Source organism: Phyllobates terribilis, unplaced genomic scaffold (genome assembly GCF_046119375.1).
Source record: "Phyllobates terribilis strain yellow unplaced genomic scaffold, ASM4611937v1 Scaffold_11__3_contigs__length_659146591, whole genome shotgun sequence".
NCBI lineage: Eukaryota > Metazoa > Chordata > Amphibia > Anura > Dendrobatidae > Phyllobates > Phyllobates terribilis.
In genome coordinates, this window is record NW_027362771.1 from 131,419,058 (window position 1) to 131,563,236 (window position 144,179).

The 144,179-nt window shown below is 45.1% G+C and overlaps 1 protein-coding gene and 1 long non-coding RNA gene across 2 annotated transcripts in view; both read right to left on the reverse strand.

Annotated features, from left to right (window-relative positions):
• Window positions 1-5,561: 5,561 nt before the first annotated feature.
• On the reverse strand, window positions 5,562-111,443 carry LOC141165026 (uncharacterized). Its single transcript, XM_073650677.1, has 12 exons — window positions 108,472-111,443; window positions 82,552-82,690; window positions 76,874-77,049; window positions 68,006-68,082; window positions 64,320-64,369; window positions 60,229-60,424; window positions 58,335-58,445; window positions 41,483-41,579; window positions 25,737-25,857; window positions 8,776-8,839; window positions 7,991-8,080; window positions 5,562-6,846 (listed from the first exon to the last, which is right to left on the reverse strand). Exons 1-12 carry the CDS (start codon window positions 108,479-108,481, stop codon window positions 6,751-6,753), a joined length of 1,227 nt encoding a protein of 408 aa, XP_073506778.1. The 5' UTR covers window positions 108,482-111,443; the 3' UTR covers window positions 5,562-6,750.
• An 8,765-nt stretch (window positions 111,444-120,208) lies between these two features.
• The window catches only part of LOC141165027 (uncharacterized), a 30,421-nt gene continuing 6,450 nt past the window's right edge, over window positions 120,209-144,179 (reverse strand). The window contains exons 2-3 of the long non-coding RNA XR_012251031.1: window positions 121,520-121,609; window positions 120,209-120,340 (exon numbers count right to left, since the gene is read on the reverse strand). This is a non-coding gene — a long non-coding RNA (uncharacterized lncRNA). The remainder of the gene's footprint in view (window positions 120,341-121,519; window positions 121,610-144,179) is intronic.

Genomic DNA, 144,179 nt, shown 5'->3' on the forward strand with positions numbered 1-144,179 from the left:
GCGTCACCATCAGCTCCAGTGGATCTGCACCGCAGCGGTGGCCCCATATAGCCGCATACCACAGGTGGCGTAATGAACATTATCTCTATAAAAACTTTATTCCCCTTTTACTTTCCCTTTAATTGAAGGCCCTGTGCCACAGACCGGGTCACTGCCACAGTGACATCCCCAGCACCGACCGGCCTGGCTACCGAGTACCCCATGGTCCCAGGGGGCGAGTCAAAAGCACTGTTTCTTTTTTAGTATTTTGATGTTTTATCATTTGCTGCAAATAAATACAAAATTTTTAGCTTTGAATTTCGGAGACATGCTGTCAGTAGTATATAGACTAAAACAACAATGTACATTTTACTCAAAAATATACCTATAAAGAGAAAAATCAGAGAAACTGAAAATTTTGCAGTGGTCTTTTAATTTTTGCCAGAGCTGTACATCACATTATACTCATATACAGTATATGTGCGGTGCAGAAGTACAGTTCTCAGTCCAAGTCTTTTAGAAAGATGTGCTGTCCCTTTAAAGGATTCATCTAGTTTCTACAACAGCACAATAATACTTTAACACAAGATTCCTGTTGTTTTCAGAACACATTGCAATACCTGGATTTCCACTGAAGAACGCAGGAATAAGAATACCTCACTAGACTCTTACTTGTATGACTTTGGCCAACACATCCATTCACTCTGCTCAATAGACTCATTCAGTAGGACTTCGTGTAGCCAGTATTTCTATCTGCTGTACAACCCTTCTTTGGGTTGGCGTACTTATTGCCCATGATTGATCACACAATGGCTCTCAGATTCCTCAGTCTCTGCTACCAGCCCTACATGTCTCAAGGCGACTGTAATCTAGCACTCTGCTCAGAACCACATGTAGCAGGTCTCTCCATAAGTACACAGGGATATCCCTCTATATGCTTCCTCTTTTGTAGGCTCAGCTGGTGAGGTGAATTCTTACCTACAGGTCAGAGTTGACCACACGGACCCAGGATGTGGGGGCAGATGACTGGGGGCACTTGGAGAAGCAAGGAGTTTAAGACAAATTGGAACCACAGGACTAGGTGGGCAGACAAAAAGAGAAATGGCAAGTCCAAAGCAGCACACAAAGGAACCAAAGGTGTATTTGCAAGTAGGAATGCACACTATGAACAGAGTCATACTGTCTGTTAACTTACTGCAACCAATGGCGTAATCCAGGAGATGGCAAGCTGAGGGTATACAAGATCACACAGGTTTTGCAAGATGAATACAAAATATGAGCCAATAGTGGAAGCACGCCAAACAGCTTCTGAACTTAAGAGTCTTAATACCAAGACACATGTTTTTAGCTGGGCCTCAAGAGGCCTTGGGAGCTTATGTTATAAAGACATGCCAGGCAACTAGCAAAACCTGATGTGGAGCACAGCAAAGTGCAGCAGCCATCGGTGAAGGGTGCAGAGCCCATTTCAGTTTGGACAGATGCATAACACTCTTAATAAATTACATTTATGGACAGCAATTCCATTCCCCAATGTGCTGTGCCAGGGGCGTATCAAGGGGGGGCAGGTGGGGCATGTGCCCCGGGCGCAGCCAGCAGGGGAGTGCTGTCGGGCCGCCTAATGCGGCGGTCCGATGTGTTCCCCCCTGGCGGCGGCATTCTGCCGCCCCTGGGCCGGGATTCGGTCATTCTCTGAGCGGGCGTCAAGCTGACAGCCCGCTCAGAGAAGCTGCAGGGTGCCCGCTCCCAGTGATTGTACTTGCATACTAATTAAATGTGCAGAAGTGGTGTTAATTGTGCCGGGGGGGGGGCATATTAATTAAATGTGCAGGGGGAGCATATTAATTAAATGTGCAGGGGGAGCATATTAATTAAATGTGCAGGGGGGCATATTAATTAAATGTGCAAGGGGGTATTAATTGTGCAAGGGGGGCATATTAATTAAATGTGCAGGGGGCATATTAATTAAATGTACAGGGGGGCATATTAATTAAATGTGCAGGGGTGGTTTTAATTGTGCAGGGGGGGCTTTTTATTTATTGTGCAGGGGCCATATTTATTCAGGGTGGAGGGGGGATTTATTCAGTGTGGAAGGGAGATTTATTCAGTGTGAAGGGGGGAGATTTAATCTGTGGGGAGCGAGTGGGGGGGTGGGTGCAGACACAGTATTGGTAGTGAGGGGGAAAATGTGTGTAGACCCAGTATGGGGAGTTGGGGGGATGTGTGAGGAGGAAATATGAGGAGGTAGGGGAAACGTGTAAGGAGACTATTGAGGGGAATAATGTGAGGAGACAGTATGGGGGAAGAAAAGTGTGAGTGGGCACAGAATAGAGACTGAGTAGTGTTGGGGGGGTAGCATGGGAGGACAGTGTAAGGGCACTGCCAGGAGGGGACAGTATGCTAAGGAGGGGGAGTGTGATGAGGGGTCACAGTATAGAGAATGGGCCCTATAGGGGCAACAGTGTGAGAGGACAGTGTGAAGAGGGGGCCCAGTATGGTAAGTAGGGGGCAGTGTGGAGAGCATGTACCATAAGAGGGATAGTGTGGGGGTCATATTTTGTGCAGGGAATATATTGAGGGGCAATTATTTATTCAGGGGATCAGTGTAGGGCAGATATTTTTATTCAGGAGCATTATAATGCCACTGCTATCTTTAAGGGCCTTGTGTGGGGATGTGCTGCAGAAGACCTGAAAAGATGGAAGTCTGTTGATATGGGCTGTGGATGAGAAAAGTCATCATGGCGTCCGGACAAAATGAAGAAGAAAAGAAAGAGAAAGACTCCAGAAACAACGTCATCTATCAGGTACCTGGATGTAAATGTTTTTTATGATGCTGACATTTTGTTTATTTTTATTTATGTTAGGAGCATTAAAGATGTTGTTGAAGTTTGTGATGAGTCTGCAGTCATTCTATGTGACTACAGACTTCTGAATTCTCACAGTCCACACTGCACACAGTCAGGATTCTCTCGTGCCGGCGATTTGTATACATGCAGTCACGTGATGACTAGACATGCGTGGCCTCACTCAATGAAAATAAATTGAGGGAGGCTGGACACGTCTAGTCGGAATGTGGCCAGAGGTATACAAATCACATACTTGTGGTGACATGACCGTCCACTCTTGCCACGGCAAGGGAGAATCCTGAAAGTGTGCAGTGCATGCGCTCTGAGAATTCAGAAGCCTGAAGACACATACAGTGACTGCAGACTTTCATCTCAAACCTGGACAAGCCCGTTAATTATAAAATGAAGCCCTGTAGCCAATCCTGACAGCGTATCATATACTCACTGACAGGATTTAGCTCTGCTTGCTGGTTCCATCAGTCATCACATGGCCACTTCACTCACATGCGATTTTCATACTTACGGTCATGTGACAACGAGCTTTTCTTCCTGCTTCTCTCAGAGAGAATTAGGAAGAGCAGCTCGTCGGCATGTGATTAAGGCCACGGCCCCACTATCAATATTCGGTCAGTATTATTTCTCAGGAGTGGGAGCCAAAACCAGGTGAGGAACAATCAGAGAAAAGTATAATAGAAACAAGTCACCAATTCTGCATTTATCACCCACTCCTGGTTTCGGCTCCCACTCCTGAGAAAAAACACTGACCGAATACTGATAGTGGGGCCGTGGCCTTAGTGTGCAAGTCGCATATGTGCTGGGGGGGGGGGGCGCCAAACTGAATTCTTGCCCTGGGTGCTAGAAGACCTAGATACACCTCTGTGCTGTGCTGCATCAGTGTTGAGCGCTGTACAGGCCTGTCTCATGCCAGCCTCCTCCTCCTGCAAGCTGTTTATCAGGAGATTATGTCTTCTGGCCGCTGCATTTCAAAGAATAATATATCTGGTTGCAATCATGCAGCCAGGCTACGATTCATGCTGCCCGCGGTTTGGGCAACATGACTCGCCGGACATATTTTACACACAAATCCTGTAGAAGGATGAATAAGGGGGCAAACTCCTTAGAGTACATTTATAACACAGATAAGTATTATAAATTCATGTTTTAAATTACCAATTGATGTGTACTGATCGTTAAAGACGTAAATTTAAATAGATGGCAAATAGTAAGAAAGTAATAGGAAAAGACCCAATGCTCATCAAGAAGCTTTCCTGGATATATTGAATATTGAAATAAAAATGTTCTTCTTTAGCTAGTAGTGCTGCACAATGTGTTACCAGGAATTCAGAATCTATGGTGTGATTATTCAGGGGAGACACAGTATAACTTGTTTAGTTTTCTTCTTAGTCTACTCACCAGTAGCTGTAGACAATCCATCCTTGGTGGCTGTCCTGGTTCTCCATAGCACACCATGTGCAAAGCTGTGTTTCCATCATCATCTTTCCAGTTCACATGAGCACCATAATTTAGTAATATCTATAAATAAATGGAAACTGTCTGAGAAAAAAAATTATTAAAAAAAATCTTAGTAAGTTTAGAGGCACAACCAATAATGTCACGATCCAGTCACCTGACCACTATAGCCAATTTAAAGCCCCAGTAGTCAGATGATAAAAGAAAGGGACTGGCGTGGCCTGTGCTGGATACATAGGGGTTTTAAAACCATTACTTTGCTTCCTATTTTTTCTTTTAATTTTGGACACCACCTAATAGCTCTCCTGACATGTCTGTTCTAACGAAAACTTTAATCAATACAATAACCGTTTTGGATCATCTTTTAATTAAAGGGAATCTGTCAGGAGGTTTTGCTATGTAATCTGAGAGCAGCATTCTGTATACACTTAATATTGACAAAAAGCTGCTAATCAGTGTGCGCGGCAAGGGTATACAGAGCAGGATTACTACAGTTGAAACCAGAAGTTTACATACACTCTAATACCAGAATAATGTATGCAATCTAAAAGCAGCTCCAGCACCTAATATGGATGAGCATACAGAGCTACATAAGGAGCCAGTCTTTTCCACAATTTGGCCTTTCTGAACTTAGCGTTACACTCAAAATATTTATCTTTATAAATTACATACCAAAAATGTCATGTCTTAAAAAAAACACAAATAAAAGGCCTATCAACTATAAGAAATGAGTCACTGACAAAAGAGGGTGTGCAAGTCAATTCTTTAATACAAAATCCAAAACATATATTAAACAGTGGTTGAAATGAATATGTAATTTTTCACAGAAATAAAAGTTCTGAAATTATTAAAGGAGTCTGTTCAAAAAATGATGCAAAGATAGTAAATGATTAAAAATAACAAAAAATTGTTTACTTTTTAATAAACATGCATCTCCAATAATGCCTCACCACTGCTCCATTGTTGACAGGGCTGCAGCAGTGACACGCAGTCTATAACCTATCACTTTGGTAGCAAATCACTGACCGCAGTTGTCATGTCAGGGTAGACAGTACAAGACCGTAAGACAAACAAAGGGTAGGCATACCTCACAATGGTCCAAAATCCAGCAGCCCAGTTTCACATAGGGGTAGATGTGATTATTCAATTCCTCTTTGGGGGAGGGTCTTCCTCAGGATTCCGACTTATGACCTCTAGCATGGTAGGCAGCAACCCTAGCTGTGAGCCACAGACTATTGCCAAGGATCTGAGACTTTTCTATCTTTGGCTAAATCTCTTCATGCTGTCCTTTATAGGTAACATTGTACTGGTACATAAAGATACATATCTATATACCAGTACATCTCACAGCTTAGGCTGCTGCATACCATGCTAGAGGTTGTGAGATTCCTTGGGAGCACCAGACTGCATTTTATCCCAGGAATATATATAATGAATAATATATGAATTGTGAATTAAAAAATAAAGTGCCTCCCACCTACAAAAAAATTATATTTTATTTCTTAAAATTACACTATATCATTAATTAAAGGGGTTGTCCTAGCTTGGGACACAAGTTTCCAAGCACTCTATGTCTCTACAGACTGCTGAATTGTGACAGTGTGTGGTGTGCATGTTATTATGATTCCCCAATATTGCCAGTGCTACTCGTATCATACTTGCGGTCATATGCTAACGAGACGTGTTTGGCAACTTTCTAGTAGGGGTGTGAGTGCTAGTATGCAAATTGCTTACATGCAGTCATGTGATTGTCTGCTAACATTGGTAATACTGAGGAGTTGTGATAGTTTGCGCACCGTACACCGTCTTCATGCAGCAATAGAGGTGAGTATCCAGCAACAGGTCCGGGAGAGCGTAAATAAAAACAAAACTAATAATAATCTTTATTTTTATATTGCGCCAACATATTCTGCAGTACTTTACATACATTATCATCGCTGTCCCCATTGGGGCTCACAATCTACATTCCCTATCAGTATGTCTTTGGAATGTGGGAGGAAACTGGAGAACCCGGAGGAAACCCATGCAAACGTGGGGAGAACATAAAAACTAGGTAGTTCTTATTCATAGTGTGGCCAGACTATGAATAAGAACTACCTAGTTCAAAATGCGTCAGATCTACTGAAGTAACTGGGAACGGTTGCTAAAACTTTTTTCTTTTTTTGCCTTTTAATGTATTCATAATAAAAAAAATAGTTTTTAATTACGCTCTCCCGGACCTGTTGCTGGATACTCACCTCTATTGCTTTGTCCTGCTGCCGACACAGCTGAATCCATGCACTGCCGGAGGGCTCTTTTCACATTGGTGAGCTGGAAAAACATTTTTCTTTGTCTTCATTCAGCAGTCTGCAGTCACATGGAGTGCCTGGACAAGCCTGTAAACCCATTGCCTCTGCAGCTAATTTTCATTTTTATGGTTTGCATTTTTCCAACCCCTTCTTCTCCTTTTATATTTTTTTCATTGACATAGCAGTACGAGGGTTCGTTTGTTTTTTGCGGACAAGTTGCAGTTTTGAATGATACCAACCATTTTTTCATAAAATGTATTGAGAAACTGAAAAGAAAAACAAATTAGGATAAAATGCAAACAAAATGCAATTCCACCATTGTTTTTTGGGTATTGTTTTCACAGTATCGATTTGTCACATTCTAACATTTTCTTTATGTGGCCAGGGGAGGATGAAATGGTTAATTATAATGGCCAGGGGTGTAGTTAAGGGCATGGCCTAAAATTTTAAGCCACTTAATCTATTTCTCTTTTACTTCTTGGAAAGTTGGGAGGTATGAGTAGGTAATGCATATTTTTTTTATTTTTAAGTATTTCCTAAATTTGACCCCTGTTTTTATAAAACAGACAACAACTGGCACTTTATCATTCGTCTGGAACAAATCATAGAGGCCCATTGAGCAGCCTTTTCTTTGTGGTTATAATAGGTATTATTAAGATGTACTGTTAAATCTTTGGATGATCCCCATGTATATGTATAGAAAGAATTATATGGGGTATCAGGTCTGATTAGAGTTTTTTGTTTGGATTTATATATATTTTATTATCTTTGGTGTCTTGTATATTTGTATAGTACTTACAATATACCTGTCCTGCAAGGTGTTGGTGTCCTGTACATATAGTGCTTGCATTATACGCTGTTAATATCAGGAATAAGAGGAATTCATTGTTTATCTACCCCCCTTTGTTTCATATGGTGATCTTGATGTATTGATTCTTCCTGTTATCCCCAGACTCAGATATAGGGATATATACGTATACGCAAGGACAGCCATGGAGGAGCGGGGCGCCCTTTGTCGTATCATTTAGGGTGCCAACCCACGCGGCAAGGTAGATCCAGAGGATAGGACTACCTAGGGCATTTTCAGGGTGGATAATCATGAATTATATTTGTTCATTTGTGTACTTGTCTTGGATTATTTCCATTTTTAAGTATATGTAATAAAAATGTATAATTTTTAAAGTTTTTGATGATCTAGATAATCTTTTTACTTTAACAAATAGCACAGCATGCTGCTGTATTTGCTCAGGAAAAATAACAGAATCTGCAAAGGAACCTCCAAACTGAGGCTCCAATGCACATGTGAGCCTAGCCTAACCAGGGCCAGATTAAAGAGAGGGGGAACAGAACAACTGTGCCTCAACAAAGAGGCTAAATAAATAAAATGTCAGTACCAAACATTGTCTTTACCTGCATAGTTTTTGCATCCCTAGATTGTTGCAGTGGTGTTGCTCCTTTATAGTCTAATACATTTGTATCAACTTCTAATTTCAAAAGAGTCTGAAGAAAAAAATAACAAGATTTCAATATCTTATCATTCCAAAAAACACATCATAAATCAAAAGTTATGTTTTCCCTGAAAGACTCTGCTGTGTGAAGCAAGACTTTCTATTTAGTGCTAGATGGATGTCACTTAATGGGGATTAATACGGCTCCAATTGAGCCTCTTTCATTTCATTGGCACAAGAAAAACTAAACTAATTACCTCATTGCGAAGTGTAAAGCATCCTGAAACCCTTGCAATTGAGATTTCTCACTACCTAAATTTCTAACTACCTAAATCTTTTTCTAGCATAATGGAGGAAAAAAGACCCTGATTTCAAGGATGTATCACTTAGTTTACTAGGTGCAGCAGTGGTGACACGATCAGAGTTCTTAGGTTTAGCATGAAGCAGAGCTGAGAAAGCTAACTCCGCCCACAGCTTTCTACGTACATTGTCTATTGACAGAAAGCTGTTTACCAGAGGAGGGGGCGGAGTTGGACCACTTGGCAAGAGGTAGCTAGTCTAGGCAATGATAACCTCCGGGTGATAAAACATTCATTTTATGTAAACAACAGCACACAGCCTAATAAGTGACACATCCCTTAAATTTGTGTCTCAACCCCAACCTCATGTCATCCTCAGATTACAAAGCAAAAACCTGCTGACAGACTCCCTTTAATTGACACAGTAAATTGTAAGGCTCTTTCTTACCTCAGTGCATTCTTCTTCCCCAAAGTAGGCTGCCACATGTAGTAATGTGCTTCCATCAATGTATCTGTAAACGAAACTGATGTTAACCAGGTATTTCCATATTTAGCATTTATGGCACATTCTCAGCTCTTTGACTCGCTTACACTCTAATTCAAATTTTGTTCTGAAAACAGCTGAGCAAGGAGGTAAAGGGGATGTTTTAAAATCAGATATTTCCCCAAACTGCCAAATAACCCACAAATATATTAATAAAACATACTATAAAAATGATGTGCCTGTCCCACACCAATGTCTGCCTCCAGTGCCTACTGTGGTTGTGTACCCTAGACCTTAGCAACATTCCATCTGTAACACACTTGCCGACACCCCTGCATGGTTCTCCTTCCCCCTCCATACAGGGACACCCACACATTCACTGTTGAGGCCATGTGGTCACCACCCTGTTGCCCGGCACGTCTCACTGCGTACTGACTCCTGGCGGCACCTGCTAAGGTGCCCCAGCCAATAGCTGAGAGGCATAATGTATAAAAGGCACCCTATCCAATAGGGAGGTGCCTAAGCAATGTGGATTCATTAGTTAGTTTGAGTGGAACTTGTACATTCTTAGGGCCCATGGTCCTTGTGTGGCTAGGTCCTGAATTCAAACCCCTGATCCTTGTGTGGCTAAGTCTTGAACCTGAACCTTTGGTCCTTCTGCGAACAGTGCTTGAACCTGCTCCCTCAGTCTTTATGTGGTCGGTGCCTGAACCTGCTCCCCTGGTCCTTGAGCGGCCAGTCCTGAACGTGCTTTCCCGGTCCTTGTGCGGCCGGTGCCTGAACCTGCTTCTTTGGTCCTTGTGCGGCCGACGCCTGAACCTCATTCCCTGGTCCATGTGTGGCCAGTGCCTGAACCTGCTTCCCTGGTCCGTGTATGGCCAGTGTCTGAATTTCATCCCATTGTCCATGTGTGGCCAGTGCCTTAACGTGTACTCCGTATATCTGGAGTGCTAAAACCAGTCTCCAAATTCAATCCTGTCTCTGACATCATTATCCGTCCTACCCGAGGAGTAGTCTGAACGGAGTCCGAATCTGTGTCCATGGCAGCGAACCTGACCCTTGGGGTGAGCAGCTGCAGTACTGGGGACTGCCTAGGAGTGGTACCTAGCGGCTACCTGCAGCTCAAGCCTTACTCCATCAGCCGGAGCTCCAGTGAACACCAATTAGCCGCTTAGCTACGCCCCTTCCTAGGTAAGACCGGCCCTGTGGCACAGTGAGTCCGCGAACCATGTGGGCCAACTGCGGGCACGACAGCATCTATAATATGTTGAGCCGCGCATAGACGACCATTCATCTGAATGGCCACCAACACTACCACTTAATTTCCTCCAAAATAAACTCAGCTTTCCAATCTTTTTGTCAGGGGTGCTTGGAACCTGATATGGGGCTTTTAGGTGATTAGTGATTACCCTGGTGGTTGCATTTTTCAAAGCATCTCAGTATGACCATCTCAAATGTTCGTAGTTCCAGTGTTTTGATAGAATGGACTGTGTTGTAGACTGCTATTGTTTCCCTGATAAGTACGAGAATTGTCCATAAATTCCCTAACGCTTTGGCTTTCAGAAGCTTTGGCTGTTTTTGTCCTCTTTCTGTCACTACACATGTTTTTATGGATATACTGCAGAGGGGAGAGAAGAGAGCTGCTGTCAAATAACAGGTGCTTTGTTTTCTGCGATATGGCCACCCCATTTATACCAGCGCTCCTGACAGTTGTAACCACTCAGTATAGAGAGGCATCCATTACGAATATATCTCTTCCCCTCAAGTCTTCTTCAACCTCCCAATATTTGAAAATCATTAAATCTATTAATATATTTAGTTCCAGCTCTATTAATTGAAGAACTAGTAAAGTTAAGGAAAACGAAACAATAAAACATTGAAAACTGTACATAATTCTATTTCCTTGTGCTATAATATTGATTTTGTATTATATGACTCCTAGTTCTGTATTTATTTTTGTCGTAAACCAATAATTGAAACAGTTGAGATTTTCACTGACATGTTATTACTGTTGCTTGCAGGGGAGCCGAATCTATGCATGTTATATTGTATGTATAGCCATGCTCAGCATCTTATAAATATAAATTTGTTTTAGGTGACAAGTCGGTTGCCATAGCGATGAAAGTCTTAATAAAATAAACCGCACAGCGATAGCCTGCTAAATTCCCATTGCTCACTACACCTCCATCTAAAGGATCCGCAACTAATGCTATATGAAGTGAAGCACAATAGAGTGAGCTGTGTGGCTGTCGTGACCTGCTATATTTTCCATATATCTTGAATGGTTTTAAAAAGTGTATGACCAGCAATGACTTTCATTTTATGTAGTTGGATAAACATATTTCACAGTTATGCAGTGTGCTTCGTAACGCATATTGCTCAACATTAGCCCTTGATCTGTTGTACAGTAAAGGTTGATTTTCTAACATAAAAACCATGAAAAAAATTATCGTAAAGTATAATTTAATAGAAAGCTGGAAAACAGAAATTTCTACCACGACACAGAACACTCAACTGCAGTTCTATGGCAAAACTATCATCATGTGGCAATGGATCTCTTCTGCACCTTCTATAAATCAACTATGGCCTATATGGAAAAATTATACACTGTCTCCTCTGAAAAAGGATAGGATCAGCACAAAACAAAAGATGATGGAAAGACATTGGTATTGTAATAGAACACACTAGATATAAAATAACATGGACCTCATAAACAAGGCTTCCCACACTCTAGAAGCCTCAGGTTTGGTGCCATTTTTGGAGTCTTAGCTACTGAGTGAGGTGCCCTTCTGAGTTTGAGTTGATCTGAGCAAGAGAAAGATCGAGACCTTCATCACAGTAAGTAGCTATTTAGCATTCTGCAGGTGAGGCGAAAAATGACTTGAAAGTTGCTGGAGTGGAGCAGTGGAACAGGGGCTAGAAGTTGTGCTGGAAAAACCTGTGAAAAGCTGTGGGAAGATGTTACCTTTTGTAGACAGTGCTGACCTCAGAATGGAAGATGGTTTGATAGTCTTGCTTGAACTGGTCATACACATTAAATGGCTGTCGCCTGAACGATGTTTTGGCTAATCATTCAGCCGACAGCCCTCTCAGCCAATTCTCCCATACACAGGAGCTTTCTCCCGACATCAGTTGGCCGGCGCCCCCATACAAATCAGAGCATCGGTCGAACAGTTGATATTGGCAGGTTCAGCCGACTTAAGTCTAATGTGTATGGGGCCCATAGTGAGGCCTGGAGAGTCATAAAGTGATCTATGAGTTACCAATTGACTAGCGGTAGTCTGGGGCTTATAAATTTGTGTAGTGCAGGAAGTAGGCCTGTGAGAGTTTTGTGTGAGCTACCACTTAACCTGTAATGACTGAGGTGCATTATTTACCCCTATAAGTCTGCATAGCGCAGTGGGAACAATCAGTCTGGTCGCCATGTAGGACAAGGACATGATCTGGAGACACTCTCCTACATTGCGATGACCTCTGAAGTGTGGACAGTGGAATTGATAGCTAGAGACTTTGTGAGAAACCGTGTCTAGGCAGAAGGCTGTCAGGCTGTTAGAGTAAGTGTATGTGTGGAAAAGACATAAAGTGGGGTCTGGACTCTGGACATCTTGGAAAAAGAGTGCTGTGAAAAGTTATGAATTATTTGAGATGGAGTGCCCTTGAAGACGTAGTCCCTGAGAGGCAGGGGAATGGTACCAGTGGACATCCACTTCACCATGTGAGCCATTAACAAGAACAATGTTAAGGGCTCACCTGGTGAGGTGGATTCTCTAAGCCATAAGCTTAGGGTGAGGGCTTAGTGTGAGCGGCATGGACTGGAGGTGATGGAACAGCAGAGCAAGTATTGCAGGATGGCACATGGATTAGCAAGACCAGCTCTGCTGCACCATCGCCGTTGTGTCTGTGCTGCTCATCCCGACCTACATCTTAGAGAATACTCATCATCAGGTAAGCCCTTAAAAGAATACTCAGGCCACCCAAAGAAATGGGAAAGGAATTCTGCAGTTCTTTTAACTCCTGGGTGACCAGAAAGAGAAGACAAATGAGCCTCAGTTAAAACCTTATGATAGAGTGCTTTGCGTTGCGAGAACGTTCTTTAAGTGGAGGCTTGTTAAGAGATGAATTAACTAAGCAAGAATATGTTCAAGTTCCATTATTTGTGAGCATGTTTTTTCAGAGGCATTAGAGAGAAGTTGGGGAACAAAGGCGTCAATAGGGTCTTATCCTGTATTAAAGGGTGCAGTGGAGGGCAGAAATTCGCTCACCTTGTGGAGTTGTGTAATACACAACAAAATTAGAGCTTTGAGAAGATCAGCTACTGCAGATCCACAGGTTTAAAAAATCATAGATAACCAAAAAAGATAAGAACAGGTGGTTCCTCTGCATTGCTAATAGAAGCCAGGAATATTCCAGGAGACCCAATAAAAAGTTGATGCGGTTTCATTATATACGCGTTTCGAATTCATCCAATTTCTTCATCAGGATACAAACAGATTTCTTCATCAGGTTACACACCGATTTGTTCATCAGGTTTGGAAATGTGTAGATAATAAAACCAAATCAAGTTTTTATTGAGTCTCCTGGAATATTCCTGATTTCCATCAGCAGCGCAGAGGAACCATCTGTTATCTTTTTTGGTCTTTAGAGGCATCACACAGGTCAAAGGATCAGTAAAGGGCATTAGCCCTGCGTTTTTTCTTGGTTGTACTGTAGGTGAGGAGCAGACAAGAGGCAAGACCCTTGAGGTTCAGAAAATTTTGACAAAACACTTGAGAAGCAGGGACAGTGACAGAGGGATTGACAAGGCTGAAGAGAATAAAGATTTGCAGTGGCTAAAGGGGAACATTTATCATTGCATTGGCTGCAATATTTGTGCAATTTGTGACATTTCCTTGCTGTAATTTATCGATGTTTAACCTATATATTATATAATATTTAGCAAATACAACAAAACCTAAAAATAACAAGAGAAGGGGGCATGGTTAAACTTTTGTGGCCATTTGAAGAAAATAAGGAATTCAATATAAGGGCACCTACATTTTAATCAGTACGAACACTAGAGGGTGAGTTGATTTGTTTATTAGGGTGAAAATTAAATACTTCACGTTTTGGGGATGAATCATTCACTTCGTCAGGTAAATTGCACCAGAATCAATAGTACGGCTGTGTGCCCACTATGCATTTTTTAAACGTTTCTGCAGTGGCAATTACGCCGCAGAAATGCTTAAAAAATGCTTGGTAGAAGGTCTGCCATGTTCCCCAATGATAGTCCGCATGTGCTGTGCACATGCTGCGGAAATTTCCGCTGCGGATTATCATTGCGGAAAAATCAGCAGCACTACCAATTATTTTGCGTAATCGCGGCGTTTTCACCACCATTGACTTGCATTGAATCGCTTAATATCCGCATGACTGCATGTGCACATGCGGATATTAAGCGATTCAATGTGCGGATGGTACCCGGGTTTGGAGAAGAGGAGACTCTCCTCCAGACCCGTGTACCATAGTACCTGTAAAAAAAAAAAGAATTAAAATAAAAAATATACATTATACTCACCTTCGGATGTCCCCAGTCTCCATAGTGATGCGTCCTGGCTCCCTGGCAGCTCGCCATGGTCTAAAAAGATGTTCCATGACGTCATTTAGTCATGTGACGGGTCACGCGAGCGCTGACGTCGGCGATCGCATGACCTGTCACATGACTAAATAACATCATGGAAGGTCCTTTTAGACCACCGCGAGCCCCCCAACACACCGGACACAAAAATATTTATTTTTTTACCATTCTTTTACTATAACTTGACCACACTATATAAATCCATGCCGGTTGCATGGATTTATATAGTGTGACCAAGTTGTCAAGCACTTTCCAAGTGATGCTAAAATCTCTTGGAAAGCGCTTTACAACCCGCATGCGGAAATGCATGTGAAGAACGCTTCACTTCCGCTTGTCCCTGGCAGGAAAAACGCATGTAAAATCCGCATGTGTTTTTTCTGCCAGGGAGATGCAGAAACGCTCAGGAAAAATCCGGAGCATTTCTGCATCGTGGGCACATAGCCTAATGCTCTATTAGTAATTTTTATCCTTTTTGAAAATCCAGCTCAAAGTTCAAAGGACATCGGATATGGTGTCAAATACATAGTAAAGCATGGTGTAAATGTCATGTGTACACTTTTGTCTTTTTAGTTATTATTTTACAGTTCCTTATTTTACCAGAATGATGAATAGTTACCTTCTTTTTATGTTAGATAAACTGCTCATAACTTCATAAGGTGTCCAAAGTCATTATCAACGCTACTCACGTAACAGACACAGCCTGGTAAAACATGTCAAATAACATAACTCTACACTGAGTTTCAAACCCTTAGGCACGCTGATGCTAGTTTTACCAAGTGCAACTGCAAACACGGCAAAAATCTTAACATATTGTTTTTCTTTTACCTTACTGTTAAACTAGGATTAAATAGTATTACAAAAATGCTTAGAAATCTATTGCTTGATCAGTATATATCGCAAAATTATAAGTACTAAGTGAATATCTCTATATCAAAACACAATATGTCCATGTTCCTTAAAGCCCCTCAACAGAAGATTGGAAGAAATTACACTATTTTCTGTTAAATTAGAAGTGTGACATGCAGAAGTAGTGCTGTTGCTTTAAAATCATTCAGCAACTTTTAGAAGTAACACAAGCACAGGAGACAGGAAGTGTTGTGCTCCGGAAGCATCCAGCAACTAGAGAGGTTAACACAGTCACCAGAGATAGGGAGTGTTTAGCAGAGCCCCAGGGGGACTGTGGGGAAGTTGTTTACTGCCTGGCTGGAGCCAAAGAGAAAGATGGTGTGTGTTCTGTATCTCACAGAAGCGGTCCTGCAAGGAGTGAAGCTAAGCACAGGTCAGGTAGAGTTCCTGAACTAACAGTGCAGAGTATTGTCAGGCAGAAAGATAAGGAATGTGGTTACAGGGATCATCTCCCTCAGCAAACCCTCCCCCCTTCCTCCATCTCAGTGTGTTGTAAAGAATGCTGTGTTCATTAATGTGCCTTTGCATTGAAACTGTGCTGTCCTGTACTACTGGGAAGACTGTGAACTGCTGTGCTGCTAAGGAAACTGTACTGTTTGTCACTGGAGCCTGTTGCTCATAAGACTTAAAGGGGTTGTCCAGTACTTTAGATTATCCCCCCCCAATGTATCCCCCCGGGCCCCTAAGGATTTTTGTAATTAGCTTACATTGCAGATACATTACAGATACTGCCTGTGAGCGGCACTATCACTGGCCGCTCACAGGCATCACGTGACCCCCAGCTGCAGCCGACTCTGACATCCGCTGATGTCACGACAAGTGCTCGCAGCAGCTGGGGGTTTCTGTCTTCCTGGTTCCATGGTGGATGCCAGGCTGTGGGCGGGGTTACCCCCCTGTGTCACACCCGGCATCCACCACGCGCACTGCCTCCCCCCATTCATTGGGAAAGCGCGCAGTGGATGCTGGGTGTGACGCGGGTGGTAACCCCGCCCACAACCCAGCAGCCACCGTGGGGACCCCAGCACTGAGTCACGCCTCAGTTGTCGTGACATCACCGTGGGGTCACGTGATGCCTGTGAGCTGCCAACAATAGCGCCGCTCACAGGCAGAAAAAGCAACGTAAGGTATTTGCAAAAATTCTTAGGGACCCCAGGGGGATACATTGGGGGGGGTAATATAAAGTAATGAACAACTTCTTTAACTTGCACTGGCTTTGCGGCTTCTTATTAAATGCTACTATTCTACTGTTTATGAGGACTCTTGTCAAGTGTGTCTGGTCAGCAAGTGAAACAACCTACGTGTCTGTACCTGAGGGTCAATACCCCTGTGTGCCTGAGAGAAGCTGCAGCACATGGTCTATGGTCGCCCTGAGTAATGGTTCCCTCAGGATTCCAAAGAATTCATGTAACCTGTCTCGCCCCTATCTGAACCTAGCAGCGTGCGAGTAACAATTATACTCTATGAGGGGGGCTGCATTATACTGTATTGAGGGGTGCATTATACTCTATGGGGTGACTGCATTATACTCTATGGGGTGGTTGCATTATACTCTTTGGGGCTGCATTATACTCTATTGGAAGTGAATTATACTCAAAGGGGTGGCTGCATTATACTTTATGGAGTGGCTACATTATACTCTATGAGGGGGGCTGCTTTATACTATATGGGGGAGCTGCATTATACTTTATGAAGTACATTACTCCACCTCTTCCTTGTTGGTGCCGTAGCTGTGTTTGCATGGGGTGTCCATCAACTAGCCATCCTCCACTCCATTCATCTGGACCATTGAGCGTTGCACGGCACTCATCGGTGAACAAAACAGTTTTGAAGTCAGTCTTCATGTATTGTTTGGCCCACTGGAGCCGTTTCTGCTTGTGTGCAGTGGATAGAGGAGGTCGACAGGATGGCTTTCGCACAGCTGCAAACCTCTGAAGGACCCTGCATCTTGTTGTTCGGGGGACGTTGGAGGCACCAGCAGCTTCAAAAACTTGTCTGCTGCTATGACAAGGCTTTTTTGCCACTGCTCTTTTAACCTGACGTAATTGCCTGTAGGAAAGAGTCCTCAATTTTCCCTTATCAGCACGCACACGTGTGTACTGTGAATCAGCTACATACTTCTTGATTGTGCGATGATCACGATGAAGTGTCTTGCAAATGTTGATTGTAGTCATGCCTTGACCTAAACACTCCACAATTTGTTGCTTCTCAGCAGCCAACACATCCTTTTTCTTTCCCATTTTGCCAGAAAATGTAGGCTGCTTAATAATGTGGGACAGCCTTCTTAAGTAGTCTTGCCTTTCATTGGACACACCTGCCAAACTAATTAGCACAGGTGTCTGCAATTGCTTACAGTGATATAAAGAGCCCTGACACACATCACCATCAATGAGTTTAACTGCCAAACAAAAAAAGTCTTACCTTATCACTCCTAAACACATTTTGCATAATAATTTGGAACACAGCGTATACGGGGGTGTTGCATTATGCTCTATAGGGGGGCAGCATTAAACTCTATGGAGGGTAGCATTATCCTCTATGTGGTGACTGCATTATATTCTATGCGGTGACTGCATTATACGCTATGAGGGGGGCTGCATTATACTCTATGGGGGCTGCATTATATTCTATGGGGGACTTCCTTATAATCTTATGGGGGTATATCATACTCTATGGGGGGCTGCATTATACTCTATGGGGTGGCTGCATTATACTCTATGGGACGGCTGCATTATACTCTATGGGGGGGCTGCATTATACTCTATGAGGGGGGCTGCATTATACTCTATATGGGGGGCTGCATTATACTCTATGGGGGGCTGAATTATACTCTATGAGGCGGGCTGCATTATACTCTATATGGGGGGCTGCATTATACTCTATATGGGGTGGCTACATTATACTCTATGGGGTGGCTACATTATACTCTATGGGGTGGCTACATTATACTCTTTGAGGGGGGCTGCATTATATTCTATGAACAGGGCTGCATTATACTCTATGGGGTGGTTGCATTATACTCTTTGAGGCTGCATTATACTCTTTGGGGCTGCATTATACTCTATGGGGTGGCTGCATTATACTCTTTTTTTGGGCTGCATTATACTCTATGGGGGGGCTGCATTATGCTCAATGGGGTTTGAATTTGACTCTATATGGGGGGCTGCATTATACTCTATTGAGGCCTATGGGGTGCATTATACTATATGTACTATATGGGAGCTGCATTATACTATGTGGGGGCTGCATTATACTCTATCAAGGACTATTGGGAGCTGCATTATACTGTATCGAGGACTATGGGGAATGCATTATACTATATGAAGGACTATGGAGTGCATTACACTATGGGGAGTGCATTGTACTATATGGAGGACTATGCGGGGTGCATTATACAATATGAAGGACTATGGGATGTATTATACTATACTGAGTACTATGGGGAGTGGATTATACTATAGAAATGATATGGGCTGTACATTATACTATAAGGAATATTATGGGGAGTGCATTATACTGTATGTAGGACTATGAGGTGCATTATACTGTATGGAGGACCATGGGGTGTACATTATACAGTATAGAGGACTATGGGGTGTACATTATACTATATGGAGAACTATGGGGAGTGTATTATACTATATGGAGGACTATGGAGCACATTTTACTATATGGAGGGCTATGGGGCACATTTTACGATATGGAGGACTATGGGGCACATTATTCTATATGTAGGACTATGGGGTGTGCATTTTATAATATGGAGGACTATTTGGTGCATTATACTATGTGGAGGACTATGGGGTGAATTATACTAAACAAGCAAAATGCTGCCTATTCATTGAGTAAAAGAAAACAGCATTACCAACACCAAGTCAGATTACAATTGCACTAGCAAGATGCAGTAGACCCCATGATAAAGGCAGGGTCAGCACAGGTACAAAATACTGATGGAAACAGCCACGCACAAATCTACCAATGTGCGTGGCTTACAGCCTATTAATGACGCCCATACTATTAAATCAGGCGGGCTGTCCAGCACTGTATAAGCGCACCCCACAAGGACAGACACCCCAAATCACCCAACCAACACTTGCACCTGTGCTGCCCCGCCTTTATCATGGGGGTCTGCTGCATCTTGCTAGTGCATTTTTGATCTGACTTGATGTTGGTAAGGCTGTTTTTCTTTTTGGTATGTGTTTTGAATTTATGTCCTCTAGTTAACCTATTCATCGAGTGATTGGATTGTTTATGGCAGAACAAAAATCATTGTTCTCAGCAGCACATCGCCCTGTGAAAACTGCAGATATGCTGCTGATAACATGATACTGTATGGGGACAGACTGATCTACAGTATTAGTGAGTTCTGTCCCCATCATTCTTCCTCAGCCTGTGTAAAGAAGCAGGGAAACAAGCGTCGAATGACTTCAATATTGTCGATCACGCTCATTTAGCGGCCTGAACTCATCGCATGTAAACACAACTGAAATGTTTCTGTGTGATGGTGCAATATGTGAGCATTTGGGACCCCACTTTAAAATTTTGCGCAGTGCCCCACTTTGTCTAAAACCAGCCCTACTGATCAGGCCACATCTTGGATATGTAAAGAAATGCAAGAACACAATAGGGTCTTATCCACGTTAAAAGGTTTATAATTAAAAGGTAGAACTACTACCTTATGAGGATGTGTGAAACACAACACATATAGAGCCTGATAACCAGATGCAGCAGCTTCCATGAAACAAAATATTTAAGTAGCAGGATTGGAAGTGTTTCTGCGCTCTCCGGAATACGACACAATTAGTGGTATCATAAAATTGTAGGCTTATGTCAACGCGTTTCAGAGTCCACCAATCCTGCTACTTAAATTCACATCTTGGATATGGAATCTAATTTGGACTCCACATTTTAAAAAAGATATTTGGAATTTAGAGTCAGTTCAAAGGCGGAAATTACACTACTCAAAAAAATAAAGGGAGCACTTAAACAACAGACTATAACTCCAAGTAAATCAAAATTCTGTGAAATCAAACTGTCCACTTAGGAAGCAACACTGATTGACAATCAATTTCACATGCTGTTGTGCAAATAGAATAGACAATAGATGGAAATATATTTGCAATTATCAAGACACCCTCAATAAAGGAGTGGTTCTGCAGGTGGGGGCCACAGACCACATCTCAGTACCAATGCTTTATGGCTGATGTTTTGGTCACTTTTGAATGTTGGTTGTGCTTTCACACTCGTGGTAGCATGAGACGGACTCTACAACCCACAGAAGATGCTCAGGTAGTGCAGCTCATCCAGGATGACACATCAATGCGAGCTGTGGCAAGAAGTTTGCTGTGTCTGTCAGCGTAGTGTCCAGAGGCTGGAAGCGCTACCAGGAGACAGGCCAGTACACCAGGAGACGTGGAGGGGGCAGTAGGAGGGCAACAACCCAGCAGCAGGACCGCCACCTCTGCCTTTGTGCAAGGAGGAACAGGAGGAGCACTGCCAGAGCCCTGCAAAATGACCTCCAGCAGGCCACAAATGTGCATGTGTCTGCACAAACGCTTAGAAACCGACTCCATGAGGGTAGTATGAGGGCCCGATGTCCACAGATGGGGGTTGTGCTCACAGCCCAACACCGTGCAGGACGCTTGGCATTTGCCACAGAACACCAGGATTGGCAAAGTCACCACTGGCGCCCTGTGCTCTTCACAGATGAAAGCAGGTTCACACTGAGCACACGTGACAGACGTGGAGAGCGATCTGCTGCCTGCAACATTCTTCAGCATAACCGGTTTGGCAGTGGGCCAGTAATGGTGTTGTAGCCTGACTGCCATTATGTACCGAAATGAGATCCTCAGACCCCTTGTGAGTCCATATGCTGGTCCGGTTGGCCCTGGGTTCCTCCTAATGCAGGACAATGCCAGACATTATGTGGCTGGAGTGTGTCAGCAGTTCCTGCAAGATGAAGGCATTGAAGCTATGGACTGGCCAGTCCATTCCCCAGACCTGAATCCGATTGAGCATATCTGGGACATCATGTCTCGCTCCATCCACCAATGTCACGTTGCACCACAGACTGTCCAGGAGTTGGCGGATGCTTTAGTCCAGGTCTGGGAGGAGATCCTACAGGAGACCATCCGCAACCTCATCAGGAGCATGCCCAGGCATTGTAAGGAGGTCATACAGGCATGTGGAGGCCACACACAATACTGAGCCTTATTTTGACTTGTTTTAAGGACATTACATCAAAGGTGGATCAGCCTGTAGTGTGTTTTTTCACTTTAATTTTGAGGGTGACTCCAAATCCAGGCCTCCATTGGTTAATAAATTCCATTGATGATTTTTGTGTGATTTTGTTGTCAGCACATTCAGCTTTGTACAGAACAAAGTATTCAATGAGAATATATCATTCATTCAGATCTAGGATGTGTTATTTGAGTGTTCCCTTTATTTTTTTGAGCAGTGTATTATTACAAGATCTCATTTATATGTATAAATACATATGTGTACAATGCATAGCACTGGCACATGACTTCTCATGTGGAGGAAAGTCCATTCTGGTAGCTAAACAGGAAGGGTTCTTTAGACCACGGCCCCACTATCAGTATTTGGTCAGTATTCGGTCAGTATTTTTTTCTCTGGAGTTTGAGCCAAAACCAGGACTGGGTGATAAATGCAGAATTGGTGACTTGTTTCTATTATACCTTTTCTCTGATTGTTCTTCACCTGGTTTTGGCTCTCACTCCTGAGAAAAAATACTGACCAAATACTGATAGTGGGGCCATGGCCTTAGGGTATGTGCACATGATTAGTAGAGGCAGCGCTTTGAAAGCAGTATACTTTATGCTGTGTCCAAAGCGCTGCGTTATATGAATACAGGTGAATCCGCATGTGTTCATTGAACCATGTGGATTTACCGCATTCATTACATTGTAGTGATCCAATTTCTCTTGCGGAGACTAGCGACTCCGCAAGATAAGTTGACATGCTGCGGTCTGGAAAGACACGCTGCATGTCCGTGTCCGCGGGTGATCCACAGGTGCACGGAGACACATAGTGGACATAGGATTTCTACAAATCCCATCCACGATGCTGTAACAGCCGGCTGCTGGGGGTTCGACGCGGAATAACACGCAGCATCAAATGCAGCGGCCCTGACCGTGGGAATATACCTTTACAGTTAGAGCAGTCAGACTGTGGAATGCCCTACCACAAGAGGTATATAACTATGTAGAATGTATATTAGGAAAATGCTTGAAATGCAATTCCCTATAATATTATTTTACAAGTAATTTCCTCTTAATTTTTTTCTTCATAAAGTGCTAGTTATAAGCCCAATCTCTGGATCTAAAAAGTGCAAAACACTCCTGAAAAACTTGCACTGTAATCTGTAATCTGTATTTCTTATGGGGCCTAAGAGCAGTCAAAATGATAAGGCACCTGCTTGGTAACAATTGCAGTTATTTGCCTCTATAATGAAAGCAAATTACCAATGATACAAGGGTTAATACTTGGGCCCTGCATCAGTAATAGCCCCTGTAGTAATCATGACAACTGTTATGAAGTCATAAACAAGTGTCATAAAGAAGATTCCATAAAAGAAGGGCGCGCTGCTATGATCAGTGCCATTACTGATGCGCCTGAGGACCTTGAGCTTGACCACCCCAGGTAATGTTCCAACCTTGGTGTAATTTGGAGGTTCTAGCAGGGAAAGGGGTTGTCTGCTTTAGACACCCAGAGGGCATGGGAAGGTAACAGAGGGGTCCCCAGCACAGGATCTCCTTCTGTTATCCTTTACATAAAGCAGCTCTTCTTTCAGAGTTCATGGATGGATCTGTGAGTTTTAATGGATGATAAATTGGGATGGACGAAGAAGAAGGGGGTATTTATCATATTAGGGATTATCCATAACTAACTTTTACACTTGTCCAACTTCTTGAAAGGCGGACCTGGATCTGTAAGGGAGAAATGGTACATCCACCTGGGCAATCAGATCAGCTAAATTCATTCCAGCAATCAATGTGGTGACAAAATATTGCAGCCAGATCTCTCCCACATCCAGTTTATCTAATTTATAGTCTATATTTGTTATGTCGTTCTCTGTAAATCTGGTAAAATGTACAAAATTCTGCAGTTACATCTGTTATATATCGGCACTAACTCTCTAAGCCTAATGGAAGGGCAATCCTCCAGCCATGGTTCCCTAGAGGTTTCCTCCACAGGGGGTTTTCCTCTCCTGAGTGCTGGAGGGTGACTCTTCGTGAGTCGGGGGTTGTGCAATTTTCGGTGTCATGTAAATTTAAATAAAGTTGAAAACATTTGACACCCAATTGCAATGCTTTGTGTATTTATTATGTGTGCTTCTGTCTGATTCATTTTGTTTGGGAGTCGGGGTCCATCACTGTCACTGAGTGATACATCTGGACATCTGCCGCCAGCAGTTTTGCCCCAGGGTTGCTCCTGCTCTGAGGAGTATGATGGAGCAGAGAAGACAGGCATTACAGCACAGCACCTGCAACTGAGCACTCATCCTCGGAAGAAGAACTTACAGTATCTTACAGTATTACAAGGAGCTTCCTCGCTTCATTCACACAGTGAGTATTTTGGGCAGTAATTTACATCAGTATTTGTAAGCTAAAAACCAGATGGGAACAAACACAGAGAAAAATAATCACTTTCACCTCTTCTGTGTTTTGGATTCACTCCTGGCGTCTGTTAACAAATGCTGATGAAAAATATTGTAATAAAAAAGTGCCCTAAATCCTTACTGACTGATTTCACAGTTTGAGTTGCAGTGAAGCAGCAGAGGTTGCAAGTGTTAAAGGAGTTTTCCGATTTCAAAAACTCATTTCCCCCGGTTGCCAGACTGTACGTTTCTCACCCTCCCCGGGAAAGACTGTGCATCATATGATCCGTTTTATGCAAACAGCCTCCCATATCCTCACCTCACTTACAAACAGCTACTGCATCTGAGTTTGAGGCGCACTTATTTAGGCTAAGTTCTGCTGCATATTTTTATGCAAAAAAAACATAATACAGCGTATTACACTTACAGGGCCGCTCTCGAAAGTGCTAGATCTCACTCTGCACTGTCTGAGCACTGCCACGTATTTGTTACTAAGCTGTTACTGACCAATAACATCATAGAGAGTAGCATTTGGTAAAAGCTTAGTAAAGTATGTGGCAGCACTCGGTTAATGCAGAGTGAAATCTTGCAAAATCTCATTGGTTCACTGCTCTTTGCAGAAGGTTGTGGGATCCCCCTCTGCATGCCGGGATCTCACAACCAGTCATGCAGTTTGAATAAAGACTTTCTTTAATCCACAGCATCCCTGATCTCCCACTTACTGGCAGCGCTCACCTCAACTTTTTCTATGGGATCTCACAACCTGGAATTTAGGCCCCAACTTTTGATAGAAAGTTGGGTCCTTTTGACAAATATTAGGGATCGCACTAAAGGCTTTAGTCCACTGTCCACTGTTCTATTAAATAAAAGTGGCAGCCCCAGATGGGTGGTAGGTACTCTTTAAGTTATTTTAGCCTATAAAGACTTAAAGACGTTAAATTGATTTGCCTCTTAGAGCTTTCAGACATCTATTGGGCAGTGCTGAGTTAAAATAATAAAATTGGATGTTATTCACCCTCCGCCGGTTTAGCACTACCTCTCCGCCACTGCTCCAGTCTCTATTTAATGGCTAAGTGATGTCACGACTACCAGGCACATCACCAGAAACCACCAGAGAACCTGAGATTAGAGCAGCGGAAGAGAGGCAGCACTGAACTGGGAGAGGGTAAGTAATATCTGATTTAATTATTTTAGAGGCCAAAAAAGCTAAAAGCGAAACATCCCTTTAAAAATTCACAACCAGCCATTCTGTTTATCATATAACTGCCACACAAAATAAGTTATAGGCAGGTGTTTTTTTCTGATGAATAGTGAGTGTTCCCATGTGGAGCAAGGAGGAGTCTTAAAAGTGTCTTGAAAGTGGGAATGTAAGAATATGTTTCAGGGGTGATGTTTGTCAGTTAGCAGCCCTCTTCCAATCTGTGATGCAACCAGAATATGCTCCCATGACAGTAATTACTGAAGATCAAATTATCTGTTGCTTATTTCCTACTGATCTATTTGTCTACGTAATTTAATTTGGCAATACGTGATTTTCATACAGACCTGTCAGTGTCTGTTCACTCAAAAGCAGGCACCATGTCACTCATGGTGTCTCACGGGGCTGCAGTTTGGTCTCCTACTCAGCTAGAAGCCAGCATGATTATGTCAGCATGTTCACCGCACTTTCTTCCTCATGCCTTTGTCAGGTAGTGTGATTGTCTTTCCATCGTGATACTCATACTGTTTCCTAATGCACAATGGGGGAATCATCTCAATGTAAAAGTCTTGCACCAACCCTCAGCATACCTTCTTCTCAGACTGGCCATAGAGTTTTTCCCAGTTTCATGGTCTTCTACAATTTTCTTCAATACTGCAGTATCTTCTTCAAGAATCTTAGAAACTGCAGTTTGCCATCGTATACTGTATTCTAAGAGAAATAGCTGAAGTTATCATATCATAATTGCATTACATCTTGTACTCAGAATTGAAATGTGATTTGGAAATTAGAGCAAATAAGTCACATGATGCCTCAATAGTATACCCATCAGATGGAGTCAGCTGAACCCGCCAATTTCTCATCTATATGGAGCTTCCTGATTCACTCCTTCAGATGATGTTGGGGAAGGAATGGTTGAGCAGATGGAAATTCAATGCCCAATCTTTTTGATTTTAGAAGAGATAAGCTACGGCCAGCAGCTTTCTCCTCTCTTTCCAACTAAACCATATGAGCGTTCGGTAGTGGAATCATCCTTACACCCAACGTGCTTTTTGTCTCTGCTTGACTCAATGGGCAGGTGGATCTGGGGCGTGGGGATGATTCAGCTACCTTTCTGAATTGGTATAGTTACTTTTTAGCCATATTTATGACATGTATTTATTTGATAATACTTCCGTCTCCTACTAAAACACACTATGCACTTTACAACAGCATCATGCCTTTTATGTCGACTGTACTTTGGAGTATCAAAGAAGCTCTTTAATGCACTTTCATGTACTGTATATAATATGAAATAACATTGATTTATTAGCATTATGCACTTTGCAATGATATCTATAATATAACCAGAGATTTGTCTGCTTGTCCGAAGCCTCTATAGACTGCGCATGCGCAATGCACCTGTGCAGTCTGGCCCCAGACAGAAGGATTCATCCAGATCCCAGAAAGGGAAGAATGCATACCGCGATCTCCGGCACCATAAGCACATACCTGACCGGAAGGAGTGTTGCCGGGGCGACCCTGTTCAGGAGGAGGAGGAGTGTGGCGTCTAAATCGACGCATGTTCATAGCGCGTTATCCGGCACCATTTTAGTGAAGACACATTTGCAGTGTGTCTTCAACAAAATGGCGTCGGACAGCGCGACTTGCGCACGCACGTACTCCGGCGCCATTTTGTTGAATACACTCCGCAAATGTGTCTTGACTAAAATGGCGTTAGATGGCGCGCTATGCAGGTGCTGATTCCGGTGCCATTTTAGTAAAATAACACAGGCGATGCGCTGCAGGGGAGCGATGGAAAGGTGAATAGGAGTGGTTTTTTTTATTTAATTGATGGATGGATGGGGGAGCCACATAACAGGATGGGGGAGCCACATAACAGGATGGGGGAGCATATACCAGGATGGGTGCACAGGATGGGGGAGCACATACCAGGATGGGGGAGAATATACCAGGATGGGGGCACAGGATGGCAGAGCCACTTAACAGGATGGGGGAGCATATACCAGGATGGGGGCACAGGATGGGGGGGCACATACCAGTATGGGGGCGCAGGATGGGGAGCATATACCAGGATGGGGGCGCAGGATGAGGGAGCCACATAACAGGATGGGGGAGCCACATAACAGGATGGGGGAGCAACATAACAGGATGGGGTCGCAACATAACAGGATGGGGGAGCACATACCAGGATGGGGTCGCAGTACGGGGGAGTTCATAACAGGATGAGGAAGCCACATAACAGGATGGGGGAGCAACATAACAGGATGGGGGTGCCGGATGGGGGAGCACATACCAGGATGGGGGCGCAGGATGGGGGAGCACATAACAGGATGGGGGAGCATATACCAGGATGGGGGAGCATATACCAGGATGGGGGCGCAGGATGGGGGAACATATAACAGGATGGGGGCGAAGAATGGGGGAGCATATACCGGGAGGGGGGACCAGGATGGGGGAGCATATACCAGGATGGGGAACCATATACCAATAAAAAAGCTCGCCACCCGGGTGTAGAACAGGTTAAATAGCTAGTTATTATATATTTGTTTTGGAAAGGGAAGAATTTGATTAATTTGTCTAAACTATTTTCATTTATGTCAATATCATACTCAGTTGACTATGGGAATTCTCTATACATATATACACTAACTATTGCCACTGGGATACATTATGTATGCTTTTGACCAATTCATTTGTTATTCCCTTATAAAATATGGATGATCTAACCACTTTTTAATGTAATTATTTGATATATTGTACTGTTATTATATGAATAAACATTTTTTATAATATTTCAATTGTAGTTATTATTATAAGTTGAAATATGTTGTATTCATGACTGCAATTATATATGTGTAATTAAAATGTATTTGTATACATATGGCACAATAGATTTTTAGTCAATAACTATGCGTACAAAATTAATGACAAATAGGCCAATAATATCAGGTCGGTGGAGCCAGGTTTGACACTTAGCACTCTCACCAATAAGTTATTCTATTCTCTGGCCAAGGCTGGATATAAAAAAAGAACCAGAACAACACAGTTCAGTTCACTGAGTAGCGTTGAAGTGAATAGGAGCTGAGCTGCAGTACCCAGGAATGGCCACTACACAGTGGTTGATGCTGTGCTGTTTTGGTTTCATACAGAGTTCACATCTGGCCATCCATGGATTTGTTAAGAGTTGATCTGTGGGGGTGCTGGGTGTCAGAACTCCACAGATCTGATATTAATAACCAATCAGAAGGATATGTCATTAATATCATGAGGCTGGAAACCCAACTGAACCTGACGTGGGAGCCTGGACTACCATCTGATGTGTGTGAGGGCCTCCCAACTCTCATCCATTGGATAGCGATCCTTTTGCTTTTAGGGAAAGTAAACTGTCAGAAAATGTGTCTGGCAGTAGCTTACGTCTCTCTATATTGAGAAGACACAAACCAACCTCAGTATTCATGTGTTTGGGGGAGTCTGGTCTGGAGAGATTGCTGTCGGACCAATGCTCATTCTCATGATAATGAGCACCGTAAGGTCAAACCATGGACGTGTGATCCAAAATGCAGGATCATGACAATTTTGCCAAGGTTTCATATTTTGCATCTATACTGACTGCTTGATGAACAGAGAAATTTAATCTTAAATTTCCAATACGTTTGGCACCCAAGGTATTCCCTTATTTAAACACACATTCAGGTAAATCCAAGAATGCATGTTTACAGAAGAGTTGGGCAGAATTTCTATCTATGGCTGCCTGAAACACTTTCACTCTCCTGGCAATTTGAGAGACAAAATCAGTGTTGTAAAGCATTCTTAACACTGCAACTGCCTGATACTAATAAAGGTGTTTACCCAGCCTCTTCTTTAGTATGTGCTGTATTATAAGGAATCTGTCAGCAGGTCTTTGCTATATAATCTGAGAGCAGCATAATGCAGGGGCAGAGCAGGGGTGGGATTACATTTTTTGACAATAGGCTCCCTGTTTATGTTACAAAACCACGCCCATTTAAAAAGTCACGCTCACTTAAATACGACCCCCATTTTGCTAGCCATGCCCATTTTAATGCACACTTTCCGCAACCACAAAATACAAGTAATGGTAACTAAAAGTAAAAGGGCTTTCCCATTCTTACTCCACAAATACCTTCATTTATAGTCTCATTGTCTCCAGTCCAGTGCACGTTGTTCCAGTCACACTGTCAGTCACTTCTTAGAATAGTGTGTAGTATCAAAGGGGTTTTCTACAAGTTTTGAAAATTAGTACTAAAGGAACCCTGCTCAAATTGGAAAGGACGACCTCATGTCCATCTGTCACCTAAACTGTCTGCTGCACCTAATCTCGGCCTCAACAGCCACAGGCGCAAAATACCGCCACACCATGACCAGACCACTTATTACCACCACATACTGACTGAATACCGCCACATGCAAGGGAGAAATACCGCCACACCGTGACCAGACTACATAATACCGCTACATAGTGACCAAATAATACCACATACAAGAGACAAATGCCACAGCACCATGACCGCACTACATATTACCACCACATGGTGACCCAACACTATAATGCTGATCATTAATAAAAACTACAATATTAATAACACTAATTTTACCATCAGTGCCATTATACGCAGGAGCTCTGTATATAGTGTATAGTGTACAGATAATACGGTGATCACCGGTCACATTATACACAGGAGCTCTGTATATAGAGTATAGTGTAAGTGTACAGATAATACAGTGATCATCTATGACATTATGCCCAGAACAAAATGTACAGTGTATAGTGACTTACCAGTGACTTCTCTATTTGAAGTCCTTCATATTCGCTTTTCTTCTTCATCTGGCACAGAGCACTATCACTTCATCTATAGCTGATCACCTCTAGAGCACATTCCCCACTTTTTCCCTGACTTCTACACTTCATCAGATGAAGCAAAAAAGCGACTTAGTGCCGCTTTGCACTGTGACAGGTTCTCCCTTTTTTCCCCCCATTGAAAACAGCATCTTCAAAGTAAAATATATTACACCAGTAATAATGTCCCCTAATTGGCCCCTACAGTAATTATTTCCCCCACTTGCCACTATAAACCAATATTCTATGTTCCTCATTCTGGCACCCATACAGTAATTATGTCCCACATAATGGAGCTATCCTTTAATAATGTTCCCATCCTGGGTCCCTTGCTGTAATGTCCATCATCCTCGTCCCCATATGTGCTCCATCCTGGTTCCCATATGTGCTCCATCCTGGTCCCCATATGTTCTCCATTCTGGTCCCCATATGTGCTCCATTTTGGTTCTCATATGTCCTCCATCCTGGTCCTCAAATGCCCTCGCATCCTGGTCCCCATATGTTCTCCTATCCTGGGCCACATATGTTCACCTATCCTGGGCCCCATATGTTCTCTTATCCTGGGCCTCATATTGTTATGATCTGCTGCAAGCACTAAGGAAAGACAGGAGATCTGTCCCTATAATAGAACTAAGCTAGATCCCTACGATGTAACGGGGAACCTGATCCTGCGATCAGACCCGCTAAAGTCCTCAGCTAGTCTGAACGAAGACCTATAGATGTGAGGGAGGGATCCCTACAAGAACTAGGGACTGGGAGAAAGATGCACACCTCCTAGCACAAATTGTAGCAGTAAAAAGACAAACAAACGGCATAGAACATAGAGGTCAAAAGACCTAGCTAAACTGACTGAGAAAGGTAACAAAGCACCTGGCTAGCTTAAGAGTAGAAATTACAATGAAGTCCAGAAAGGCCAGAAGGGCGGAGCAGGATTAAATAGGCAAAAACGGTCATGTGACCAGCATAATAGAAAAAACCTAACAGGAGAGTTCTAACAGTACCCCCTCTTCTATGAGGATCCTCCGGATCCCCTAGGCCCAGGCTTATCAGGAAACCTCTTGTGAAACGCTCTGACAAGTCTGGAAGCAGAAACATCATCTGCCCTCACCCATGAGTTATCCTCGGGACCGAAACCCTTCCAAGCGACGAGATACTGCAAACTCCCTCTATACCGTCTAGAGTTAAGGATGCGGGAAATTTCATATTCCCCGTCCTCCACCACCGGAGGAACAGAGGCAGTGGCGTCTCTATCTGATACATAAGCTTTTTTCAATAGAGAAACATGAAACACCGGATTAATCTTCCAGGAGGTAGGAACCTCCAACCTAACAGCAGATTGGTTAACTACCTGAAGCACCTTAAAGGGCCCTACAAACTTGGGACCCAATTTTTTAGAAGGAATCCTCAACCGCAGATTCTTAGAGGACAACCAAACCATGTCACCAACCGTAAACAAAACCTCTTGACGTTTCCTGTCAAAGTACCTCTTAGATTTTTTGCTAGCCTCCTGAAGATTACCACGCACATCCGTCCAAACTCTTTCCAAATCACTGGAAAAACTCTCCTCCTCAGGCACAGCCGATACCAATTTGGAGAATGACCCAAAAGACGGATGTCTCCCAGAACAACAAAAAAAAGGCGAACACCCAGCAGAAGAGGATGTATGGTTGTTAAGAGCAAATTCAGCAAGCAGCAGAAACTCAGACCACCCCTCTTGATTGTCTGCCACAAAACAACGCAAGAACTGCTCAACATCCTGATTCTTCCTTTCTGTCTGGCCATTAGACTCAGGATGATATCCAGATGAAAATGACAAATGAACTCCCAACCTGTCACAAAAGGCACGCCAAAAACGAGCCACGAACTGAGGTCCCCTATCAGAAACAATGTCAGTAGGAACACCATGGAGTCTGACAATCTCCTTGACAAAGGCCTTAGCGAGTGTCTTAGCGCAGGGCAGTTTGATGAAGGGAACCAAGTGACACATCTTGCTAAAACGGTCCACGACCACCCAGATGACCGTGAAACCCTCAGAGGGGGGAAGGTCAGTAATAAAGTCCATAGCCAGATGTGTCCAAGGTGCACTAGGAACCTCCAGAGGGCAAAGCAACCCCGCAGCAGGAGTATGTGAAGACTTGGATCTAGCACACACAGTACATTGACGCACCCACTTAATGACCTCCTTCTGCCATCCAGGCCACCAAAAACTGCGACCCACAAGTCTCTTGGTCTCAGGAATTCCAGGATGACCTGCCAACCGAGACTCATGGCACTCAACAAACAAATCTCTCCTAAAGGTCCTAGGCACAAACAACCTCCCATGGGGAGTGTTAGATGGGGCATTCTCCTGTGCTTTAAGAATCTCATCTTCCAAAACGGAGTCCAATGCAGCAATCACAACACCTTCTTGTAAAATGCTCTCCTCCTCCTCAGCACCGACCATGGGAGAAAATCTGCGAGACAAAGCATCAGCTTTAACATTCTTGGTACCCGGGATGTAAGTAACGGAAAAATTAAACCGCGAAAAAAAAAGTGCCCACCTAGCCTGACGGGCATTCAAGCGCTTGGCAGCATCAAGATAGATCAGATTTTTATGATCAGTGAAAACCTGAATGGGAAAATCAGCACCTTCCAAGAGATGACGCCAGTGTTCAAATGCGAGTTTAATAGCCAGCAATTCCCGATTACCAATATCGTAATTAAGTTCAGTCTCAGAAATTTTTTTGGAAAAAAAGGCACAGGGATGTACTCCATCCTTGTTTTCCTGAGACAACACCGCACCGACCCCACAGAAGAAGCATCAACCTCAACCAAAAACGGCTTAGTCACATCAGGCTGCATAAGGATGGGGGCAGAGCTGAACCTCTCCTTTAGAAACACAAAAGCTTCAATGGCCTCAGTAGTCCACTGAACCGTATTAGAACCTTTCCTGGTGAGATCGGTCAGTGGTTTAACAATAACAGAAATTTTTTTAATGAATTTTCTGTAATAATTGGCGAAACCCAAAAACCTCTGTATCGATTTCAAACCAATAGGCCTAGGCCATTCCTGCACAGCTTGAACTTTAACCGGGTCCATCTCAAAGCCCTCGCTGGCGATAATGTATCCCAAAAAACTAATTCTCTGTACAGCGAACTCACATTTCTCCAGCTTAGCAAAAAGCAAATTGTCAATCAATAACTGCAATGCCTCACGTACGCTCCGCCAATGAGACTCCAGGTCAGGCGAATAAATCAAAATGTCATCCAAATACACAACCACATTTTTGCCGATCAAAGGTCTAAGGATGTCATTAATAAGATTCTGAAAAAATGCTGGTGCATTGGTAAGACCAAAAGGCATAACCAAATTCTCAAAATAACCCACAGGAGTGTTAAAAGCAGTCTTCCATTCCTCACCCTCCTTCATGCGCAACAAATTGTATGCCCCCTGGAGATCAATTTTAGAGAACCACTTGGCCCCCACTAACTGGTTAAACAAATCAGGAATCAATGGCAGTGGGTAGGGATTGCGTACAGTAATTTGTATTAATCTCTCGAAAGTCCAAACAAGGACGTAAACTGCCGTCCTTTTTTTTAACAAAAAAAAATCCAACAGCCACAGGTGACTTAGAGGGTCTGATATGACTGGCGGCCAAGCTCGTCTGTATGTATTCCTCCAAAGCCTTTCTCTCAGGAATAGTCAGATTAAATAAACGACTTTTAGGAAGAGTCACTCCAGGGACAAATTCAATGGTACAATCGTAGTCTCTATGGGGAGGCAAAATTTGCGACTCCTCCTCAGAAAAAAATTTACAAAAATCCTGAATAGGTACAGGTAATTCCCCTTTATCCACAGCAGCAATGCGCCCGTTACAACACTTGTCATAACACTTAGGGCTCCAGGACTTAATTTCATTGGTAGACCAATCCAGTACAGGATTGTGCAATTTTAACCAGGGCAACCCCAAAACTACTGGAGAAGGCAAATTATTTAATACCACCAAATCCAAATTTTCTTGGTGAATACCTTTAATAGTGAGGGGAAATTCATAAACCTTGTGAGTAACACATTTCAAGGGAGAGCCATCGACAGAAACCACGGCAATAGGGGATGACAAAGGTTTGGGTTTTAAATTAAGTTTTTCCAAGAATCCCCCATCAATCACATTCAGAGTTGAACCACAATCCACAAATACCCGAAATTCAATTAATTCTTCCTGAGCTGCGGTAGTAGCAGAAAGAAATACACCCTCAGTGTTTAAACAGGCTATACGGGCGTAACTGACCTTTTTTTTTTCTTTGTTCATACGAAGCACACAGTTCTTAATGAAATGGTCAGATTTGCCGCAATAAAAGCACAAACCTTCAGAAAACCTGCGGTCTTTTTCCTGAGAGCGGGGCGACATCGCCCCAATCTCCATCGGCTCTCCAGTGTCAGTACAGACCCTCTCAAGACTTGGAGCTGACATGGCAGAGGATTTACTCTCATTAACCCTAGCACGCAGTCTCCTGTCCACCCGTATAGCTAATTGCATTGCCTCCTGTAAGTTTCCAGGTGTAGGAAAAGCAATCAGCAGATCCTTAACCCTTTCACCTAGCCCAGCAAGAAACAAACTTTTCAGAGCTGAATCGTTCCACCCCACCTGAGCAGACCACCGACGGAAGTGAGTACAATAATTTTTCGCATTACCTGATCCCTGCCTCAAATGTCTCAATTCCGTCTCAGCTGATGAGACACGATCAGGATCATCATACAACAACCCCAAAGCAGAAAAAAAACTATCCACTTATCTAAAGCACGGATCACTAGGTTGGAGAGAAAAGGCCCATCCCTGAGGTTCTTTGCGCAAAAGTGACATTATGAACCCTATGCGCTGTGATTCATCACCAGAGGATCTGGGTCTCAAACGAAAATACAATAAACAAGCATTTTTAAAGGAAAAAAATCTTGTTGTTCACCAAAAAATAAATCAGGCAATCGTACCTTTGGCTCCACAAAATGTGCTCCAGAACAGCTACTCACGTGTTGTTGGAGCTCGGCCACCTCCAGAGAGAGTCCCCTCAGGCGTTGAGCCAAATCCTGAACCGACACCATGATGGAAACTGGAGGTCTTTCCTTAGAGAAATTTTTTGGGCTGGACTTACTGTTATGATCTGCTACAAGCACTAAGGAAAGACAGGAGATCTGTCCCTACAATAGAACTAAGCTAGATCCCTACAATGTAATGGGGAACCTGATCCTGCGATCAGACCCGCTAAAGTCCTCAGCTAGTCTGAACGAAGACCTATAGATGTGAGGGAGGGATCCCTACAAGAACTAGGGACTGAGAGAAAGATGGACACCTCCTAGCAGAAATTGTAGCAGTAAAAGACAAACAAACAACATAGAACATAGAGGTCAAAAGACCTAGCTAAACTGACTGAGAAAGGTAACAAAGCATCTGGCTAGCTTAAGAGTAGAAATTACAATGAAGTCCAGCAAGGCCAGAAGGGTGGAGCAGGATTAAATAGGCAAAAATGGTCATGTGACCAGCATAATAGAAAAAACCTAACAGGAGAGTTCTAACACATATGTTCTCCCATCCTGAGCCCCATATGTTCTCCCATCCTAGGTCCCATATGTTCTCCCATCCTGGTCCCCATATATTCACCCATCCAGGTCCCCATATGTACTACCATCCTGGCCCTAGCTGTTCTCCCATCCTGGGTCCCATATGTCCTTCCACCATATTGGCGCTCTTCTTTAACAAAATAATACAAAAGAAAAGATTCTTCTTACCTGTCCAGCAGCGTCCTCTTCCTGCACTATGTGCCGCGTGGAAGGGCAGAAGCATGGCAATGACGTCATACGCCGGCGACGTCAGCTGCCGTCCTTTGATAGGTTGGTGGCTGTTAACTATTGCAGAGTAGGAGGCCGGTGGCTTTCTGTACCACAATACATTTCAGAGGACGCACATATAGTTGAAAACGGCGGGCATGCAAAAGTGGTTCAAGGTGGTGCTTCTCGTCGGTTCAGAGAACCGGCTGCAATTTGAACAATCAGTTCCCTCAAACCAGTGAGAATCGGTCAAATCCAACCCCTGTGGTAGAGAGCCTGATTCCAGGGATATGTCATTAGCTCTGCAGCTTGCTGTAGTTTCAATACAATCAGTGTTTTATCAGCAAGAGATTATCACTGCCTGACTATGTCTCACATGCAGGCAGTCCAGCTAATCTGTAACCCTTCTCCCACCATTGATTGACAGCTTAATGCCAATTAACAGTGTACACAGGAAGCTGTCAATCAGTGGTGTGGGCGGGGTATAAAGGGCTCAGCATTCTGAGTACTGCTACATCTACAATATAGAAAACAGGGATTCTATCAAAGCTACATCAAGCAGCCCAGTATGTGATACATTACTGGAATTAGGCTCTCTGTCCTTACATCATGCAGCTCCCAGATTACATAGCAACAACCGGCTGATAGATTCCCTTTAATATATTTATGGAATTAACTAGTTTCTCAAAATAGTGTTAAATGGGTTTTATCACTTAAAATAGTCTGCTCTTACCTTACTTATCCATCAATCTATAGATCATTATACAAGTCTATAGTCCAGATCCTATTTACAGACTGTAAACTGCAGGCTATTAAATATGTCTGCTCTATAATCAGAATAAATCCATTATTACCACTAGATTAGGATATTTCTATTTAAGCAGATTCCGAATCTATGCTGTAAGATGTCTCTCGAGCCGGGGAAGCAGGAGGTAGTAACATTTAATAAACATTGATTAGAAATATTTAAAATGTAAAGTGTATGTTTTAATCAAATTTGGTAAACATGACATGATGGGAATTGTAACAGTCCATGGAGACAGTTTTGTGCGGAACATGGTTGGATGCACTAGCTCAGCAGCTGTGTGTCCCTGGAAGCTATTTTGAAATGTTAAATGCATATTTTAACTTGAATGTTAAATCACAGGAGATGTTTTTTTTTGCTCATTTATTTTATATTAACGGCCTATGGTTACTGGAAGAAAAATGAGATAGGTATTACATTTTAACTGATTTGTGGCTAATAATTTTAGTTTATGTTTTATATCCTTTATAAATGTGCTTGTCTAAAGGTTACTCTCTTTTGATAAGAGGCAAATTCAGTGCTTTTACATTGTACATCAGCGAGTGTTTGAATAATAGGACATAATTTGCTCCATCTTAAAGTAAAACTTCATCTATTAGCGCCATGTCATTTTAGGTACTGAATTCTGAGCTGATGAAGTCTTTAATACATTTTTATAGAAATCAGGTGTCAGTTTTTCTGACACAGAGATCCAAATTTCTCAATAGACATACAGTGGCTTGTATTCAAGTATTCACCTCCCTTGGCTTTTTTTTTTTTTTTTTACATTACAACCTGTGTTTAAATATTTTTGTAATCAGATGTGTGATGCATCACCATTATATAATTTAAGTTGGTGAAGTGAAGTGAGAAAAATATAGGCAAAAATTACATTTATGGGATAAAATAACTAAAAATTGTCACGTGTATATGTATTCACCCCTTTTGCTATGAAGCCCCTAAAAACTTCTGGTGCAAGCAATTACCTTCATAAGTCACATGTTTAGTGACAGGACGTCCACCTGTGTGCAGTCTAAATGTCACATGGTCTGTCAATATATACACACCTTTTCTGAAAGGCCACAGAGGCTGCAACACCATTAAGCAAGAGGCACCACTAACCAAACAACACCATGAAGACCAAGGAGATCTCCACACAAGTCAGGAACAAAGTTGTTGAGAATTACAAGTCAGGGTTGGGTTATAAAATAAATCCCAATCTCTGATGATCCCCCAGAGTACCATCAAATCCATTATCATCAGATGGAAAGAACATGGTGCCATAATAAACTTGCCAAAATAGGGCCACCCACCAAAACTATCAGCCTGGGCAAGGAGAGCTTTAACTAGAGAGGCTGCACAGAGACCAAACGTAACCCTTGAGGAGCTGCAGAGTTCCCAATCAGAGATTGGAGTATCTGTCCATACAACCACAATAAGCCGTACAATTCATAGAGGTGGCCTTTATGAAAGAATGGGCAGAAAAAAAATCTTTACTTACACACATAACTTGTAAGGCTTGTTTTGCGTTTACAAGACAATGACCCAAAGCATACTGCTAAAGCAACACTCGAGTGGTTTGTGGGGAAACGTGTAAATGTTTTGGAGTGGCCTGGTCAAAGCTTAGACCTTAATCAAATTGAGAATCTGTGGTCAGACTTGAAGATTGCTGTTCACCAGAGGAAACCATCTAACTTGAAGGAGCTGGAGCAGTTTTGCCTTGAGGAAAGTGCAAAAATCCCAGTGGCAAGATGTGAAAAGCTCAATGAGACTTATCCAAAGTGACTTGCAGCTGTAATTGCCACAAAAGGAGGCTCTACAAAGTACTGACTTTAGGAGGGTGAATAGTTTTCAGTTATTTCATCCTATTTGTTGCTTGCTTCACAATAAAAAGAAAACCAAATGGTGTGAGGTAGCAAAACACGAAAAATGCCAAGGGGGTGAATACTTTCGCAAGCGACTGTATATTTAAAGGGAACACCTTCCAAGTAATTCACACTGACCAAACAATGAATCAAGGACAGCTCATTTTCTTGTACATGGAAAAAAACTGACTGAGTTTCATCACAGTTTGGTCCAATTTTCATTAGTTTTTCTCATATGTGAAAAAAAAAGTTTTTCCACCTTCTATTTCACAGTCTGTGAAAAAAATTGTTTTTCACGGACTGTGAATTAGGAGAAGGTGGAAAAACCCCTTGGTTTGCATTTCCAAGTTTGATCCAACACTTGGATTAATATAAGACTTGTCTCCACAGTTTTGTATTAGCCACTCAGCCCACAATAAGTCATGGACATGTGAACAGGCCAATAAACTTTCATAGGTACAAGTGCGATCTGTGAAAAACATGGATAGCACTCATCTGCGAAAAAGTGATGTCTGAATGGGGCCTTACTTGAAATGCTGCGGTGTTTCAGAGAGAACTTTGGTGCCTTTTCACTAAGACTATCGCTTTTTACACCAGTATTATTGAAGGGCACGCAGGATTAAGATGCATGAAATTTATTAAGAGGTGTACAGCATTTAATGAATTTGGGGTGTCTTCTCAGTGGCATGCACCTCCGCGTGTCTTTCCAGAATTGTTACTTCACTCTAGAACTCCAGTAAAATATCGGGTGTAAGAATCATCACCAGTATTGATGAATCTGATGAACGGCATAGCCCAGCTCCAATTTGGTGAAGCTGCTTGAAACAGGTCTGAAAACACCAAAACCTGCAAAATTCTTGCGCAACTCCACATTGCACAATTTTCTTTTTACTTTTTCAAGTGTTTTACACCAGTTTTTTGGCATAAACACTTTGATGAATTGGGGCCATAATTTTCTAAAGAGCCAAGAATGGTTAGACCCTTATTGTGTGCAGCTAGCACAAGAGGCACTATGGGAGCATCAGGCATACTGTGCTATCCTTGAATTAAATGAAACACCGTATACAGTAAATAGGTGCGCCACTCTAGCGGAGACGGTAGGAAGAATGGTTAAATGGGGTGTCAAAATAAGGCAGGCAATTCTGTATAACAATCCTGATTCCTTATTCCTGTCTTCATGTCTGTTTTCTAGTGAATTGATAACTTGTGTATTATGAATATTGCATGTAGTGCAATGTTTTACACCGCTATATAGGTGAAAGGTGGTTCTATTACTGTATATCTACATAACAATGACAGCGATATTGCTCAAAATATGCATACACTGGTCTTTTCTGTGACATATATTGTATAACAGAGGTTGTTATGTTACCACGCTGGAGAAAAACCGGCATGTAACATTCTGATATGTACTCTCTTAAAATAGATTTTTAAAGAAAACTGACAAATGTTTTTTCTAAGTTACAGCTGTGTGTTGAGGTCTAGACGAGTATGGCGATTTTTCTTATTGAAATAAACACTATAGATAGATGGATGGATGGATGGATGGATAGATAAATAGAATGGGATAGATAGATAGATAGATAGATAGATAGATAGATAGATAGATAGATAGATAGATAGACAGACAGACAGATAGACAGACAGATAGATAAATAGTACAGTCATGGCCATCACAAAGTTTGCTGCTCCAGGACTTGTAAGATCTGTTAATCAGATGACTCTATGGCTACTGAAGTACAAAGTAAAATAAATAAAAAGACTCAATATTTAGGGTTGACCCTTATTTATCAAGACTTCTGCCATCCGCCCTAGTATGATGAATATCGGCTTCTGGGCCAAATCCTGACTAATGACATCCCATTCTTGTCTAATCAGTGCTTGGAGTTTATTACAATGTCTGTGTTTTTGTTTGTTCACCCGCTTTTTGAGGATTGACCACAGATTTGAGAATTGACCACAGAGATTTGTTCACTGAGCCACATAGTTATCACTTTTGCCTTGTGACATGGTGCTCCATCTTGCTGGAAAAAGCATTGCTCATCACCAAATTGCTCCTGGAATGTTTGGAGAAGTTGCTCTTGGAGGATGTTACCATTTTCTATTCATGACAGTGTTCTTAGGCAAAATTGTGAGTGAGCCCATTCCCTTGGACGAAAAGCAACTGGACATGAATGGTCTCAGGATGCGTTACTGTTGGCATGACGCAGGACTTATGGTAGTACTCACCTTTTCTTCTCTGTACAATCATTCTTCAAGAAATCCCAAAAAGTCTAATGAAAGCTTCATCAAAGAAAATAAAGAACAGTATCTAAGCATCCTCCAAGAGCAATTTCTCACAACCACCGAGGAGCAATTTGGTGTTGAGCAAAGCTTTTTCCAGCATCATGGAGCACCATGTCAGAAGGAAAAACTGATAAGTGTATTGATGAAAAAAAATATAGAAATTTTGGGTTCATGGCCAGGAAACACCCCAGTTGTCAATCCCATTCAGATCCTGCATTCAAAATCCACAGAAACACAGAAATTGTGATAAACTCCAAGCAAGAATGCCATCAGTCAGGATTTGACCCAGACGTCTTGAAAAATAAGGGTCAACACTGTACATATTGAGTAGGGATGTTCGGGTTCATCAGGTTTGAGTGAACTTTAGTCCAAAGTTTGGTTCGGGTACCAGAACTCTACCAGAACTTGAATATGAACCCCATAGAAGTCAATGGGGACCCGAACCTTTCTGCTGTAAAACGTCATAGTAAGGGCTATGGGGGTGCAAAAGTCTCTCTCTCATCTCTAATTTGTCAATAAAAGTGTAAAACCTTATGAACTACTGATAATTGTACTTCAGTAACCATAAAAACATCTGACTAAAAGATCAAAAGATTGAAAAATACTAAAGCAGCAAACTTTACGATAACCAAAATTTGTGTCAGTCTCAAAACTTTTGGCCATGACTGCATAGTAAATTAGAGCTTTAACATACAGTATATAGAGGTGATTTACATCTGCTAAGTTTCTCTACTTATACTTTACCTTTACAAAACTCTTTAAGATTGTATTTTGAAGTAGAAGAAGAAGAAAGCTGACTATTGTTTTGGTCCCATAGACGGCTACCCCATTCAATCAAAAGCTAAAAAGACAGGAAATCACATGTCAAAAATGCTGAAATACAAGTGCACAAAATGCTGTCAGATGTATGGAACAGTATTGCTAAACATACATATGCTCAACACACATATATTAATACAGTGTACAATTTTGAGTGAACTGTAAAAACACATTGGTACGTTTTAGAATAGATTTTTCTTTTTTTAGTATATCCAAACAAATATTGCTAATGTAGCCAAGCTTGGACTGGCTTCAGGGAAGTCGGTGAATCTCATGGTGGGCCCCTGAGCCAACAGGTGTGTTTCCCCTAATGGTGATGCCCTTCTCTGTTCCCTCCTCCTATCAATTTATGCACAGGTTATATCTTTATTGTCGTCTCATTTGCTACATTCTTTGCACCACGATTTCACCTTGTGATTCCACCCAAAATCAGAAAAGGGGTCTGAAAGTGTTGCTGAGAGCAAGCTGCCGATAAAAAAACATCAAAAAATAAAATAGGAACATAGAGAGAAAGATTTTTTTTTCCAATTTCTATGTGTTGGGGAACGATGGCCTCCCAGATGAAAAGAAAAGTACAACTCCCAGCAGTGGCGTACCGCCAATGGCGGCAGACCACGCCACTGCTATGGGGCCCGTGGCCGGAGGGGGCCCGTGAGGGCCCCAAGCAGCGTGGGAACGAGGAGCATACGTGAGTAGAAGGTTGCGGCGGCAGAGGAGCGGGTTGCGGCAGTGCAGGAGCGGAGCACACACAGTAGCCGCTGCTGCAGCTACCACGTGTGCCCGCTGCTAAAGGGACATGAATATTCCCTCTTCTCCAATCCCATGGGCGTGGAGAAGATGGAATATTCATTCTCTTTAGTAGCGGCATGGAGGAGCGCTGAGCCCCGGCTCCTGCTGTCAGTGCCCGCCGCTAAAGAGAAAGCATATTCACGCTTCTCAACGCCCATAGTCTCGGCGTGGAGAGGAGTGAATGTGCCAGCAGCAGCAGCTCACCTCGGCTTCTGAGAGCGCGCGCAGCTCAGATGCCGACATGAGCTGCTGCAGACAGGACTCAGCGCTGGAGCAGAGGTGAGGAAGGAAGGTGAGTATAAGTGTTTATTGTTTTATGTGTGCAGTGATTGAGGGATTGAGGAGGCCACGCATACCAGGATACTTGGATTCAGGAGGCCACACATACCAGGAATGGGGGAATGAGGAGGCCACACATACCAGGAATGGGGGATTGAGGAGGCCACACATGCCAGGAATGGGGGATTGAGGAGGCCACACATACCAGGAATGGGGGATTGAGGAGGCCACACATACCAGGATTTGGGGATTGAGGAGGCCACACATACCAGGATTGGGGGATTGAGGAGGCCACACATACCAGGATTGGGGGATTGAGGAGGCCACACATACCAGGATTTAGGGATTGAGGAGGCCACACATACCAGGATTTGGGGATTGAGGAGGCCACACATACTAGGAGCCACACATGCCAGGGATTGGGGGATAGAGGAGGCCACACATGCCAGGGATTGGGGGATTGAGGAGGCCACACATGCCAGGGATTGAGGAGGCCACACGTACCAGGATTGGGGGATTGAGGAGGCCACACGTACCAGGATTGGGGGATTGAGGAGGCCACACATACCAGGATACTTGGATTGAGGAGGCCACGCATACCAGGATACTTGGATTGAGGAGGCCACGCATACCAGGAATGGGGGATTGAGGAGGCCACACATACCAGGAATGGGGGATTGAGGAGGCCACACATACCAGGATTTGGGGATTGAGGAGGCCACACATACCAGGATTGGGGGATTGAGGAGGCCATACATACCAGGATTGGGGGATTGAGGAGGCCACACATACCAGGATTGGGGGATTGAGGAGGCCACACATACCAGGATTTGGGGATTGAGGAGGCCACACATACCAGGATTTGGGGATTGAGGATGCCACACATACCAGGAGCCACACATGCCAGGGATTGGGGGATAGAGGAGGCCACACATGCCAAGGATTGGGGGATTGAGGAGGCCACACATGCCAAGGATTGGGGGATTGAGGAGGCCACACATGCCAGGGATTGGGGGATTGAGGAGGCCACACGTACCAGGATTGGGGGAATGAGGAGGCCACACGTACCAGGGATTGTGGGATTGAGGAGGCCACACGTATCAGGGATTGTGGGATTGAGGAGGCCACACGTACCAGGGATTGTGGGATTGAGGGGGCCACACGTACCAGCGATTATGGGGGCCACACATACTAGGGATTGTGGGGGCCACACATACCAGGGATTGGGGGATTGAGGAGGCTACACATACCAGGGATTGTGGGGGCCACACATACCAGGGATTGTGGGATTGAGGGGGCCACACATACGAGGATGGGGAAATTTACCAGTAGCTGCTGCATTTCCCACCCTAGTGTAACGGGTCTGGGAGGCGGAACCTCTGAGCAACTTATACAAGGGGGCGGTCCTTGTAAGGAAGCGGGTGGTGACCAGGGAAGACAGGCAGGCAGTCACAGCAGGTGACCGGGACAGTCTCTGGGTAAACGGGCAGGAGGTCACGGCAAGTGACCGGGACAGTCTCTGGGTAAACGGGCAGGAGGTCACAGCAAGTGACCGGGACAGTCTCTGGGTAAACGGGCAGGAGGTCACGGCAAGTGACCGGAACAGTCTCTGGGTAAACGGGCAGGAGGTCACAGCAAGTGACCGGGACAGTCTCTGGGTAAACGGGCAGGAGGTCACGGCAAGTGACCGGGACAGTCTCTGGGTAAACGGGCAGGAGGTCACAGCAAGTGACCGGGACAGTCTCTGGGTAAACGGGCAGGTACGACCTGTGACGGCTGAGCCTCCAGGTAGGCTAGAAGGCAGATGGCAGATGAGTGCTCCCAGGTGAGCAGGCGAGAGTCTCTGGATAAGCAGGTGGTCACAGCATGTGACGGCGGAGCCTCCAGGTAGGCTAACAGGCAGGTAGCAGATGAGCGCTCCCAGGTGAGCGGGCAAGAGTTTCTGGACTGGCAGGTGGTCACGGCACGTGACGGCGGAGCCTCCAGTTAGGCTAACAGGCAGGTAGCAGATGAGCGCTCCCAGGTGAGCAGGCGAGAGTCTCTGGATAAGCAGGTGGTCACAGCATGTGACGGCGGAGCCTCCAGGTAGGCTAACAGGCAGGTAGCAGATGAGCGCTCCCAGGTGAGCGGGCAAGAGTCTCTGGACTGGCAGGTGGTCACGGCACGTGACGGCGGAGCCGACAGGTAGGCTAACAGGCAGGTAGCAGATGAGCGCTCCCAGGTGAGCGGGCAAGAGTCTCTGGACTGGCAGGTGGTCACAGCATGTGACGGCGGAGCCTCCAGGTAGGCTAACAGGCAGGTAGCAGATGAGCGCTCCCAGGTGAGCGGGCAAGAGTCTCTGGACTGGCAGGTGGTCACGGCACGGGACGGCAGAGCCTCCAGGTAGGCTAACAGGCAGGTAGCAGATGAGCGCTCCCAGGTGAGTGGGCAAGAGTCTCTGGACTGGCAGGTGGTCACAGCACGTGACGGCGGAGCCTCCAGGTAGGCTAACAGGCAGGTAGCAGATGAGCGCTCCCAGGTGAGCGGGCAAGAGTCTCTGGACTGGCAGGTGGTCACAGCACGTGATGGCGGAGCCTCCAGGTAGGCTAACAGGCAGGTAGCAGATGAGCGCTCCCAGGTGAGCGGGTTAGCTGGTCCATAGACAGACTGACAGGAGTCGGAAGGCAGACCGTCGGACCTCAGGCTAGCAAATGGGTAAGCGGATAACAGGCAGGAATCAGACAGCAAACTGGCAGGAAACTGGCAGGTAACTGGAAACGGGACCTGAGGGCTGAAGCAGAGTAGTGAACAGTGCAACAACATTGCTCGGGCACCTCCATTTTGGAGGAGGTGCCTTATATATGGAGGGATCCTCCGGCCATTGGCCGGGGACTCCTTAGGGCGACGCGCGCGGCCCCTTTAAGAGAGGGGGAGCGCGCCCTAAGCACAGTGACCGGGGGAGAGCAGGCGCTGCAAGCAGAGCGGGAGGAAGCCGCCGGGCACGGAGCAGAGAGGTGAGGTGAACAGCGTCCCTGCCTAGCAGGAGGCAGGGACGCCGACGCTACAGTACCCCCCCCTTTAGGCCCCCCCTTTTTTAGGCCAGACAGAAATTTAGCAAGGATGAGAGGGGCATGGATGTTCTCCCGGGGCTCCCATGTTCTCTCCTCAGGACCAAACCCCTTCCAATCCACTAGAAAAAAGGTTTTTCCTCTTACCCTTTTGGTGGCCAGAATGTTCTCTACCTCAAACTCGTCTTCAGCAGAAACCGGAGCAGGAGGCGTACCTGTAGACTTGGAAAAGGAGTTAAGTACCACGGGTTTGAGAAGAGATACATGGAAGGAGTTAGGGATCCGTAAGTTGGCCGGGAGTTTCAATTTATAGGCCACCGGGTTGATCTGTTTGATAACCTCCAGTGGGCCGATGAACCGAGGCGCTAACTTATAGGAAGGAATCTTGAGCCGGACATATTTGGATGAGAGCCAGACTTTATCTCCGGGACGAAATTGTGGGGAATCCAGGCGTTTTTTGTCGGCGTGTCTCTTCATCCGCTCGGACGACTGAAGGAGTGCGGATCGGGTACTCTCCCAAATGGAGGAAAATTTGCTAACGAGAGATTCCGCGGCCGGGTTGTCCACAGAGGTGGAGACAGGAAAAGGGATCCGAGGATGCTGACCGAAGACTACAAAAAACGGGGATTTAGAAGAAGATTCGCTCTCGTAATTGTTGTAAGAGAACTCGGCCCATGGTAGGAGATCCACCCAGTCTGAATGGTGGGCATTAACGAAGTGCCGGAGGTAACTGGTCAAATTCTGATTGATCCGCTCCACTTGACCATTGGACTGTGGGTGGTAAGCGGAGGAGAAGTCCAGGGTGACGTCGAGCAGTTTACATGTGGCTCTCCAGAAGCGTGAGGTGAACTGAACCCCACGATCCGACACGATGGAGACCATGGAGACGGAAGATGTGGCAGATAAAGTCTTTAGCTAGCTCGGGAGCAGACGGGAGGCCTGGCAGGGGAATAAAATGAGCCATTTTGGAAAAGCGGTCAGCGACCACCCAAATGACCGTACAACCGGCAGAGACGGGGAGATCTGTTATGAAGTCCATAGCTATATGTTGCCACGGGGCAGCAGGCACAGGCAGAGGAAGAAGGCGGCCGGCAGTCAGGTGTCTCGGTACTTTGTTGCGGGCGCAGGACACACAGGCAGAAACAAAGTCAATTACATCCTTGTGCAGGGTAGGCCACCAGTAGTGCCGGGTAATAAGCTGGAGGGTCTTTTTCTGACCGGCGTGCCCAGCTAGCTTAGACGAGTGACCCCAGTGTAGAATCTTCTCCCGATCGGAGTCCGTTACGAACGTCTTACCGGGAGGGAGACGATTTAGGCCCACGGGGGCTACCTGCATTACTCTGGCGGGATCGATGATGTGTTTAGGCTCCTCCTCAAGATCAGACACCAGAAAGGATCGGGACAGGGCGTCAACTTTGATGTTTTTGTCAGCCGGACGAAAATGAAGAATGAAATCAAAGCGGGCAAAAAACAAAGACCACCGGGCTTGGCGCGGGTTAAGTCTCTGGGCGCTCTGGAGATATGCCAAGTTCTTGTGGTCAGTGTAAATTATTACCGGGTGGAGAGCCCCCTCGAGCAGGTAACGCCACTCCTCCAGTGCCATCTTAATGGCCAACAATTCTCGGTCTCCTATAGAATAATTGCGCTCAGAAGAGGAGAAAAGTTTGGAGAAAAAGCTGCAGGTTACCTTTCTTCCGGAAGAAGATTTTTGGGTTAGTACCGCCCCAGCTCCGGAGGAGGAGGCGTCAACTTCTAGGAAGAATTGTTTGTTGCCGTCCGGACGATGCAGCACCGAGGCGGAGAGGAAGGCCTGTTTTAAGGAAAGAAATGCCTCCTCTGCTTCGGGCGGCCATTCTCTGGGGTTCGTACCTTTACGGGTGAGAGCAGAGATAGGGGCGGTCCGGGAAGAGAAGTGCGGTATGAACAGACGGTAATAGTTGGCGAAGCCCAGGAACCGCTGAATAGCCTTCAACCCCTCTGGTCAGGGCCACTTCTGGATGGCAGACAGTTTCTCAGGATCCATTTGTAGACCTGTCTGAGAGATTATGTAGCCCAGAAATGGAAGAGAGGTCTGCTCAAAGATGCACTTCTCATATTTAGCGTAGAGGTGGTTCTGCCTGAGCCTGAGCAGGACCTGACGAACGTCCCTCCAGTGAGTAGGAAGATCCGGAGAGAAGACCAAGATATCGTCCAGGTACACCACCACGCAGGAGTAGAGAAGATCACGGAAGATGTCATTGACCAACTCTTGAAAGACGGCAGGAGCGTTACAGAGACCGAAGGGCATCACAAGGTACTCATAGTGGCCGCCCCGGGTATTGAATGCCGTCTTCCACTCATCCCCCTGACGGATACGGACCAGGTTATACGCCCCACGGAGATCCAGTTTGGTGAAGATTCTAGCCCCCCTCAGATGGTCAAATAATTCAGGAATAAGCGGAAGGGGGTATTTATTCTTCACAGTAATCTGGTTTAGGCCTCTATAGTCTATGCATGGACGGAGTGAGCCGTCCTTCTTTTTGACAAAGAAGAAGCCTGCTCCCGCCGGGGAGGTAGATTTCTGGATAAATCCCCGGGCCAGGTTCTCCTCAATATATTCAGACATGGACCGGGTTTCAGCAGCGGACAAAGGGTAGATTCGCCCACGGGGAGGAGTAGAGCCGGGCATCAGGTTGATTGGGCAGTCGTATGGTCTATGAGGAGGTAAAGTCTCTGCCTCTTTTTTATTGAAGACATCCGCATAAGACCAATAGGGAACCGGAAGACCGGGCAGATTGGCTGGGGTAGGAGAAGGACGGGCAGGACGAACGGGAACTAGACAAGTGACGCGCCCCCTGGGCCATGTTCAAGGGATACCCGGAGCCGGATCTGGATGGGGGTAGTAGTCCTTGTGGCGGTGACCCGGTCCGTGCCCAGGGTGTCAAACTAAGTGTGTGGCAGTCTTGGTAGATGTTGTTTCTGTGTCGACTACGCCACCCGTTGATTTGCGGACACAAGGCCGCCGCTGCAGAACAGTCCGCTGAGGCCGGTAGTATGTGTGCAGCAATGGTGGTATAACCCCCAACGGGAGGGGTATGGCCTCAGGGCAGCTGGTGCGGATGATGGGGGTAGTGATAGTGCAGAAAGGAGAGTCAGAGACGTGAGATGCAGTTTCAGGGTTTTTACTCACAGGTGTTCCTTCAGTCACTCTGGCCTTGAGTGACCACCCGAGCCGTGCTGCATCCACCAGGTGCGGGACTCGGCTAACCCCCAGGCAGTTCCGGAGCGTGGTCCTGAGCTTCCCTCTCACTCTCTTTCTCCTGGCCGTCCCCACCAGGGATCCACCTTTGTCCGGTTCCCTTGGGCCTTCTATGGTAAAACCTTCTCTGGCTTTCCTGACCCTACTCTTGGTGTACCTTCCTGGTGGATGTGGTGAGGGTCGTGGCAAAACTTCACCACGACCTCCGGTTCCTGGTTAAGGGTTACTTTTGCCTCCGCCAGCTTGGGATCCGGTGCCCTCTTCTGCCAACCCTTCACCCTTTTTAGCTCACTCCTGGGATCTCAGGGTTCCCTCTTGGTCTCATGCCTCTGGGCCTTTCTTCTTCCTCTCTGCTTCAGGCCTGGCCCTGGAGCTGGGCCCAGCCGGAGCCACAGCTCCTTGTCAGCCCTCCTGGCTGAACTCCTCCTCAGCACTCTCCTGACAGACTGACTCTATCTCTAGATGGTGTCCACCATATATACTCCCTCTATGTGTGAGCCCAGGTGACCAGCACCCAATGGGCTCCTATCTCTATGCCCAGAGCCCCTCCCCTATCTGCCCCTACACTACTGGGATGTTCCACCCCCCCTCCCACTCCAGCCAGGGACAGACGCTGTCGTACCTGCACATCTACTTGGTGGGAGTACCGTAGTTCTGTCCCCCGGAAATGGGATGTATGTAGTGCATGCAGCCTACTAAGCTCAGTCCCACACTCCATCCTTACCCGGGAGTGGAATACCACACCTCTGGTTTGAGGTGCAATACCCCTGTAGCAGCCGAGTCCTCAGGGTGCTACGTTCCCCCCTGGTAAATCACAGCACGTCCTCGGGCTGTAAAAGAATAAAACATACCAAAACATACAAACTTTTTAAAACATACACCAACATATAAAACATTATAAACATTATCAGATTCTAGCAATATAAACTTTTTCATATAAAACTCTTTTATATAAAATGTTCTTGAGCTTCTGGCCACTGTGCACTTGTGACCAGGTAAAGTGCCACAGTCACTGGGAGGAAAACAGTAATCCTCCTATAAAACCGGTAGGGGGCGCCTTAGGAAGCGCAACTATTTACAAGGGTATGGCCGCTCTCAGTCCTCGGCCAGGTAGAGGGAAAGAACGACCGCTCTCAGTCCTCGGTCAGTGGGGATAAGGAATGGCTGCTCACAGTCCTCAGCCTGTTAAGGGATAGGGACACACGGGTAACAGTTTGCTGGTCCCAACAGGGACTATACTTTACTGGTAACAGTTCTTGTACCCTTACGGGTAACTATTTACAGCTTCACTGTACCGTACTTTAGTAACGGCATCCTCCTGCTCCTTCCCGCGGGTAGTCTTCAAACCCGTCCGGGTCCTCTTGTCCTTCCTCAAACCGCAGCTCTTCCTCAGTCAATCTGTGCACATGGAGAGCATATGGACCTTTGGCACATTGATGCCGGGTGAAGGTGACCTCATTACCCAGGTAAAGATTACGTCCTCTGTGTCCCTCCGGCAGATGGCTCTCGATGTCCCTGCGGGTGACAAAGACGTCGCCGGGGGTTCTGTGGTCCCGGATAAAACCCCAACCGTGCTGCAGTTGAAACTTGATTATGGTCCCGGTGGCGCGGGGACCGTGGGCTGCACGGGGGTTTCGTCTGGTCCGGCTTTTCTGTTCCGCACTCTGTACTTGCAGCCGCTCCTCGCGGACCCGCCTCTCTCGCCGTTCCCGGTCGAAGACCTCCAGCTGTTGCCGGCAGCACTCTGCTCGCTGGGCTGCGGCCGCCCGGGTCTCGTGGGTGAACCCAATGAGGTTTTCTCCGGTGGGGTCCCATTCGAATTGGGCCTCCTCCAACGGGAGCGGGGTGATCTTGGCGGGCGCCGGAGCCGGAATCAGGGGCTCACACAGAGGCCTTTCCTTCCGGAGTCGGGGATGGAGGTACTCCGGTGGCCACTCAAAGGGCTGCCCATCCGGGCAAGTGTGCTGGGCGAACAGGTCTTCACCCAAGGGTAGCACGGTGGAGGTTGAGGGCGCGATGGTAGTAGCGCCGCCCGGATTCACCAGGCCTTGCGACCAGGCCGGTGGCGCTCTACAGGTAAAGGGCACTGTGGAGACGGCGGCGCCCGGGGGCACTCGGCCCTGCGACCAGGCCAGTGACTTGGTGGAGATAGAGGGCTCTGTTGGAACTGCGGCGCCCGGGGGTACTCGGCCCTGCGACCAGGCCGGAGGCGTCTCCTGCTTGGCCGCGCTCGGGGTTAAGGCGCGTGACGTCACAGGGGGCGTGGCCGCGGCTCCTGCTTGAGGCCTAGTCTGGAGCGGTGGCGGTGCAGCGACGGGCACGGTAGGGGGAATTTCGGGCTCTGCGACGGGGAGCTGGGGCAGGCTCACGGTTTCTAGGCTTGGGGTAGTGACGTCCCCTTTACCTGCCTCCGTCTCTTCAGCTCCTTCCACGGCGTCGTCTCCGGCCTTCATTCCTCCTGCACCATCCTCAGAGGCGGTCAGACTCCTCATCTCGGGTGGCGTGCTCCGCTGGCGGGTTCCAGCCTGCTGGGCCATCTCCCTACTCCACTCAGTCAGCGTTTCTTGCTGCACCTGGGCCATCCTCCGTGCGAGGCCCTCCAGCGCGGTCTGTGCACGCTCCCGGTCTCGGGGGAGCTGTGCCAGGATCTCCACCAGGTCTTGTGGGGTGGTGGCTTGCAACAGGCTCCTGACCATCGGGTCGGTGCTGCCTGACTCACCCTCCATCTCTGGGTGCGATCTCTCCAGACTCTTCCAGGCTGCACCCATCCTCACTCTTTTGTTCTTCATCCGCCCACACTTAGGGCGGTCCTGGGGCAACTTGGTGATTGTCAGTTCCAGGGGCAGACCCCCCACGCTGACGGACATCTCAATCATTGCAGTCTCTGCTGGTGGGGGCGGTTTCCGCTTTTGGCGCCATTCCTGGACCTGGCCCACGATGGGAGGTGGCCTCCTGCCACCCTCTGGCACGCCCATAATGGAGTCCGCTCTGCCAGGGCGGGAAATCGTCTCAGATGGCGGGAATCGTCTCCCAGTGGCGGGAAACTCCGTGGATGGCGGGAAAAAGCTGCAGATGGCGGGCAACCGGCCGGAAACGACCCGTGATGGCGTCCGATGGCGGGGACCCTCCGGAATTGGCGGGAGACTTCTTCTTACGGTAAATATGAACTTTTCTTCAGGCACGCAGTACCCGGTAGTTGCGGGCACGTGATCCTGCCGACTACGCCAAAGTTGACGCGCCCCCTGGGCCATGTTCAAGGGATACCCGGAGCCGGATCTGGATGGGGGTAGTAGTCCTTGTGGCGGTGACCCGGTCCGTGCCCAGGGTGTCAAACTAAGTGTGTGGCAGTCTTGGTAGATGTTGTTTCTGTGTCGACTACGCCACCCGTTGATTTGCGGACACAAGGCCGCCGCTGCAGAACAGTCCGCTGAGGCCGGTAGTATGTGTGCAGCAATGGTGGTATAACCCCCAACGGGAGGGGTATGGCCTCAGGGCAGCTGGTGCGGATGATGGGGGTAGTGATAGTGCAGAAAGGAGAGTCAGAGACGTGAGATGCAGTTTCAGGGTTTTTACTCACAGGTGTTCCTTCAGTCACTCTGGCCTTGAGTGACCACCCGAGCCGTGCTGCATCCACCAGGTGCGGGACTCGGCTAACCCCCAGGCAGTTCCGGAGCGTGGTCCTGAGCTTCCCTCTCACTCTCTTTCTCCTGGCCGTCCCCACCAGGGATCCACCTTTGTCCGGTTCCCTTGGGCCTTCTATGGTAAAACCTTCTCTGGCTTTCCTGACCCTACTCTTGGTGTACCTTCCTGGTGGATGTGGTGAGGGTCGTGGCAAAACTTCACCACGACCTCCGGTTCCTGGTTAAGGGTTACTTTTGCCTCCGCCAGCTTGGGATCCGGTGCCCTCTTCTGCCAACCCTTCACCCTTTTTAGCTCACTCCTGGGATCTCAGGGTTCCCTCTTGGTCTCATGCCTCTGGGCCTTTCTTCTTCCTCTCTGCTTCAGGCCTGGCCCTGGAGCTGGGCCCAGCCGGAGCCACAGCTCCTTGTCAGCCCTCCTGGCTGAACTCCTCCTCAGCACTCTCCTGACAGACTGACTATCTCTAGATGGTGTCCACCATATATACTCCCTCTATGTGTGAGCCCAGGTGACCAGCACCCAATGGGCTCCTATCTCTATGCCCAGAGCCCCTCCCCTATCTGCCCCTACACTACTGGGATGTTCCACCCCCCCTCCCACTCCAGCCAGGGACAGACGCTGTCGTACCTGCACATCTACTTGGTGGGAGTACCGTAGTTCTGTCCCCCGGAAATGGGATGTATGTAGTGCATGCAGCCTACTAAGCTCAGTCCCACACTCCATCCTTACCCGGGAGTGGAATACCACACCTCTGGTTTGAGGTGCAATACCCCTGTAGCAGCCGAGTCCTCAGGGTGCTACACAAGTCTTATGGCAGTCCTGTCCCCAGCGAAGGACCTCTCCGGTCTGCCAGTCAAGTACGGGTGCATGTCTCTGGAGCCAAGGCAGGCCAAGCAATAGTGCGTGAGAGAGTCCAGGCAGAACATGAAAGGAGATGCTCTCAGAATGCAGCATTCCCACCTGTAGAGTCAGAGATTCGGTGATGAGTTGGATGGGATGTGGTAAGAGACCCCCATCCACGGCGGCAACAGATAAAGGTACGGCCAGAGGTTTGGTGGGAATGTGGTATTTTTCTACCAGGGATTGAGAGATGAGATTCCCAGCAGCTCCAGAGTCAAGTTGAGCCAGTTCAAAATAGCGGTTCTCTCCGCAGAAGATAGAAACAGACAGCATCAGGGATGGAGAGGGTTTACTTTTGTCTAGGGCGACCTCTCTGAGCGATCCTAGACACAGGCGTTTCCCGACCTCTCAGGGCAGGAACGGATCCGGTGCTCCTTACTGCCACAGTAGAAACAGCTCCCCTCGGCACGACGTAAGTCTTGACGGGTCTTGACCATCTTGGTCTGGTCGACCTGCATAGGCTCAGGTGAGTGTGCCTGGGGAGTAACAGAGGGAGTGACGGGTCTCTGGAAGGTAGGGACTAGACGTGGAATCCTCCTCTCACGGGTGACCTCCCTAGCGCGCTCCTGGAACCTGATGTCAATCCGGGTGGCAAGTGTAATCAAGTCGTCGAGAGTGGTAGGAATGTCCCGACCGGCGAGTTCATCTTTAATACGGCCGGACAGACCCTCCCAGAAGACGGACACCAGGGCGTCGTTATCCCAGGCCAGCTCCGAAGCAAGGGTAAGGAACCGTATGGCATATTGGCCCACGGTGAGACTCCCTTGACGGAGGCGTAGCAGAGATGAGGCGGACGAGGTCTTCCGTCCGGGTTCGTCGAAGACCTCCCGGAAAGCCGTGAGAAAGGCTGGCAGGTCGGACACCAGAGGGTCTCCTCTCTCCCATAGAGGATTTAGCCAAGCCAGTGCCTCTCCCGTGAGATGGGACATGATGAAGGCTACTTTGGCCCGGTCGGAATTAAACTGGTGGGACTGATGTTCAAAGTGCAGGGTGCACTGGTTAATGAAGCCCCGAGCTTGAGCGGAGTCGCCTCCGAAGCGAGGAGGTGCAGAAAGCCGGATTCCAGAGCAGGATACTATGGTATTGGTGGGCAGCGGAGCAGCCGGGCTGCGAGTCATGACACTAGTGGTGGTTGCTGGTGGGGCAGTCAAAGTGTCCAGGAAAGAGTTGACATTCCGCAGGTGACCCAGGATGGACTCCTGTTGGGACCTCTGTCGGGACAGTTCATGACAAAGGTCCGAGAGCGAGGGAGCTTGGGTGCCACCGGGTTCCATGGCCCGAGCAAACTGTAACGGGTCTGGGAGGCGGAACCTCTGAGCAACTTATACAAGGGGGCGGTCCTTGTAAGGAAGCGGGTGGCGACCAGGGAAGACAGGCAGGCAGTCACAGCAGGTGACCGGGACAGTCTCTGGGTAAACGGGCAGGAGGTCACGGCAAGTGACCGGGACAGTCTCTGGGTAAACGGGCAGGAGGTCACAGCAAGTGACCGGGACAGTCTCTGGGTAAAAGGGCAGGAGGTCACGGCAAGTGACCGGGACAGTCTCTGGGTAAAAGGGCAGGAGGTCACGGCAAGTGACCGGGACAGTCTCTGGGTAAGCGGGCAGGTACGACCTGTGACGGCTGAGCCTCCAGGTAGGCTAGAAGGCAGATGGCAGATGAGTGCTCCCAGGTGAGCAGGCGAGAGTCTCTGGATAAGCAGGTGGTCACAGCATGTGACGGCGGAGCCTCCAGGTAGGCTAACAGGCAGGTAGCAGATGAGCGCTCCCAGGTGAGCGGGCAAGAGTCTCTGGACTGGCAGGTGGTCACGGCACGTGACGGCGGAGCCTCCAGGTAGGCTAACAGGCAGGTAGCAGATGAGGGCTCCCAGGTGAGCGGGCAAGAGTCTCTGGACTGGCAGGTGGTCACAGCATGTGACGGCGAAGCCTCCAGGTAGGCTAACAGGCAGGTAGCAGATGAGCGCTCCCAGGTGAGCGGGCAAGAGTCTCTGGACTGGCAGGTGGTCATGGCACTTGACGGCGGAGCCTCCAGGTAGGCTAACAGGCAGGTAGCAGATGAGCGCTCCCAGGTGAGCGGGCAAGAGTCTCTGGACTGACAGGTGGTCACAGCACGTGACGGCGGAGCCTCCAGGTAGGCTAACAGGCAGGTAGCAGATGAGCGCTCCCAGGTGAGCGGGCAAGAGTCTCTGGACTGGCAGGTGGTCACGGCACGTGACGGCAGAGCCTCCAGGTAGGCTAACAGGCAGGTAGCAGATGAGCGCTCCCAGGTGAGCGGGTTAGCTGGTCCATAGACAGACTGACAGGAGTCGGAAGGCAGACCGTCGGACCTCAGGCTAGCAAATGGGTAAGCGGATAACAGGCAGGAATCAGACAGCAAACTGGCAGGAAACTGGCAGGAAACTGGCAGGAAACTGGCAGGAAACTGGCAGGAAACTGGCAGGAAACTGGCAGGAAACTGGAAACGGGACCTGAGGGCTGAAGCAGAGTAGTGAACAGTGCAACAACATTGCTCGGGCACCTCCATTTTGGAAGAGGTGCCTTATTTATGGAGGGATCCTCCGGCCATTGGCCGGGGACTCCTTAGGGCGACGCGCGCGGCCCCTTTAAGAGAGGGGGAGCGCGCGCGCGCCCTAAGCACAGTGACCGGGGGAGAGCGGGCGCTGCAAGCAGAGCGGGAGGAAGCCGCCGGGCACGGAGCAGAGAGGTGAGGGGAACAGCGTCCCTGCCTAGCAGGAGGCAGGGACGCCGACGCTACACCTAGGCTTATACTCAAGTCAATAGGTTTTCCCATTTTTATGAGGTAAAATTAGGGGCCTCGGCTTATATTCGGGTCGGCTTATTTAAAATATACGGTATTTTAAAATCAGTGAGTACGTGGTGCCCATAATACTGCAGGACTGTGGCGTGCATTATACTATATGGGGGCTGCATTTTACCCTATGGGGTGTGTAACATACTGTATGGAGGACTATGGGGAGTGCATTATATTCTATGGAGGACCATGGGAAGTTCATTATACTATACGGAGGATTATGGGGGGCGCATTATACTATATGGAGGTTTATGGGGGGAGCATTATACTATATGGAGGATTATGGGGGCGCATTATACTATATGGAAGATTATTGGTAGTGCATTATACTATATGGAAGGCTATGTGGGGCCATTATAATATTTTGAGGGCTATGTGGGGGGCCATTATACTGTATGAAAGCAATTATACAGTGTGAAGGTTTATGTGGGGTCATTAAACTGTTTGGAGGGCTGTGTGGGGGCCATTATACAGTTTGCAGGGCTGTGTGGGGGCCATGAGAGTGTATGGAGGGCTCTGTGGGGTTCACAGTTGGGGGATTATACTGTGTTAGGGTCACCATACTTTGCCGTGGGAGTTGAAGTGGGGTACAATAGGGTCATTATACTGTGCATGTGGAGGAATGCACCATAGGGGTATCATACTGTTTGGGGGCACTTTTGTTGGCATCATACTTTATGGGGGCAATGAAGGAGGAATCTACGACTTCAAAGGGAGGTAAATTTCTATGTAAAGGCTGGAAAGTTATGAGAGCTGCTCTTCTGTGACATAGACAAATATTTATTTTTTGTAGGGGGGGGGCCCAATTAGAGCTTCTGCTATGGGGCCCCATGGCTTCTATGTACGCCCCTGACTCCCAGTATATCCTGACAGGTGCAAATCTTCAGAACATGCTAGGAGTTGTATTCACGGCAGTGCAAGTCCTCTTTACACAGGATGATGCATCGCTGAGACTGATGGTCTTTTGAGCTGCAACAAAAGATCAGTTCATTTGATGCTCATTTATTAGGTGATCGCCAGCCTGTTTACACTGCAATCATGAATGAGCATTCTTAGGCCACAGCCCCACTATCAGTATTTGGTCAGCATTCGGTCAGTATTTTTTCTCAGGAGTGGGAGCCAAAACCAGGAGTGGGTGATAAATGCAGAATTGGTGACTTGTTTCTATTATACCTTTTCTCTGATTGTTCCTCACCTGGTTTTCCCACTCCTGAGAAAAAATACTGACCGAATACTGACAAAATACTGATAGTGGAGCCGTGGCCTAAGAGTTATATTTGCAATGGAAATGTAGGGTTGGCCCCCAGTGTCAATTCTGCTGGTGGACCCTAATTACCAAGTCCGACATTATATGCAGCCAACTGATTTACATGAATTATACAAAAAAACAATAATAAATTTGTTGATATAGCTCATGTTCCTTATTCTGATTGGAAGATTACAGACATAGGGGAAGGTAAATAGTTTCAAAAGCTTTCCAATTTTTATGGCCAAAAGAATATAGTTAATCAACTATCAAACATTAATGAAGGTGTGAGAGAAAACAGGGAGACAAGTGCTGATTGATGAATACTGTGGGTGCTGATGGATTTGCTTGTATACATATTCATCAGAAATCACTGGTTAGGGGTCACGAAGAAGCAGGTGAAGTACATTAAGTGGACTCATAGCTATAAGTTCACAGCCCCACTATCAGTATTTGGTCAGTATTGTTTCTCAGGAGTGGGAGCCAAAACCCGGTGAGGAACAATCAGAGGGAAAGTATAATAGAAACAAGTCACCAATTCTGCATTTATCACCCACTCCTGGTTTTGGCTCCCACTCCTGAGAAAACATACTGACCGAATACTGACCAAATACTGATAGAGGGGCCGTTGCCTAAATCTCTTGTATTTTTTCTTAGTCATTATTATAGAAATGGCACATTACTTTCTTTATCAAGTTTTGGTGCAATTGATCCTTGGATCTGTCACTATAATATGCTGCCCTTCATGACAATCAAGCTGCACACGATAATAAAAACCTAAAATGTCTAAATGTGACTTAAGTTTTAATTAAGAAATAAAATAAATCAAACCTGACAAACATCTCTGTGTTGTCCTCCTAAGGCATAGTGTAATGATTTGTGATTATTTCCATCTCTTTTATTGACATCTCCGCCATTCTCAAGTAACACCAATGCAATATCCTTAAAAATAATGAAAACTAAGTTAACAGACATTTGCAATTTTTTCCCATATTTTAATGTCTAACCAATCATTTCAAATCGTAGGTGGCCCCGTGTTCAAGAACTAGTTGAGTGACTCTTTGGGTATTTGTTATGATTGATTACAATAAAATACATATTTGATGTTTCGATCTCAACAAACAGCTCTTCATTAAACATACTAAAAAAAACCTGACATACTATAAGAAACATATACATGGACTACAATGACATGTTAAAGTAATATAAAAAAAGTATCAACAAGGATATTTGGTTTGCACAACAGGGAGATGTACAAATATATTTTTTTTTTACGTTTGACTGTTACAGTTTCAGCCAACTTCACCAAAATGGGTGGATCTGGAGCGGAACGGGGATGGGACAGTGTGAGATATGAACAACACCGATCTTGATGAATCGGGACCATTATGTTTCAGCTTAGTCTGATTCATGGACAAAATGAGTGGGCTGAGATGTTAATAGATAGCACACATATGCCATCTGTCACATCTGTGAATGCGGTTAATGCGAGACACTGGCAGCTGGTATCAGTTTAGCTTTTAAGGGGAACCTGTCACCACATTTGACCTATCTAAACTATTAGGATAGGCACAGGTTATAGACTACTAAAAATAGTGATGCCTGTATATCTCATATCAGATGCTTTGTTGTAGAGAAATGATCTTTTATCACTTTATATAAATGACCTCTTTCAGGCTATGGGGAGGACGCTGCCTGGAAGATAACTCTGCCTCCAGAGATTATTTTAAATAGAAGAAAACATGGATTTCTCTGGAATAAGACATCAGATAGCAGATATCAAGGTATCACCTTATTCAGCTTCCTATGACCTGCATGCCCATATAGACGGTTTAGGAGGGTTGATCCTATTTACAGATTTCCTTTAAATTGCTGAGACCCTTTTCTGTCCACCTGTTCTTCTGCAGTGAGCTGGTAGGTAATTAGCTCTCTGCTGGGAGCCATAGGTAGGGCTCCATTATATATAACCCCAGCAGACAGTCTCTAGCTGCCGGTTATATACTTAGCTCAGCTAGACCTGATCACTCTGATCATTTGCTCTTGTTGTCTGAGCTTGGCTTGTATTTTGACCACTTGCCTTCTGCTTTTGTCCCTGTTGTGACTTCTTGGTTTTGACCCCTTGTGATGACCCCTCTTGTCTCTTGTTCGCTCATCCGCAAGGCAGCCCTTTAATGGAAGCTATCCAGTGAACCCTATTATAAGACCAGATCCCTGGGTTACAGGGTGAATATCGGGCTTCTGCCACATCTATCCGAGTTAGCCTTTTTGATCCTGTGGCTTCTGACAGACATAACATGATCTGTATTGTATTCTATTGCTGTCAGTTACAAACATGGACATGTAAGTTCAGTCTTATTTGAATGTTCCCATCTTCCCTTAGTTTCTTAAAGACAAGGCATGTTTAATGCACAAATAAATATTTTTTTCATTCTTGCATTTAAAGAGACAGGACTGTATTTTTTTCCATCTTTGTAGCTGCATGAGGGCTGTTAGTGACCTTTAATATTCTATGTAACAGAGCCTGAGATACTTATTGTAATAAGGGAAAAGTGAGATTCAATTTACCTAGCTAGGTCAACAGATCTATTCCAATTATTCCCCATAGTGTAATTAATATTTACATGAGAGTAAAAGTGTTAATGTGTGGTTACATAATGATTACTCTGCTTCCTAATGAAACTGATACTTGTATACAGTAAATCTTAGATATGTTAAATTTACATACAAAAAATCCATTTTTGCAGGCCAAGTGCAAGGCTAAGCTGCCTGATGACATTTCAGTTGAGTTGATCAGATGAGGACAAGTATCCTTAAAAACACTGAGCAGGTTCTCAGCACTGCAAGAGTCATTCTCATTTATAGCTTGGTGAAGTATTTTCAACCACTGAGAAGTGTTTCCTGGAAAGACTTGGTATAAAAACCTGTAAAACATAAAAAGCTTTTAAGCACAGAATTTTAACCTTGGTACAAGAAGGAAAAAAAATAATTATAAAGTAACCTTGCGATATAAAAAGAGATTGTAGAAAAGAAAACATCCCCCAGCCATGGTCAGTGGTTGGAAGCTTAAAGAGGTAATACGAGACTGTTTTATTTTTTTTTACTATGGGCCTAAAAACTAACAGACAGAAAGTTTCTAACAGGCACTTTAACAGAGCAGCTGTCCTGACTGCCGATGTCATGCTGATAGACAACCGGCTTCTCGGAGTTATACCTATCTATCTATGAGCCACAGCCCACAATAATGTAGATAGGAGAATTTGGTAATCTTTACCTGTACTGCAGACAGTGAGCCCAGAAGCAGATTATATGATTACACCTAGACATACATTGTATATAACAATGTATTTCTATGTTTCCTGTATACTAGAGGTGAAGAAAAAGTCAGATTTTTTTGTTCCTATAAAACTACTAAAAATAATAAAAAGCAATTACAAAAAATGTCATTTTTTTCTTATGTGTGAGTCTCCCCGGTATTTGAACACACAAACCTTCAACATTACAGGCAGGAGCTAAAGATACTGAGCAACAAACTCCGGTGATGTAATAATGAGAATTTTGTATACTGGATCTGTATTGCAGGCTCTGACTCCACAGGCAGATTGTACTAATAAATTGTACACTACAGTATATTTCTATGTATTTGTATTCTAGAAGGAGAATAAAAAAATATTTTTTTATCCTATAAAATTACTAAAAAATAATGAAAAACACTTGGTAATGAAAAGAAATTAAATTTTTGATGCATTTTGTAAGAACAAAAACAAACAATAACCATCACAAATCAGCAAATAACAGACATATTTGGTGTCCCTGTAATCGTAACAACCCGCACAACACAGGGATCAAATTATTTATGGGGATTGGTAAATAGCAGAAAAAATGGCGTGATTGATATTTTTTCTCTTTTAAACCCATAAAAAATGAAATAATGTAACACTGAGGCCGTGTTCACACATAGCGTAAATGCTGCATTCTTTCTACTGTTCTTTCTGCAGGTGTCCTCACCACACAATGCAGTAACAATCTTCTCTGATTATTTCGTGTTTGCTGCTTTTCTTTTATGCGTTTTCCAGCTTATTTGATGTGATTTTGGTGCAGATATGAAGCAGCCTTTTTAACGCTTTTTTAATGCTACAGAAAAGCTTTGATTCTGCGCTTAAAAATGAAATACAACGGCTTTTTTTTCATGCTTTTTTTCAGAAGAAGCCCATAGAGAAAAAATGCACCAAAACAGTAGAATTCAACAGTGTCTTCAGACCACAGAGGGCTGAGATTTCATGGAATCGCATCCACTTTGCTTGCACATTTAGACCATGTTCACATGTAGTGTAAATGCTGCGTATTTTCTGCTGCTTTTCCCAGAAATTCTGCTGTGTTTAACTGTCCAAGCAGTAGATGTGATTTCATGAAAACTGCGCCCCCTGTGCGTCAAAAGACGCTGCTGAACTGTGCAGTTTTGGTGCTTTTTTTCTCTCTTGTCTTCTAGGTGGAGCCTAAAAAAACACATGTGAAAAACTACAGTTACTTTTTAAGTGCAGAATCAAAGCTTTTCTGTACTATAAAAAACACATTAAAAACGAGGCTTCACATCTGCACCAGAAAAGCATCAAGTAAGGGGGAAAAGGCCTAAAAGAATGCAGCAATAATCAGAGAAAATTGTTATTGTTTAGTTTAATGCAGATCCTGCAGAAAAAAAAAACCACAGTATTTATGCTACGGCCCTACAGACACCAGAAGCCAAATGTCATGTAGTGAAGCTACATAAAGATGAGAAAGCTCTGGCTGCCACGACTATAAATGAATGAACAAAAAATAAATCAATAGGTCTAAACTAGAGATGAGCATGAGGCACAGATGACGTTGCGCCAGCCCTTGCTAATCAAAAGCCGCGCCGAGGACGCCGGAAGGTAAAAGATTCCCTCCCATCCTGCCACCAGGTAGCACAGATCTAGTTGCTGGGCCAGAGACCCATGAATTCATCCGCTCATCTCTAGTCCCAACTGTCCCAGATACAGCGGACAGTCCCGGATTTTGGTCTACGCCTTGCAGTCTCAGGTGTCTGCTGAATGTCCCTCACTGCCGGCACCCCTCTGACATCTCCTCCTGCCAGGATAGGAAGAAATGGTAAATGGGCGTGGATTTGGGTGTGGCCAGGGGTGTGGCCAAAAATTTGCCGCTGCGCGCTACTTTGTCCCTCTTTCTGTGTTTCTAAAGTTGGGAGGTATACATAAAGTATGATGCCAACAAAAGTCCCACACAAACACTGTATGATACCCCCACAGTGAATTCCTCCACAGTACCCTCCACATGCACAGTATGATGACCCTGCTGTACCCCCCTCCATGCCCGTGGCAAAGTATGGTGACCTCAACACAGTATGATCCCCCAACTGTGACCTCCCAACAGCCCTCCATACAGTATAATGGCCCCATACCTCATCCCACTGTATAATAGCTCCCACTAGCCCTACAAACAGTATAATGGCTCCTATACAGCCCTCCACACAGTATGATGGACCTCACACAAACTTTCACACTGTATAATTGCTTACACACAGTATAATGGCCCCCACATAGCCCTCCATAAAGTATAAAGGCTCCCTCATAGCCCTCCAAATATTATAATGGTCCCCACATAGCCCTCCAAATATTAAAATGGCCCCACATAGCCCTCCAAATATATTTAATGGCCCCACATAGACCTCCATATATTATTAAAGCCCTCACATAGCCCTACATATAGTATAATGGGCCCCATAGTCCTCCATATAGTATACTGTCCCCCATATCCCTACATGTAGTATAATGCACCCCATAGTCCTCCATAAAATATAAAGCACTCCCCATAACTTTCGTACAGTATAATGCACTCTCCATAGTCCTCCATTCAGTATAATGCACTTTCCATAGTCCTTCATACAGTATAATACACTTCCCATAGTCCTCCATACAGTATACTGCACTTCTTATAGTCCTCCATATAGTATAACGCATTCTCCTTAGTCCTCCATACAGTATTATGGCTAGCACATTAAAAAAAACCACAATACTCACCTCTCCTCCTTCCCCCGCTGCTCTGGTCTCGGCAGCAAGCGATCTGAAGCGTCGCATATCTTAGCGCAGCGGGCATGAGGACGTCACTACATAGTGCCCGCTGTGCTGAGATGCTGAGACGTCAGACTCCATGATGGAGGAGGAAGTGTCAGCTGATGTTCCCTCTTTCATCATTACTTTGAACGTGCGATGATGGGCAAGGGAGGGGGACTGGCACCTGTGCTGGCACCGGGCCCCCTTGGCTCACGGGCCCCATAGCAGCCGCGTGGCCAGCCGCCATTGGTGGTATGCCACTGTCTATGAGTATGATTGTACTGCTTTGCTTAAAAATCAACAGTCAACTGATTATTCAATGGCTGCTTGGTGGATTCCGGAGTCATTTTTATAAAGTAGTAATACTGTACTTTTTCTAATTACTGTATGGAAAAACAGTCTATAGTCAGATTTATTTTTGGAAAAACAGAACAACAATCAGTATTGTTTACAAAGGACAACTGATCAGCAAATCTTCCTAGTTATGTAACAGTATAGAAAAAGGGGAAACAGTAGTGTATAACTAGGAAGACTCGCTAATCTGGAGCCTGAGAGGTATGGATGACATCCATTATAGTAACAACATTAGATGGTTATCTGCAGGCATAGATATAAAGAAGAAAGAGACAGAAGAGAAAGGCTCAAGCAAGTTGAAAGTCTCTTTCTTGTCTTTATTATTATAAAAGATACAAAACTCTAGTTGATTGTAATGTAATGTTTGAGTACTTACAGGGACTTTGCCTTTAATATCTTGTTTTTCGACTTTGTTTCAACAAAGAGCTGAAAAAGTGAAAGAAAAAAAAGAATTGCAGAATATCAAAGATCAGAAATTACTTAAAGGAAGTCAGTCCATAGGATGAATCCTCCTAAGCCGTCTATATGGGCATGCAGGTCATAGGAAGCTGAATAAAATGATACCTTGATAGCTGTGATCCAATGTTTTATTCCCGAGAAATCAACGTTTTTCTTATATGTAAATGAGCTGTTCAGGACTATGAGTCGGACACAGATCTGCATGAGAATCTGCCACCATAGTTATTTTATATAAAAGGAGAAATTACCAGTGTGATGTGTAATGGTTACCAGTGTGATGTGTAATAGTCGTTCTCTGCTCTTCTGATCTCACTGCAGAGCTGTGTGTGATTATAACTGACACATCTGCAGGTGTTGTAATAGTGTTGCAATATCGCAGAGCTGTGAGAGCTACAGCAAATGTGTTTGTAAGAAAATAAAGTTCTGTTCTGCTGTACTGTGTTAGTTACATGTCTCACACTGGTAACACCTGCTTTGATTTAAAATAACCCTTGGAGGCAGGTTCTCATGCAGATCAGTGTTCTGTCTATAGTCTGGAACAGCTCATTTACATGTAAGAAAAACGTGGATTTCTCTGGAATAAGACGTCAAATCACAGATATCAAGGTATCATTTTATTCAGCTTCCTATGACCTACATGCCCATATAAGATCAAAGAGCCTCGGCACTCAATCGTCCTTTTGCAAGAGAAAATTTATTGACTTTGTGAAATAAATCTGTACACAGAAATAACACCAAAACATTTCGGTCTTAGCGACCTTCTTCAGTTGACTGTAGAAAATAGGACAATGTCATAGACAATTAGATACAGAACGATACAAATATCATTTCTAGATGACATAGTGAAAAAACAGCATATCATAAGTAGTGAAACAGAAATCCTTCCTATTATATTATACAAGTGTGCACAGTAATGTATAAGCGAAATATATAGCTTATAGATACACAGTATACTTTTCCATAATATGTAGGAAAATCACAAAGGAGGGGGGGGAAGAAGGACAGGGAGAAGGGGACAAAGGGATGGAGCACATAGGTATGGGGGGAAGGGGAAGAAAAAATAGAACACAAGATAGCTGGCAGAAGTGGGCACATACCGGGTAATTCTGCGAGAGATGTGAGCAACAAGTGGGTCCCAATAGGGCTGCCTAAAGGTGAGAAGGTGAAAGAAATCAGAGGCAAGGACCTCACAGAGTGCGCCAGAAAGGCGTGCTGAGCCAAAGGTTACCTGCTGAGAAGCGGTTGGGGGCATGGACATCACAACGCGGTCTCCACCGCTAGTTGGAGTAACCATAAGTGCAGAGAGGGAGGTTAATAAAGGGTCTAAAATGCAAAAGACGCGCGAATCCGAAACGCCGGACCGCGCATACCGGAAGTGCCATACGACGCAACCGGAAATGACGTTAGCGGGTCACCGTCTGCATTCCACAGAGGGAGAGCTGCAAAACCGGAAGTTCCGGTTTGAAGCAAACAGGAAGTGACGAAAGCCGGTGCGTTCCATGAAGGGATCACTTGCGTTCCAGGACGGTGTACATAGCCAGGGGAGGGAAACAACGAGAGGTATAGATGGAAAACGAAGGGGAGGGGGAGAGGACCACAGTATAAGGTGAATCTGCAACAAAAGAGACATAAGTTAGAGCGCACCCGCGAACTTACATAAACACGCCAGTCAAAAACATGGTGGCAAATTGATTATAGGGTAACACTGCGTCAAAACAGTAATAAATAATAATAAATGATAATAAATAAATAATAAACTAAATATTTGAAAATGTACAACAGCGAACCAGATGGACAAAAGAATCTTAGGCCCACATGTATGGGATAATCCACCCCGATTGAGCGTGTGCGCTCTAACTTATGTCTCTTTTGTTGCAGATTCACCTTATACTGTGGTCCTCTCCCACCTCCCCTTCGTTTTCCATCTATACCTCTCGTTGTTTCCCTCCCCTGGCTATGTACACCGTCCTGGAACGCAAGTGATCCCTTCATGGAACGCACCGGCTTTCGTCACTTCCTGTTCACTTCAAACCGGAACTTCCGGTTTGCGCTCTCCCTCTGTGGAACGCAGACGGTGACCCGCTAACGTCATTTCCGGTTGCGTCGTATGGCACTTCCGGTATGCGCGGTCCGGCGTTTCGGATTCGCGCGTCTTTTGCATTTTAGACCCTTTATTAACCTCCCTCTCTGCACTTATGGTTACTCCAACTAGCGGTGGAGACCGCGTTGTGATGTCCATGTCCCCACGCGCTTCTCAGCAGGTAACCTTTGGCTCAGCACGCCTTTCTGGCGCACTCTGTGAGGTCCTTGCCTCTGATTTCATTCACCTTCTCACCTTTAGGCAGCCCTATTGGGACCCACTTGTTGCTCACATCTCTCGCAGAATTACCCGGTATGTGCCCACTTCTGCCAGCTATCTTGTGTTCTATTTTTTCTTCCCCTTCCCCCCATACCTATGTGCTCCATCCCTTTGTCCCCTTCTCCCTGTCTGTCCTTCTTCCCCCCCCCTCCTTTGTGATTTCCCTACATATTATGGAAAAGTATACTGTGTATCTATAAGCTATATATTTCGCTTATACATTACTGTGCACACTTGTATAATATAATAGGAAGGATTTCTGTTTCACTACTTATGATATGCTGTTTTTTCACTATGTCATCTAGAAATGATATTTGTATCGTTCTGTATCTAATTGTCTATGACATTGTCCTATTTTCTACAGTCAACTGAAGAAGGTCGTTAAGACCGAAACGTTTTGGTGTTATTTCTGTGTACAGATTTATTTCACAAAGTCAATAAATTTTCTCTTGCAAAAGGACGATTGAGTGCCGAGGCTCTTTGATCTGATATACCAGGGTTTGGCCCCTACTCGTGCACACTCATAGGGAGTGCAGTGATTTATATCTTTACTACATGCCCATATAGACAGCTTAGAAGGATTCATCCTACTGACAGATTACCTATAACTTTATGGTATAGCTAGCCACTGCTTGTTAAAATGTTTACCAATATTTCAATGTGAAAAAAAAACATGCAGGATGTGCCCATATATATATTTGGCCTAGTCTAGAAAATAACATAATACTTTCAAAGTAATACTATTTTTTTTATTATAATCACCTTTCCACTCTATACATTTAATTTATTGATCAAAAATTAATTCTAATCCTTTGGGGGGGAATATTATCCTGTACTGCAAACTCCGACTTCACAGCATCAGTTACCATCTTGTTTGTTGTAAATTTTTATTTTTTTTAAAGATTTTTATGTGTCTCAGAAACAGATAATAATCAGATGAGTCCAAATCAGGAGAATATGACAGATGATCAGCAATTTCAAATCTTATTTTCCAGCAAAAACTCAATGAAATCAGAGTCTTGTAGGCACATTATCCTGCAAAAAAACAAGATGCATTTGGAAAGTTTTTGCTGAATTTCTAATCTTCACCTGACATGGTTAACTTTTCTTAATCACAATTTCAAAATGACAAAACCTTTTTTGCTAAAACTTAGCACGTGCACTTGCCACAGTTAAGACTTGTTTCCATAGCAATGGGATTTATCAATACCACCTCATACATATAGATAGCACTTTGTATACACCTCATAGTCTTGATAATGTTCTGGATTAACTTCAATGGATTGCAGGAGAGGTAAATGTAGCAATTTTCTTATACAAGCTAAAGAAGACAGAAAAAAGAGTCAAATTTAAAATAAGCCTACAAAATTACCTAGAATGATATTTTTTGTTCCATTGTAGTTCTGTGTCAAGGACATCAGCAGGGGGATCACGCAGATCCCACCGATGCCACCAATTTATCAAGGAGAACACCGGAGGCATCACACAGATCCCACTGCTGCCACCAATATGTCAGGGAAAGCAACTCCGCTGCCTACAATCGTCAGGACAATTACGCAATTGACTGACGAGTGATGGACAAGGCTACGACTGTTTTCACTACTAGGCCAGTTATTGGGGAACTCACAATGAGCTTATGGTATATACAACTCCAGTTACAATGCATGGAATTTATATATTCCTGGACCCGTTGAAGCACTGAAAGGCACGACAAGTCCATCGTCCTTTGTGTGTTCAAAAAACTCTCCTGCATCCAATCTATGTTTTAATTTTTGTTGAATAAAGGATCTTTCAAGGGATGGTGTTTGCCACCTTTCTTCTTATTTTTGCACATTTTGGATTGACTACATTTTTTGTGATGCCCCGAGATCCCTGTTGTCTGATGGAATAATATGTCCATAATTAACAGGACATCGAGGCGGACTTATGATATATGGTGCTGGAATCTTTGCTATTTTTCCAATATATATACACACGTGGCCAAAATTGTTGGTATCCCTCATTTAATAAAAGAAAAACCCACAATGGTTACAGAAATAACTTGAATCTGACAAAAGTAATAATAAATTAAAAATCTTTGAAAATGAACAAATGAAAGGCAGACATTGCTTTTCCACCCTGCTTCCACAGAATTAAAAAAAAATTAAACTCATGAAATAGGCCTGGACAGAAATGATGGTATTCTTAACTTTATATTTTGTTGAACAACCTTTTGAGGCAATCACTGCAATCAAACGATTCCTGTAACTGTCAATGAGACTTCTGCACCTCTCGACAGGTATTTTGGCCCACTCCTCATGAGCAATCTACTCCAGTTGTCTCGTGTTTGAAGGTTGCCTTTTCCAGACGGCATGTTTCAGCTCTTTCCAAAGATGCTCAATAGGATTTAGGTCAGGGCTCATAGAAGGCCACTCAGAATAGTCCAATGTTTTCCTCTTAGCCATTCTTGAGTGTTTTTAGCTGTGTGTTTTAGGTCATTATCCTGTTGCAAGACCCATGACCTGTGACTGAGACCAAGCTTACTGACACTGGGCAGCACATTTCTCTCTAGAATCCCTTGATAGTCCTGAGATTTCATTGTACCCTGCACAGATTCAAGACACCCTGTGCCAGATGCAGCAAAGCAGCCCCAGAACATAACAGAGCCTCCTCCATGTTTCACAGTAGGGAAAGTGTTCTTTTCTTGACATGCTTCATTTTTCCATCTGTGAACATAGAGCTGATGTGCCTTGCCAAAAACTTCCATTTTTGTCTCATCTGTCCATAGGACATTCTCCCAGAAGCTTTGTGCTTTGTCAACATGTAGTTTGGCAAATTCCAGTCAGGCTTTTTTATGATTTTTTTTTCAACAATGGTGTTCTCCTTGGTCATCTCCCATGAAGTCCACTTTGGATCAAACAATGACAGATAGTGCGATCTGACACTGATGTTCCTTGAGCTTGAAGTTCACCTTTAATCTCTTTAGAAGTTTTCCTGGGCTCTTTTGTTACCATTCGTATTATCCATCTCTTTGATTTGTCATCAATTTTCCTCCTGCGGCCACGTCCAGGGAGGTTGGCTACAGTCCCATGGATCTTAAATTTCTGAATAATATGTGCAACTGTAGTCACAGCAACATCAAGCTGCTTGGAGATGGTCTTATAATCTTTACCTTTAACATGCTTGTCTATCATTTTCTTTCTAATCTCCTGAGACAACTCTTTCCTTTGCTTCCTCTGGTCCATGTTAAGTGTGGTACACACCATGTCACCAAACAGCACAGTGAGTATCTGTAGCCCTATATACAGACCCACTGACTGATTACAAGATTGTAGACACCTGTGATGCTAATTAGTGGACACAACTTGATTAATCATGTCCCCTTTGTCACATTATTTTCATGGGTACCATCATTTCTGTCCAGGCCTATTTCATGGGTTTAATTTTTTTAAAAATTCTGTGGAAGCAGAGTTGAAAATCAATGTCTGACTTTCATTTATTCATTTTCATAGATTTTTAATTTAATATTACTTTTGTCAGATTCAAGTTATTTGTGTGACCATTGTGGGTTTTTGTTTCATTAAACCAGGGGTACCAACAATTTTGCCCACATGTGTATATATATATATATATATATATATATATATATATATATATATATACATATATATATATACCGTATATTCCGGCGTATAAGACGACCTGGTGTATAAGACGACCCCCCTACTTTCCTGTTAAAATATAGAGTTTAGGATATATTCACCGTATAAGACTACCCCTTTTCCAACGCATACCAAACACCGGTAAAAATTAAAAAAAAACAGATTTGAATTTAACATGGTCCTTTTTTAATTTAAATTCTTATGACATGCAGGTATATAGCAGGAAAACTGTCACTCATAAACATATTAAAATAGGGGGGACCCCACGTCATTTTTTTGGGGGGTCCCCCATTCTAATAGCTAGTAAAGGCTAGGTATTCAGCTGGGGGCTGATATTAGTAGCCTGGGAAGCTCCGTGGGTATTACCCCCTTCCCAGACTTCAAACATCTGCCCCAGCCGTCTGCTTAACCTCCGCTAGAGACTATAATGATGGTGGATCCCACGCCAATTTTCTTTTTAAAAAATCCTTTATTTTAACACTAAATGACAATTGAGGGGTTAATAAAGATGCAGTCCCTAAATTATTATTAATTTTGTAATTAATTTTTCCCAAAAATGTTGACGTGGGGCTTCGCCATATTTTTGTGTCCAGCCAGGTACAGCAGGCAGGAACGGGCTGCCCCCAACCACCAGCTGCCTATTTGTACCTGGCCGGACACAACAATATAGGGAAGCCCTTTTTTTTTTAATTATTTCATGAAATAATTAAAAAAAAAAAGACGTGGGGCTTCGCCCTATTTTTGTGTCCAGCCAGGTACAACTAGGCAGCTGGGGGCTGGAATCTGCAGCGCAGGGTGGCCCAAGCTTTCTGGCCCCCCCCGCTGCAAATTGCAGTCCGCAGCCACCCCGGAAAATGGCGCGTTCATAGAAGCGCCATCTTCTGGCGCTGTACCCAACTCATCCAGGGCCCTGGTGCGGTGGCTCACTGGGTAATAAAGGGGTTAAGGCCAGCTTGGCATTATCAGCTGGCCCTAAGCCCGAAATTCATGGGGTCACGCCAATATTAGACATGACCGCCATGAATTTCTAGTAAAGTAATTTAAAAAAACACAAACACCCAGAAAAAAGTCCTTTAATTGAAATAAAGACACAATTTTTTAATGTTCTAAATTAAACCATACTTACCATCACGCCCATTCCAGCTGAAGCCAACGATCTCCTGCAATAAAAGTAAAATAATAAAGCAACCTCATCCTTACCTCTCCATGGTTCCCAGGACCGGTCCAGCTCTGCTACATTCACATGACAGGCTGCACCGCAGCAGAACGCTGCCGTTCAGCTTGCCATGCGGCAGACACTGAGAAGCGCAGGCATGCTTGTGCTCCTCAGTGTCTGACTGTGACGACATCCAGATGAGCCGAGATCATGTCCAATGAACTCGGCTCACCTCATGCACGTCACTGACAGCGTGGAAAAATTCTCCTGCTCTCCGCATGCGCAGTAGAAGTTTCCCACGCTGTCAGTGACGGACGTCCAGGAGGTGAGCTGAGTTCATTGTCGGCTCATCTGGATGCCGTCACAGCCAGACACTGCAGAGCGCAAGCATGCCTGCGCTTCTCAGTGTCTGCGGGATGACAGGCTGGATGGCAGCGTTCTGCTGCGGTCCAGCCTGTCATCTCGATGTAGCAGAGCTGAAGCTGTCCTGGGAACCATGGAAAGGTAAGGATGAGGTTGCTTTATTATTTTACTTTTATTGCAGGAGATCGTTGGCTTCAGCTGGAAGGGGCGTGATGGTAAGTATGGTTTAATTTAGAACAATAAAGAATTGTGTGTTTATTTCAATTAAAGGACTTTATTCTGGGTGTTTGTGTTTTTTTTAACTTTTACTATGGGGTTAGTAATGGGGGTGTCTTATAGACGCCTCTCCATTACTAACCTGGACTTGATGTCAGCTGGCATTATAAGCTGACATCAACCCCAGCCCTATTACCCCCTGCCACCGCACCAGGGCAGCGTGGAAGAGCGAGGCTAAGTGCCAGAATTGGCGCATCCTATGAATGCGCCATTTCTGGGGCGGCTGACGGCTGGTGTTTCTAGCCTGGGAGGGGGCCAATATTCATGGCACCCTTCCTGGGCTATTAATATCAGCCCCCAGCTGTCTGCCTAGCCTTTGCTAGCTATTAAATTAGGGGGGACCCCACGTCATTTTTTTTGGGGGGTCCCCCATTTTAATAGCTAGTAAAGGCTATGTATTCAGCTGGGGGCTGATATTAGTAGCCTGGGAAGCTCCGTGGGTATTACCCCCTTCCCAGGCTTCAAACATCTGCCCCAGCCGTCTGCTTAACCTCCGCTAGAGACTAAAATTATGGGGAACCCCACGCCAATTTTTTTTTAAATAAATCCGTTATTTTAACACTAGATGACAAGTACAGTAACCAGCACTGTCACTGTACTTCATATATATGTGACTGACATGTTTCTATCTATCTAATCTATGTGTGATGCTCTATCTTTCTGTTATAAATTGTCGGGTACCGCTGCTGAAATGCCGGCCGGCTTTTTTAAAGAGACGGTGCATGAAAACACTATTATTTGTTTTAATAAATCCTTTACACTAAATGACAAGTACAGTAAGCAATACTGTCACTGTACTTCATATATATGTGACTGACATGTTTCTATCTATCTAATCTATGTGTGAAGCTCTATTCTTTCTATTCTAAATTGTCGGGTGCCGGCTTATGCCGCTGCTGAATTGCCGGCTTTTCATATATTGTCACAGAAGCGATGCGAACTTCCCTGCTCCGGACACAGCGCAGCGCTTCTGTGACAAGTGAAAGCTGTCGGCACAGAAGCCCTGCGCTGTGTCCGGAGCTGGGAATACGCAGCGATGTGTCAGTTTCAGCACAGAAGCGCTGACTGTCTGGACCTACAGCCGCCGTATTTTAACTCCCTCCACCTTATATTAACTCCGACATGGCAGGGATACGGCCACGGCAGCTTATTAACACCCCCAGAGTATCCCCGCATGTCAATTTCTGAAAGTTCAAAAGCATTACCGGCGTATAAGACGACCCCAGACTAGACAGAAGATTTTTCAGTCTTCAAAAGTCGTCTTATACGCCGGAATATACGGTACTTATTTACATATATATAAATATATATATATCCCAATACGATCACTGCCAGCTCCACAATGGCAAAAAAAGGAACTACTAGCTGCCACGTATCCTTGCTTCCTTGCACCAAGAGCCTACAGCAATCAGGTGAGCTGATTACTCTTTTTTCCTTTTGTGTCGCCATGGAATGGCTCAGCGCTTAGCGGAGGGAGATGCTCCTTAGAAAAAAGGACAGAACTACAGCAAGCCGTATCTTCCAGGACTGACAAAAGACCAAAACCCAAACTCTGATTTTTATTAGATCAAAGTTACGTCCATATACATCCCCTTAATGAGCTCATATGGGGGCTGGTCGTGGGATGTGCTAGGTCTTTTAAAAGATTATGAGATCCCCTACTTTCAGGATATCTTTGCCGCTGGCGGGCCCAGAAAGGAGATAGTGTTGTCATATTTCCTATCACTATTTTACCTTTCTAAAGAGATGAAACATGGCATGGATAGCTCCAACCAACTGACCTATATTAAGTTTGATGTGTTCGGCCGGCCTTATGGTGATGTGCATGAATGCGTTATGTTCATCCCTTTGCTATGATGCATGAAAATATATCTTCCATAAATATGGGATTGATGCAAACCCCAATATTCATCACTGATCAGAGCGTCTGAGACAAATCCTTTGAACAGAGGAAGCTCTTGCCTCGTAAGTGTACTTCTCCGCCCTGACTAAATGAATCCTAGCCTTGTTGACTTGTTCTCAGAGATTCCTTGTTCCTTGTCCCTACTTCAATGGAGGCTAAAGTGTCAGTTCTTTCTCATTTCCCTAGTTATGATTAATCCCATATGTTCAATGTGAGGGTGTGTCCCCTCTACAGAGATGTCTTTATGGATTTTACATTTCTTCTCTATGACATTCTATTTTTATTAAATTATTTTTATGATGCATTTTTGTCTAAGTGAAGTTATTAATTACTGTGCAATTGAGTGTAATATCTGCAGAATTATTTATGGCTGTGTGACTTCATACAGAATTCTTTAATTGGAAGTCCAGAATGCATCCCAATAATCACTTCATCACCCCAATTATCAGCAGCTCCAAAACCCTCCAGAAATATTTGGATCAAACATATTATTGATATTCGTTGCTATTATTATTGGTTTTGCACTTAAAAGAGTTTTCCAACAAAGTTCATTTAAATCTACATTTTAATCAATAGATCTTTCAATAGTAATAAGTTCCACAATTGGATGTGTTTAATTAAAAAAATGTCCCTGTGCAGAGATAATCTTATAAATGTGCCCCTGCTGTGTACTGTGTAATGGCTGTGCCTGCCTGTGCAGGAACATGGTCTGATCATACCACAGCTCCTGGGCAGGGGAGGACGCAAAAGAGTATATAGACAGGACAGCAGTGGATCACAGCTGATTCTTTATGTGAGACAAAACATTGCTTAAAAACAGGCAGCAAAATGTTTTACCTTATAAAAAGTATCTGCTGCGATCCCATGCTGTCCTGTTATCCTTTCTGTATACTCTCTTTTGCCTCCTCCCCTGTCCAGGAGCTGTAGTATGATCAGACCATGCTCCTGTACGGTCAGACACAGCCATTACACAGTACACAGCAGGGGCACATTTATATGAATATTTCAGCACAGAAACATTTTTTTAACACATCCAATTTTGGAACTTATTTTTATTCCAAGATCTATTCATTAAAATGTACTTTGTGGGAAAACCCCTTTACGGTATATGTACACATTAAGTATTTGGTGCAGAAATTTCTGAACCATTTCTGCATCTCGTGGCAGGAAAAACACAGGGAAAAAACACAAATTCCTTGCATTTTTGCTGCAGATTTTTGCCCCAGTCATTAGTATGGGTGAAATTTGCAGCAAAAATGCTGAAAGAATTGATATGTAGCGGATTTAAATCTGTACCATATCTGCAAGTCACAAATAAGCAATGTGTGCATGACACTTCAGGATTCTCATTCACTTTGCTGACATCAGGAAACCCTCCAGGTTTTGTGACAAATCTGCACTGAAAAAACGAAGTAAAAACACAATGTGTACACACAGCTTTAAGGTTTAAAGGGGATATCTGGCCTTAGACTGCAAGTCTTTTTGTGACTGCAGACTTGTGAATCCTCACATGCCACACATTGCTTTCTGTGAGGATTCTCCGGTGTGGGTGCCAGGAGCACCAGGTGCTTGACTGTAAGTCTTCAATTTGCATACATGCGGTTATGTGCAATCTAGTTGTGCGCGGCCTTTCTCAAGTGTACTGGACACACCTAGCTGGAATGTGGCCGGGAGTATGCAAATCATATACTTGCGGTCACATGACCGCCTGCTCCCGACGTCGGCGTCAGAGAATTCTCAAAGTGTGCAATGCATGGAATGTGAGGATTCACAAGTCTGCAGTCACATAAAATGACTGCACACTTATAGCCTAAGGTCAGACAATCCCTGTCACATGGATATATAGTCTGATCTTGTAGTAGCACGAGCAGAAGTAGTTGAATAGATTAATATAGAGAAACATACAGCTTGTATATTAATCATTAAAATCCCTGCTTTTTCTGCACTTAGCAGTCAAGTGGCTGTACTAATCAGTGACTGACAGCTTTGTTGGTATGCACACTTTTAAAAGGAAGGCTGTCAAATACTGGACTGCTAAACCAAAAATGAGCTGTACTGAATCTTTGCACACAAGCCTATATATTAATCTGTTCAGCTTTTCCTCCTGTATAACATACCGCCATAGGCCATAGACGTCACTGTATTTCCAAGCTGACAGATTACCTTTAGGCTGAGGCAACATTGTGTCTTTGGCCACCACACAGGTTGCACAGCCAAAGATCGTTATGTATTGATACTTCATCGCAGCATAATGTACAGTAGGTGAATGGGGGCACATTGTGAACCTTAGAGTACTGTGTCAATCCCAAATAGTCATATACAATCTGACTTTTGAGACTTGCTTGTTGAATTGCGTCCCCTGTATCACATTACACTGTGAATCAGCATCGGCATATAGCAAACTTTGTCAAAGTCACCATGTAGCCCCAACCTTTGAGTAACACTCCAGATACTATGTTACACCTTGTGCAGCACCTGAAAGGTGCATTATGCAAACATTACCATTTTGGTATTACTTGAATGAATGTGTCTATCACCAGCGCCATATCGCCTGACTAGGCAAGTAATCTAGTATACTGAAGTTCCTTATGGTCCTTCCTTTAATTGCCCTTAAATTAATGATTTAAAAGTAATTACAATTGCCTATGTGGAACATATGTTCCCAATAAAGTAAGTGGGGAAACTAATAAAGGTGGATGCTATGGCTGCTGAGAGGTCAACTCTCGTTCCTATTCCAACTGTTATAAAAAACAAACCAACGCTCAATGCTTACATTTACTTTGGTTTCCGGAAAAGTCCTCAAGGAATTGCTGAGTTTTTTTCACCTGAAGCACAATTCTGCAGTCAGGTGTTAATATCTGTTTGTGTTGTACATGGCAAAATCCGGAACCTTGTGTAAGTTGCAAGTTGATACCTAGCTCCATACACAGATCACTTATAGTTAATGTTCTATGGGTAAAAATGAAACAACTTAGATTATAGTTTATTAATATTTACTTGAGCATTATTGTATTTCATTCTGTATATTGTGAATATTCCTACATCTCCTGCAGGCTGAAACATTTTACAGTTGACATGAGACAGGACATGAGATGCCTAGCTGTAATGCAATAACACTACATTTACTGTAAGACCTTGATCTCCATTATAAATCATCTGTATGCATGGTTTATTTAACCACTTCCGCTCCTTGTAGTTGCGACACCTTGATGTACTTTTACAGTAGCAGTGCTAGCTGCCACAACTCCTGGGATTGGACAAAGCTATGAACCCAACAATTAATTCTCTCACTGATTGTGGCACTGTACTTTGGGAAAGGGAACTGACAACCAGGGCACAAACTGGGACCAGATTATACACAGTAAGGTTAGGCTAACAATAATGTTCAGGATTAGTTTCTAATGGATCCAGTTAAAGATATACAGTAATTGGAATGTAACAGAAACACATCCCACATGGTCAGCATCTCAAGTTAGTGGTGTAGCTACCGAGGAAGAGGACAGAGGGGGTGGTTGCCTCGGGCACACTCAGAATGACTGCCACTCTTAGATGTATCAAAACATGGTGTTCCTGTCCCACCACTCTCTATTTTTTAGTCTGCATGTTGCTTTATACCTACAGCTTACAGAATGACAGGGGCACACACAGGAAGTCAAAAACATGGTGCAGGTGGCATGATGATGTAACCTCGTCACTCCATCCAAGGTGTTGAGTGTGCCATCAAACTTGCCAGGATCTGGGGACAGCTAAGTATGTATATGTATATATACTGTATATCTATATATATACAGATATATATATATATATATATATATATATATATACTGTGTGTATATATATACAGTACAGACCAAAAGTTTGGACACACCTTCTCATTTAAAGATTTTTCTGTATTTTCATGACTATGAAAATTGTACATTCACACTGAAGGCATCAAAACTATGAATTAACACATGTGGAATTATACACTTAACAAAAAAGTGTGAAACAACTGACAATATGTCTTATATTCTAGGTTCTTCAAAGTAGCCACCTTTTGCTTTGATGACTGCTTTGCACACTCTTGGCATTCTCTTGATGAGCTTCAAGAGGTAGTCACCAAAAATGTTTTTTTACTACAGGTGTGCCCTGTCAGGTTTAATAAGTGGGATTTCTTGCCTTATAAATGGGGTTGGGACCATCAGTTGTGTTATGCAGAAGTCTGGTGGATACAGAGCTGATAGTCCTACTGAATAGACTGTTAGAATTTGTATTATGGCAAGAAAAAAGCAGCTAAGTAAAGAAAAACGAGTGGCCATCATTACTTTAAGAAATGAAGGTCTGTCAGTGTGAAAAATTGGGAAAACTTTGAAAGTGTCCCCAAGTGCAGTTGCAAAAACCATCAAGCGCTACACATGAGGACCGCCCCAGGAAAGGAAGACCAAGAGTCACCTCTGCTTCTGAGGATAAGTTTATCCGAGTCACCAGCCTCAGAAATCGCAGGTTAACAGCAGCTCAGATTAGAGACCAGGTCAATGCCACACAGAGTTCTAGCAGCAGACACATCTCTTTGACAACTGTTAAGAGGAGACTTTGTGCAGCAGGCCTTCATGGTAAAATAGCTGCTAGGAAACAACTGCTAAGGACAGGCAGCAAGCAGAAAAGACTTGTTTGGGCTAAAGAATGCAAGGAATGGACATTAGACCAATGGAAATCTGTGCTTTGGTCTGATAAGTCCAAATTTGAGATCTTTGGTTCCAACCACCGTGTCTTTGTGCAACGCAGAAAAGGTGAACGGAAGGACTCTACATGCCTGGTTCCCACCGTGAAGCATGGAGGAGGAGGTGTGATGGTGTGGGGGTGCTTTGCTGGTGACACTGTTGGGGATTTATTCAAAATTGAAGGCATACTGAACCAGCATGGCTACCACAGCATCTTGCAGCGGCATGCTATTCCATCCGGTTTGCGTTTAGTTGGACCATCATTTATTTTTCAACAGGACAATGACCCCAAACACACCTCCAGGCTGTGTAAGGGCTATTTGACCAAGAGGGAGAGTGATGGGGTGCTACGCCAGATGACCTGGCCTCAACAGTCACCAGACCTGAACCCAATCGAGATGGTTTGGGTTGAGCTGGACCGCAGAGTGAAGGGAAAATGGCTAACAAGTGCTAAGCATCTCTGGGAACTCCTTCAAGATTGTTGGAAGACCATTTCCGGTGACTACCTCTTGACGCTCATCAAGAGAATGCCAAGAGTGTGCAAAGCAGTCATCATAGCAAAAGGTGGCTACTTTGAAGAACCTAGAATATAAGACATGTTTTCAGTTGTTTCACACTTTTTTGTTAAGTATATAATTCCACATGTGTTAATTCACAGTTTTGATGCCTTCATTGTGAATGTACAATTTTCATAGTCATGAAAATACAGAAAAATCTTTAAATGAGAAGGTGTGTCCAAACTTTTGGTCTGTACTGTATATATAGATATATATCTATATATATATATAGATATATACTGTATATATATATACATACAGTATATTGTGGTAAGACGACTCGCTCGGCCGTTTTCGGAAGTAGATTCAGGAATCAGGTTTTCTCTGCAGGCTTTATTGTATGGCATAAAGTCCTGCAGCTCCAGCAAAATACACATGGCCTTACGGGCAAAATGACAAAAAAAATAGTGACTGAGCATTTAAGCTTGCTCAGCCACACCCTGAGGGGAGGTAGGGGGTGAATGACTTCCCACTCGTGTCTACGCCATTCACACCAAACCACGCCCTTTAGGTGAATTTAACCCCCAACATATAACATATAATATTACTCCTTAATTTTCTGGAGCTTTATTACTTTTTTCGGAGAGGAAACTCAGGGGGAATTCTTAGTATGTATGGAGGGGACTCAGGCACCATCATTATATGTGTAGGGCTCAGGGGGCAATATTAGTATATGTGGAGAACTCAAGGTTACAGCACCATAGACTTGCAGCGCTGGGGTCCTGGGTTCAAATATCACCATGGACAATATCTGCAAGCAGTCTGTATGTGCTCTCCGCGTTTGCATGGGTTTCCTCTGGGTGCTCCAGTTTCCTTCCACGTTCAAAAAATATACTGATAGGGAATCTAGATTGTAAGCGCCAAAGATGACAGTGATGATGATGCCTGTGGAAATTAATGCCGATATATAAATAAATGTGTGGACTCAGGGGTTATTATTACAGCCCTGCTCATCGTTATTGGCACCCATGAAGTTTAAGTACATAATGTGGAATATATCCTGAAAAAAATGAATCAAGTTTTTTTGTAAAATAGGAAGGAGCAAATGATAAACAATAATTTAAAACAAAAATCAATGTGAGGGAAAAATAGCAAAACCTAATGCTTGCTGTGACACTGGTATTGGCACCCTTTACATTAATTTAGTATGGAAACACATTTTGACTCGCCTGTGGTAAATCACAAAAGAGATTCACCTGTGATTAATTGTCAGTGGCCATGTGACATGAATTAGCCAATGAATGATGACTTCAGTGTTTTAAAAAGACACATTGTAGGCCCTGTTCCTTTGTCACGATGGTGAAGACAAAGGAGCTGTCTGAGGACATCAGAACTGGTATTATTAGCAAACACAAGACTTCCAAAGGGTATAAGGCTATCACCAAAGACCTTGGTATGTATCCCAGTTTCAACAGTGCGCAATGTTATGAAGAAGTTTGCCAAGCATGGAACATCAAGAACCTCCCTAGACGTGGGGAAAATTGATAAGAGATGTCTTCAAAGGTTGGTGTGAATGGTGGAAAAAACACCATGTCAAACATCCAAAGACCTGAAGGCCAACCTGTAACAGTCTGGGGTCATGGTTTCAACAAATACCATACGCCACACACTAAACCAAGCAGAGCTTTATGGGCAAAGGCCAAGGGAGAAACCATTGCTGAAGAAAAGACATAAAAAGGAATGACTGATCTTTGCCAAAGAGTACCTTGACAAAGCTGAATCCTTCTGGGAAAATGTTCTGTGGCCAGATGAAGGATTCATAATGCTGTGATTGTATCACAGGAATCATGAAATCAGAGAATTATCAACAGATTTTAGATCGAAATGTCCTACCCAGTGTAAAAAAATTACTTTGAGTTTAAAATCATGGGTTCTCCAGCAAGACAATGACCCAAAGCACACATCCAAAAGTATACAGGAATGGTTGAAAAAGAAAAAATGTCATGTTTTAAAATTGCAGCAATGAGTCATAACCTTAATCCCATTGAAAATCTTTGGGGTGAGCTGAAATCTGCCATTGTGAAAAAGAAGCCTGAAAATATTCAAGACGTTGAACAAACTGCAAAGGAAGAGTGGGAAAAAATTCCAGCTGAGAAGTGCAAGAAGCTTATAGATGGGTACAAGAAACGTTTGGAGGCTGCCATCAATGTCAAAGGGTGTGCAACCAAGTATTAATTAGGGGTGCCTTTATTGCTGCACATGCTGTTTATTCTGTTACTTCTTTGAAATTGCAACATGGAAGTTGAAAAACAATGTTTTATTGTTGCATTACTTTGGACCACTAAGTAAAAAATCCTGAGGATATAACTTTGGTACATTTCCATTTATTTCTGAAGATATTGTACAGTCTATGAAAAAAATTAAGGGTTGTCAATAAAGGTGAGCAGCACTGTATATGTGTGGAACTCAGGGGGCATCATTACTGTGTGTGCAGGATCAGGGGATATTATTATTCTACATGGAGGAACGTAATGGACATTATAACCTTACAGGAGCTAAGGATAGTATTACAAGATGTGGGGGGGGACTCAGGGGGCATTATTACCATACATGGGAAATTAGGGGCATTTTTACTTTTGTTAAGATACTTATAAATGCTAAAGGGACACACAGGGGACATTTAAAAAGCATAATTACATATAGGCCCACTGAGGTATTGTAACTGTCACAGGGGCACACAGGGGGCACTACTACTTTCTAAGTGGTAAAATGTGGGCATCAATACTTTCTATAGAATTTACAGAGGGCATTAATATTTTATTGGGGGCAATTTTACTATCTAGAGGGCACTAGAGAGTCTTACTATGTAAGAAGCAGAGTGGTGGGTATTATTAATATGTGGGACACCAAGAGGAGCACTGCTACCATGGCACACAGCAGATGCACTAATAGGGACAAATACGGCAGCAGCAGCAGGCTCAACATTAGTGTATTAGGAGGATGGGGAGTTTGTGTCTGTTATAAATAGATAGGGATGATGCATATAATGTGGGAAGTCAAATGTGTCTTTGTTTGCACATCATTAACATGTCTATCGATTCTGTGATTTCCATAATTCCATGACTTTTTCTTCTCGGTGTTGCAATTTCATTGTTGAGGAGTGAATTTCATACATCTATCAGTTTTAATCCTATCTGCAGAATATCGCTATACAACTTAATATAGAAATGTCTTATGAATGGTTTCCCTTTTACCTTGTCACGACAACAATGTGAAATCGATCTTTTATTTTCTGCTGTATAATCTCCTTAGTTGTCCTTTGAACTTTTCGGGCATGCTTGACCCATTTTTCACAGCGCTCCAAATCATAAGATCTCTTGAGCCACTGCAGCTCTAAAAAATAAATGTAAATGCTCAGTAGATTTGTCCTCATATTGCCTGTTCAGCTGTGTGTCTTTTCTATTTTTTTCAATATTTTACAATGATATTGTATATCCAATCATTTTAGAAATTAATTGGCCAACTCTTACCTCTGGTCTATAGATGATAAACCTAGAAGAATTATGCATTATGAACTAAACAAAAATGTCTTTCTACATCAACACACATTGCTCAAATACTGTATTTTCAATTTTTCAATCCAAAGTACGAAATGGTACATATAGGGGAAGGTATGGCTGTCGCTTTAGCCAGCTCCCAGATCCTGAAGAAGAGGCGAGTGCAAGAGAGCAATGAGATTGTGCACTTCAAATGTCTTTCCAGCCCCTGCAACCATGACTACTCACTCTGCAACAGTTACGAGAGAAGAGCGCAGAGACATATGACAGCTATGACAAGTGGCATTCTGTAATCAGGCAGAGAGCTTTATGAGCGCTGTCCTTAATTATAAAGGATGCAGATAGGGGGTTAGCTGTGGACTATAAGAGATAGCGGCTTTGTAGCAAGATTTATTCTTTGCTAAAAAAAAAAAAAGCGTGACTTTTAGTCTGAGATCAAAGGGGTAACATTTCTTCTTGTGAAGAATGACATGCCTGGCATGTCAGTATAAGGAGACGTATAGGCCGTGCAATGTTCCTCTGGGAAATTAAATATGCAAATTGCCTCTTTAGAGAGGAAGTGGACTTGAATCTGAACGGTGCCAAGATACGATCGTCCAGGCTATAAACCAGGACTCAATGAGCTGCTGCGAGTGCAGCTTCAGTGACGGGCGGTAACGTCATAGAGGTCACTAAAGTCCCACAGACAGTTCACTGCGAGCCGGGACGATGAACTGCCGTGATCTTAGTGAGATCACTGCGACCACAGTGAGAAATTCTATTTCAGTTCATTGTCCTGGCTCGCAGCGAACTGTCTGTGGGACTTTAGTGACCTCTATGACGTGACCGCCCGTCACTGAAGCTGCGCTCGCAGCAGCTCATTGTGTCCTGTTTTACAGTCTGGACGGTCACATCTTGGCACTGTTCAGGTTGTAAACCAGTTATTATAAACATGGATTACAGTGTGGGACAGTATGTTGGACAGGTGAGTATTATGGTTGTTTTTTATTTTAGTTTTTTTTACAGAAGACAACGACTTCAGGGAATTACGTGTAAAAGTGAGCATAATGTGTTTTTTTATTTTATTCTTAATTTTACATGTGTTGTAGACAGCGGGGGCTGGCTACAACTCTCAGCATTGTCTCTTGCTCACACTGATCTCAGCGCGAGCAGGGGACAATGATGAGAGATGCTTCCAGCAGCTGTCGGGGATCAGTGCAAACTGTACTGCTGATTCCCAGGCACCGGTACGTGTCACGCTAATGACACAGGGATGTCATTAGTGTGCACGTGTGCAGCAAGCAGTTGTCTTTTCTTTCTTTGTGTTGTAATTTCAATGTTGAGGAGTACACTTGGGAACACATCGTCAAGATCTGCTGCTGGCTGCTTTCTTTGCAATTACCCACAAAGGACATCACAGATGTGCTCAATAGGAGACAAGTCCAGAGAAGCTGCAGGTCATAATAGCACATCTACACCACGCAGGCTGCTCACAGTAGTATGAGCAACATGCAGCCCGATGTTATGTTGAAATATGGCAACTGGTCACCTTAGAAAAATGGGCTTACCAATGATTGTACAATCAAATCAATGTAATCAATGTAACAATGAGTTGATAGTTTACCTGTAATGACAATTAGAAGGGTCCGACTACTGTACATTATGGCACCCCACATCATAATTCCAGGCATAAGACCGGTATGAAGTTCCCTCATGAAGGTCTCTTCATGGAGTTGCCCACGTGGTCTCCAGACCAATCTCTGGCTATCATTGCATCCAAGAGAAAAGTGTGATTTTTGTGCAGAGGATAGACCTCCATTCCAGCCTTTATTACAGTCTTGCTCTGCACCATGATAGCCCTTGGGAGAGGTGGCATGAGGTTAATGGAACCTCTGTAGCTGGACATCTGGATCATAGCCCAATGTCTTGCAAATGCTTTCTGATGGTTTGCGTAGATACTGTTTGACACCTAAGTCTTGGTATGTGATGTCCAATTTCACTTGCAGTTTAGAATGGATCAATTGTTAAACAGGTGGTACTACCATTTCTCCAAAGTGTCATAGGAGCTGTTTTTTGACATGACAATGCCAGGCTGCACATTGCCCATGCTATTGTAAATGTGTCACCCTGGCCTGGATGCCACAAAATGTAATAAAGCTGTGTCTGAGAGCAAGGGGGAGGTTCTCTAGTCAGGGGAACATTAGCATGCAATGCCTCCTGTCTCAGGCCAGTAGGGGGAGCTGGCTGCCCCTATAAAAGCTGGTACTGGGGGCAGGGTTAGAGAGAACTTGATGGCCTGTCTCAGCACTGAGACTTGTCCCAGAGCAGAGCAGGGACAGAGAGTTGCACTGCACCTAAGAGGAAGTGTGGCAGGAGGAGAGCCACAAGCCAGAGACAAGAGGCGAAGAGAGCCTGTCTTGGCAGATAAAAGACTTACTTTACCAGACTTTGGTGTCTGAGGCTGGGAGGATTCTACATCCTCCAGCAGAGAACCAGTCCGCAAGGGACTGTATATTCCTTGGCCTAAGAAGCCTGGAGGCCCTGCCACAACCGAAGGGACCAGTAAAGCCGTACAACGCTGGGAGCAGAAAGGAACCCACGTCGCAGGCCATACAGGCGAGAATACACAGAAAGCTCGGAAACGTGGGCTGTTACCCTATAACGAGGAGATAGCCAGAAGGAGCGCAGAAAGCACGGTAGGCCTACACCCTCACCCTGACCAGGGCCAATTTCCCCGTTGCTCTCAGACATCCAGGTCCCCTCCTAGCTGGGACTGTTTATGGGTCAGTTTACCTGCTTTAGTAAAGACCCTGGACTGCAACCTGTTGTCTGTGTGCTCCTTTGCTCCTCCAGCACTATCAGCACTGGGACTCTCACTACCATCACTCCCACCATCCACTACACTGCCCTGGGGCCGCACTCTTCCCGTGGGGAGTCATACTACCCTAGCAGCACACCTCATCAGCCCCAGCGGTCTGCATGCAGCGGCGGTTCCTAATGACCGCAAATCCACGGGTGGCGTAGTCGGACATAATCAATAGCACATAATGGACTACCACTGGCCTGACCACCCTGAGCCACGGAACCGGGTTGCCACTACTACTCCCATCGTTCCCTATTGCCCGGATCCGAGTGCCCCACGACCCAGGGGGCGAGTCAGCTTTGGCGTAGTCGGCAGGATTTCGTGCCCGTAACCTCCGGGTACTGCGTGCCTGAAAGAGACTTTTGTAACTTACCTGTGGCGAAGTTTCCCGCCGTCCGGAGTCGTTTCCCGCCATCCGGAGCCGATTCCCGCCATCAGACGCCATCTTGGACCGTTTCCCGCCGTCTTCTGCCGTCTTTCCGCCATCCGCAGCTGCTTCCCGCCATCGGACGCCATCTTCAGGACGCCGCGCGGGAAGAAGAGGGGCGTGGACGCCGAAAGCGCGCGAGATCCGAAGCTCCGCCCCACGCACCGACGCTGCGCAAGGTCCTGGAAGGGAGAGAGAGCGACGCTAACGTCATCAGGACGCGACTCCAGGTCCTCGTCCATAGCAGCAGCAGCGGAGCCGTGGCCTACAGAAGAGGATCGTCGGAAGGTAGGCCACGCTTAACTAGGGGGGAGGAAGATGTCGGACACAGAGGCCCCCACTACCACCAACGCAGCTGCAGCAGCGGTGATGCCCTTTTCCCTGCCCTACATCCCTGGAGCGGCCTGGCTGCCCAAGTACTCAGGGGAGCCCCATGCCCTAACTGACTTTAAGGAAAGGCTGTACAGTTTGTTCCAGGTTTACCCCCTGACAGAGGAACAGAAGGTCAGCATATTAACAGGGCAGTTAACTGGCGCAGCCCAGAGGGAGGTAAAATCATGGCCCACTGAGGAGAAAAGGACTGTGAAGGGTATTCTGGCCCGGCTGCGGGGTACCTTTGACACACGTACCTCTGCTGAGATTAAAATGAGGTTCTATGGATGTAAGCAGCGGGCACAGGACAGCATCAGAGACTATGCCCTAAATCTGCAGGAAGCCTTGAGGGCTATTCAACAAACTGACCCTGGCAGTGTGCAGGAAACTGATAAACTGCTAACAGAGCAATTCATAGAAGGTCTGCTGTCTAGCGCCCACAGGGCCCAACTGCGCCTCATGTTCTTTCAGAACCCCGACCTGACCTTTGCCCAATTTAAGGACAGGGCCATAAGGGTGCTCCGTGAATCTGCAACCAGTGGCGCTATAAACCCCCGGCGCCCTGCTCTCACCAACCACCAGGAGGCGGCGCCCTCCTCTATGGATCCCGTGGGGGCTGATGCACAGGCCCTGAACCAAGCCCCGTCGAAAGACCTGCACCACCAAGTCCAGGAGCTGACCAGGAGCGTCGCGGCGTTGACCAGGACCGTCCAGGCGTTGCAAGTGGACCCGTCAAGACCCATCGAGCTGGCTTCAAGTCCGGAGGATGTCCCGTGGCGTCGACAGAGGAGGATCCCGTCGTTCCGAGGGAGGCCCACAGACCGCTACGCAGAGGCTGGACAGCCCATTTGCCGTCGATGCAACCAGCCCGGACACATTTCCAGGTACTGTAATTTAAACGGGTCCAACCTGGGGCAGAGGGCCAACCCCCCCAGGCATAAGATCACCAGGCCCTTATAATTGGCGTGATAAGTACGTTGGGGGGCGCCCGGTTTTACCCGTGGTGCTGGACGGTATCCCCATGAGCGCCTTGCTGGATACTGGGTCACAAGTAACCACTATCCCTTATGTACTTTTTAAGCAGTATTGGACTGATGCTGATATCACACGGTATCCAGACAGTAACTTGAGCATCATCGCCAGTAATGGCTTACCCGTGCCGCAGATGGGGTTCAAGGAGATGACCATTAAGATTGGTAAAGTTGAACTGCCGGCACAGGGAGTGATTATTGTGGACATTGACCGTCGTGAAAGTCACCCTAAAATAACTGTGGGTACTAACGTGATTGAAAATTGTCTTTCAGAAGTAATTGTAATTCTACAACAGGTGGCGGTGAATGCTAGTTCCAGCCAACAGAGAGTCCTCAACAAGGAGATAAAAGCCCTGATGAGACGGCAGCAGGTAGAACTGTCTGGTGGTGAGATCGGTAGCGTAAGACTGAGTGACCCATTCCCCATTTCCATGCCTCCCAAAAGTGAAATGATGATCTGGTGTCGGACTGCAATCGGGTTGAGAGGTAGAGACTACCAAGCCATGGTAGAACCCGTGTACTCAGACAGCAGGCCCACCATTTTGACCGCCCGGGGGGTGGTTGATGTCCGTCATGGGAGGGTGCCCGTCCGCATCCTCAACATTGGGGAGAGGGAAGTACACTTACCCAGGTACGCTACACTCGCCAAACTGTTTGTCGTCGAACACAAAGCTATCAGGGCCGTGGAACCCTTGCCTCCATCTCCTCAGGCGGAGGGTAATGGCTCCCAGAAACAAAAGGAGGACTGGTGCCAGAAACTCCATGTGGGTGCTGACTCCACTCCCCTGCACCAAAAACAAGGAGTCTACCGGGTGGTACAGGAGTACGAGAGAGTCTTTAGTAAGCACCCGCTAGACTTCGGCAGAGTAAAGGGGATAGAACACCACATCCCCACAGGGAGCCACCCACCGATAAAAGAAAGACACAGACCTGTACCCCCTGCACACTACCAGAACGCAAAGGGCATGCTAAGAGAGATGAAAGAAGCTGGGGTCATTAGAGACAGCTGTAGCCCCTGGGCAGCCCCCTTGGTTCTGGTCAAAAAGAAAGACGGCACCATGAGAATGTGCGTGCACTATAGACAAATCAACCGTATCACCCACAAAGACGCATATCCGCTGCCTAGAATAGAGAAGTCTTTAGCCGCACTAAAATCAGCTAACTTCTTTTCTACTTTGGACCTTACTAGCGGGTACTGGCAGGTTCCTGTGGCAGAGGCTGACAAGGAGACGACCGCCTTCACCACCCTGATGGGACTGAGCGAATTCAACTGTATGCCTTTCGGGCTCTGCAACGCACCAGGGACCTTCCAGCGGCTGATGGAATGCTGTCTAGGGCACCGAAACTTCGAGACGGTCCTCCTTTACCTGGACGACGTGATCGTCTATTCGAAGACCTACGAGGACCACCTAAAGCACCTGGCCGAGGTGTTCGAAGCCCTGGCAGGCTATGGCCTGAAGGTGAAACCATCGAAGTGTCACCTGCTGAAACCAAAGGTCCAGTACCTAGGGCACGTGGTAAGCGCGGAAGGAGTGGCCCCCGACCCTGACAAGGTCACGGCAATCAAGAGCTGGCCAAACCCCTCGAACATCAAAGAGGTGAGACAGTTTCTCGGGTTGGTAGGCTACTACCGAAGGTTCATCCCCGGGTTCACTAAGATGGCAGCTCCTATGCAGGACCTCCTGATCGGACAGTCTAAGTCCAGGAGTCAGAAGCCACCCTTCAAGTGGGATAAACCGGAAGAGGAGTCCTTCCGCCAGTTAAAGATGGCCCTCACGGGGGATGAGATCCTGGCCTACCCTGATTACGGCCAGCCTTTCATTCTCCACACAGACGCCAGTAATGTGGGACTGGGAGCCGTACTGTCCCAAAACCAACAGGGCAGAGAACGGGTGATCGCTTACGCCAGCCGGAAGCTGAGGCCCACCGAGAGGAACCCGGAGAATTACAGCTCCTTCAAGCTAGAATTTTTGGCAGTGGTGTGGGCCGTGACAGAACGCTTCAAGCATTACCTGGCCTCCGCAAAGTTCACCGTGTACACGGACAACAACCCGTTGACACACCTGGACAATGCAAGACTGGGTGCCCTGGAACAGCGGTGGATGGCCCGTCTCTCCAACTATGACTTCGTGATCAAGTACCGGGCAGGCAAAACCAATGTCAACGCGGACGCACTATCAAGAATGCCTCACTTACCTGAGGGTGACGAAGACCCAGAAGAGCTGGAGGAGGTAGAACTCCCCGCGTTTCACCGGTATGGAGCCGCTCAACACTCTCACCGCGTGAAGGAGGAGGATCTAACAACTGTGATGATCAATCCCCTACCTCACCACAGCTGGGCCGAGACCCAAGATAGTGACCCTGCAGTCCGCCTGGTGAAAGATCTGCTGACCCGGGAAGATGCCCGCCTAGATCCAGATGCCCCAGAGGAAGCCAAGCAGCTATGGAAGGAGAAGAGCAAGCTGTTCCTCTACGAAGGCAAGTTGTGCAGAAGGATTGTTAACCACCGGACGCACGAGCTGACCTGGCAAGTCGTAGTCCCAAGGCGGGATGCAGCTATGGTCCTGGGGGCTTACCATGACAGAGCGGGACACTTCGGTTGGAAGAAACTGGAGTTCCTGCTAAGAGGAAGGTTCTTTTGGGTCGGCATGAGAGGAGCTGTAGAAAAGTGGTGCAGAGACTGTGGCCCTTGTCACCTGAGGAGGAAGGACCGCACCAGCCAGAAGACACCCTTGAGGCCCATCGTCACCACGCAGCCTCTTGAGCTGGTAGCTCTGGACCACGTCAAATTGGCTCCAAGCCGGTCTGGATACATCTATGCCCTGACAATCGTGGACCACTATTCCCGTTTTCTAGTGGTGGTCCCGGTAAAGGACTTGACAGCCCAAACAGCGGCCAGAGCCTTCCAGCAATACTTCTGTCGTCCACACGGGTATCCGGAACAGGTCCTGACAGACCAGGGTCCAGCGTTCGAGGCTGAAATCTTCCAGGAGTTCTGCAACCTCTATGGCTGTAAGAAGATTCGTACAACGCCTTACCACCCCCAAACCAACGGGATGTGTGAGAAGATGAACAATATAGTCATTGATCTCCTGAAGACGTTGCCCCTGGAGGAACGCAGCCGGTGGCCAGAAAAACTGCCGGACCTGATAGACCTATACAACAATATCCCGGTGAATGCTACAAACTGCACCCGGGCTTACCTGATGCGAGCTAGACCAGGTAAGCTGCCCGTAGACCTGGAGATGGGAGTCCTAATACCTGAGGACACCTCCCCGGATGCGGACTGGGATACGGAAAGGCAACTGCAGTACAAGAAGGTACAGGAGAGTGTGGAGAAGAGCCTGGCCCAGGTGAGAGAGAGGCAAGAAAAACTCTTCAATCAACACGCCCCTGCTGGTCCCCTAGAACCTGGTGAGCAAGTCCTAAAGCGAAAAAGAAGGCTACATAAGTTGGACGACCAGTGGGAAAGGGAACCCTACACAGTACTGCAGTCTGACCACGACAACCCAAAGGTGTGCGTAATCACCAAGGACGGAGGAGAAACCACTAGTGTCGTCTCCAGAGACCACCTCAAAAGGTGCCCCGAGCAACTCCGTAGTGCAGAAGAGGATCAGAGTGACCTTGAACCCGCAGAGGACAAGGAAGAAATGATCAGCACCGTTCTCGGAGAGTTCCCTCAGTCCTGGACTCGCATAAATGATGCCATAGTGGTACCCGTCCTGCATTTCCTGCAACCGGCACAGCAACAACCAACACCAGAGCCGGAAGGTGAAGAAGAGCAAGCAACTCCAGAGGCAGAAGAGCCTGTACCAGCAGCCCAGGAGAGTCAACCCTCTGTTGACAGTGAGCCTGCCATGCCTGCGGTAAGCCAAAGGACCCGCAGACAGCTGCCTGCCCTACCTGTACACCCAGCTGTTAGCTGTACCCCTAACGCTAGAGGGGAAAGCCAGGTTGGTCCACCACCAGACAGTGGGTTAAGGAGGTCAACCAGGAGCACAAAGGGGCAGATACCCGCTCGCTGGAAAATATAGAGTGTACTAAGATTGTAAATGACCCTGTTGCCAAATGTTGAATTGTTTGCAAAGTTACATGCATGTTTGGTAATTCTGTGTTTCAGTTTCTTGCAGCTACCTTAAGGACTCACAGGTTATGGACTTTTTATAACCAGGACCTTGTATGGACTGCATTCGGAGCCTAACCCAGGAATGAACTAAGACTGTAAAGGACTTGGGGTAGGACAGACCCCCACCTGGTTAAGGCTCCCCGTTGTGCTGGTGATATGGATACCCGGTCACAGGCCACACTGTGACCTAAAGAACTCAATTTGTGCGTCGTCTGTCTGTTAATGTTTTATGGTTATGCATGTTATTCTTTATTTACTGTTTAGTCCCGAGTACTAAATTTCACTAGGGGGGAATGTGTCACCCTGGCCTGGATGCCACAAAATGTAATAAAGCTGTGTCTGAGAGCAAGGGGGAGGTTCTCTAGTCAGGGGAACATTGGCATGCAATGCCTCCTGTCTCAGGCCAGTAGGGGGAGCTGGCTGCCCCTATAAAAGCTGGTACTGGGGGCAGGGTTAGAGAGAACTTGATGGCCTGTCTCAGCACTGAGACTTGTCCCAGAGCAGAGCAGGGACAGAGAGTTGCACTGCACCTAAGAGGAAGTGTGGCAGGAGGAGAGCCACAAGCCAGAGACAAGAGGCGAAGAGAGCCTGTCTTGGCAGATAAAAGACTTACTTTACCAGACTTTGGTGTCTGAGGCTGGTAGGATTCTACATCCTCCAGCAGAGAACCAGTCCGCAAGGGACTGTATATTCCTTGGCCTAAGAAGCCTGGAGGCCCTGCCACAACAGAAGGGACCAGTAAAGCCGTACAAGGCTGGGAGCAGAAAGGAACCCACGTCGCAGGCCATACAGGCGAGAATACACGGAAAGCTCGGAAACATGGGCTGTTACCCTATAACAAGGAGATAGCCAGAAGGAGCGCAGAAAGCACGGTAGGCCTGCACCCTCACCCTGACCAGGGCCAATTTCCCCGTTGCTCTCAGACATCCAGGTCCCCTCCTAGCTGGGACTGTTTATGGGTCAGTTTACCTGCTTTAGTAAAGACCCTGGACTGCAACCTGTTGTCTGTGTGCTCCTTTGCTCCTCCAGCACTATCAGCACTGGGACTCTCACTACCATCACTCCCACCATCCACTACACTGCCCTGGGGCCGCACTCTTCCCGTGGGGAGTCATACTATCCTAGCTGCACACCTCATCAGCCCCAGCGGTCTGCATGCAGCGGCGGTTCCTAATGACCGCAAATCCACGGGTGGCGTAGTCGGACATAATCAATAGCACATAACGGACTACCACTGGCCTGACCACCCTGAGCCACGGAACCGGGTTGCCACTACTACTCCCATTGTTCCCTATTGCCCGGATCCGAGTGCCCCACGGCCCAGGGGGCGAGTCATAAGCATATATGTGATACCAAGGCTTGCAGCGTCTCTGGACTTCTCTCCTATCAACCATCAAGGACATCTGGGACGTTATTGGTCTGCAATTATAAAGGGAGCTGCCAGCAGTGGATCTTGATGGTCTGCATACCCAAGTGCATACCTCACAACTTTTGAAGAACAGAATAAGGGACAGATGATGCGACGCCTGTCCACACCCCAATCCACATTTACCATTTCTTCCTCCCCTGGCAGGAGGGGTTGTCAGTAGGGTGCTGGCAGTGAGGGATATTCAGCAGACGCCCGAGACTGCAGGGCGTAGACCCAAAACCGGGACTGTCAGCTGTATCCAGGACAGTTGGGACTAGAGATGAGCGGATGGATTCACGGGTCTCTGGTCCAGCATCCAGGTCAGTGCTACCTGGCCGCTGGATGGGAGGCCGCAAATCTCTTACCTTCCGGCGTCCCTGGCGCAGCTTTTGATCACCCAGGGCAACCTGTGGATTATTTTTTGTTTATTTCCAGTCAAAGCCGCCAGAACTTTCTCATTTTTATGTAGCTTCACTATATGACATTTGTTTTTTTTTTGGTGTCTGTAAGGCCATGTTCACACGTTGCAGAAATACTGTGTTTTTTGTTTTCTGCAGATGTTCGCACCAAACTACTCAATAACAATCTTCTCCCCCTTATTTGATGCGTTTCTGGTGCAGATGTGAAGCCGCGTTTTTAATGTGCTTTTTATAGTACAGAAAAGCTTTGATTCTGCACCTAACAAAGTATCTGCAGCTTTTTACATGTGTTTTTTTAAGGCTCCACATAGAAGCATCCAGAGAAAAAAAAACACCAAAACCGCACAGGTTGGCAGCATCCTTGGGCACACAACAGGCACCTTTTTTGTTAAAGTAGTTTTTATGAAGGATTTTTTACATAAATGGGGTAAAGAAAAAGGGGGAGACATATTATAAGTACACAGCAATATAGAAGCAAACAAGAAAAAAATTAAAGCAAAAAACAACATTTTGAGGAATTAAAGATATAGGCAAAATAAAGGATTAAGGATGAGAAGGAGGAAGGAAAAATATGATTTATTAGGAAAATGGAAAAAAAGGAAAAAAGAAAAAATTAAAGGGATAGAAGGAAAATGAAAAAGATTGGTATCTACAGGATAGGCAAGGGAAAGGGGTTATGATACAATTATAAGATACCTTATATATAAAACAGTTTAAAAGGTAGGAGGGGAAGAAAAGGAATGGGAAAAGCAAGGAAAGAAAAGGGCAAGGAAGAACACCTGTAAAAACAGATGGACAGACAGGAATAGAGATAAATACTAACTTTAAAATAATGTAAAATAGTAAAATACTGTTTGGTGAAATCTAATAGCTGGTGCAGTTCTCGTGAAATCACATCCACTTTGCTTGGACAGTTAAACACAGCAGAATTTTTGTGCAAAAAAAGCAGCAGACAATACGCAGTCATGTAGTCAGCTCCTGCATTATACATCAAGTACACAAAATTCTCCTAGTAATATCACTAGAACTTGTGGCTCAGCAGAATAAAACTCTAATCTGTAATATGAAGGTTGTGGGTTCATGATCTGTGTAGACTGAAAGACTAAAAAAATATTTTGTAACTTCTTATTATTTTTACTACTTTTATAAGAACAAAAAAAATATTTTTCTTCACCTCAGTATGCCTGCAATATAGAGGTCAAGATAACCAAATTCTCCTGGTCATGTTATTATGGGCTGTAGCTCAGTGGTAGAGCAACAGCCTGTGAGCACTAAGATACACACTATGATGTGAGTTTGTGTCCCAGGTGAGACCGATGACAGGAAGAAGAAGAGGTGAATATTTAATTTATGCACAGAGAATAGATGATCAGCCCCACTCCTCGAGGCAGGGCCGGCCCGAACGTATAGGCGAACTAGGCGGCCGCCTAGGGCACCGACCCTAAGGGGGCGCCAGAGAAAAAATTATAAAAAATCTTTTCAAAAGGCAAAAAGTTTTAGGGATGGAAAGAAAAGTGTACATAAATTTTTTTACCATAAACTTAAAAGAAAAACCGTTGAGCTTCAATTTACGCACGGAAAGGAGGCGCTAAACTACAGACGTGAGTCGTTTGCATCGTCTGCTGACAGGTGTTTGATCCCGCGCGTTTATTTTGCTCCTAAGTTTTCAAATGTTGGCAAAGCAAAGCAAACAACCAAAAATGCACACACTACACTAAGGGGGCGTCCGAGAGAAAAAAATACGTATACTTAAAAGGTAGGTGTACCATATGGCCTATTTATACGTAGTTTGGACTTTAGGTACTAGGTACTAGTTGGCGATTATATTGATAGATGTCATCAGCAGTCGATGCGGCTAGTGGGAGGAGTCTGTTTTGACGCATTGGCGTAGACTGCCTGGACTGCCAGTCAGGCTATCTAAGGCAAGGGAGATAGTATCTACGTTTTTTGCATATCGGCGATTATAATATTTTCGAGGTATGTCTCTACTGTTTGCATGCTTTATCATGTGAGCCATTGTTGTTATTTTGTATATTCATTAGATTCATTGTTCCATGAGGTTTCATGAATGCAAATAGAAAATAGGAGGTTTTTAGTAAATTTTTGGCCTAGGTTCTAAAGTGTTAGGCGCTGCGAGGTAGGTATATTGTTTTGATTTTCAAAAATATTGGAAACATTGGAAATTGTTAAAGAAATTTGTGGTTTTTGTCTTAAAAGTAAAATCGTATTATATAATGTTCAGATAACAATTTTAATCGGCGCGTTAACTTTTAGGTAAATGCTGTGTGTTGTAATGAGTCATGGCTGATAAGAAGAAAAAACTTTCGGGGTTTCAGAACCATAAAAGAAAAGCTGAGGAGGAGAAATCACTTTCAAAAATCAAAGGGTCATTTTTAAAATATCTAAGCAATAGAAATGAAGACGTGGAATTCCAAACGTTGGAACAACAGGCTTCTGTTGCCTCGGAAATATCGAATGTGGAAATAGAATTTGTTTCTCATGCTGAAAATAGTGAACTACAACCATCAATATCTGGTGGTAGATCTGATCAAAGTACCAGTACTGACATGGAGGCTGGTACATCTATAGAAATACTACGCAAAGACTATTCGGAAGATCCCGCTATGTGGACCGTAATCAATGATGACTTACGCCTAGATGTAGTAAAACTCGGCCCCACACAAGTTAAAGATTTCGATTTTCCTTTGGACACTAATCGTAGAAAATTTTCTTGTGTTCACTATAAACGTCGTCTTGTCAATGGTGAAAGTCTCGAACGCAATTGGCTAGCGTATTCTATTCAGAAAAATTCAGTTTTTTGTTTTTGCTGCACGTTGTTTCCAGACTCATCACTTCAACTAGGAATCATCAAACGCTCAGCCTTAGGTACTGATGGTGTAAATGACTGGAAAAACATATCTGCTATTTTAGCCAGCCACGAAAAAAGCAAAGATCACATGATTAGCTTTCAAAAATGGAAGGAACTCAAAAATAGACTTAAGATGAACAAGACCATTGACGAAGAACACTTAGGGAAAATTGAAGAGCAAGAAAAATACTGGCATCAAATTTTAGAAAGGTTGATAGCTCTAGTGAGGGTACTAGGTACACAAAACTTAGCATTCCGTGGATCAAATGATGCATTGTTTGCATCTAATAATGGGAACTTTTTGAAATTTGTGGAGTATTTGGCTATGTTCGATCCCGTCATGTGTGAGCACATTTGGAAAATCCGGGACAAAGAGATTCATGCACATTATTTGGGAAAAACAATACAGAATGAGATGATTCAACTGCTAAGTAATGGTATTCAGGAAAAGATTCTTGACAATGTCAAAACTGCAAAATACTTTTCTGTAGTGCTGGATTGTACTTCTGACGTGTCTCATGTTGAACAAATGACTATCATTGTTCGGTTTGTTTCCACATCAGAAGACAAAAAGTTTGAAATTAAAGAGCACTTCTTGGGATTCATTCCTGTTTCTGATACAACTGGAGGTGGTTTGACAGCCGCTGTCTTGAACAAATTTGAAGAACTGTCGCTCTCTGTGGACAACTTACGAGGGCAAGGCTATGACAATGGGAGCAACATGAAGGGAAAAAACATTGGACTACAAAGACGAATTTTGGACATAAACCCACGTGCATTCTTTGTGCCTTGCAGCTCCCATTCTCTAAACTTAGTCATCAACGATGCCGCTAAATGTTGTTTTGGAGCGACAACTTTTTTCCTGTTAGTTCAAAATCTCTACGTATTTTTCTCTTCGTCAACTCAGCGTTGGGAAGTACTCGTGCGTCATTTGCCATCTCTGACTCTAAAACCTCTAAGCGAAACAAGGTGGGAAAGTAGAATTGATGCTCTGGCCTCCCTCTGTTACCAATTGAGCGAAGTCCATGATGCCCTAATGGACATAACAGAAAATATTAGTCTCACAGGAAGCTCTGGAAATGTCTCCCGGCTAGAAGCTCAAGGTCTTGCTAAACAAGTTGGAACCTTTTCTTTTGTTACATCTGTTCTAGTATGGTTCAACATTTTGTACGAAATCAATTTGACAAGTAAGTTACTTCAGTCACAAGAATTCGATTTAGCTGCTGCCTCTCAACACCTTGACAAAACAAAGAAATATCTGCAATCATTAAGAAGCGATGAAGAGTTTGAGAAGCTGTTAGTTGATGCGAGGGAAATCGCAGAAGAGCTTGGCATACCAGCTAATTTTGAGTCAAGTTCTGCGCCAAAACGTTTAAAGAAAAAAACCAGACAGTTCTCTTATGAAGGGAAAGATGAGCCCATAAGAGATGAGAAACAGAGTTTCAAAATTAACTTTTACTTTGCGATCTTAGATACTGCTATAAATTCAGTTGATGAGCGGTTCACTCAGCTGAAAGAAATGGAATTGAAATTTGGATTTTTGTACCACATCCGTTCACTTGAGGGAAAACCAAGCAAATTTGTTCTGGATAAGTGTAAAGCTCTGGAAAAGTCTCTTACACACAACGAAGTAAAAGACATCGATGCCATAGAGCTATGTGGTGAACTGCAGGCAATGTCAAGACGTGTTCCAGAAGATTCATCACCAAAAGACGTTCTTGAACTTTTGCTTAAATCTGACTTGAAAGAAAGTGTCCCCAACCTGGTGGTGGCTCTAAGAATTCTTTTGACTCTGCCTGTGTCCGTGGCCTCAGGAGAGAGAAGCTTCTCAAAACTAAAGCTAATTAAAACATATTTAAGGGCAAATATGACGCAAGAGAGGTTGGTTGGGTTGGCAACAATTTCGATAGAATCTGAAGTTGCTAAACAAATTAATCTCGGTGACTTAGTGTCATCCTTTTAAAAAAAAAAGGCAAGGAAACAAAAATTTTAATTACCTATGGTCGTTTTTGTTTTGTGTTATTGATTACTTTGTATATATTTGTCCTATACAACTTCTCAGAAGATTAAAGAGTTAGGAGAGAGTTAATTAATCATTGTTGTTTATTTTGCTCCTAAATTTATATCCCAAGTTTTCATCTACTGCCAAGAATAGTAGGGGCGCAACAAAATAGTTTCACCTAGGGCGCCGTAATCTCTCGGGCCGGCCCTGCCACGAGGAGGAGTAGCTACGGAGCAATGAAGATGCATCAGAGAGGCGAGTATAGAAGCCGGTAGAACAGCTGTGCCATGATGGGACAGTCCCGCTGAATTCGGGATGGTTGGGAGCTATGCAAGTGTATTTAGCGTGGTAGAACATTCCTCAACCATTCATAACTTTATTGATGGTATTCAAAGATGTGTAAGTGCGAGTATTTCTGCATGTGTTGTTCATGCTCTTTACTGAATCAATCGAGATGTTTTAGAATTTTTGTTTTTCACTTTTTAATCAGTTGCACATCTCAGTTGTCTCTCTCCCAGCTACAGCTCACATCTTGGCTACTCTCACACAGGCTTTAGCAATTTCGCCTCTGCTTCAACGTCCAGCAGACACACTGACTCACCAGCAGCAATGTTGAACTCATCTCCTGGTTCTTAACAAAACACTGCAGGTGCACTCCTTATCAAGACATGCACTGCTAGGACTTAACCTTCACCTACCTGGCCTGGTCAGTGCTAGGACTTACCCTCAAAACCTCAAAAATGGGCCGGACAAGATTGTTGGCACTCTCAACTTAATACATGGTTGCACTGTCGGACTGGGGTGTCTGGGGCCCTCAGGGTGAATTGATCCTAGGGGCCCACCCTATAGTTATATGCAAATATCTGTTAGCCGATATCCCCATTATAGTGGAGCGTCAACTGTAAATCACAGGCAGCTCCTGCACATCTGCTGTGCGCCACCAAAACTGGGATGTACAATTGCGGTAGTTTGCATTAAAGCAGGGGTCTCAACTCAGCTGGGCATATGGGCCGCACACGGAAAAACATTTAATTTGGGGGGCCGCATTATTTGTATGACAAAGTGACATTTTTAGTGATACCATTTTATTTTCTATACACCTTTTGAACTGGTCCTCCTCTTGCAGACATGGTCTCCCCTCCACGTCCCCCATACTGCAGACATGGTCTCCCCTCCAGGACCCCCATACTGCAGACATGGTCTCCCATCCAGGTCCCCCATACTGCAGACATGGTCTCCCATCCAGGTCCCCCATACTGCAGACATGGTCTCCCATCCAGGTCCCCCATACTGCAGACATGGCCTCCCATCCAGGTCCTCCATACTGCAGACATGGTCTCCCATCCAGGTCCCCCATACTGCAGACATGGTCTCCCATCCAGGTCCCCCATACTGCAGACATGGTCTCCCATCCAGGTCCCCCATACTGCAGACATGGTCTCCCATCCAGGTCCCCCACACTGCAGACATGGTCTTCCCTCCAGGTCCCCCATACTGCAGACATGGTCTCCCATCCAGTTCCCCCATACTGCAGACATGGTCTCCCATCCAGTTCCCGCATACTGCAGACATGGTCTCCCATTCAGGTCCCCCATACTGTAGATACTGTATACATGGTCTCCCATTCAGGTCCCCCATACTGTAGACATGGTCTCCCATCCAGGTCCCCCATACTGCAGACATGGTCTCCCAACCTGCAGACATGGTCCCCCATACTGCAGACATGGTCCCCCATCCAGGTCCCCCATACTGCAGACATGGTCTCCCCTCCAGGTCCCCCATATTGCAGACATGGTCCCCCATCCAGGTCCCCCATATTACAAACATGGTCCCCCATACTGTAGACATGGTCCCCCATCCAGGTCCCCCATATTGCAAACATGGTCCCCCATATTGCAGACATGGTCCCCCATATTGCAGACATGGTCCCCCATCCAGGTCCCCCATATTGCAGACATGGTCCCCTATATTGCAGACATGGTTCCCCATCCAGGTCCCCCATACTGCAGACATGGCCCCCCATATTGCAGACATGGTCCCCCATCCAGGTCCCCCATATTACAGACATAGTCCCCCATACAGGTCCCCCATATTACAGACATGGTCCCCCATATTACAGACATGGTCCCCCATCCAGGTTCCCCCATACTGCGGTCAGGGTCCCCGTCCCCCCATACTGCGGTCAGGGTCCCCGTCCCCCCATACTGCGGTCAGGGTCCCCATCCCCCCATACTGCGGTCAGGTTCCCCGTCCCCCCATACTGCGGTCAGTGCCCCCCTGTGCTGTATTTCACATGACAGAGGAAAAAAAAAAAAAGAGATTCTCACCTGTCCTCCGTTCCCTCGGCGTCCTTTCTGCACCTGTGGCCCGCAGGCACAGACCCCGTAACGATCGCGGCTCTCTCCAGCCGTCGCCGACATCAGCGCTGTAGTCCAGTGTATTGCCGCGCAGAGACCGGCTCTCTGCACAGCAATACCAGTGTCAGCCGCCGGCCTATCAGAGGCCAGCAGCTGACATCTACGCATGGCAGTGACGTCATAAGCTGCTGCGCTGGGATGCAGATGTCAGCTGCTGGCCTCTGATAGGCCGGCGGCTGACACTGGTATTGCTGTGCAGAGAGCCGGTCTCTGCGCGGCAATACACTGGACTACAGCGCTGATGTCGGCGGCGGCTGGAGAGAGCCGCGATCGTTACGGGGTCTGTGCCTGCGGGCCGCAAGAAGCAGCCGGAGGGGCCGCATGTGGCCCGCGGGCCGCGTGTTTGAGACCCCTGCATTAAAGGGTTCTTTGGTGAAAACAAGTCATCACTGATCAACAGGTTGGGCTTGCTCCCACTTGTGATTAAGGCTATGTGCACACGTTTTTGATGCGGTAAATCGACCCACAGAATTGGCCCCAAAAACGCATTGCAAACCTTATCCCAGCATTTCTTATGAGATTTTGCAAAATCTGTGCACATGATCAGGATTTTTCCTTACATAATTTCATATGCGTTACAAGAAGAAGCATGTCCATTCTTTGTGCGTTTTGCCTGCATTTTTCCTATACAATGCATTGGAAAAAACACATGGAAAATCTGCAGGCAAAAACGCATGAAAACGCATCAAAAACAATGCCAATAGGTGCAGAACCTTGCAGAAATGCTGCAGAAATTTCTGCAAGCAAATTCTGATTGTGCGCACGCACCCTAAATCAGATGAATACAATCCTATTAAAAATCGGATTGCATTCATACCAATTTAATCCTATGCTTATGTTCTCAATGGCGTTTTTTTCTCCTGCTCTGATCAGACGGAAAAAAAACGCAGCATGCTGCGATTGCATGCTGAATTCGGATCACACGCACCCATATAAATCTAAGGGTGCGTGTGAAACATTGGACTGCACTTGGATAACACCGAGTGCAGAGTGATTTCTGCCAGCCCCAGCAACAGAGGAGATGGAAAAATTCATTTATCCATCTCCTCCACGGCTGTGCTGCGATCCTTTAATGCGAGAGAATCGGAGCACAGTGCATTGACACTCGGCTCTTGCTCGCAGCAGAGCAGGAGTCGAGTGTCATTAGCATATCGCATCTGATGCTCTTGGCGGCCATAAAGACAAATGAATACACCACTGATAGGCCTGTGGTTAGAAAGACCACGGAGCCAAGGACCCGGGTCCTACTGGGGGATCGTCTGTTGTCCCGGCGGGCCAGTCTGACGCTGTATGGTTGCACACCCTTTGGAATAAATAACTGAAATCAATCACTTCCCATAAACATCAACAAGCTTTTTACACCTCTCAACTTTAATATTGGACCACTCTTCTTTTGCAAACTGCTCCAGGTCTCTCATATTTCTCACAACAGCAATTTTAAGATCTCTCCACAGGTGTTCAGTGGGATTTAGCTCCAGACTCATTGCTGGCCACTTCAGAACTCTCCAGCGCTTTGTTTCCATCTACTGTATTTCTGGTTGCTTCTTGAAATATGTTTGGGGTCATTGTCCTGCTGGAAGACCCCTGACATAATGTCACGCACAGTGTGGGAAAGACGAAGTGCAACACGAAGGGATGAGGAGAAGGAAGCTCAGACACTAGGGAAAGGGGGAGTGGAGACCACTAGGCAGATCTAATAACACCCTGCATACCCTATCATCCCTATATCCACACCAATCGCCGAGCAGGAAACCTAAGCCCTGTATATCCCTAGAGCTAGGCCCTTGATAGGGAGGGTGAGTACTGGTAAGTCCCCACTATAAACTAAAGACAACAAGAGAGACAAACAAAGGGGGGAAAACTTAGCTTGAGCAGACACCAGAGAGATAACCCCAAATGTCCTCTAAGGGCACCAAAGAGGAAGCTAGCCGACTGCTATAGCTCCAAGCCTTCACAAGGGAAAATGAGAATATCAACGGCGACTCCCTGAAGAAGACTGAGAGTTTATAAACACCCAGACTAGTGTGTCAATCAGAGCAGGAGGGAGGTTGCCGCTGTGTCCAAAAGTCAGAAGGATTAAGAAGGCATCTACAATGCCAAACGCAGTGACCTTCTGCAGCCAGATGCAGAGCGACTGTCTGTTACATCTGACACACCTGTGACACCTAGGATGCAAACCAAGCTTTCTGACACTGTGAACTACATTGATATCCAAAATCCTTTGGTATTCTTCAGATTTCACAATGCTGTGCACACAGTCAAGGCACCCAGTGCCAGAGGCAGCAAAACAACCCCAAAGCACCTTTGAACTTGACTGTAGGTACTGTGTTTTTTTCTTTGTAGGTCTCATTCCATTTTTGGTAAACAGTAGAGTGATGCTGTCACGGGTGTGTCAGAGATGACAGACAGTCGCTCTGCAGTTGGTTGATCTCTACGTTTGGCATTACAGGCATCTTCTTAGAGGCTGGCTGTCTCTAGGTCCCAGTGGCTACCTCCCTCTGGCTAATTAGCTTCCTGGCCTGGGTGTATAAATACCTGGTGTGTCTGAGAGGGAGGTGCCGGCAATATTCATTACTACTTGTGAGGATTTAGCAAGAGCAGTACTTTGTCCTCTCTGGAGCTTGAGGCCGTATGCGCATTTGTTTGGAGTCGTCTAAAGCTAAGCAATTGCCCCCTGTTTGTCTACCCTTGTTGTCTATAGAGTTTTGTGGAGATAGACTAGTGCTCATATCCTCCCTTCCCTAACCTTAGCCATACACCAGAGAAAGTCAGGGCGAGGCACGCATGCGGCGATTGGTGAAGAGCCAATATAGGGACGTTAGTTGAGACAGGGTGACACTAGACCAGACTAGGAGGTCTCCACTCCCCCCTTTCCCTAGTGTCTGGGCTCCCTTTCCATCTTTCCTCTGTGTTGCACTAAGTCTTTCCCACACCTTGCGTGACAGATGCTCTTTACCAAAAATATCTATTTTAGTCTCATCTGTCCACAAGACGCTTTCCCAGAAGGATTCTGACTTACTCAAGTACATTTTTGCAAACTGCAATCTAGTTTTTTATGTCTTTGTATCAGCAGTGGGTCCTCCTGGGTCTCCTGCCATAGCGTTTCATTTAATTCAAATGTTGACAGATAGTTCACACTGATACTGATGCACCCTGAGCCTCCAGGACAGCTTGAATTTCTTTGGAACTTGATTGGGGCTGCTTATCCACCATCTGGACTGTCCTGTGTTGCAATCTTTCAGAATTTTTTCTATGCTATCCATGTCCAGGGAGATTAGATACAGTGCTATGGGGTTGTAAACCTCTTCATTATGTTGTGCACGGTGGACAAAGGAACATCAAGATCCCTGCAGGTTGTTGTTGATATTTTTAAACAATTTTGGTTCTCAAGTCCTCAGACAGTTCTCGTCTCCTCTTTCTGTTCTCCATGCTTAGTGTGGCACACAAAGACACACAATGCAAAAACTGAGTCATCTTCTCCCCTTTTTATCTGGTCTCAAGTATGATTTTCATATTGCCCACACCTGTTACTTGCCACAATTGAGTTTGAACAAGCATCACATGCTTGTTTACCCACAATTTTGGAAAAGTGCCAACAGTTTTGCCTGGCTCATTTTGGGGGTTTTGTGTGAAATTATGTGCAATTTGTTTTTTTGCGCCAATACACACAAAGGAAATAAACATATATGCAGAATTTAAAAGTGGAGGAGGAGGATGAGCCTCGGTCATGCTGGCCAACATGGGTAGCTGTATGGTAGACTGCTTGTGGGATGATGAGTGTATTGTTACCATCAAGAAAAATGATGACTATTGGTTAGCCATGTTTTTAGACCTTTTCTATAAAAACAAAATGGGGTACTATTTAACGCCTTTTGAAAGGGAGTCTAAATTGGCTTTCTACCAGGATAAGCTGTTTTACCTGCTCTACAAAGTTTTCTCCGAGCAGCTGCCTGCCAACGGCATGATCGACCAGCAGACTCCTCTGCGATCTCAACAGATCCAACGTTCCCTTGCCTGTACCAGTATTAGGTCTACAGCAAGTAGTCGAGGCAGCAGGAGTAACTGATCTTTGACATGATGAATCAGGTGTTTTATCTACCATTGTGACAAGCTGCCAAAATTCAGCAAAGATGCACAGGCTGAACAGCCAGGTTTAGCCGTACCTAGAATGTGTCCTTTCTCAGTCAGATACTAGTGGCTTTGTCACATCAAAGCAGACCAGGTTATCCACTGCAAGCATGGAAAACCTTACATTTGTCAAAATGAACCAGTCATGGATCAGTGCCGACTTTCATTCACCTACAGTGATACCAATGATTAAATTGCCTATTTAATTTGCCTGCGTGACTGTTTTCTATTTCAATCTTCTGCTGCCACCAGTGCCGATGGCCTACACTCTGACAGGCATCTACTGCCTGTCCATCATGTCATCTATACTGTAATACTGTTGCTGTCAGTATTTCTGTTGCTGGCCCTACACTTCCAGATATCTTTTCTTTTGTTCAGTTCTAATCTTCAACCATGTGCATTTTGCCACTGCCATTGTACAGCCATGCACAACCATGAAAGCCACACATCATCTGGCTGCCTGCCCACTTTGTTTCATAGTGCTAGATTGTACTGCTGTGCTGGACTGTGGCTGGGCTGTGCTGGGCCTGCTATTGCTGGTTCTAAACTGCCATACATCTCCTTGCCTGCCCCATCGTAATTCTCTAGTGTGTGGCTTCTGCTGCTGCCACTGCAGAGGCACACCAACCACACATCTCCTGGCTACAAACCGTGTTTTATATTGATATATGGTAATGCTGATGTGAAACGTACTCCCTTGAGGGTACACAAATATCAAACAGATCACAAAATAGGGCTAATTTTTTGAAAGGTTTATTGACAATATGCAATTGTGTCTTCACTATGAAAATAGCTAGACTGTTCCTTCTCCTTAAAAAAAGGGATAATTTTTGGAAGGATTGGTAAAATGCCTTTATAATTGTTTACTTGTTTTGAGAATAACAATCCTGTTGCAGATCCCAAAAAAGGGATTTTTTTTTATTACTAGTTGAAAAGTTATTACTTCATTCGCTTTCAACAGTGCTGAGCACAGCTGTTTTTGCTCCCTAAACAAGGGATAATTTTTTGACCCCTGGTGAAAATGTTTTCACTTTTTCATTTGGAGAAAAAAACTCTTGAAACTCGCCAAACAAGTACAAATTTTGTAACTCCCGATGTGAAAAAGCCGCAGCTTCTTCCATTCACACAGCCTGTGTATAATAATCACAGAACTATTGTATATAAATAATGTATATTATTGCATATGTATTCCCAGACTATACACATCTAAAACATTACTTTATTGGAATTCATTAAAACATATTATTGGCTGTATTAACCTAGTATTAACACACTCCAAATAGTGAAAACTCAAAAAAAAAGAAGTAATATACCAGGTGGTCAAGAGTTAAGGGATAATGACCCTATAATGCCAGCTAATCTTGTTCCTACCTTTCTGCAGAGGTTGGCACCCTAGTGAAACGCAAATGGCGCAATCTCTCCCCATCGACTAGCCCTGGTAGTCCCTGTAAGGCACTATGGAGATGACAGATGACATAATCTACAGCTCAGTAGTCTAGATAAATAAGAGGTTTTATTCTTCACTTGACGCGTTTCCCCTTAAATAGGCTCATCAGGAGTACATACTGTGTAAGTTCATTAGGAATAAATCCCTTAATATAATGCATATAAATAAATCATGATGATTAGTTCATGGGTATAATACTGATTCCCTTAATAAAGTGCCTCATGCATACAATGGATACAGAGTCCAGATAGGTGGAGATACTATTCAGTAGCAGTTCATAACACTGTTCCCACCATGCAGCATACCAAAAGATGCCATAAAGTGGCATTTTAATAGGAGATGCTTGTTAGCTGCCAATAAGCTCTCACCTGTATTTCATATGCAATATATTAAGAGATTTATTCCTAATGAACTTACAGTATAGTGTATACTCCTGATGAGCCTATTTGAGATGAAATCGTCGAGTGAAGCACACTCTGTACATTATTTGTCTTATTTTGGCAACATACTATGTATCTATTATTTTGTGAGTTCTTTTTATTTAGAATAAATGTCTCTTGAATCCATTACATAATTTGTTGATAATAGTATGGGTTTAAACAGATTATAGCCTCATAATGCTAAACAATCTAATCCTTTTGTGGCAATTGATTCATTTGGCTGGCAAAAACTTGTGCTAATACTGTTGCCCATATTTTTCTACTGTTTGTCTGGGAACACTATCCATGGGAAACTAACTAATACAGTCCAGTTTAGTGTGTCTTTCCCTGTATATTAGTCCTGGACATGGACAGTTTATTATCCAGTTCAGGTCTTATGGTTCTTGTTACCACAGTATAGAACAATTTGAGGCAAAGAAGAAACTGTTTATTATTAACCGTTTCTAGGACGGTATCATCTATAATCTTGATCCAAGTTTGGTATGAGTTATTTATCTACACTACTGTAGATACTATTTATCTAATGAGCTATAGATCATTTCATCTTTCATTTCCATAGGGCCTTAAAGGGACTACCAGGGCTAGTCGACGGGCAGCGGGGGCACACTTGCACTTCACCGCGGACAGGTAGGAACGAGAGTAGCTGGCATAATAGGGTGACTGTCCCTTTACTCTTGACCACCTGGTATATTACATTTTTCATTTTTATTTTTTGAGTTTTCACTATTACTGTGTTAATACTAGGTCAATATGGTCGATAAGAGGTTTTAATGAATAACAATAAAGTAATGTTTTAGAAGGGTATAGCCTGTGTATAAACACCATCAAGGAAAGCATCTACTATAAAAGAAAAGGATCATTTTTGTATCATTTTTACACTTTAAATAGCTTATAAAGTCTGACACTGCAATGTTTTTCAATAGGCTCTTGGATATTGATGGTTACTATCCATTTTTCTCTATCCTGGTAGGTTGAGCGCACTTAGACATTACTAATGCTGTGTATTAAAAAGCTCAAAAAGGGTCCAATATAGTCCAAGGAGACATCAGAGTGTCATACACCTATTTTCATGGTGAATTTAATTGTGAAATAATTCTATCATCCAGAAGGCATAAACTGTTCTGCATGACTCTGAAAGAACAAAAAATAATTGTGGGATACTCCATAAGGTGACTTTCATAAGAAACTAAAATATCTTTATACATGGCTGCACCACATGGAGCTGTATACTGCCATACAACCTCCTTATACTTTGCATGAGACCTCACTCTTGTTTTTTTTTAATGCTGGAAGGCATGAGATACACATTTCATTCCTGAGCTACTGATTGTTAAATACTATTCCAAAAATAATGTGATGGTCAATGTATTGAGGTTTTATTTGGAAGTACTGTATAATTCCTTATTGCCCCGTTAGGGATAGTGGAATGCTTTGCCAATGCTGGCTCCAACTGAGAAGCAAACTAGTCTGTGTCATTCATACAGCATATTGGAAATAGTTCTATATCATTCTATGAAATGTAAAGTATAACTGGTAACATTATTTGTGCTTGTCTAATGCCAGTACAAGTCAGTGTTAAACTGCCTTATATTCACTGTGTAAATGTTCTGAAACAATCAAACTGCATGACTAAAATAAAACCATCTCAACTCCTTTTAACTGTCAGCAAAGAACAGATTTGTTTCTTACCATTTTTCATTCTATCACCTTCTGCTGCAAATCATTTTTCTCAGTAGATTGGTTCAGTTCCAGCTTTTCAGATGAACATATCTTAAGTTGAGACATTGCAACTTCAATTCTGAAACTTAGTTGTTTCTATTTAAAAAAAAAATACCAGCAGATGGTAAAATGTTCCTCCAGTGTAATTGCTAACATTGTAACCTTTAAGAAATCACACACCTGAGCAATGCAATTAAAATCGGTCAACGTTGCAAGCACTTTTTCCAGACTGAGACGGCTATATACTATTTATTTCCATACTACTGTATATTTATGTACTGACCTTCATTTACCACCATTTCATCATTTCCAAAAGGTCATTGAGAAAGAGAAAGGTCAGCAAAAAAATATTTTCTCTATTAAGCATCTACTCATTGTAGGTCGTGATTGCGAGGTCTAAGTATTAACTGTAGGATATCTATGTCCTTAAGCATCCAACCTCATTGTCATCAATATCATTAGCTTTTCTAATACGGCTTGACATCTTCTCTTGTTCATAACATTCATTATGAAATACCTTTCAAGTCTAATCATACATTTATTATATCTTTTTAGAATACACATTATATTACGCTATGGCCAGTGGTGTACCACCAATGACGGCAGACCACGCGGCCGCTATGGGGCCTGTGACTCGGGAGGCCCGGTGCTATCATTCTCCCTCAGTGTCTGAGATCAGCAGCCACGATGACATCACTACATGACTCCAAGAGACCGAGGGGAGATGAGTATTTATTTATTTTTTATTATTTATTATATTATCAATGAGTACATTGTGTGGAGCATTATACTATATGCAGGCGCATTATACTACATGAAGTGCAATGGGGGGTGCATTATACTATATGGAGGACTATGGGAGGTGCATTGTACTATATAGAGGGCAATGGGGTGCATTATACTATATGGAGGACTATAGGGGTGCATTATAATTTATGGAGGGCAATGGGGCGCATTATACTATATGCAGCGCAATGGGGGGCGCATTATACTATTTGGAAGGCAATGGGGGAGCATTGTACTACATGGAGGGCAATCTGAGGTCTATTATACTATATGGAAGGCAATGTGGGAGCCGTTATAATATTTGGATGGCTATGTGGCGGCCATTACACTATATGGAGGGCTATGTGGGGGCCATTATACTACATGGAGGGCTATGTGCTATGTGGCAGCCATTATACTATATGGAAGGCTATGTGGGAGCCATTATACTATTTGAAGGGCTATGTGGGGTCCATTATAATATTTGGCAGACTATCTGGGGGCCATCATACTATTTGGAGGGCTATGTGTGGGGACATAATAATATTTGGAGGGCTATGTGGGAGCCATTATACTGTTTGAAGTGTTATGTGGGGGCCATTATACTGTTTGCAGGGCTATGTGATGGTCCATTTTACTGGTTGCAGGGCGATGTGGAGGTGCATTTTACTGTTTGCAGGGCTATGTGGGGGTCATTGTACTGTTTGCAGGGCTATGTGGGGGTTCATTTTACTGGTTGCATGGCTATGTGGGGATCCATTTTTGTGGCAATGTGGGGATGCACTTTTGTTGACATCCTTCTTTATGGGGGCAAGGGGTGAGAATTTAGGGGCTTCAATAGTAGAGAAATTAGTTTTTAAGGGCTGCAAAGTTGTGAGATATGTTATTCTGTTTCCCAGCTGAATATTATTTTTTTATAGGGGGGATAAATTAGGACTTCTGCTATGGGGCCCCACGATTTCTATGTATACCCCTGGCTATGGCGCTACTTTTGATGTGTATACCAGGAGAAACTCCCAAGTACTCTTGTGCCTGTAGGCTTCGACATATCACACTGTATAGACATATAGTTGCATGCATTGCCATTGTAAAAGACATATACTGCACTGTATATTTGTATAGTATAACTGTCACGCAAGGTGTGGGAAAGACTTAGTGCAACACAAAGAGAAGAGGGAAAGGGAGCCCAGAAAGGGGGGAAGTGGAGACCTCCTAGATTGATGTAGCGTCACCATGTCTCCCCTAACGTCCCTGTATTGGCTCTTCACCAATCGCCGCACACATGCCTCATCCTGTCTTTCCCTGGCGTATGGCTAAGGATAGGGAAGGGAGGAGATGAGCACTAGTTGATCTCCACTAAACACTATAGACAACAAGGGTACACAAACAGGGGGAAATTGCTTAGCTTTAGACGACTCCAGACAAATGCGCACATGTCCTCAAGCTCCAAAGAGGACAAAGTGCTTCTATTGCTAAAGCCTTCACAAGTAGTAATGAATATCGCCGGCACTTCTCTCTGAAACACAGCAGGTATTTATACACCCAGGCAGGGTGTTAATTAGCCAGAGGAAGGTAGCCGCTGGGTTCTAGAGACAGCCTCTAAGAAGATGTCTGTAATGCCAAACGTAGAGATCTCCTGCAACCAAGTGCAGGGCGACTGTCTGTCACTTCTGACACACCCGTGACAATAACCTAGCATAAAATTTCATACATTTTTTTATATTTTTCATGTCAACGTATACTGGCCCAACAGAAGTCAATAGGGCACTCTTTTAGCCTCTGTTGGGTTAATATAACCTTTTTCACTAGCTTAGAGTGCATGCTAGGAGCTTTTTCTGGAGAACATGCTAAGCAGAGGGTCATAGAGTGATGTCAATCATCAATTAATGGAAATTCTCTACTATTATTTTTGTGAAAAACATAAACAATACATTTTGATGCTGTTACATATCAATTAAGTGTGTGGTTTCTTATCAGGCAACAGTATTAGCGCCAGTTCCATAATGTATAAGTAAAAAGGAATAAGGAAGGTTTGGAAAAAAAAAACAAATTAAGTCAACGATTCTGTTGTCTTGACAGATTGCGGTGTTTTGTGCAGGTTCAAGAACAAGACTGTTGGCTACTTTTGAAAAAAGTTCAGCAACTTTTCTTTGCAAGGTCCCAACTCTTCCATCCATAATTATCTAACAGAAATAGGAAATAGACATAGGACTGAGTTAAAGTCTGAACTAAGTCTATTCATTTCAAGTTGAACAAATGTGTACAATCATCAGAGCTCTTAACAGTATGTCAATATGTCTTAATACACTGGGAAGCTTACAAGCAATTGTCACAGTGACAGCCGGAACAATCCAATGTTACATCGAATGGTTAGTAGATGTGATTTAGCCATTGAAATACGTCAGCAATTCAAAGCAAGCCAATTTTGCATTTCGACACAGACATAAATAAAATGATAACCTAAAATTCAAGTTACCTGACTAAAAGAAATGGAATTACAGTTTCAGAACTTTTTTATGAATAGCATTAAGACCTGCAAAATCTGTGTAGTCACTAAAGTCCATGCAGCTACTTTGCCACTTAATTGTGAATTATTTTGTGACACAAAGTTTCTAAAACACAAATTAATCATAGTTAAGTCATGAAAGTTTTTTGGTGCAAATTCTGGTGCACTTAGTGTATGACAGATACAGAAGAGTTAACATCCCCTTGTGATTGCAGGGCTTGCATTTATCTATATAACCTGTTGGATGCTACGATAAATCAGTTACCATGAGTCTGGTAGGCCTAAGTAGAAGAATTAAATGTAATAAGATTCAAAAAATTTAATAAAATGCAAAGTCCACTCCAACCCCTCAATCTCCCTTACCCACCAAAAAAAACAACATTCTTCAATAAGTTGCATGATATAGTTTTTAAAAATAGTGAACAAATAACATTGCAAACATGATGACCTGTGGAAAAAGATGACACATTATTTAAACCACACTATGCATGTCATTGGAAAAAGGTAATCATAGAAATGCTGTCTTTTTCTCCATTCCCCCAAAAAATAAAATAATAAAAGTCAATCAATAATTTATACAGTATGAACCACTAAATTGCGGGGAAAAAAGCTACTATTTGTTCCACAAAAAATAAGTTCCTATATGGATATATAGAAGGAAAATTAAAAAAGGGACAAGTGCACCGGAGAGGCAATAGAAAGAAAACCCGAAAAAAACAGAATTGTTTTGCAGGTAGTGGTCACAGACAATTACTTTCTTCTTACTATTTTAGACTTTTTTTTGTACTTCAGCATTTTGCTGTGTCCTTGTCACTACTGGTAATATGGCAGTACCTGCAGCTCATTCAAGTTTCACAGGTAGTCCAGTTCCTCCAAGATGGCACATGATCCAAACATGATGTCGCTAGAATGTTTGCACAGTCTAATGGGCATGGAACAGATACCAAGACACTAGCTGTTAAGTCAATAAAGTTGAATAAGAGCATCAACCCAACATCATGGCTGGCATAATAATAATAATCTTTATATAGCGCTAACATATTCTGCAGCGCTATACATACATTATCGTCACTGTCCTCATCGGGGCTCACAATCTAGATTCACTATCAGTATGTCTTTGGAGTGTGGGAGGAAACTTGAGAACCCAGAGGAAACCCACACAAACACAGGGAGAACATGCAAACTCCTTGCAGATGTTGTCCTTGGTGGGATTTGAACCCAGGACTCCAGCGCTGCAAGGCTGCAGTGCTAACCACTGCACCACCATGCCACATATTCTCCTTTGTGCAAGGAAGAACAGGAGGAGCACTGCCAGAGCTCTACAAAATGACCTCCAAGTGGATTACGGTATTCATGTTTTTAACCAAACTATGAGAGACAGACTCCATCAGGGTAGCATTAGTGGCCAATGTTCTGTAGTGGGACTTGTGCGCACTGTCCTACACAGAAAATCTCAATTGTCATTCATCAAGATTAGAATTAACAGATCCACCACTGGCGACCCGTTTTTTCACAGATCACAGCAGGTGTACACTTATCACATATGACAGACATGAAACAGTATTGGACAGTGTGGTGAACAATATCCAGCCTGCAACATTATCCAACATACCTTGTTTTGTGGGTGGGTCAGTGATGGTCTGAGGAGGCATTTCATTGGAGGGTCAAATAAACCTGCAATGCTACCTTAACTGCTAAATGTACCCAGATGTCTTTGTCAAGAGGCGCCTCTTGACGAAGACAGGCAAAACACACATCGAGGCCCGCTCCTCACACACACTTCCCCCCCGTTTCTGTGATCCTCTTGGAAATAGAGGCCTTCTCTTATACTTTTGGTGAGCATTTGAGTTGATAGTGGTGAGTAGGGTCCTGATTTTGTAGCTTATTATGGCCCTTAGGACCTTCCTTTATGGATAAACCTAATATGCTGACTGCCTTCTTCTCTTGTTTATTGCCACTAATATATGCATTTCACTTGGTTCCTCTGTCTTTCTGTGGCATTGCAGTGTTTGGTGTAACGGGTCTGGGAGGTGGAACCTCTGAGCTACTATACAAAGGGGCAGTCCTTGTAAGGAAGCGGGTGGCTCCCAGGGAAGGCGGGCAGGTAGTCACGGCAAGTGACAGGAACAGTCTCTGGGTAGAAGGGCAGGAGGTCACGGCAAGTGACGGGAACAGTCTCTTGACAGGCGGGTGGTCACGGCAAGTGACAGCAGGGTAAGAGTCTCTAGACAGGCAGGTGGTCACGGCAAGTGACGGCAGAGCCTCCAGGTAGGCTAGCAGGCGGGTAGCAGGTGAGCGCTCCCAGGTGAGCGGGTAAGAGTCTCTCGGCTGGCTGGCAGTTGGTCTCAGGCAGGTATCAGGCAGGTATCAGGCAGGTATCAGGCAGGTATCAGGCAGGTGCTTCCTGATCCGCCGGCGGACTGGTCCATGGACAGACTGGCGGACGCAGGTAGACAGACTGGCGGACCGCAGGAATGCAAGCAGGTAGACAGAGCTGGACAGCAGACTGGCAACGGGACCTGAGGGCTGAAGCAGAGGTGAAAGGCTTTGCAACAACTTTGCTCGGGCACCTCCATTTTGGAGGAGGTGCCTTATATATGGGAGCTCCACCGGCAATTGGCCGGGGACTCCTTAGGACGGCGCGCGCGGCCCCTTTAAGAGAGAGGGAGTGCGCGCTCCCTAAGCACAGTGCCCGGGAAGCGGCGAGTGCTGCCAGTAGCGCTGGAAGAGGGCGCCGAGGACGGAGCAGGGAGTTGAGAGGAACGGCGTCTCTGCCTAGCAGGAGGCAGGGACGCCGATGCTACATTTGGCACATTGCACATTAAGCCCTATTGTATTTATTGTGGTCTATTACTTAATGAATGTTCCATGATTATTACCTTTTTATAAATAAAATTGTTTGATGCCAGCATACTCATGTTTTTCTCCTGTCTTACCATGTTCTGTTGACTAGCCATTTATTCAGGCTATGGTCTATTCACATGTGACTTGTATCTTGGCCTGGTCATTAATATGTGGAGGGCTGTTGTTTGGTCATCTCATCAGTGTATGCCTGATCTCACTGATAGCAGCGAGAGCAGGCGAGGTTGATGAGACTATTCATCAGCCAGTGCTTGTGCAATAAATAAATAAATAAAAATAATAACGTGCAGTCCCCTCTATTTTTTCTAACTTCCGCAAGTAAAGCTGACAGCTGCAGGCTGCAGCCCTCAGCTTTCAGCTTTTATTGGTTAGTTATCAAAAATAGTGGGGTCCCACACTGTTTTTTTAAAATTATTTAAATAAATTATTTTAAAAAACGGTGTGGGGTCTCCCCCATTTTTGACAACCAGCCAAGCTAAAGCAGACAGCTGGGGGCTGGTATTCTCAGACTGGGAAGTGGTCAAGGATATTGGCCCTCACCAGCCTAGAAATACCAGCCTTCAGGCACTCCAGAAAAGGCGCATCTATTAGATGCACCAATTCTGGCACTTTGCCCAGCTCTTCCCATTTGCCCTAGTCTGGTGGCAAGGGGGGTAATATTTGTGGGATTGATGTCAGCTTTGTAATGTCAGCTGACATCAAACTCACAGGTTAGTAATGGAGAGCAGGGCCGGCGTCAGCACCCAGCGCACCCGGGCAAATGCCGGGGCCCTGAGCAGGCAGAGGGGCCCACTGGCGGTAGCGCACCCCGCTGGGCTATGGGCGGAGGAGAGCGGTGTCAGCGCCCGCCCTTCTCCGCCGCTTGCTCAGGGCCCCGGCAGCTGGATACTTACCTCTCCCCGTGCCTCCGCAGATCAGCTGTCTTCCTGCTCTGCGCTCCCTGTGACGTCTCAGGTCAGAGGGTGCGGTGACGTCTTTACACCGCGCCCTCCCCTGAGCCGTCACAGGGAGCGCTGAGCGGGAAGACGCCGACAACGCTGGAGTTCGGACCCGAGCAGAGGGCAGCGGGCAGCAGGTAGCAGGTGAGGAGAAGGGAGGTGAGTATTTGATTTTTTTTTTAATGTATGGAGGCATGGGGCAGTATAAAGAGAAGGGGGGGTGGCATCCTCCATGGGGCATTATAAAGAGAGGGGGGGACATCCTGCATGGGGCATAATAAAGGGGGGGTGACATCCTGCATGGGGCATTATAAGGTGGGGAACAGCCTGCATGGGGCATTATAAAGGGGGGGGCAGCCTGCATAGTGCATTATGTGGGGGGGAACAGCCTGCATGGGGCATTATAAGGGGGGGGCAGCCTGTATGGGGCATTATGTGGGGGGTAACAGCCTGCATTGAGCATTAAAAGGGGGGGCAGCCTGTATGGGGCATTATGTGGGGGGTAACAGCCTGCATGGAGCATTAAAAGGGGGGGGGCCTGTATGGGGCATTATGTGGGGGGTAACAGCCTGCATGGAGCATTATAAGGGGGGGACAGCCTGTATGGGGCATTATGTGGGGGGTAACAGCCTGCATGGAGCATTATAAGGGGGGGACAGCCTGTATGGGGCATTATGTGGGGGGTAACAGCCTGCATGCAGCATTATATGGGGGCCAGTATCCTGTATGGAGCATTATAAGGGGACCGGTATCCTGTATGGAGCGTTATAAGGGGACCGGTATCCTGTATGGAGCGTTATATGGGGGCCAGTATCCTGTATGGAGTTTTATAAGGGGACCAGTATCCTGTATGGAGCATTATATGGGGGCCAGTATCCTGTATGGAGCTTTATAAGGGGACCAGTATCCTGTATGGAGCATTATATGGGGGCCAGTATTCTGTATGGAGCCTTATATGGGGGCCAGTATTCCGTATGGAGCCTTATATGGGGGCCAGTATTCCGTATGGGGCCTTATATGGGGGCCAGTATTCCGTATGGAGCCTTATATGGGGGCCAGTATTCCGTATGGAGCCTTATATGGGGGCCAGTATTCCGTATGGAGCCTTATATGGGGGCCAGTATTCTGTGTGGAGCCTTATATGGGGGCCAGTATTCCGTATGGAGCCTTATATGGGGGCCAGTATTCTGTGTGGAGCCTTATATGGGGGCCAGTATTCCGTATGGAGCCTTATATGGAGGCCAGTATTCCGTATGGAGCCTTATATGGGGGCCAGTATTCCGTATGGAGCCTTATATGGGGGCCAGTATTCCGTATGAAGCGTTATATGGGGGCCAGTATTCCGTATGAAGCGTTATATGGGGGCCAGTATTCCGTATGGAGCCTTATATGGAGGCCAATATTCCGTATGGAGCCTTATATGGGGGCCAGTATTCCGTATGGAGCCTTATATGGGGGCCAGTATTCCGTATGGAGCCTTATATGGGGGCCAGTATTCTGTGTGGAGCGATTCACCGGTTTCTGAGCTATTGTGGAATTTACAATAGATATCACTCATGTAATATAAGAAGTGAAATCTTTGCATTGTACTATATATATATATATACATATATATATATATATATATATATATATATATATATTTCTCCGCCGTATCTCTACATCATGAATCGTGGTATGTGTTAAAGGGGCCCACTGAGACTCTTTCGCGCGGGGCCCAGAAAAACCTGGAGCCGGCCCTGACGGAGAGGCATCTATAAGACACCCCCATTACTAACCCCAAAGACAAATGTAACAAAAACACAGAGTAGTCATTTAATTGAAATAAAAACACAGACTCCTTTATTTGAAAGAAACACTCCCCACCCTCTTTTACCTATTTATTAATGTAAAATTAAAAATAATAAAACAGCATATTCCTCACCTGACGATAATCCATATGTCCCATGACATAATCCAACTCTGCTACATCTGGATTTCATGGCTAAGCAGTGGCATGATGTGACCGCACAGCTGTGAATCCAGGAGACACTGAGCTGCTGAGAGCGCAGCTTCAGTGACCTGTGGTGACATCATTGAGGTTACTGCAGGTCACAAGCTGCGGTTCCCAGGAGCAGCTCAGTGTCAGCGGGCCGATGTACTGCATTAACCTCAATGAGATCACCGCTAGCACTGTTAGAAATTTCTCACGGTGCTAGCAGTGATCTCATTGAGGTCACTGCAGTCTGCGGTTCTCACAGGCTGCTCTGTGTGAACGGACCGACGAACTGTGGTGGCCTCAATGAGATGAGACATTAACCACCCTTTCATCAGAATCACGCCCAGAAGTTGTCGGGAGTACATATAGATATATGGGGGCCAAGCATACTACTGAGCGACATTATTAATTACCGTGATGAAATTCAAAATGGAAATTGGATCCACCTGTGAGTTCACTTTTTTCCTTAGACTTTCAGGGTGATTCGCAATGGAGCTCTTAATTTGTTGATTCATTTGTTTTCCATTGGCTTTTGATTTTAAAGATAAGATTTTAAATGAGATATGATGTGTGATGTAAGTGTTCTCTCCTCATTTTTTGAGCAATGTATTTGAAATTGCAGTAATCATCCCGACCCATAATATTAACAAATTATTTACTGTATACCACAGGGCGCAAACTGAAAAAAACAATAGTGGAACTGCAGTTTTTTTTTTTTTTTTTCCATATTGTTACCTTCAAAAATATTTGATATTTAACATTAATAATCCAATTAATTATACTACAAAAAAATAATAAAAAATAAATAAAAAAAAGTGACTCCATCATATAGCTTTTTTTGCCAGAAAGATAAAACTGTCATGGCTCTTGAAATGTGCTTGGATGAAGAAAAGAAAAAAAATTTGAGCAGACTTGCAGACAGTTACAAATACAATATCTACAATTACCACTCTGTATAATATAATACATAAAGTATTTACAGTTTTGTTAATTGAAAACGTAATAAAAATATTTTAAAACAAATACAATTCGCCATAGACTTAAAATAATTCTCTACCAGGGCACCTGACCGCACTTTACCCTCAAGCCGAAGGCCTCGGGTCTCTCCAGGCCCATAGCAGTCCTGAACCCGTGGCATCCTCGTACACGATACCTTCATCAGCTATGGTAGCATAACATCTCCAACACGTGATTGTGCATTAGGTGTGATTCCACCTCCACCTCTTCTCTGGGGTTGCCATCTCCTTCAACTTCCGTGGCGCACACTGGCTCCACCCAAGTCGGTTCCAGGCACCAGGGTAATGCAGACATCTTCCTGCAGGCAAATGATGCGGTTTCCCTCGCTCCTTAGCTTCCTGTACTACAGCTCTACCTTGCATTTGATTAGGTTTTCCTCAGCTCACCATCCCGTTTATTCCAGGTCTCTGCCCATCCTCTGTTTACATTCTACAATGGGCGGCCTTTATCTCTCCACTTCACCCTACAGGGATGGGCATTCCTCATCATGGACTCACTGTTTGAGGCGCAGCACTCCTTCCAGTAGGCATAACCTTCAGAGATCTGGGGTAATCTTTTTGCCTTTTCTCTTCTCTGACACCCATGATAGGTGGGGGCTTCCCTTCGTGCTGTGCCACTGTTCATCAGGAACTGTCATACTTCCTTCAGGACATTCATTCCCAATGACATGATGGGTCCACTTCTGATGGGGCCTTTCACCAGTAGGATCCCTTTCTTTCCTAAATCCTTCCCACAGACAAGCATCTCAATCCTTACCACCCCTGCCCCTGGGATAGGAAATTGGCTGGCAGCTGTCAGTCGGATAATTGAGCCCCATCTGAATCGGGAGACTTTGGGGAAGTGTTAACGCAAATATGCTTCTGGCATTGTGGTCACCTGGGACCTGATGTCCATTAAGCAATGAATCCTCTGTCCATTTAACTCAGCCCACATAGTGGGACCCTCAGAAACGACATCGTCGGAGACTTCAGTCCTCTGTCTGATTGGACCTAGCCCTGCGGCGTGCTCACTTACCGCGGGGCACATTAGTGTAAAGGACGCATCCACTGTTGGCTGCCTCGAGTGGGACAGTCCCTCGACATGTCCCATATCTCCACAGATCCAGAATTCAGCACTGCAATCGTCTGATGGGTGCCTAGGCCTTTACCGCTGTTCTCTGGGTAGAGGATACCCCCGCTCTGGTTGCTCTTCATACCGAGGTGCAAAGTTCAGTGCCTGGGTAGCTGTAGGGTTTTTTCTTATGCTCCATAGTTCCCCTCTAATTTCTTGCAGCTCCTGTTGTAACTCACGGGCCCAGTCTGGTTCGGCATCATGCGCCCCTGACGTGGCCACTTCATTGCTCCTGACCAGACGGCTACAGTCAGAGGCGCTTTCTCTCGCTCCCTAGCTTCTGCTCAAACTTTGAGGATGCTCAATTTAGGATTGCAGCATTAACGCTGTTTCAGGACCTGCCTCAGTTAAGTGTCTCTCAGGCCTGCGACTAACTCATTTCTCAATACTTCATCCAGGGAGCCTGGTCCTCTATATTAACTGTTTGTTTTCTTGCTAATGTGAGACATTACTTCCTGCAGAGCATTCAATTATTGGGTAACCGTCTCTACCTCTCACTAAACCCACGAAAGAAGTGAATACATAAATTACCTAGATCAGTCATGTCACCGTGGATGTTCTCCAAAATCTTAATCACCTTATCTACCGTATCACGGTCTCGTGGTTGTCTGAACATGACCATCTGTCGGGCCTCTTCATCCAAAGTCAGCAGGCTATTTCCGTCTGTAAAGCAGGTGTCATAGGGTGCATATGTGACATACATTTTAGACGTTCAACCCAGTTCCACATTATTAAATTGTCACCCGTAAATTTTGATATGTTGCTAAGCATAGCTCTCTCTCTCTCTATGGCACTCCTGCTAAGTAGATAAGGTGCCCAAGTGGGTTTCCAACCCGTAATTGAGTAAGTGAAGAATCTTGGCACTCAAAATTTAAGTGAGTGAAACTAAATTTTATTGGTAATCCATATAGCAGTTAGCGTTTCAGTCTTAACAGACCTTCATCAGAACCGATTGCCATGTATAGTGGTCTGTCTTGAAATCCGCACAATGCAGCGCTATATGATAGTGTGACCTGCATCGCTATGGTGTGCCGCTTTTCCATAGTGGCACAGGTCACACTATCATACAGCGCTGCACTGTGCGGATTCCAAGACCACTACACACGGCAATCAGTTCTGATGAAGGTCTGTCAAGACCGAAACGTTAACAACTATATGCATTGCCAATAAAATTTTGTTTCACTCACTGCAATTTTGAGTGCCAGGTTTCTTCACTTATATTTGATTATATTTCCAAATGGAGGAATGGCATATCCATGTAGTATAAAATTACAAGTTCTTCTTTATTTAGTAAGCATACAGACAGAAGTTGGTTTGCATGTTTCTAGTTGAAGGTATCTCCCTTAGTCATATAATTGATTACAATATTTAAAAAAAAATCCCTATCAGTTTAAAAAATATATATATGTAGGAAAACCTCCTTAAGATATTTTGTTTTCATGGTTTTAATGACCCACTTTCAATTAGAGAAACCAAAGACTGACTGTGGTTACATTAATCTTTCCTTTATGATGGTGCTTCATAGGAACAAAAATGTGTGGTCATGTTCCCCTGCTGTGAGACACCTTGTTATCAGTTATCAATGGGGAATCCTTTAAACAAACTGAAAATCTCCAAAGCAGAGAAATCAGTTAACAAGTTCAGATTTGACATTTTTGATTTTGTAACCTCCTTTTGAGAGTTGTAAATTAGGAATGATCATTGATTTTATTACTAATCACAATTTTAAGATAGGCAACAAAACATAGTAATTGATGGCATCTAATTCATCAGTATAGAAGATTCTCCAATGTAACACATTTTATTAATTTAATGTATTAATAGTTTTATTTTTATACTTACATAATAATTAATAACACTCCTGCTTTGCTTGTACTTAAAGCCAGCCATGCAGATAAAACACACATAGGCGCACACAGAATGGAGGTCACCCTGAATTGAAATAAAAGCAGAACTTACATTATCATAAAATAAGAAACTCTGAATTGAACATGGTATAGAAATAGAAAAAAAAGAAATTGGTATATGTGTATAGGCAAAATGAATGCTAATGGCTCCTTGAGGGTGTAAGGTCACATTGTAACCAATGCCAATTTGGTCAGCATTTTAGTTTTTAAAATGTAGGCATGCCATACTATAGAATTTATTTTCTTGCCATTTGACGAACACTACCCATTTCCTGGCAGATGTACAGAGTCTGGATCAGCAAGAGAATCCAAAACTTGCTTGTGTAAATTGGTTAGTACAGTTATATGAAAAAGTTTGGGCACCCCTATTAATCTTAAGCTTAATGTTTTATAAAAATTGGTGTTTTTGCAACAGCTATTTCACTTTGATATATGTAATAACTGTTGGACACAGTAATGTTTCTGCCTTGAAATGAGGTTTATTGTACTAACAGAAAATGTGCAATCTGCATTCAAACAAAATTTGACAGGTGCATAAGTATGGGCACCTCACCAGAAAAGTGACATTAATATTTAGTAGATCCTCCTTTTGCAAAAATAACAGCCTCTAGTCGCTTCCTGTAGCTTTTAATGATTTCCTGGATCCTGGATGAAGGTATTTACAAAACAATTCCAGTTCAGTTAAGTTTGATGGTCGCCGAGCATGGACAACCCTCTTCAAATGATCCCACAGATGTTCAATGATATTCAGGTCTGGGGACTGGGATGGCCATTCCAGAACATTGTAATTGTTCCTCTGCATGAATGCCTGAGTATATTTGGAGCAGTGTTTTGGATCATTGTCTTGCTGAAAGATCTATCCCCTGCGTAACTTCAACTTTGTCACTGATTCTTGAACATTATTGTCAAGAATCTGCTGATACTGAGTGGAATCCATGCGTCCCTCAACTTTAACAAGATTCCCGGTGCCGGCATTGGCCACACAGCCCCAAAGCATGATGGAACCTCCACCAAATTTTACTGTGGGTAGCAAGTGTTTTCTTGGAATGCTGTGTTTTTTTGCTGCCATGCATAACGCCTTTTTGTATGACCAAACAACTGAATCTTGGTTTCATCAGTCCACAGGACCTTCTTCCAAAAAGAAATTGGCTTCTCCAAATGTGCTTTTGCATACCTCAGCCGACTCTGTTTGTGGCGTGCTTGCAGAAACGGCTTCTTTCGCATCACTCTCCCATACAGCTTCTCCTTGTGCAAAGTGCGTTGTATAGTTGACCGATGCACAGTGACACCATCTGCAGCAAGTTGATGCTGCAGCTCTCTGGAGGTGGTCTGAGGATTGTCCTTGACTGATCTCACCATTCTTCTTCTCTACCTTTCTGATGTTTTTCTTGGCCTGCCATTTCTGGCCTTAACAAGAACTGTCCCTGTGTTCTTCCATTTCCTTACTATGTTCCTCACAGTGGAAACTGACAGGTTAAATCTCTGAGACAGCTTTTTGCATCCTTCCCCTGAACAACTATGTTGAATAATATTTGTTTTCAGATCATTTGACAGTTGTTTTGAGGAGCCCATGATGCCACTCTTCAGAGGAGATTGAAACAGGAGAACAACTTGCAAGTGGCCACTTTAAGTAGCTTTTCTCATGATTGCATACACCTGGCTATGAAGTTCAAAGCTCAGTGAGGTTACAAAACCAAAAAAAGTGCTTTAGTAAGTCAGTAAAAAGTAGGTAGGAGTATTTAAAACAAGAAAATGATAAGGGTGCCCATACTTATGCACCTGTCAAATTTTGTTTGAATGCAGATTGCACATTTTCTGTTAGTACAATAAACCTCATTTCAAGGCAGAAACATTACTATGTCCAACAGTTATTACATATATCAAACTGAAATAGCTGTTGCAAAAACACCAATTTTTATAAAACAATAAGCTTAAGATTAATAGGGGTGCCCAAACTTTTTCATACAACTGTATATGATGTAAGTGTATGATAGTCAGTCAAGCTTCCATGTGCTACAGACAGTTGACAATAATGGGGAAAGTACAGTCTAGTCTCAGGAATTTTTCCAAAGGGTATCCCAAATTTCCGTATCGGTTCATCTGCTTCCTTGATGCAAAGTTAAAGAGAATCAGTCAGCATAATTTCATTCCCCAAACTATTTATAGACACATGTGGATCTGTCAAAGACGAGTCCAGTAACCCCTTTCCATGGTCAGTCCATTCCTCCATTACTGTGAAATCAGTGTTTGAATTTATATGCAAATGACGCTGAAAGACTGTAATAGATCTGAAGCCTCTGTCACTCCAACTCTATTCTCCGCCAAGTTCTGCATCCTACTGCTTGATTGATGGCTCCTTTACCTGAAGACACACAGCATAGAGGATGTCAGTTAAGCAGAAGGAGGCGGCACTGGGTGGGAAATGGAGCTGGAGTGACAGAGGCTTCAGATCTACCATAGTCCTCCAGCCTCATTTGCATATCAATTTAAACACTGATTTCTCAGACTGAGCATGTAAAGGTATTGCTGTAATTGGTTTTGAAAAAGCTATATAGTCATATAAATAGTTTGCGAGGTGAAATCCTGCTGACGGATTCCCTTTAAAATGTAACTGCACTTACTGGAGTTTCTGAATAAGCTTTCATATATGTGGCCAAAAAAATACTATTATTTCAGACTTTTAGCCTGAATTTCAGCAGTTATTCTATCTGCACCAGAAGTCTCATCAGTTTCCCATGTGATTTTTTTCTTTTATTATCTCCAATTTCTCCTGTTCTCCTCTCCATAGAGTTTTATAGCATCACGTGTACTCTGTCCACTTACTGAAAACAGATTTATAGACATGTTAGAGAAGTTTTTGAAAGTCAATCAGTCTAGAAAGACAAAAAGGCATGGACCTCTTCATGAATCGAGAGCGTCTGACTCCAGCTCGCTCCCTCATCAAGACCAGAGTGAACAATGCCATTCTTGATGAATCACGCCCATACTGTATTAAGTGTATTACAAAGTTTCTTATCTTCACTTAACCCCTTCCTGACATATTACATACTGGTATGTTATATGAAGGTTACCAAAGTAAGGCTTAAGTTCTGAGACCATATCATATCTAGAGAAGCCAGCTGTGTATCTGTATTATCTTCAATCCCTGATATTTAACCATTTAACCGGTTCCCGACCGCCCACTGTACATAAACGTCGGCGCTGCCTGGGCTCTGTGCAGCGCCGATGTTTAAAAACGGTGGGTGGTCCCGCAGCGCTCAGGACCCCCAGGGTCCTGCTAGCGTTGCGGTACCGGTTCAGAGCGATAGCTCTGACATGTGGCATCATGGGGACCTGATTGGATCAGGTCCCCATGATGTTAACCTGTTCCTATCTTCTAGATGCCGCGATCCATAGCGATCGCGGCATTTAAAAGATAGTGACAGCCGGTGATCGGCGATCGGGACCCCCCACATACCTGTCAGCGGCGGGGATACCGGTGCTGTGACCTCTGACATCATCGAGACCTGATTGGCTCAGGTCTCGATGATGTCAGCGTCACACCAGCCAATCAGAGAGATCACTAGGGAAGTTTGTTTTAGCAACAAACTTTCCCGGGCGATCTGCCTGATAAATACATTGTTTCTCCTCCGATCTCAGTGAGAGAGCAGAGGAGAAACACTGTGACAAGAGCTGTCAGCCTTGCCACAGTAAAAGTGAAAAAAATAAAAAAGAAAAAAGAAAGTAAGAGTTAGGGTTAGTCAGTCCTGTCAGTCCTGTCAGATCAGTCAGTCCTGTCAGATCAGTCAGTCCTGTCAGATCTGTCAGTCAGTCAGTCAGTCAGTCCTGTCAGATCAGTCAGTCCTGTCAGATCTGTCAGTCAGTCCTGTCAGATCTGTCAGTCAGTCAGTCCTGTCAGATCAGTCAGTCAGTCAGTCCTGTCAGATCAGTCAGTCCTGTCAGATCTGTCAGTCAGTCAGTCCTGTCAGATCTGTCAGTCAGTCAGTCCTGTCAGATCAGTCAGTCAGTCAGTCCTGTCAGATCAGTCAGTCCTGTCAGATCAGTCAGTCCTGTCAGGTCAGTCAGTCCTGTCAGGTCAGTCCGGTCAGTCCAGTCCGGTCAGTCCAGTACGGTCAGTCCAGTCCGGTCCCGTCCTTTCAGTCCGGTCCGTTCAGTCCGGTCCGTTCAGTCCAGTCAAAAAATATAAAAATAAAATGGCCCGTCAGACTTATACCGCAGAAGAGGTGTATGCCCTGCTATGTTCTGACACTGATGACAGTGCAATCTCAGATGGAGATATGGATTTTGAGGGCTTTAGTAGCGGCGACACTGAGAGCTCAGAAATGAGCAGTGATTCTGTTCCATCCTCAAGCCCAAGGACCAGTACAGTAATAGGGGCAAATAGCGCTACTGGAGAAACGTCTCCAAATCAGGGAACACTGCCCAGTACAAGCGCTGTCCCTGCTACTAGTGAATTGGCGCACGCCAGTGTACAAGGGGCGTTCGGATTCGGCTGCTCCATTCAGCCCTGATTTCAACGCCATTCCTGGTATAAATGTGGAGGTGGAAGATTTTGGACCAATTAATTTTTTTAATTTGTTTTTTACAGACAGCTTGCTAGAGCATATTGTCGTGCAAACAAATTTATATGCATCCCAATTCATATGCCAGAATCCCCGATCTTACTATGCTAGGGCAAATTTATGGACACCAACTAATGTCCCGGAAATAAAAAATTTTTTAGGACTTACATTTGCCATGGGGCTTGTTAAAAAACCGAGCATTCGATCCTACTGGTCCAACCACCCTGTTCAAGCCACCCCTATGTTTTCAGTCGTTCTGCCTAGGACCCGTTATGAAATGCTCATGCGGTTTTGGCATTTTAACGACAATAGTCAATGCCTGCCCAGAAATGCCCCAGAACATGACAGGTTATATAAAATTAGACCCATCATTGAAAATTTGTCAGAAAAATTCTTAAGCCTCTACACCCCAACACAAAATATTTCTATAGATGAGTCCCTTGTAAAATTCAAAGGAAGACTGCACCTCAAGCAATTTATCCCATCTAAAAGGGCAAGGTTTGGAATAAAGCTCTATAAAATGTGCGAAAGTTCAACCGGATACACATTCGCTTTTCACATATATGAGGGGAAAGATAGCCAACTAAACCCACCAGGATGCCCTACTTATCTGGGGACATCTGGAAAAATTGTTTGGGAGCTGATAAGTCCATTTTTTCAAAAAGGCTACAATCTATATGTGGACAATTATTACACCAGCATACCCCTATTTAAAAGTCTGGTTGAACACAACATCGGGGCTTGTGGGACCATCCGTAAAAACCGTCAGGGGTTTCCACAACCATTGGTCAACCAAAAGTTTCAAAAGGGGCAGTCAGGGGCTGTACGCAACGGAGAGCTGCTTGCCCTGAAAAATAGGGATAAGAGGGATATTTTTGTCCTCAGCTCAATCCACACAGATGCCACAAGGGCCACTGTAGAACTAGGATCCACCACTCCGAAGCAAAAACCTGTGTCAGTCATTGACTACAACAAACACATGGGGGGTGTGGACCTTGCAGACCAGGTTCTACAGCCATACCAGGTATCAAGAAAGTCCTATACCTGGTATAAAAAGTTGGTTATTTATTTGTTTCAGGTGGCCACATACAATTCTTTTGTGTTGTACAAAAAAAAAAAAAAAGGTAATTGAAAATCTTGTCTTTCAAAGTGTTAGCCCCGCTCATCCATTAGAATCTGGGGATGTGAAAAGACTCACTGAGCGACATTTTATTGCACTTATTCCAGCAACGGAAACAAGAAGGAACCCCCAGAAAAGATGTCGTGTATGTGACGCGCCCCTGGGCCTGTGTCGCGCTGCGTTGCGCACGCGGGAGCTTACCCGGAGCCGGATCTCTTGAGGGTTGTAGTCTCGTGGCGGTGACCCGGTCCGTGCCCAGGGAGTCAAACTGAGCGGCGATGTAACAGCGGTAGATGTAGGACGACTACGCCACCCGTTGAATGCAGCTATGGAGCTGCCGCTGCAGGACAGTCCGCTGAGGCCGGTGGATGGATGGTGCAGCGTAGATGGTATAACCCCCAACGGGAGGGGTATGGCCTCAGGGCAGCAGATGTGGATGATGGGGGTAGCAGGAACCACTCAGAGACGGTGCGGTGTAATTCAGGGTCTTTACTGGTAACAACGATAGACCCTCCCGGAGTACTTGCTAGTGAACGGGGCCTGGTCAGTCCTTGAGCAGATGGGATCTCCCCTGGCCAGGCGGAGTTGTAGGCCTCCCAAACTGACTGTACTCTTCTGGCTACCTTGCTAGAAGCGGATATAAGTAGCCCACGTCCCTGAGTGTACCGTGTGGTGCTCACCCGTATGTCCGGTGACTCGGGGCCTTCTAATGGCTTCCGCTCCACGATGGCGGTGCTGGTCCCACGCGTGTGACCGTGCCTTCGGGTTTCTGGGCCTGAGGACCTGAAATCCCCTGCCGGTCGGCTTCTGCTGCTGGGTAAGAGTTAGTCCCCACAGCCTCGGACGCCGGGTCCGGTAAGAAAGCTTCTCAGTCAGGGCGAGCTCTGCAGCTGCCAGCCCCTGACTCGTAGTAGTATTGCTTCTGCTGTTTCTTGTCTCTACTCTCCTTGACTCCAGGCTCAGGCCCCTGGACAGGGCCTGCCTGTGGAGCAGAGCCCATAGAGCAGCTCTGCTCCCTGTCTTCTCCTCTCAGAACTCTCTACCCTGCCTCAGCCCCAGGTTTATATAGGGGAAGTCCTTCCCCTTCCAAGACTGGGCAGGAGGTGTGGCATGCACAGGATCCCTGACCAAAGGACCTCCCACCTGCTCTCAGACGTAATATCTCTATCACTGTGGCAACCAGACCCCTGGGGTGTCACATTCCCCCCTAGTGAAATTTAGTACTCCGGGACTAAACATATTTTTGTAACATAACAAAGTATAAACAATAACATTACAATAAGGAAACGCATAAAGCTGGTCACGGCGTGTCCGTAACCGGGTGCAGTCTTTGAAGAAAGCAAGGTGTCCATTTCACCAAAACAGGGAGACGTAACCAGGTAGGGGTCTGTCCTACCCCGAGTCCTTAACAGTCTTTTAGTCCATCCTGGGTTACGCTCCACTAACTGTACAAAGGATTCCCGGTAAATCCACCAAGGACTCCTATAAATAACTGGAAACACAAAATTATACACAAGCAACAATACACAGATAAACATAAATAAAACAATTTATACACTTCAAATCCTCCAGCGTGCGGGTAACTGGCCTCTAGTGGCCCTAGTGGACCTACGGAGCTGACTGTCTGGCCCTGAACTACAGGGTGTAGGAGCTGTCAAGGGTAAACTGGGCAGCTGTCTACCGGCTCTTTGTCTCACTAGGGGTACGGCAGGCTCACTATAAGCAGAGGGTTGATCCTCCTGTTCTGCTTGTGTGGAGTCTTCTGCCTCCTGGACCGGCTGTTCTTCCAGCTCTACCTGTTGCTCCGTAGGTGCTTGGGATGCTGGTTGGAGGAAGGTGAGTACGGGTACCACAACTGCACCATTGACTTGAGTCCAAGACCGAGGGAAGTCCCCGAGCACAGTACTAACCATATCTTCCCTTTCCTCTACGGGTCGATGGTCTTCTTGTTCCTCTTCAGGGTTCCTCAGTTGTTCGGGACACTTCTTCAGGTGGTCCCGGGATACAATGGCTGTGGTTTCCCCTCCGTCTTTACTGATGGTACAAACCTTCGGGTTCTCGTGGCTTGAGGGCAGTACGGTGTACAGGTCCTTCTCCCACTGGTCATCCAACTTGTGGAGCCGTCTCTTCCTCTTCAAGACCTGCTCTCCGGGTACCAGGGGAACAGCGGGAGCATACTGGTTGTAAGTTTTCTCTTGTCTTTCCCTAGCCTGACAGAGACTTCGCTCCACGCTCTCCTGTACTCTCCGGTACTGCTGCTGCCTCTCTGTGTCCCAGTCTGTTTCTGGTGAAGTGTCCTCGGGTGTCAGGACTCCCATTTCCAGGTCAACAGGTAACTTACCAGGTCTTGCCCTCATTAGGTAAGCCGGGGTACAGTTGGTGGAACCTACCGGGATGTGGTTGTATAGGTCCACCAGATCGGGCAACTTCTCAGGCCACAGACTGCGTTCTTCCAGGGGCAACGTTTTTAGAAGATCCATTACCACCTGGTTCATTTTCTCACAAAGTCCATTAGTTTGCGGATGGTAGGGTGTCGTCCTTATCTTCCGGCAGCCATACAGATTGCAGAATTCCTGGAAGACCTCCGCTTCAAAGGCAGGTCCCTGGTCCGTCAGCACTTGGTCCGGGTACCCGTGTGGACAGCAAAAGTGCTGCTGGAATGCTCTAGCTGCTGTTTGAGCCGTTAAGTCCTTGACGGGGACGACAACCAGAAACCGGGAGTAATGATCCACGATGGTTAACGCGTAGACGTAGCCACTTCTGCTTGGGGTCAGTTTTACATGATCCAAGGCTACCAGTTCCAACGGTTGCCGGGTGACGATGGACTGCAGGGGAGTCTTCTGGCTGGCACGGTCCTTCCTTCTCAGGTTGCACGGGCCACAGTCTCTGCACCACTTCTCGATGGTTCCCCTCATGCCTACCCAGTGGAACCGCTCGCGCAGCAGGAACTCCAGCTTCTTCCACCCGAAGTGTCCAGCTCCGTCGTGGTATGCCTCCATCACCATGGCTGCGTCTCTTCGTGGCACCACTACTTGCCAGAGTAATTCATGCGTCCGGGAGTTAACCATTCTGCGGCACAACTTCCCTTTGTAAAGGAACAGTCGACTCTTCTCTGCCCATAGTTGTTTGGCTTCCTCCGGAGCGTCTGGTTCAAGGCGAGCCTCCGGCCGAGTCAGCATCTCCTTCACCAGTCGGACGGCAGGGTCGCTGTCTTGCGTTTCCGCCCAGTTGTAGTGGGGTAAGGGGTTCAACGTAGCAGCCTGCTTACTCCTTACCCGGTGGGAATACTGGATAGTCCCATAACGGTGGAATGCAGGGAGTTCAACTTCTTCCAGTCCCTCCGGATCTTCTCCTTCGTCCGGCAGGTTGGGCATCCTGGACAGGGCGTCCGCGTTAGTATTGGAGCGCCCTGCCCGGTATTTGATTATGAACTCGTAGTTGGACAGACGGGCCATCCACCTCTGCTCCAGGGCACCGAGTCTTGCCGTGTCCAGGTGTGTCAACGGGTTGTTATCCGTGTACACGGTGAACCGGGAAGAAGCAAGGTAATGCTTAAAGCGCTCAGTGACTGCCCATACCACGGCCAGGAACTCTAGCTTAAATGAGCTATAATTCTCGGGGTTCCTTTCGGTGGGTCGCAGTTTTCGGCTGGCGTAGGCGATTACTCGTTCTTTCCCCTGCTGGATCTGGGACGGTACGGCTCCTAGCCCGATGTTACTGGCGTCGGTGTAGAGGATGAAGGGCTGGCTATAATCCGGGTACGCCAAGATTTCATTCCCCGTGAGGGCCATCTTCAGCTGGCGGAAGGACTCTTCTTCTAGCTCTTCCCATTTGAAGGGCGGCTTCTGGTTCTTGGCCTTCCGGGACTGGCCTATCAGGAGGTCCTGCATAGGCGCTGCCTTTTTGGTGAAACCGGGAATAAACCTTCGGTAGTAGCCTACCAACCCGAGGAACTGCCGCACTTCTTTTACGCTGGAGGGGCTTGGCCATCCCTTAATTGCGGTGATCTTATCGGGGTCGGGAGCCACTCCATCAGCGCTCACCACGTGTCCCAGGTACTGCACCTTTGGTTTCAGGAGGTGACACTTGGAGGGTTTCACCTTTAGGCCGTAACTCGCCAGAGCTTCGAACACCTCCGCCAGGTGTTTCAGGTGGTCCTCATAAGTTTTGGAGTATACGATGACATCGTCCAGGTACAACAGGACCGTCTCGAAGTTTCTGTGGCCCAGACAGCACTCCATTAATCGTTGGAAGGTTCCTGGGGCGTTGCAGAGTCCGAACGGCATGCAGGTGAACTCGCTAAGTCCCATCGGGGTGGTGAATGCGGTCTTCTCCCGGTCCGCCTCTGCTACAGGAACCTGCCAGTACCCGCTAGTGAGATCCAAGGTAGAGAAGAAGTTAGCAGACCTTAAAGCAGCCAATGACTCCTCTATCCTTGGTAAGGGGTACGCACCCTTGTGTGTGATACGGTTGATTTTCCGGTAATCTACACACATCCTCATGGTGTTGTCTTTCTTTTTGACTAAAACTAGCGGGGCTGCCCAGGGGCTACAACTATCCCGGATTACCCCAGCCTCCTTCATGTCTCTAAGCATCCCCTTGGCGTGTTGGTAATGTGCAGGGGGTACGGGTCGATACCTCTCTTTTATGGGAGGATGATCTCCCGTGGGGATGCGGTGTTCTACCCCCTTGACTCGCCCGAAGTCTAACGGGTGTTTACTAAACACTCTCTCATACTCTTGAACCACCCGGTAGACTCCCTGTTTCTGGTGGGAGGGAGTGGAGTCAGTTCCCAAGTGTAGTTGCTGACACCAATCCTCCATTACTTTCTTAGAGCCGTTACCTTCCTCCGGGTGAGATGGAGGCAAGGGTTCCACAGACTGTATAGAGTTTTGGTTGATGGTATATAATTTTGCTAGCGTGGCATACCGGGGCAGGTACACTTCCCTCTCCCCGATATTGATTATGCGAACGGGCACCCTCCCATGGCGTACATTGACCACCCCCCGTGCTGTCAAAATGGTGGGCCTACTGTCTGAGTAAACTGGTTCTACCATTGCCTGGTAATCTCTACCTCTCAGACCAATAGCTGCCCGGCACCAAATCATCATTTCACTTTTTGGGGGCATGGCAATAGGGAAAGGGTCACACATTCTTACGCTACCAATCTCACCGCCGGAGAGTTCCACCTGTTGCCGTCGCATCAGTGCCCGGATCTCTTTCTGGAGCACTCGCTGCTCGCCAGAGCTGGCGTTCTTGGCAACCTGCTGTAGAAGGAAAATCACCTCTGCAAGACAATTTTCAATTACATTAGTTCCTAGAGTTATTTTTGGGTGGCTCTCATGTTTGTCAATGTCTACAATGATCAGTCCCTGTGCTGCCAGTTCGACTCTACCGATTTTGATGGTCACCTCTTTAAATCCGATCTGTGGCACGGGCTGGCCATTGCTGGCAATGATACTCAAGTCGTCGTCAGGGTAGCGGGTAATATCCGAGTCATTCCAGTACTGCTTAAAGAGCACGTACGGGATGGTGGTGACCTGTGACCCGGTGTCCAGTAGGGCACTCATGGGAATGCCATCCAGTACCACAGGCAAGACTGGACGTCCTCCCACATATCTGTCGCGCCAGTTCGATGGGCCTGGTGATCTTTTTCCTGGGGGTTGGCCCTCTACCTCAGGTTGTGCCCGTTTAAAGAACAGTACCTTGCCATATGTCCAGGTTGATTGCAGCGGCGGCAGATGGGTCGTCCGTCCTCGCTGTATCGGTCACTGGGTCTTCCTCTGGCCGGTGGGGTCCTCCTTGGTCAACGCCACGGGATGTCCTCCGGTCCGGATGCCAGCTGGATCTTCCCTGGGGTGGAAGCCTGTAAAGACTGCACAGTTCGGGTTAGCGCAGCAACGCTCTTAGCTAGCTCTTGGACCTGATGGTGTAGGTCTGGAGCCGGGTCATTGTCCAAAGCCTGCGCATCAGCTCCCACAGGCCCTGCCGACAAGGGCGCCGCCTCCTGGTGGTAAGTGATAGCAGGGCGCTTGTGGGTCACAACGCCACCCGGTGCCGGTTCTCGGAGCACCCGGATGGCTCTGTCCTTGAACTGTGCAAAGCCCAGATGGGGATCCTGTAAGGCCATTGCCCGCAACTGGGTTCGGTGGGTATTACAATACAGTCCCTCTATAAACTGTTCGGTCAACAGCCTGTCCTCGTTTCCCACTCCATCAGGGTCGGTCTGCTTAATGGCCCTCAGGGCCTCTTGTAGGTTTAGTGCATAGTCCCTTATACTCTCATGCGCTCGCTGCTTGCACCCGTAGAATCTAAGCTTAATCTCGGCTGAGGTGCGGGTATCAAAGGTGTCCTTCAGCCGGGTTAGTATCCCTGCGACAGTCTTCCTCCCAGGTGGCCAGGATTTTACTTCCCTTTTGGCTGCCCCGGTTAGTTGGGCCACCAGGATGCTCACTTTTTGCTCTTCTGTGAGGGGGTACACCTGGAAGAGGCTATCCAGCTTTTCTCTAAAGTCATGCAGGGTATGTGACTCCCCTGAGTACTGGGGTAGCCAAGCTGCTCCCGGGATATAGGGCATGGTGAAGGGCATAACTGCAGCAGCGGTAGCGCTGGCGGGGGTTGAGGCAGTGAAGCTCTCCTCCGTATCCGACATCTTCCTCCCCCCAGTGGACCGTGGCCTACCTTGCGATGATCCTGTTCCGCAGGCCGCGGCTCCGCAGTGGATCGTCAGGGTTGAGGACCTTCCGTCGCGCTCCTGTGACGTCGGCGTCTGCTGGGCTCCTTCCAGGACCTTACGCAACGTCCGGACGTGAGGCGGGGCTTCAGTTCTCGCGCGCTTTCGGAGTCCACGCCCCTCTTCTTCCCGCGCGGCGTCCTCAAGATGGCGTCCAATGGCGGGAAAACTCCACGGATGGCGGGAAGAAGGCAGAAGATGGCGCCGGATGGCGGGAAACTTCACCGATGGCGGGAAGAAGGCTGAAGATGGCGCCGGATGGCGGGAATCTTCACCACAGGTAAGTTTGAAAAGTCTCTTTTTCAGGCACGCAGTACCCGGTGGTTGCGGGCACGAAATCCTGCCGACTACGCCAAAGTTGACGCGCCCCTGGGCCTGTGTCGCGCTGCGTTGCGCACGCGGGAGCTTACCCGGAGCCGGATCTCTTGAGGGTTGTAGTCTCGTGGCGGTGACCCGGTCCGTGCCCAGGGAGTCAAACTGAGCGGCGATGTAACAGCGGTAGATGTAGGACGACTACGCCACCCGTTGAATGCAGCTATGGAGCTGCCGCTGCAGGACAGTCCGCTGAGGCCGGTGGATGGATGGTGCAGCGTAGATGGTATAACCCCCAACGGGAGGGGTATGGCCTCAGGGCAGCAGATGTGGATGATGGGGGTAGCAGGAACCACTCAGAGACGGTGCGGTGTAATTCAGGGTCTTTACTGGTAACAACGATAGACCCTCCCGGAGTACTTGCTAGTGAACGGGGCCTGGTCAGTCCTTGAGCAGATGGGATCTCCCCTGGCCAGGCGGAGTTGTAGGCCTCCCAAACTGACTGTACTCTTCTGGCTACCTTGCTAGAAGCGGATATAAGTAGCCCACGTCCCTGAGTGTACCGTGTGGTGCTCACCCGTATGGCCGGTGACTCGGGGCCTTCTAATGGCTTCCGCTCCACGATGGCGGTGCTGGTCCCACGCGTGTGACCGTGCCTTCGGGTTTCTGGGCCTGAGGACCTGAAATCCCCTGCCGGTCGGCTTCTGCTGCTGGGTAAGAGTTAGTCCCCACAGCCTCGGACGCCGGGTCCGGTAAGAAAGCTTCTCAGTCAGGGCGAGCTCTGCAGCTGCCAGCCCCTGACTCGTAGTAGTATTGCTTCTGCTGTTTCTTGTCTCTACTCTCCTTGACTCCAGGCTCAGGCCTCTGGACAGGGCCTGCCTGTGGAGCAGAGCCCATAGAGCAGCTCTGCTCCCTGTCTTCTCCTCTCAGAACTCTCTACCCTGCCTCAGCCCCAGGTTTATATAGGGGAAGTCCTTCCCCTTCCAAGACTGGGCAGGAGGTGTGGCATGCACAGGATCCCTGACCAAAGGACCTCCCACCTGCTCTCAGACGTAATATCTCTATCACTGTGGCAACCAGACCCCTGGGGTGTCACATATGTACTAAGAGAGGAATGAGGCGTGATACCCGCTACTATTGCCCACAATGCCCATCATTGCCAGCCTTATGCGTCACTGACTGCTTTAAAATCTTCCACACAGAACCACGTTTTTAAACTGTAAAAATGTATCCCAATTTGTCATTCAAACATTTGGTTCATTTAGTGAATGACACATTCGAGTAGAGCTCACTTAATTTCCAGGGGGAGGTTCTCCAGAATCTAAACCTTCCATTGCGTGCTTGTTTCTGGAAATCATCCATTGAGTTAAAACGGTCACTAAACCCATAGATGAATTCCCAGAGGGGTGTCATTTCCAAAATGGGGTCACTTCAGGGGGGATTCTTTAGCTCTGGTACTCTGAAAAGTGCCAGAACAGCATAATCCCCCCTGAAGTGACCTCATTATGGAAATGACACCTCTGTGGGAATTCATCTATGGGTTTAGTGACCATTTACCTATCTACTTATTTTCCCACCACTAGATTAATTTATACAGAGGAGTAGATTGTAAAATTTGGTCACTTGTTGTGGGTTTCCTCTGTTTAGGCACCTCAGGGGCTCTCCAAATGCAACATGGCGTCCGCTATCCATTCCAGTCAAATTTCCATTCCAAAAGTCAAATGGCGCTCCTTACCTTCCGAGCCATGCCGTGCACCCAAACAGTGGCTTTGCACCACATATGGGGTATCAGCGTGCTCAGGAGAAATTGCACAACATATTTTGGGGTCCATTTTTTCTGGCTGCCCTTGTGAAAATTAAAAATTTGAGGCTAAAGTAGCAGTTTTGTGTTAAAAATTTTTTTTTTTATTTTCACACTTCAACATTATAAAATTCTGTGAAGCCCCTGGGGGTTCAAGGTGCTCACCACACATCTAGATAAGTTCCTTGAGGGGTCTAGTTTCCAAAATGGGGTGACTTGTCGGGGGCTTCCTCTGTTTAGGCACCTCAGGGGCTCTCCAAATGCAACATGGCGTCCGCTATCGATTCCAGTCAAATTTCCATTCCAAAAGTCAAATGGCGCTCCTTACCTTCCGAGCCATGCCGTGCGCCCATACAGTGGTTTTGCACCACATATGGGGTATCAGCGTGCTCAGGAGAAATTGCACAACACATTTTGGGGTCCATTTTTTCTGGCTGCCCTTGTGAAAATTAAAAATTTGAGGCTAAAGTAGCAGTTTTGTGTTAAAAATGTGTTTTTTATTTTCACACTTCAACATTATAAAATTCTGTGAAGCCCCTGGGGGTTCAAGGTGCTCACCACACATCTAGATAAGTTCCTTGAGGGGTCTAGTTTCCAAAATGGGGTGACTTGTTGGGGGTTTCCTCTGTTTAGGCACCTCAGGGGCTCTCCAAATGCAACATGGCGTCCGCTATCCATTCCAGTCAAATTTCCATTCCAAAAGTCAAATGACGCTCCTTACCTTCCGAGCCATGCCGTGCGCCCAAACAGTGGTTTTGCACCACATATGGGTATCAGCGTGCTCAGGAGAAATTGCAAAACACATTTTGGGGTCCATTTTTTCTGGCTGCCCTTGTGAAAATTAAAAATTTGAGGCTAAAGTAGCAGTTTTGTGTTAAAAATGTGTTTTTTTATTTTCACACTTCAACATTATAAAATTCTGTGAAGCCCCTGGGGGTTCAAGGTGCTCACCACACATCTAGATAAGTTCCTTGAGGGGTCTAGTTTCCAAAATGGGGTGACTTGTTGGGGGTTTCCTCTGTTTAGGCACCTCAGGGGCTCTCCAAATGCAACATGGCGTCTGCTATCGATTCCAGTCAAATTTCCATTCCAAAAGTCAAATAGCGCTCCTTACCTTCTGAGCCATGCCGTGCGCCCAAACAGTGGTTTTGCACCACATATGGGGTATCAGCGTGCTCAGGAGAAATTGCACAACACATTTTGGGGTCCATTTTTTCTGGCTGCCCTTGTGAAAATTAAAAAGTTGAGGCTAAAGTAGCAGTTTTGTGTTAAAAATGTGTTTTTCTATTTTCACACTTCAACATTATAAAATTCTGTGAAGCCCCTGGGGGTTCAAGGTGCTCACCACACATCTAGATAAGTTCCTTGAGGGGTCTAGTTTCCAAAATGGGGTCACTTGTTGGGGGTTTCCTCTGTTTAGGCACCTCAGGGGCTCTCCAAATGCAACATGGCGTCCGCTATCGATTCCAGTCAAATTTCCATTCCAAAAGTCAAATGGCGCTCCTTACCTTCCAAGCCATGCCGTGCGCCCAAACAGTGGCTTTGCACCACATATGGGGTATCAGCATGCTCAGGAGAAATTGCACAACACATTTTGGGGTCCATTTTTTCTGGATGCCCTTGTGAAAATTAAAAATTTGAGGCTAAAGTAGCAGTTTTGTGTTAAAAATGTGTTTTTTTATTTTCACACTTCAACATTATAAAATTCTGTGAAGTCCCTGGGGGTTCAAGATGCTCACCACACATCTAGATAAGTTCCTTAAGGGGTTTAGTTTCCAAAATGGGGTGACTTGTTGGGGGTTTCCTCCGTTTAGGCACATCAGGGGCTCCCCAAATGCAACATGGCGTCCGCTATCGATTCCAGTCAAATTTCCATTCCAAAAGTCAAATGGCGCTCCTTACCTTCCAAGCCATGCCGTGCGCCCAAACAGTGGCTTTGCACCACATATGGGGTATCAGCGTGCTCAGGAGAAATTGCACAACACATTTTGGTGTCCATGTTTTCTGGCTGCCCTTGTGAAAATTAAAAATTTGAGGTTAAAGTAGCAGTTTTGTGAAAAAAAGTTAAATGTTCATTGTTTTCTTCCACATTCCAAAAATTACTGTGAAGCACCTGAAGGGTTAATAAACTTCTTGAATGTGGTTTTGAGCACCTTGAGGGGTGCAGTTTTTAGAATGGTATCACTTTTGGGTATTTTCTGTCATAAAGGCTCCTCAAAGTCACTTCAAATAAGATGTGGTCCCTAAAAAATGTTTTTGTAAATTTTGTTGTAAAAATGAGAAATCGCTGGTCAACTTTTAACCCTTATAGCTTCCTAGCAAAAAAAATTTGGGTTCCAAAATTGTGCTGATGTGAAGTAGACATGTGGGAAATGTTATTTATTAACTATTTTGTGTGACATATCTCTCTGATTAAAGGGCATGAAAATTCAAAGTTTGAAAATTGCAAAATTTTCTAAATTTTCGCCAAATTTCCGATTTTTTCACAAATAAACGCAAGTGATATCGAAGAAATTTTACCACTATCATGAAGTACAATATGTCACAAAAAAACAGTCTCAGAATCAGGGGGATCCGTTGAAGCGTTCCAGAGTAATTACCTCATAAAGTGACAGTGGTCAGAATTGAAAAAATTGGCCCGGTCACGAAGGCAAAAACAGGCTCTGGCGCGAAGTGGTTAAATGCCACTGTCAATCCAGCTCTCATCGGTACACCATGGCGCGATCATGTAGGGTTGATCGTTTGTAATGGCAGCCTTGGTCCTGGTGTAGGCTTGCAAAAAACAAGCCCTCATATGTCTATGTTGGCAGAAAAATAAAAAAAATATGGCTCTTGAAAGAAAGGGAGGAAAAAAGCAGAAGCACAAAAGGCAAAAAAAATTGCCTGGTCGTGAACATGATGAGATTAAAATGTTCATTTTTTAAACAAATGGCAGTCGTCAATAAGTGGTACTGCTCCATTTAAAGAAGGACTCCCATCAAAGTTTTTATCCGGTTAATATATTGCAATCATCATATTATATGGCACTTTGTACTTACAATTGCTCATTTTGCCTTTCTACTCAGCTAATTCTTCTCTTTTTTCTGCTCTATACAGAAACAGAAAGTCTCTTGTTCTAGTATGACTCATTCCCCTTTTCAACTCCTGCCCAGCTGTTCCGCTCCTCCCTCCTTCCATAGACTTCTACAGTGACCCATGACTTGCGTAGACAAAATTGACCTCCTGTTTATACATAGAGCTTAGAAGGATTCAGCTAGTCAGATTTTAATCACGTGATATCATAGACCTAATGGAAAGCAGAAGAATTAGCTGGGTAGAAAGGCAAAATGAGCAATTCTAAGTCACAGTGTCATATAATATGATGAGTGCAATATATTAAGAGGATAAAAACTTTGATGGGAGTGCTTCTTTAAAGTCTATGGGACTGAAGAAGATTGCAGACTGACTAAACTTGGCTACATTTTTAGTATTAAACACTTGGGTTTATTATAGAGTAACTAAACCTTCAGGAAGTTTTTTCATTTTTGCCGAATGGACCCCTAAAGTGCCTCATGCCTGCACACAAATTGAACTAGAGATTCAATAGAAAGCATAGGCTTTGTAGTAATATTTTTCAAAAGTTTCATGACTCTCAATTGCTTTTTGAGGAAGTTTTTTTAAGCTGATAGAGTCATGGCCGAAAGCGTCGGCACCGTTGAAATTGTACCAGAAAATGAAGTATTTCTCCCAGAAAATTATTGCAATTACACATGTTTTATTGTACACACATTTATTTCCTTTGTGTGTTTTGGAACAACACAAAAAAAACTGCGAAAAAACGCAAATTGGACATAATTTTACACAAAATCCCCAAAATGGGCTGGACAAAATTATTGGCACCCTAAACTTAATATTTGGCGACGCACCCTTTGGAATAAATAACTGCAATCAATTGGTTCCTATAACCATCAACAAGCTTCTTACACCTCTTAACTGGAATTTTGGACCACTCTTCTTTTGCAAAGTACTCCAGGTCTCTCATATTTGAATGGTGCCTTCTCCCAACAACAATTTTAAGATCTCTCCACAGACTATCCTGAGTTGCAACCTTTCATCAATTTTTCTCTGCTGTCTACGTCCATGGAGATTAGCTACAGTGTCATGGGTTATAAACCTCTTGACTATGTTGCACATCGTGGATAAAGGAACATTAAGATCTCTGGAGATGGGCTTGTAACCTTGAGATTGTTGATTTTTCAACAATTTTGGTTCTCAAGTCCTCACACAGTTCTCTTCTCCTTCTGTTCTCCATGCTTAGTGTGGCACACACACAGACATACAATGCAAAGATTTAGTCAACTTCTCCCCTTTTTATCTGGTTTCAGGTGTGATTTTCATATTGCCCACACCTGTTACTTGCCACAGGTGAGTTTGAACGAGAATCACATGCTTGAAACAAAGTTGTCTACCCACAATTTTGGAAAAGTGCGAACAATTTTTTCCAGCCCATTTTTGGGTGTTTGTGTGAAATTCTGTCCAATTTGTCTTTTTTTTCTTTATTTTTTTTGTGTTGTTCCAATACACACAAAGGAAATAAACATGTGTATAACAAATCATGTGTAATTAAAATAATTTTCAGGGAGAAATACTTAATTTTCTGTAACAATTTCAAGGGTGTCAACACTTTTGGCCATGAGTGTATACATTTACATAGGAATTGATGTCCTCCAAGCCCACCCCCCAGTACCTCTGCCATCCCTGGGTCTCTCCTGCTATGTCCCCCGGCCCTCTGCCTCCTCTTCCTGAAAAAAAATGGCGGGCGCTTGCGTGGTGTGCCTGCCGAGATCTGCCGGCCGGCACCCGACAACATCAGGGATTTTTCCCATTGGTTCCTTTTGATCATTAGAATTCACCCTATCACAGTGATCAAAAGCCAATGCTTAGTATGTCACCCCCCTACACCTGTGTCAACCCCTTAGTCAGATTATTTTTTTATTTTATAGTTTTTATTTCTTTTGCTTTTTGCCATTAAAGTTAGAGTTGGGCTGAGGGTTAGGGTTGGGCTAAGGGTTAGTATTGGGTTTAGGGTTATGGTTGGGCTAAGGGTTACGGTTGGGTTAAGAGTTAGGGTTGGCTAAGGATTAGGGTTGGGCTTAGGGTTTTCAAAAGATTAAAAATAAAATGATGACAATATGATGACTAGATTGTCATATTGAATATGTCATTATTAGTGTTGAGTGCAAGTGCTCGCTACTCGAGTTTGCATTGGGCTGCTCGATTATGCACCGAGTATCGCGGGTGCTCGAGTGACATGCTCGAGTCTCCACCCCATATGTTTTGCAGCTGTTAGACAGCCAAAAAACATGCAGGGATTGCCTGCCATACATGAGCAATCCCCGCATGTTTTTTTGGGTGTCTAACAGCTGCAAAACATGCGGGGCGGAGACTCAAGCATATCACTCGAGCACCTGTGATACTCGGTGCATAACCGAGCAGCCCAATGCAAACTCGAGTAGCGAGCACTTGCACTCAACACTAATAATGACATATTCAATATGACAACCTAATATTATCAAATTCTGTGTAGTACTTTTGGGTGCAAAATCCTTAGTATACCCCTGGATAAAATCCTTGAAGTATGCAGTTTCCAAAATGGGGTCAATTGTGGGGGGTTTCTGCTGTTTGGGTGCCTTAGGGGCCCTGCAAATGTGACATCTGGCCTGCAATCTATTTCAGCCAATTTGTGTTCCAAAATTCGAATATTGCTTCTTCCATTTCTAGCCCTGCCGTTTGTCCAAATAGAACTTTTTGACTTCATTGGGGTATCGCCGCACTCATAAAGTGGGTAACAAACTGTTTACGTTTTGGTGTTACCTCTTGCAAAAGTAAAAAATTTGGGGCTAAAGCAAGATTTTTGTGAAAAAAATTAACTTTTCCAATATGACGGCCTAATGGTATCAAATTCTGTATCGTACCTGTGAGTTCAAAATGCTCACTATACCCCTGGATAAAATCGTTGAGGGGTCTAGTTTCCAAAATGGGGTCACTTGTGGGGAGTTTCCATTGGCGTATCAGGGGCTCGCCAAATGGTGCTGCTTCCCAGGAAAAATTGCACAACAAATTTTGGGGTTCATTTTCTCCTGTTACCCTTGTGAAAGTTAAAAATTTGGGGCTAAAGTAAAATTTTTGTGAAAAAAAAGTAAAATGTTCAATTTTTCCTTCCACATTTCATTAATTCCTGTGAAGGGTTAATAAATTTCTTGAATGTGGTTTTGAGGACTTTGAGGGGTGCAGTTTTTAGAATGGTGTCACTTTTGGGTATTTTCTGTCATATAGCACCCCCAAAGTCACCTGAAATGTGGGTAGTCCCCAAAAAAAGTTTTTGAAATTTTGTTGCAAAAATGAGAAATTGCTGATCAACTTTTAACCCTTCTAACTTCCTAAAAAAAAATTAGGCTTCAAAAATTATACAGATGTAAAGTAGACATATGGGAAATGTTATTTATTAATTATTTTGTGTGGTATATCTATCTGACTTAAGGGCATAAAAATTGAAAGTTTGAAAATTGTGAAATTTTCAAATTTTTTTCGGTCAAATTTTTTATAGTTTCATAAATATGCCCAAATCATATCTACCAAAATTTATCACTAACATGAAGTACAATATGTCATGAAAAAACAATCCAGAACCACTGGGATACGTTGAAGCGTTCCAGAGTTGTTACCTCTTAAAGTGACACTGGTCAGATTTCAACAATTTGTCCTGGTCTTTAAGGTCAAAATTAGCTCTGACACATAAGGATGTAGAGACCTCACCTCAATGGCTGGGAACAAAACAGAGCTAAAATACAGCGTGTGCATGAGCCCTAGGTAGATATTGAGGACTAAATCAGCCCAACACTGGTTTAGACCAGTTATCTCAACTACAGTTTTCACAGTCGCCCCAGCAGGTCATGTTTTCAGGATGCCCTTGGTATTGCAAAGGTGATTTCATTATCAACCCATTAGAAATAGCCACAGGTTTAATTCCATCACCTGAGCAATACATAATCATTCAGATGTCAATTTCACTTATGATTTTCATCAGTGTGTCATTTGAATTTCATCAGAGTTTGGTCCGATTTCTATTAGTTTTTCTCGTTTGTGAAAAAAAAAAGTTTCTCAACCTTCTCCTATCTAACATTCCATGAAAACTGGACAGCAATCAGATGAAATCCGAATACTGTCTGATTCTTTCACAGACCCATAATCATGCATTGCCTTGTTTGAGCCAACACTTACATTGATATTTGACATGTCTTTGCAATTTTGTACGAACCACTTAGTAAGCAAAAACTTATGACCAGCCCCATAGGAAACCTTACATATGAGTGCTATCCGTGTACGCAAAAAACGGACTTCTGAATGAGCCATGAGGAGGTCCTGAAAACATGACCTGTTGGGGGGCCTCGTGGCATAGAGTTGAGACACACTGGTATACACTACGTTACCTATGTATCACAGATACAACCTCCGAATGAGACATGTTGAAAATATTGAATCTATAGTAAAAGAAACTATAACTTTGGTTGTCACCGTACATCTATGTAGGCTACATTAACAGCCTATAGAATATGAGGTATAATACACAGCATATATATGTATGCCGTGTAAATATATATGTATATATCTGGATTCCTTTATATGCATATATATATATAGCTCATATATATATGTATATACAGTATATAGAGGGAGAGAGAAAGAGAGAGATATCTCACTCCCTCTCTATCCCTATATATATATATAAATAAGAGACAACCAGATTGATAGTTTCTGCTCCTAGCATCTTGTTTCATTAGGAAGCAACGCATATTCATTTGCAAAAGTACCCCCCGTGGGATTTTGAAATAAAATGGTTAATTATCACAGAAGAGAGATAATATAATGGAGAGAAGTTGAGCAGGTAACCAGGGAAACCCAGCTGCCGGCACTTTCACGTAGCATGGCTCCCATGGCTGCGGAGAGATATTTCTACCCTGTTGTATACTTCACTCTCGCTCTCTGCAGGTTTAGGCCGCATTAAGTAATATTTCAGAATGCTTTGCT

Excerpts from the sequence above, each read along its gene's own strand:
- LOC141165026 (XM_073650677.1), bottom strand. Across the intron at positions 77,050-82,551 it reads CACATTGTTGTCGTGACAAG|AACATTAACTATAAGTGATC; the intron begins GTAAAAGGGAAA and ends TTTTACCCATAG. Across the intron at positions 58,446-60,228 it reads CCTGCAAAAATGGATTTTTT|GATATTGCATTGGTGTTACT; the intron begins GTATGTAAATTT and ends ATTATTTTTAAG.